The sequence below is a fragment of the Dromaius novaehollandiae genome, chromosome 3 (assembly GCF_036370855.1).
Source record: "Dromaius novaehollandiae isolate bDroNov1 chromosome 3, bDroNov1.hap1, whole genome shotgun sequence".
In the NCBI taxonomy this organism is placed as follows: Eukaryota; Metazoa; Chordata; class Aves; order Casuariiformes; family Dromaiidae; genus Dromaius; species Dromaius novaehollandiae.
The window spans coordinates 40,133,938-40,278,116 of record NC_088100.1 but is presented as its reverse complement, the minus strand read 5'-3'; the positions used below and the strand labels follow the sequence as shown (position 1 = coordinate 40,278,116).

The following is a 144,179-nucleotide window of genomic DNA, read 5'->3' as shown; positions in this document are numbered from 1 at the left end:
AGAGCCTGTATAATTGTGCAGCTTGGGCTCAACAATGCAGAGAGCCTCCTTTGAGTCCATTCACTTTCCTGCTGGTACCTCCTGGCATAGTGAGATACAAGAACAGCTTACTTCCACTGAAATAACTCACACTCCTTGATAAACTCCATTTAGCTGTTGTCAACAGGACATCTGCGGTCCAAAGAGCCCTTGATTCAGAAGACAAACCACCGGGAATAAGTACTATGAGTGACTCCATCGCAATGTTGCTGCACTCCTTTTGCAGGGGTTAAAAGGGCCACATTCATTTTTCACACATGTACTGAAAGTAGACTATATATTCTCACTTGTAGAATATAAGCACGGTTAGATGCTTCATTCTTCTCCTCCCAACCATTTCCAGCTCACTAAAAAAATGTTGATTTTTCTTTTTTTTATGAAAAGCTAATTGTCGTTAAGTAAATCATAGAATCGTAGAATAACTCATGTTGAAAGGAGCATAGGAGGCCATCTGTTTAGCCAAGCAGCGTACCTTGCCCACATTCAGGTTTGAGATTTTAGCCTTTCCCACACCATATGGAAGTTCTGCAAAGCCAGCGATAGAGCTAGCTCACACCCGGAAATCCCGGCAAGGCATCCAGCTCCCCGCACGCTTCTGGGCTGTAGGCTGGAAGTCGGAGCGGTATGTTTGCAGCTTGACTTGCCGAGAATTTCAGTTCTGTCATTGTTCTAAGTATTTTGGTAGTCCTGAGCAGTATTTCAGATGCTACGAGAACTGAAAAGTTACAAACTGTCAGCAGTTTTCGTACTCAGAAACAAAACAAAACAAAACAAAACATGGCTGCTTATGCATTTGCCAAAGAAAACCCTGGTTTCAGGAGGAAGGGAGGTTTGTAGTCTGTGTTAGACCACAAAAATTCATTTAACTTTTTGGTAAGCTACTGAAGTCTTTAGGTTGCAGAACATTGTTTTGTAATCAAAACATCTGGATTTCTCCCCTAGAGTTAGTGTTAGCTTTTGGGTTCAAGCACAGTTTCCGGGAACAGAGGCAGAGTTTATCCAGCGTTCCTGTAACTACAATTAAACACCCTTCTTTCCACTTCCTCAAAAATCCTCAAAATACAGCTTCATAAAGTCTGTTTTGTACTAACTTGAAATATAGATAAAATATTCCCCCTAGCGGTATGTCTGAAGCATTGACTTCTAATAAAACTGACGGTGACACACAGTAAAAAGATTCCTGGGTTTGTGATAGTTAACAATTTTAAAAGTTAGTTCGGACTCATTAAAAATAGCATAGTAGCTTTTAAATTACTATAAAGGTTGACATCATAGTCTCTGTTCCGGGAAAAGCACGTCCCCTATTTGACAAGCCTACACTACCCTGGCTATCCCATTCAGAAATTCACCTCTTTCTCCAAGCACACCCAGAAGACCAGATTTACTTGCTACAGCTGTTCAAGCCTGAACACATCCCCTCATTTTACCAGTCCCGAGACACAGTTACAGCTGGGTTTTTCTTTCACCACGGAGCTGGAGGGGGAATGAGCCCCAACTAGCAAATGTAGGGGCCTGGCCTGAGCATGGGACAGTCCCACCAGTCCATCGCATGGAGAGCTCGTGCCCCAAAACACAGCAGCGCCAGGCAGGCGAGGGGCATCGCGTTGCCCAGCCTGACACGCGCCCCTGAACCTCACACCGCGCACACCAGGGAGGCTCGGTTGCGGCCGGGTTGGCTCAAGCTCCCTTGATCCAGTTGCAAGCACAGAGGGATCTTGCAATGGCTAATCCTTCAGTTACTCATCACTCACCTAAAAGAGACACTAACAAAGTCAATCTTATGGCTCAGTAGCTCCTTCTGGAGCTCTGACCAGGTGGCGACTGGAAAGCAGGCACCATCTCTCTACCCTGAAGGTCTCCTGCCACCAGCAATCATGTTTGGCAAGGCACCGGTTAAACCTCTCTGAAGGTAGACATAAATGCAAGAGACAATGCAGGATCCGAGCACAAGTTTAGGTATTGTCCCTTCCTCCACTTCTGCGTTTAGAAGGTGAGCTGTGCCATGCTGACTGTGTGCAGCACCTCAGGGTCCTGAAACAACCCTGCACCTTGGAGCAGAGGCTAGTGTGACCTCGGTGATACTTGGTTCTTCCAAAGCAGTGGTGCGAGGACAGCCTGTATGCCCACAAGAACAAACAGTCTGTCTCTTAAGAGGGAAATACACTCCATATATCTGGCTGTTACTACTTGCAAAAGCGAGTCATGCTGAAATCTCACACTCAGAAATTGGGAAGGCAGAAGTGTCACGTCGCCTTCAGTTCATCTAAGCCTCTCGGTGGCACAATGGGGCTGATTTTTTAAGCTGAGAATGTTTTTGGCGACCTCCTGTGCAAGAATTGTTATTCTTTCTTCCCCTCAAGCCTGAGCGTCGGCCGTCAGAGGCCTCTATGCACGGCGCTGCAGTTGCTCAGGGCACCACGCGGTGCTGGCAGACGGCGCCGACCTGCTCAGCCCTCAGGGCGGGTTCACAAAAGAGCGGGCAGCACTGCTGCAGTTTGCAGGGCTCTCCTGAACGGCTGCGGTAGGTGCAGATTCATCTCAGGCTCACTGAGGCAAAGCATACACTATTGCACACAGAGGAATCCCAGATGACACCTGCAGCAATTATTTAAGGTATCGTTAAGGGTTTGAGCCTCCCTGTTAAAATATTGCCAAGGAACATCAGACTACTCTTGTCGTCTTCTTTCAGCTCCATCGTTTTGCTGCACTAAGGAAATGTCTGAGTGTGCTAGCACTGTGTCTCCTCCCCAGTTCTCACTATATCAAACTTTCACTGCAAGCGTGTGGAGCGTGTGGCCAAAGCAAGGAGCCTGGGCTTGCTCTCCCACACTATGCAGGGCGCTCCAGGCAGGAAAGCTGACAGCTGCCCCATGAAGAAAGCATAGAAGTGCGTGGCAGCAAGATTTTGCTGATGAAAGAGCTCCAGTTTGACTTTGAACTTAGCAATCGGAAGAATCCTCCCAGACTTCATTAACAGCACAGCACAGCAGATTTGCCTGAATTTGACCGTTTCTGGAAAAAAAACAGTGATGTAAAGCATCCAGTTAACAAACGTGCCATTGTCAGCCTGCGTCCATTTATCACGCACAATGGACACACTGTATTTGCCAGGTTACAGACAAGGGTGGGGAAGGGAATTATTTGTCCTTCAAACCCCGAGCCCGGCATTCGCTGGGTGGAGGGAGGAGAGATTCCAGACATACCGTCGCTAAGTGCCTCTACTGGAAACTCCAGAAAAAAGATGCATTATTCAGCTGTATCGAGGTGAATCACTACCTAAGGCTCCTAAACACCATTTACATTAACATTTCAGTCAAAGGCATTAATAAAAATAACACAGATCAAGAGCTTTCTACGTTAATCATCACTCAGAAAACAAACAAACAAAAAATCTGCTGAAAATTAGGCCTGGGACTCATCAGTGAAACACTACTTGCTAGAGATCAAGTAGGTCCCATCTATACATTGAGTTATGTTTCAAAGAGCTGCAGTTCAGCCAGAAGCATGCAGTGGTATTTTCATGGGTTAACTAGCTGTCCTCATGTCTGTATAGCCAATAAAAAGTTCCTAGTAGGTATTTAAATTTCTTTGGAAAACAAAGCAATACTATTGCCAAGGGATGCTTTGTTTTTGCAGACAGTTGAGATAACCAATGCTGGGTATGACTAACTTTGTAGGGTTTTTCCATACAGACGAGGAAGTCGTTGTTTTGCTGTTCTTCTGTGGTTTTAGTTAGTGTTCTGAAGGCTTTCTCTCTAGCTGGGCTTTGCTCATCTTTTTGAACTTCATTTATTTTTCTCCAGTTGTCTGTCACCCTATTGCTAAAGTTTAAGTAATGGTGATTTTCTTGAAATGCTGCTCCCAGCTCAAATTCATGTAGTTTCTCTATTCTTGGGTACAGTTCTTTTAACCTCCCAATTATCAACTTAATCTGATTGTGCAAGTCTTGCTTTACAGTATTTGAAAGACTAAAAGTCATCTGTGTTTCCCTTTTTTATGGTACTGGCAGAGAAGAGAAGCTTGTATACACCAAGCTGAGAACGTCCAGAGATTTTACCTGCATGTTTGTTGGAAGCTATAACCTGAAGACAATTCAGGATATAAATGTGAGAGTGTAACTTCAAGTTTCACAGCTTCTTTACAAAGTTCAATTAGGGAAAGGATCAATTAAAAATGAAAGTAGCCTCTGGGCTGAGATTTAAAAGTCAATACACGTTAAGTGTCAGCACAAGTGTATAGCACAAAGACAGAACTCAGGGTTGAAATTTGAACTGTGCTATCAAGAAGTAGTTCTTTATATATTCCTAAAAATGGACACTTTGGGCAAAGCAAGGATTTTCATGTCAGTTCCAAGCCTGATGGCTGTATTTGATGAGATTCTTTATTTCAGAAGACTTTTTGTCTTTCCAGCAAGCTGTACCACTCTGCAAAAGAATATCCTGTTTTTCTTCATGCTGAGGAATACTCTCTTTCTCCTAAAGTGAGAATTTTTAAAGGAATCCCTGACTAGCATTAGAGGTACCTTATTTCTAGGTTATGTGGCTAAGCCTGAATGGTGAACCCCTGAAGCTCTCAGAAGTACCTGTGAAACTCTGCAAGCATATTTTGCTGAAAGATCACTGGTCATTACTTTGGCCTCTCGCCTACCCTGAAAGCTTCACAGCGCTCTAGATAATGGACGTCTAAATAGGTAAATAAATATAGAATATCCGAAGAACTTATATAAGTTTACAGCCTGCTAAGATCTGAATCCTCTCTATCAGAATTCTTCTGGAAGTGCCTGAAAAACACCTACAGCGTGAAACTTAACCAAAAGCTTAAGTTAATAACTACATATCAATGAGCCTATCTAACAATAAACCTGTTTATGTCCCAGCCAGGTAGAAGCTGCCAACGCCACACCTTAAAATATGAAGAACAGATCAAACATTTACACTCTACCAGACAGGAATGTTATTCTACTCACAACAGGCGTGAAATTGCCCCCTGCTTTGTTTCTGCACTGCATGTCCTACTTCTGATAGAGAAGCATATTCCTTGCACCCACATCTGTGGCTCCCTGTGGGGTGAGGCAGAGGTTTGAATTCCCTACCCTGGCAACTCAGAGCAGCCATGAATGAGAGGCAGAAGCAGCTTCTGACCGGAGCATGAAGGCAGAAGCGCTTTCCATCGTCAGCCCCCAAATCCTTCAGTCTAGCTAAGGAGCTGCAGATAGTGAAAAGATGTTCCCTTCTTATTAGTATTGGCAGTAGTGGAGTGAAAATCTCCATCATTTGGAGCCAGGAAAGGAAGATGAAAATATAAAAGGTAAGAGAAATGGCTACGCATACAATTGGGAGGAGAATAAAGCTGAGAGATGAGTGTATATGCATATCGTTATTCCTCAAAAATGCTAGATTGCCAGCTTTGACCTTCCTCCTCTGTATCAGGGCTAGTTTCCCTTGACTTTGGTAGATCAGTCAAAGCCACTGAAATACTTTTAATAAGTGTGTGGTTTCTCCCCTCCATGAGCATACCGTGTGCACACAGTCTGACGCCGCCAGACTGTCCCTCCTAGGGGAAGGGAGACAGAAACTGCTACCAAATATTGTTCAAGTAGTTCCTGCCTCAAGTGTATATTAAAGAGGGTGGCTCTTAAACTGTTGCCAATCCTTTTGATAGTCTCAGCTCTACTTCTGTGGTCCACACACATCACATTCATCCAGATAACTTGCAGGGAAAGGGAAAAGGTGAAGAGCTTTGCCAACCTCAGTATGAAGTCACACTGATATCAGCTGACGTTCAGCTTTGCCAGCACAATTTGATTATTACCATGCCTTCAAGATTTTCTACGGGAAGCACGATTTCCGGTGTTAAAAAGATAAGTCACTAGAAGGTGCTGTAAGAGCACTAGTGCTAGGAATTCTGGCAGGAGATTGCAGCAGCACTGGTGAGCTTTAGCCACAGTGACGAACCTGCAGAGCATGTTTAAGCTCAGACACAGCCACAGATGGGATTTTTCCAAAACATTTGGTGCCTGAAAGGAAAAAAATCTGACAGGAACATATTGAAATTCAGGAAAAAGCCACCACCAAGCAGCAGCTGCCATTCTGCCTGCGGGGTCATAATTGTTCTGGCTCTTCCCTTGGGGTTTAGAGAGTAATATATCTCTCAGGTTCTCCAGTCTACTTCCTGCACTGATATTTAGGTGAGAACAGACCAGTAATTTGCAGAATTTCAGATCTTTTCATCCAAAGTAAGACTGTAAGGTAATTAAAATAAGATGCATATTGATTGTATGTTCCTGATGACAGTAACCAAAAAACAATTTTTTTACTGGAGGAAAAAAAAGATATGCAGTTTTAGTTTTCTAATAGGAAAAATAGTTTTACTAAAGAAAAAAAAAAGGGAGCAGCAGAGACTTTAGAAACTGCTTGTATAGTTGAACCCATATAACTCACTTCCCAAATGAGCTCAGGTCTTTAAAGCAGTCTTTCAACACCCTGAATGTCTTCTTCTTCAAGTATCCTCCAGACTTTCAAGACTCATTAACAAGTCAATAGACAGAAGCAAGCATGAGAAGAGGCAAACCTAAGGCTTTCAGGATTTTGCAGTATTAGAAGCTTTTTGTTCAGGAGGATCTTTGCACAGTGTACATTCAAACATCTTAACCTTGAATTTAAAGCTACAAAGTTTTGGGGCTTATACTGAGAGAGTTCTGCTGGTGTGCATAGAGAATCGAAGGTCATTTCCCTTCTGAATGCAACGAAAAAGAGTTTTACCTGTTGTTTTGGCAACTCTCCAGGAATTCTCTGGCAAGATGAAGATCAAAGTGGTCCCACCTCATACTATAAAAGGAATCCAACTCTTCATTGTCCTGAGTGAAAGCACTCGGAGGAGTCGCCGGGGGGGGGTTCAGTTCAGAACTGGCAAGCATGCAAGAGCATGTGTCAGTCTGCACAGCACAGACACAGATGAAGGTCTCCGTCACGTACTTGCATCTCTAATTGGCCGGTAATAATATTTACAGCGAATTACAGTGCATGCTTCATATGCAGCATATTAGGTGCTGGCATTTCTATAATATTTTAAGGTTCTCAGCAAAGTCAGCCAGAAACTCTGTAGTAGCCTGCCAAACATCCCATTTTTGCAACGGAATTAAAGGCATAAGAATTTTTCCTTGGAAGTTATATTAGTAATTCTCAGCTTTCAGTTACAATGTTCAGTTTGCTGAACTGAACTGAATATCACAGCGTTTTTCATATGACTGTCCATAGAGTCATGCTTTGCAACACTCTTTCACATGCTTTGTGAGATTGCACCGCAAGTTTATACTCCTGACTCAGCAATCACTTTCATCTAACATGCTTTGCAACAGAAGAAGAAAGTATTGATCCAGTTTATGATGCAGATTAGATTCTTCTCATCAGCAAATGGAGTACTCCAAACCATTTAGGAGTCTTTGTCTAGAGGCGCCAGTAAGTTTTGTATAGAGTGGTATCTCTTTAATAAACAAGAGATTGATAATATTGAATGTTTTTGTATTCTTGGATATTACTCAGTTTCCATTCTCAATTATCTATAGACAAATTGCTATTTATATTTAATCAGTCCATGAATGGAATGGGTAACTAATATAAACAGGCTACAAGAATAATGATTTAAGAGTTGTTTTCTGATACTGATTGAATTCGTGGAGGAATGGGAGACAGCTATTTTTTTATTTCTTTGAACAGTCTACTTTCCCCTGCCACAATGATGGAATCTGTCATCTGCAGTTTCTGGTTCTCATTCATCAGCACAAGGATGCAATGTTTGGGGTCAGCATGCTTATAGGTCAAAGTCAGAAGCCAAACACATTTACAGTTTGCTTTATTTTCTTCTGTGGAATTTGATAGTTGCCCTTTAAAGAAACATTCCTAAGGTAGTTGACTTTAAATCTAGACTCACCACCCACGTTATTACTCACAAGTGATCAGTAGTGTGACTTCTAGTGTCTAGCTGAGAAGCAAGTTTTGTAAAAAAAATGGAGTCAATCGTAGGTAGGAAGGCGTTTTTAGGAAGAGCTCAACACAAACAGTACAGCAGTGGCCAGCTTCTCCTCTGCATTCCACATATGATTGACGATAACACATTCAGCTTGCCAACTTAGCAGTTGCTCTCTTCCCTATTGATAGAAGAGCAAAGGTCTTGTTTCCTAACAGATCTTCATATATTTGTGTTGTCTCAGCTCTCAACTCCTCCCTTTTGAAGCAGAACCAGGTCCCCAATCCAGTTCACAGCACTGCAGTGAACAGTTGGGCCAATATAAAAGGAGAGGGTGGGGAAGACAATACTTTAGTTCAGTTTTACCATAGACACTTTATGTTGTGAAAACATGGCCTTATTTCAAGATAATGCTAATCTCTGTTTAGCAAGGAAGGGGATGCGTTTATTATCTGATTCAGAAAGTGAAGGGGAACATCTGTTTTCAATATGCAGCTCCCAGCCCAGAGCAATTTTCCAGTTTTAATGAGGAAACCCTCCTTTTGTACAAATGACGCTACCTGAAATGCTCACTTCTAGCCCTGCAGTCCCATGAAGAACATCGACGCCTGAGTTTCTGTGCTTAGCTAGCATTGAGACAGCAGGTTTACCAGTGCTGGGAACATGCTGATGAAGTTTTCATGCGCAGGCTAGCGCTCTGACATACCTGAGACGTGTGCACCCTGCCTGTTTCGAGTGAGTGAGTTTGCAGCCCTCAGAGATTTTCTGATACTTTCCTCCAGCATTTGCCAGCAACTCTTCATAAAGCTACTCTTCATAAGCACCATAAAGGTTATCTTTTCCTTCTTCTAGGACTGCCCATCTTCAGATGACTTGCATGCATGTTCATTCATGACATCTCCTACTATACCTTGGCAAGAACCTGCACAAGTTTCTGCAATGGCTTTTTCACACTTCCTCCGCTGAAGTAGTAGGTGAGCTATATAGATTATTCATTTCCAAAGCATTAGTCTGCACCTACCTGTGTTACTATAAAGACTGCGAAGTATCTCAGCCGTAGAACACCTTAAATATGCTGTGAGTTGGTGCCCAAAAGATAAAGTTCTACCTTTTTCATCAAGCTAAAAAAGAATTGAGAGAATATTGGCTTTGAGAGTGCGGTTTCTCAAAACTCTGTGTGTTATGGTTTGGTTTCTACTTAATGATAAACCAGCAGAAAGACTCAAAGTAGCATTATGATTTTCCTTTGTAATACCTTTTCAGTATTATACCTTCCTGCTTCTCAAACAAAAAATTATACAGGGCTCATTTCTTGTGTATTGTATTCCATAGGCAAATTTGATTTAAAACAAAATTGATTTCACTCCCATTTGCATAACAACGTGCTCACAAGCAAGAAGATGCTTGTATCCAGGTGGTTTGCCCAGGATTCACTGCAATGACACAGAGGACAAAGGACACTGCCTATCAAGTCCACACCACATCTTCAGGGCTCTCCTTGGGTTGATAACCTTGTGCTGGTCTGGATATGTCTTTCCGAACCCTGAAGGTGCTGACAGTGGTTAGTTGCTCTAGCCTGTCCCACTCCTGTGAGTCATCAGGATTTACTCACTGTCCTTTTTTTCCCAGCCTTGGTATCCTGAGAAGCTACAAGTTGATATGTGCTAGCATCTTGATGACCTGCCACCAGCACATGCTGTTCTTATAGCCCTGCTCCTGCCTTTGTTCCTTCTGGTGCTTCCACTCCGAGATGTTACCCTTCGTTCTATGTTCACATAAATCTCAGTCATTCTATTACAGTTCTCCAACTTGGTACCTGAAATAGCTCTGGATGAGTTATATTAGGTGCTGCATGGCATAATGCCGTATGCAGCATAGCCAAAAGGAAAGAAGTGATTTTTTTTTTGATGTGTCACATAAAGAAGCATGCAAGAGTTGCTCCTTCTCCCCTTTCTTCTCTCTTCTCCAAAGGTACTTGGGAAAAAATGAATTTTCACCTCATTGTAACAGTATTTAGAAGTCAGGTTAAAGGGAGTGGGGCACAAGCAGAGCAGTAGTGCATTTACTCATATGCATTACTCACACTATCTAAGAACACTTCTGTTTGAATTCATGTTCCATGAACCCCTGCTGAACACCACTGAGTTAAACTTTGAATCTAGAAAAGATGGCTAGGGATACCTTTTAACTGGCCTACTTAAATTAGCAAGTGCTAACCTCTTGATACCTCCATCCTTACAATAAGTGACAGTGAGCTGAAGCCAGGAAGAAAGACTAATTGACAGTCAGAAGGCAGAAAGCTCTTCCTGAAAGAGCGAGCTTTGGTACCTTTCAGAGACACTTTCCAGGGCTTTTTAAAGCTAAATCTGTAAACAACAGCTTGTGCAGACCATTTATGAAGCCAGGCTGGGAACATGTGATAACATGTATCCTGCTGAACAAAATTTTGAGAGTAATTTTCTCATGACAGTCACCTCTAAAGATTTAATGCGATTGAGTGTCCAGGTTACTGTTCTAAGAATTCAACTTGTTTTCATTGAAATGGACAATAATTGCAAAGGCCTCCAGATTTCCTTCCTATATAGGAATGAAATCTTTATAATACAACAGTATACAGAAAGCCAATTTCCTCAAAATATAGGAAAGAATACATTCTATTAGAGATTATTATTGCTCTGAAGTGCCCTTCGTACCTAAGAAATGAGATGCAACACTTGAAAAGTCACCATGTGAATGGCGAGGTTGTTCAACTAGAAAGCAGGGCAGCAGCAAACAGGTTTCATGGACATCATGGAATTACCTAGTTAGGTGGCCCAGAAATAAGCATTTTTTGTAAACACACACACTTAGTACTTTAGAGGGAATGTCACAGAAAGTCTTCAGATGCTCACTAGAACAGCTAATTGTCTCAGCAACGGATTCTTACAGATATAATGAAACTATAAGATTTTTCAAGATGAAGCTTAATGTTGAATGTCCAAGTCAGTGGTTTTTAAATCCACACTGAAAATCAGAACTGAGTATAAATTAGGATTGTAAACATGCCACTAAAGAGGGGCTGTCAAAAGCTTACGAAGGTGCAAAGATGGTTAACATTTTAGGTATAGAGCCAAAGTAGCTCAGATGCTAGCCTCAGAGTTAGACCACTCTTTTCCAAAACCTACTATTTCCAGTACATGCTGAGAAGAAAAAACAAAACCCCAAACCCAACAATCAAGAACCATTGTGGGATCCCATAGCAGCACAGGGAAGGGACTGCACCTTTTGTGGCAAGCAGCAACAATACCCAGAGCCATGCAGCTAATATGGTATCAGTAGTCTGAGTTCCCAGGAAGAGATGCCAGAATGAAGTGGAGCTGAACTTTGGCAAGCAATATTCTCTTTATAATGTGGTTTGAATTTTCAAATAAGCAAACAAAAAGTGTTTGTGCCTTTTGAAAAGTTTGTAAGAGGACGGAAGTGTATGATCTTAAGAAAAAAATAATGGAAAACTATGGTGCTCAGACACCTTGATGGGTAGGATTTTTCTCTAGTCAGCCAAGAAGTTGAAGTTTTAGGACAAACATAACAGAGAGCTGCAGCTGTATTTTGGAAGAGTCGAAGTTTATGAAACAAAGGCATAATCCAATAACAAGCACAAGGCAGCCATACCTTTAAGAGAAGCCAAAACAAAGTGAGTGCTAGAGACAGTTTTAGGAAAGATCAAGAAAAACTGCCAATGTTCAGCTACAAAAGACTCAAGATATGGACAAGCCATATCACAGCTGGAATACAGCTGTTTTATTTATCTTTCTACTTGGAATTAGTTTGCTAGCTTTTGTTACTTAAGCTGTTTGTCTACCTCTTGGTTATCTCACTGGACCAAAGAAAGCTAAGGTAATGTGTTAACTGCTAGTCCTAGTGTCTTGCACTGGAGAAGACATGGGTTTCTTCACTCCTCAGTATGTTCTTATCAATGTTGCTGACCTGTTCTCTCTTCTAGGATTTATCCTTCCCTCTGGCCACTCTTGTTACCTCTGCAGGCAAAACCGTCTCCCAAGAACATGCATGGAATTTATGTGCTAGCCAGCATTAATAATATTAATATTAATACTATTAATGCTGTATTAATACTAGTTGTACCAGCATCTGCATCTCCCACCAGTCAGTTGATGCAGTTTGTTATTAGTCACTGATGTTTCCTTACTCCACCCTATTTTCACTAGCAGCAAACGTAATGCTGAACTGTTGTTCAGTCGGACATCTGACAATCTGCTTATGCTTCTTTCCAGACACTACAGATCTCTTCTGCAGACCTTTGAGGCACTAACAAGCAAGATGTCTCTAGCTTATTAATTAGCTGCTTATCAGCCACACTCTGCAGCTCCCTGTTAGTTCAGCTGCTCAGCTACAGTAATTAGGCAACCTAGTTTTCAGTCTTTTATAACATTGCCTTAGACAGAAGGTTTCACTGTTCCTGAGACACAAAAGCTATGGTACATTCTGGTAATTTTAAACATATCCTGAATGCCTAATAGAGATATCCTGCTTCCTTCATTATCTGTTACAGCATTGCAGCTCCCCATTCTGGGTTTTGTTTCATACACTCAGCTGTCAATATGTGCCATCACCGGTACCCTAGCATCCAGATGTTATCTGAAAGCTTCTTCATTTGCATCCTTCAAACAAACATTCAAAAAGCATGTATTCACACTTGCTCTGATTCAGACTGCAAGTGAAGTGGGTAGTGTACTTCATGCAGTAATCCTTCGCAAACAGAAGCAAAATCAGGCCAACAAACATATGTTGTCTCTGCTTCATGCAATGAAAGGGTTGCTTGTATGTGTGAATTCCCAATTTTTATTAGCTACCAACAGCTCATGTACTCACAGATTTCATTACAGTTAAGTATCTGACATGCAGAAACCTACAGAATACGAAAAAGTTTCTTTTTTTTTGGTCACATTAGCCATGATTAATACTGTGCAGTGAGTACAACTAGAATGGAAACAAAAAATCCTTACATCAGGCTTAGCCAGATACTTTCCTTCCTAAAATATTTCCTTAAAATAAACAGTGTTCATGGTAAATGGTTCTCCAGGTCCAAAAGCGATACTACTGCTTGCTGTCTTGTCTATCTCTTTATATTGCAGAGCTATCCACTCATGCCATGCTGTGGCTCCTTTCAGCCCTGCAGAACCAAGCACACAGGCTTGAGAGGACATGTCATTCCTGAGCAGAGCCAACACAACTTCAGCTTGACGCTTGGGAGCAGTAAACGAAAAAGATCTTTCCCAAAGGGCAATGAGAAGCAAGGCGACTGTCCTACAAATTGTTAAATGCTGTGCATACCGTGAGGAGTAAAGCCTCCCTGGAGTGTGCCTGCAGACCTGTACACAGCTGACTGCATCCTAACCCCATGCCATGTGTCTCCCAACATGTCCCCAAGCTTGTAGGCCCCACAGTGCAGGCAGCCATGGTGTCTACCAGTCAGTTTGAGTACCACTGAATCCCAGCTCAAAGGTGGGCTTACCTGTAAGACAGGGTGACTTCTCTTTTTCTGAAAGAAGTGCTAACAACAAGGCATTGCGGGTGTGTATGATGACTATATTGTACCCTTCCCACTGGAAAAGAACAAAAACTCTACTTTTCTATTGTCGTAAGAGGACACAAAATGTTTATTCATGAGGGCTTGAAGCGCTTCATGCTCAGCTTGGTTCTCTGACATGCAAGTTGCAGAATACTTGTTTTGACTGAATGTTAGGAGTTACCGAATCCTGTAGCCCAATGGAAGCAAGCCTGCAGCAGGTCCATGTCCTCATGCCCGGGCAGTAGTGAGGCTGAGCAGGTATTCCCAATAGACACAAACACACACAGAGTACCTATGTACATATACATGCAGCCATCCATACAGATCTTCACAGACCGAAAACAACACTCATGGAAACACAGCACCATCCTGTGCCTCATTCTGTTCCTCTCTCTGGTTGATCAGTGGAAAATATAAATAAATAAATATATTTTTATATATAAACAAATATGGAACCCTCCAGTTGCTGGCTATGGACACTCAGTTATGCAGCAGCTGCCCTGGGCCCCTGGTCTTGCCATGCCTCGCGCACAGACCCGCAGGCAGGTGGATATCTGGTAGCTGGTCCAGACTCACGACTCCACCAGTTGCCGACCCCCAGGCCCCCTGGTCCCCCCGGCAGCTGGCTGCACCTCCTGGACACTCCGGGAGCCACTCGCAGGCCCTCTGCTCTCTCAGTACCTGGCCCAGATCTACGGCTGCTTCGATACCTGGCTCCCAAGCCATTTATCCCCCTTGTCGGCCAGGCCGGCTTGGTGTTTGCTAGCGCTGACACACTGACATACGTGCCACACACAACACGTGCTTCCTCTGGTCTCTCCAGCCGCTGGCACCCATGGCCCCTGGCCGGGGGCTGGCACATACAGACCCCTCACTCACCCCGTCTCTCCGGTGGTGGGTGCCCCAGGCACACGGGCCTCTTTGACCCGTGCCCCCAATGCCAGTGACTGGCACTTAGACCTCCAGACACACACGCACACAGGAGAGAGCCCCACGCCCAGGAGAACAGGTAGAAATGGAGTTTAATGAGAAGAGAGGACGGACTGAGGTGATCAGGCACAGGGCATGGCCAGACAAGCGTACTGGCCAGCAGCCTGGTTACATGCAGCCAGCCCCTTTTAGCCCCTTATCCCTCTATTTTCCCCCTTTTGTTCCTCCCCAACCCACCTTGATTTCTCCCTTTCCTCACCTTTGGTTCCTCCCTGAAACATCCCATAGTAAGTCCTGTGCAATACCACAACACTCTTCCCTGCATCCTGTAACGTGCCCTGTGCTGCCTCTGTTCTCCACGTGGTTATTGGGGTGGGGATCCGCTCCTGCCAGCATGCCTCTGTGCTCCTCCGTGTGCGTGGAGACGAACCTTTTATCCCATAATCTAACAGAGAGCACTCAGCAGCTTTAGGCATTTCAGGATGCAGCTGCTAGTACTTTAGTTCCAGTATTTTGTTGGTGTAGTTTCCAAATACTTCTATGCTTCACAAACATTAGAGCTTTTTTTAAAATGGTTTTAGAGAGCTCACGAAGTGCGTCAGACTATAGGACTTCGGGACGTAAGCAGGAGCTTTATCTTGGGCTCTGTACAGTTTGTGCATTTGATTAGACAATGGTGAAAATGAAGCTCGGATTCTTTCCATTTGGTTTATAAGAGGGGAGATGAGCACAGAGCATTAGCTGTACAGAAGCAGCTTCCATAATTTAGTGAGGTTAAGTTTTTGCAGACGTTTATGTCAGAAATAGTGCCAGAGCATGCCAAACATCTGTGTGAAGTATTTTATATGAATTAAACTGTTCCACAAGAAATCTGTGACTTCTCTTTTCTTCCGTTCTTAGTTTCGTAGAGTAATGGATCTCTGTGAGATGGTTTTCATTTCTTGTTTTCTGGATTTTTTTCCAAGCATGAGGAAAACAGACTGCACAGATTACGCTTTTAAAAGTTCCTCTAAACAACATGCATACAGAGAGTTTCCTTTAACATATTAGACTTTATATCACCTACCATAAAGGGAAAGACAAGCTCCTTTACACCCCTGAGCTCATACTCAAAATGCTATACAGTGGTTTCAGATTAACAAGTAACAAATGAGGTACAAAGCTTTAGAGAATATTAAGCAAAACACTATAAAAAAAAATTACACAGTGAAGGCAAATCAGACATTTAGGCAGGCTGAATCTCAGATCCAGTATTGCCACCAGAGAATCATCTGAAGCAGCCCAGGCTTCAAGAACGTATGAATAGATAAACTTGAGTTCTCCCACAGGAAAGTTGTTTTGCAGCCTTGCTGGCACACACTTTTTTCTTAGAAGGTGTCCCTCAAGCAAGCTGTGCTTTCAGAGCATGTAACTCTTGCTTGCAGAGCTAATGGACCTGGGGAAGTAGCAGCAGTTCAGTATCTAAGAACCCAAAAGATCTTGCTTGAAGCAAACACATGGCCAAACTCCCACTGCTCTGGAAGATGCAGGCTCAGCTGTATCCTCCAGCCAGCAAGGAGGAGTAAAGTATCATGAGATGCTCTCCACTCACTGGGAGGGGAGAACCTTGGCACCGTAGAGCATGAGAAGCACTTTTGGGCCAGCCAGTCTGAAAGCAGGAAGGCACGCAACGACCTTGCAAGCTGATGGTGTCATGGAAGGAGGTAGCTGGAGTCAGCACAAGGGAAACACCTGGAGTTAGGCAGCACTAACCCTTTACTCAAGAGGGCAGTGCTTTGGCCCCCAAGCAGCCTAGGGAAGGGACTGTGAGACAGCACTGGGGTGTGAAAATCCCCTGTGCAGGTGTTATAGGATCGAAGTCCAGCCTATGCAGCTTTCCCTGTGGTCTCTAGAGGGGACAGTGCTCCCTGCAAGGTCTCTTATTCTGTGTTTCACCTTACTGCTCTTTCCCACCCCCCAAAGCCTCTGACTAATTGCTCCAGGATGTCCTGGAGGTGGTCATGTCCTGCCTGGGTGTGATGCTGTCACTGGGGGAGGAGACTAGCACTGCCCTCACTGCCTATTTCCAATTGCAGCTGGTCAAGCCCACCTCCTCTAGTGAGTACAAGCAGTGGGTCCAGCATTACATTTTCCTGAGGCTACAGGACTCAGCTGCTTGCTGGAGATTGGCTAAATCCTACATCGATCTCCCAAGACTGCTAAGGATGTGGAGAAATTTAGATTTGGTCACCTAATACTCAGCTGTTTCTGTTTCCAGACAAAACATTGAATAGGAAATCCTGTCAGAGAACAGTTGATTCCCTGTTTCCTATTCCACAAATACTACATATGGCCCCACAATTATTTCTCAAAGACAGCTCGACTTTCAAGCTGCAGATTGTACATTATTAGTGTAGAAATAGTGACTCGACAAAACTCTTCTTCCTGCCTGTAGGCAGACCTATTTTTCTGCCCAGCCCTTATTGTTGAACCTTATTTTTGATGGTAGAAGACTTCACATGCATAAACATAAACTGCTTTAGAACTGTTGATAATGTAAAATATCCACAGCACTCTGGAGATTTAGAGAACCCTGCTATAAAATCTTACATGCTCTGATTCGAAATTTTATTTAATTTAAAAACTGGAAGAAAGAAAAGCATCAGAAAAAATAAGTTAATGCAACATCGATGCTTCAAATTTGGACAAAAGAGGGTGAATGGAAATTTTATCTTTGTCTTCTTTATAATAATGTGTTTTTTAAGACTGTGACTGTCAGTCAGCATTCTGTCTTTTCCTCATTCTTAAACAGAACAGAGGCCAGTTCCAGACCTGTTCTATCTCATTTTGCTCTAAGTAACGGTTCAAAAGTTATGTAATAATCCACTTGAATGGACTACAGTTTCTAAAAGAAGCATGCACTGGGTTATCTTGTATGGTTAATCACAGAAAATTATCACATAAGAGCAAAGTTATCCATTATCCTTTCTGTTTGTTTTTGAAAATTCTCATAGTGAACTGGCACAAGCAGTTATTACACCTCCAGATGACCAGACATGAATAGGCTGAGAAAAAATTAGAGTTTTTCATTAAAATGGCATTGAATAAAATCTTACCACCCTGTAAGCCTCAGAACCCAGGTCGAAGGTGTTCAGAGTCTGTGTATCTAACTGCACAGTGGAGTGTCCAGGGGCGCAGCCAACAGTCCTCACAGTCCAAGCACTGATGCTTCACTGTGAGACAGATTTTCTGAACCCTCCTCAAGAAAGAAGGGTTCAAGAATGGGATCTTCCTCAAGTGCTATATGTTCCAACCTCTGACCTAGCATTTGTAAAACAAAGATTAATGGATAATTTCTAAGCATGGCTCACCATTTAATTATTTAATATAGCAGTGATTATTTTTCTCTGTCTCTTTCTAACCACAGGCATATAATTCGGTGAACAGAAATGAATTTATTTTTTCAGCATTACCTATTTGCAATCCTATTTAACCTTTGCAGGGAATATTGCACTTCGAGTACCAGCTCTCTTATATTCTTTGTCATTCTCCTCTGTTTCTTTTGAGGTGTCTTTCTGTTGAAATGCTTTTCTGAGTGGCAGAATAAAATCTGCTTGTCCTGGAGACAGGTTAGGAAATGTGGCATCAATATACTTTTGAAGAGCTTGTCTTGTTGCTTGTATTTCAGTTTCCAGGCTGTCCTTCCGAGCTGTCATTTTTTCCAATTTTTGGATGAGAGTCTTCACTTGGTCTTCTGCTGCTTCCAGAGTAATCATCACTTTTTCCAGCTCATGATGATGTAGGGTCTCTGCTTCTTTGAGCTGTTTTTCAGTTTCACACTGATTCTTTCTTTGTGTGATACCGAGGACAATATTCATCTCCTGACTTTTTTCTTTCTTTAATTGCTGTATATTCTTATGATATAGTTCCTCAGCTAATACACCTGCTTCTTTGAGTTGGTCTGAATGCCTTCTGTTTTAAAAAGAAAAAGAAAAAAAGATTTGTAGGGAACACCTGTTATCAAAGATTATTAAAAAAACAATTCAAGTCTATTCAGGTTATTGTAAAAACTTTTCTTATTCAACTACAAATATACCTGAAATCAGAACTTGCTGTAAGACCACAGAAATTAAATAGCATAGAAGGCTACCAATGACACAGAAAAAGGTAGCTGGGTATCTAGTTGCAAAAGATTCTATTTCTGCATGTTTCTCCATGATGATATTTTTATGATGCTTGCTTCTGAATGGAAAAATGTAATGTAAAGGATTAATTTTTCACTCTTCATTTAGGCTTCTCTTTGAGCTAGCTATTAAGTACACACTTAAGTTCAAATAGATTTTGAACAATTCTGCCCCAAGTAAAAACACTGTCTTGAATTGAAATCTAAGCACTGATTTCTAGGTTACAGACAAATCTGTAATTTTAAGATGTATTGAGAAAATCTTTCCATAGCAGGTCATTAATAAAACATATAGTTTATGTTATATAGCCCAAACATTATGGGTATTGCTCACCAGATTCGGCTCAGAGACATATAAAGAACGATGTATTAGGCATCCATTAAGGCTACTGAGACAAATAGTTCAATATAGAGAAGACGATCTCTGCCCTCTGTCACTGTTCTCTCCACTTTGCTGGCAAAGTGTTATTTTTTTGCAGAACTCTGCTAACAGGAGAAGCTAAAGGGACCAGCTAAGTTTATGTGGAATGTGATTTATCTCTGTCAGAAAGGGTATGTTTTAATAGTGAAAATGAAGGTACATAATGGATCAAAACTGAAGTGTGACTCTATTCAGAAAAAAAAAATCAAACAGGAACATTCCTGAAGAATCGATCTTTTCATTGTGATACTAGTGTTATTTTGCTAGCTGTACTGTCAAAAATAAAATGTGTTCTACACATTCTTAAGGGAAAGGGTGTGTTATTATTATGAAATCAAAGCTTTTTAATTAACAAAGCTTTATACAACTAGATTCTCCCCCATCCTCCAGTTCTCCATATAAACACATTTCTTCAGGTTTTGCATAGATGTCATGAAGGGCAAAATAAGCTCATGAGATCTTTATTTTTGAATACAGTAAATCAGCCATAAAACCCAAACTTTTGGATCCTTGGTTAGATCCGTGATACTAGCATTTAGGAACAAAATATGTTTTACTTCTACATGTGGAGTCAGTGAGAGAGGGAGCCTGGAACTCTTGCTCGTCACTTCACATTTCCAAAACCAGTTTTTCTAAAGAATCTATCCATTTTTCCTAGAAGACCTGCCCCTGAGCAATGCTGCTGTTTAAGTCTGGTGGTTTTCATTAGCACAATATGTTTGCAAGCCAAGTCATAGGAAACATTCAGAGCACCTTTGCTGCCTGGCTGTTTCATTCAGTGCCACTTCCCTCTCCTGCCTTCTGGCTTCAGCTATCGCTTGCACCTTCTCTTGGGCACACTCCAGGAAGGCACGCTGAAGCCTGTGAGCCATGCGCTGCTCTACAGCTTCAACTTCTCTCTTCTGCTCATCTGCCAGGGACTGCTGCATCTCCGCCTTTGCCTTCCTCACCGCTTCCTTGAGCAATGTTAAAAGTAGATGTAAGGAGCAGTAACAACTTATTGTTCAGTTGTCTTTAAACAGTCCCCAGCAAAGGCCAGCAGAACAATAGACTTCAATAATATATTAAGGGCAATTACAGTGTCTTATTTTAGCGTCTTAGATTAAGAGTGGCCAGAACATAGTCAGCAGATCGGTATCGTATCATAACAGAAGTGACTGATGTCATCAACTGGGAATTTTGTATGGGGGTATCCATAGTAATTAACACACTCTCCTTTGTATGTTCCAAACAAAAATTTAGAACTATTTTTAAAATGCCTGTAAAAACTTTTGAGATCGCATGGTGCCAGTTCTGATAGTGAAAACAGCAATCTTAGTACCATGCTTTCCCCAAGCTTCTTAGCTGCATCCCTCTGCTTCCACACAGCCTTCCACACAACACCAGTCCCATTAAATGACTGCCTAAGGCCTTTGTGCATAGGCCTTGCTTTGCATTACTTGAGGCTTCTCTGCATCTTTGTTGTCCAGCAGACAAGGCACTAACCTCCCTGCTCTGACCTTAAAAACAGTATTGCACATCATCTGTGTTTTCCACATATGCACAAAAAGTTCCCTGATACAGCTGCACCTTTCTCCTCACAAGTTCAAATGCTTGGTGACATGTTTTTAGAGTGAGATGGATAAGAGGACATGTCCTTAATACATTTGTCAGCAAGATATTGATAGGGTTTGTAAGCGAAGATGTGACTACACTAATCTTAAGTGGTCTGGATGGACATATACATCTGTGTGATCTCAGAAAACTCAATATATCACAGTATATCTCTGTTCCCATTGTAGGCTGTGTCAAACCCATGCAAAGCCTCATCTTCCAGCAGAGCAATCCAGCCCTCTTAGCTCACTGCCCAGTGATCGAGGCTGCTTTGTCACCATTCACGGTTCTTTCCAAGACCCATGCCAAGCACATCTTCTGTGGAAGTGGCAAGATTTTATTGGGAAAGCTCCAGCTGCTTAGATCTTTGTGGGTTTTCTCATACAGGACAAGCAGAGTTACATGAGGTCTGCTGTAAATCTTTTGTATACCCACCAACGAGCCCTGTATTCTGTAGTTCTGCAGATACTGATAGTTTGCCTACTGCTGGCAAGTGGCAAAAAATAGGACTTGCCTACCAGAAGGTGAAAACCCTTTGACCATTAGTGGTGGTGGAACAGCCACATCAGCATTGCTGCAAAAAGCCATTCCTGAGGCTATCTGCTGAAAGCAATTGTTTCTGACCTAGCCTACACATGAAAACCCTTTAATCACTCGTTCAGTGACTAAACTACAAGCAGTTAGCTCACTGTTAACAAATTTCTTAAATGAACTGCAAGAAACAAGCCACCAAACCTGAAATATCTTGTAACTACTTCAGTTATATCTGCTTTTTCTTTTGTTTCGGCTGCTGAATTTCATACCTGCTCTTTAGTCCTCAGTTACTAGAGCTAATTTTATCTGTACAAATAGTGTGTGTCTACATCCTGAGCAGTCAGGTCTGCAGAAATATATAATAGGCTTATGGCAATGAAACCAATGGTTAAACAAGAGGAACTGATGTTCTACCAACTATCCTCAGCAGATGCTATGACAGCAAAAGAGAGCTTTCTTGGAAAACAGCTCCATATAATGGAATGGACTCTGCCAGAAACTTAAGACCACTGTAAACCTCACTCCTTTTTCTCTTGAAATGCCAAGCACATTGCTTTGACTGTTTGGCAGTATAAACAGATAGCTATTTAGGAACTCGTATAAAATAAAATTCCAAAGCAAAACACTCCAGCAATTCTCTGTGTGCACTTCAAAGTGGTGGGAGGCTGCAAGACTAAAGATGACAGGTGTTAGACGTACTGCTTAATGCCTGACTGAAGAGTGCTCAGATGCTGTAGTGGTAAATAAACCCTGTGAAATAGTGCAGAAAGCAAGAAGGCTCGGTTCCAGAATGCGGTTGCCTTCCTTTCTCTTTGTATGTGTCTTTGAGTCTTTTCTGAGATATTCAAAGAGCCATGTAAAGCATGTGCTGAGTATACATAGAAATAAAAAGTTAAAGTTGATGTGCTTAATTTAGAAAGATGTGTATGTTGGCATTTTTCCTTCAGCTCCATCCCACCCAGGCTGCAGGTTCAGCCAATCAGTTAAACATCTGCGTAGCTTTGATGTACACAAAACTTCAGAACAAATTTAAAGTTAAGCTTATATATTTAACTGTCCTTAAGAAATGCACTTAATCAGGTTAAGTATCTGGCTGAATTAAGGCCTTACAGCGAATTTTGCAAAAGTTAACCAAATTTCATTCAATAAGAAAATGTGAAACATTCTGAAAGTGAATTAGAAAACTAGGCAGATCAAGGTCACATCCTATCTGGCACAAGGAAAAAACCCACTGGTGTAAATCTTTCATGCCATCTGCTTCACTTGACACTAGAGTTCAAATCCCAGATGAATGAAGATCATGGATATGTGCAAACATAAAAAAATATCTATTTTTAAGGATGACAGTCTGGATTGTTGAAAAGATAATTCTGTCATGCTGGCTATTTCCACAGTAATGAAAGCAAACTAGTTCATACCCTTAATTCCTTTCCATGTTTTTGTTTAAGGTCTTGAACAAATGCATTGTGGTTAGCTGCTGCCTCTTTAAGAGCTTTCTCCACTGCATCTTCTGTGCGCATTTCGGCCTTTAAAACAAGTAATTATTTGAATACAGTTGCTAACATTCTACTAACATACTATTAAGATGAAGCAAAGGTTTTGTATCCAATAGTTCTGCTGTTTTCCATTTAAAAGTCAGAGCAAGTTAAATTTAAATGCCGAGGGCCAAATGCATTTTGGCCCATTTGACAATATTGTTACAGTGATTCCTGTTAAAATGTGGTCACATAATAGTACTGAGCCGCCACAGTTGTAACCACTATATGTATGCATAATATAAAGGGCAGCTTCAGAATCTCACAAAGCACTATGTGGAACAGCTTTACCAGCTGTTAACTTTTGTATGCTTTAGAGGGCATTTTCTGAACAGAGGTAAAATTTGTTATTAATTCAAAGTATGCTTTGTTGAGATCAGAAACTGGGGAAATCTGTGCACATACAAATCTATGAACAAAAGATCAGCTGAAATTAATGGCAGCTCCATAGCAATAACCTCAAAGTTCCTTATCCCCTCTTTATGCTACAATGAATATACCAGAGAAGCATCATCATTCAAATGACAGTAGTGTAATTTAATTTACCTGTGACCAAAGTTCGGCCTTCATTTTTTCAATACGCTCTTGTATCTCTGCTTCCTTCTTATTATGTAATTCTTGTTGAATGCTTGCTCCAATCTCTGTTCAATCAACATAAATGTATCATGCACAGCAAACAACTAGAATGCAGAAAATTGTAAGTCTCCCAACCCTTTTGCTTAGTTCCATAGCTAAGTTAAAAAACAAAAAGCTAAACAAGTATGAATCCTTATTTCACTTATATTTACATATAGGTACACATAAATATTATTGCTTATGCAATTCGATAAATGTAATGGTACATGTTGGACTTGAAAAAGAGCCCTATCCATGGAGTTAAGGTGTGATCCATGAAAAGACTCAGGTGTCTGCCACAGGAATTAAGAGTTAAATTATTTTTTGTAAGGTGCAAATTTGAACCTTCAAAGCTGAAGAAGGTAATGAACCCAGGTCTCTCACCTTCTACGCAGGGTTGAAAAATAGGGGGGCATTACAGGAGTCACTCCTGACTCCTCATTCCCACTGCACAAACAATAGGTCACTTCTGAGCTTTCTTGGGAATGATTTGTCCAGTTCTGCCTGCGACTGCACCCCGCTGCAGCTCTGGGAATACTTTTGCTCCCCCTAAGATGCTATGGGTGAGAGAGGGCCACCTTTGGCTCCCTGGGCCCTACAGCCTTCCAAGGCTTTCAGCAAGGTGTCTTGCCCCAAGGTACCCCTAGATGCTTTCATGCCACTTTTGGGGCACACAGCAAATATTCTTGGGTGGCTAAGGTAGAATATAGTAGGTATTTGGAGGAGAGCATACACATAAAAAACAATTCCCTGGTCTCCATGCTGCTGTGCACTGTCTGGGGCCCAAGGAAGGCCCAGGCTGGCGCGACGGGAGGGCAGCTAATCCCTTCCGAAAAGAGCGGCTGAAGCAGTGTGGCAGTAAGCCATGCAGTGCCACAGGGCCTCGTCCAGGGGTCGCTCCCTGGAGCAGATGCCATTAGAGATGTGGATGCAGTCTAAACAAAATCCTGGCGGCACCATCTCTTCTCGTGGAAATGCTGTGGAAGTAAATAGATTGCCCTGCTGAGGTGTTTGGATGGCCTTCGCACCAGCGGTGGCCCAGAAGAGGAGAAGCCACTGCAGAGAGAGGTGGGCAGAGATGCCTTTCTACAGCCTAAAAACCCCATGCAAGAGTGGAATTTCAGATCCCTCCCCTCACCTTTTCTACCCAGTGGCTTCCTGCCTAGCCTGAGCACTGCTTCAGATCCTTAACTATTCCCTGCAGGGCTGAAGGGTCATGTATTCTCACTCAGCATTATTAGGAAAATGAAAAAGGAATACAGCCTCAAGACAGCTAACTTGACATAGCTACTGGAGGATTAAGTCCCCTTCTATCACTCCAGGTTTCTTCCTCCTCCACATGGGAGGACAAAGTCCGTTCATGGAGCTAACCTGGATGAAGTTCATGGGAAGGGACAGCAGGACGGGACAAAGGGGTGAACAGATTTAAATAAGCAAAATAAACGGAAGTCTACTGTGCATAAGCCTTAACCACAAACATTTTGTACCCTGACCGAGTAAGCTTGTCCCCAGTCCATTATATTAAGTAAAGAGAAAATAATTTAAAGGGAGGCTTTCTAAGGCTTTCTGAATGTGTCTTACCTTGTTTATGCCAACAAAGTCCTGAGGCTTTGTGTTATGAGATGCATACAGCATTCATCCTCTTACTGTGCTTTCAATAGCCTTGATATTGTTTAAAATAGAAACCAAACACACCCCTCTTGCAAGGAGCGTTAATTAAAATGCACAGTGTGATTTCAACAGAACTTCATACTGCTGATCAGAAACCTCTATGATAATTAGGCATAGCACATAAAGTTACTTCATACTCCTGCTAGATCCTCAAACATGTGAATGCTGCCATATGTTTTCCTTCATCATTTAAGTTACAACTGTGGTAGGCTAGAAAAACCAAACCTCAGCTTTGCAAAGTGTTTATATCAGTATGTCATATCACTCTTCAGAGCAGTTTGTCAGCTGTTTGTTTAGCCTTTTCCCACAATGAAGGTACTATGTTTAAATTATTTTTTTAAAGTTATGCTCAACACAGCTGTAACATAGAGACTTGAGATGGTAATTGTGCTAAAATTAACACAGAAAGAAAAACTTACTTTCTTGATCCCAAGGCTACTGATACCAAAGGAAAACTCTGCTGACTTAAATACAGTTTGTACCAGGCCCTGGCAGAGTTTCAAGATAAGGTCACTGGCCAGGATCAGACAGGAGAGGGTAGGATTCAGGATAAAGTATCCCAGCTGGGTCCTGCTGCAGGATGAGGGGATGCTGCTCACAAATTTTATTCCAGTCTACTTCTTTGCAATCTACATGAGCCTTAGAAAACATTTGCTAACATTCTCACAGCTAATTCTCTTTCGCACTTCAGCACATGCAAATCTGAATGCCGTCATGTGCTATAGGGTAGCTGGCCCTGTCCCCCCACTGAATGTGCAGGATTTGTTAATATTCAGAAGGCAAGTGCAGTTTGTTCTTACCGAAATGTGAATGCCTTCACGACCCTCAAAAAAAGAGGGATAGAGCAGCCTTTTGAGTATTCCTAAATCTCAAATTGCACGGAAAGGATTTCAGAAACTTACCCAGTATATCCTGATGAGTGTAATACCGTGTTTTGAAAGGCTTATACTCCCGAATCAGATCGAAAGTAGCAGGGGAAGGTGGTGGTGATATTATTTTTGAACAGAGAGCACAGCAAACAAAGGAGTCGAAATCTGGATTTCTAATCATTGTGGTATTCTAGTCTTTTTCTGTAACACAGTTACTAAAATGTCAGAACTATATTCTGGATAGATCTCTTGCTTGCAGGCAAACTGCTTATTGTTGCTACAGAAAACAGGCAAGCCAGTGCAGAGAGAAAAATCATTAATCATTATTTTTTACCATGTTATCTAAAATGCTTGCCTTTGGATTAAGATTCATACATGCTGACAACTCAGTCACATGCTGCAGGCAGATGATGAGGGAGGTTTATATAAACTGACCCCTTTCAGCCTTAGTCCAACTTCCTACATGGCAACTGTTACTAGGCAGGACTAGCTTTGCTCACAAAGAACTTTCCCCGATAATAGAGGTAAGCAGCATCGCAGCAGGCTTTGGGGGTTTACTGCCTTTTTTTTGCTGAATGTCAATAATTCCTATTCAAGGCATGTAGTCTACGGAGATTTTAAGAACAGGGCAATAGCTACTGTTTCAGGTATTTGAATCACAGCATTTTGTAGCTGTTGTTGGTAAAGACGTGTATGCCAGCACAGATAATGAGGAATTGGCAAAAAGCTGAAAAAAGTCCCTGCCCAGGAAATCATTTTGACTTACAGTTCCTGTCAAGCCAGCTATCATTCATCATAAACTTTTATTACTATACTGAAAATGAAATTGAGAGAAGCAGGATAAAATAAATTGTACTGGTGGTGTTTGCTTATCCTCTGTATGCATAAGGGGAGCTCTGCTTCCAGAGTCCAATGAACAAGTTTTGTTATTGACATAGTTTTGTCTGGGTGGGGATTTTTGCTTTAATCTCAACACACACAGTTTTTATGTGTTAAAGATCAGGTACTTAAAACAACAAATTCCAGTATTAGTACTTTAGTGTCCATTAATTTACTACATTCTTCTCTGCATTTGCATTTGTATTATATTTGAGCATAATCTTTTTATATATAATTTCTGTAGCATTAAGAGAGCTACCTGTGCAGCAGTTCCCACAAATAAATATGGAGAATCTTAAAAATAAGAACAAGTGTAAACATTCACTCTTCCTTCAGCCAGGACTGTTCTGGATTAGTCTGGTCAATGAGACATTACTCCATCCAACAGATAACAGGCCCCATCTCAGACATACTTTTTTTATGAAGTCCCATGGATACGTGCATCACCTAGGCTCTGCCCAGATTAATCCTAGACCTTTTTCCTTCCCTTCCCCTTTTTTCCCCAGTAACTTCCAGATCCATATTCACTTCACAAAACATAATTCGACATTTAAGAACCCAAACCCCACATCATTCCCAAATATGTGAAAATGACTGATTGGGCTTGCTCATTTTGAAGCATCTGCTCGTATCAGGATCAATGCATTTATAAAAAAAACAGGTTACTTGCATGTAGCACTGTTTTTGGCATCATTTAGTCAAATCCACGCAAATATAGAAGTCTCAGGCTTTTTAATGAACTGAAGAATACGGAGCTAAAATCCCGCATAACCCTTCTTAAAAGAAAAGATTAATTCTGAAGATCCTTCATATCCTATGAAACAAAATATATCCTTTGGGATATACAGAGCATCTGATGATTCTGAGTGTTTTATTAATTAAGCTGAAAATTGTTTCACCTCTCAAAACGCAGTCTCTTGCAAGCTTTTAGATTTGCCCCAAGACTCTGCTGTTGTGAGGCATCTAGGCTCACAGAGGGGAATATGCTTTAAAGGCTGTGAAAACGCTGCTATTTATTTGATACAGTTCCATCAAAGCTCGCCTCCATTCTCAAGAGGAAGGTGGCCAAACCAAGGCCCAGCTGAATTTTGGGTAAAGGTAACTATAAAACATGGACAGGAGGAAAATCACAGGTTCAAAACACAGGATTTAGAGGGACATGCAGAGAAATCCCATTGAGCAACTGCTGTCCCTTAAGGCAGTCATTCCAAAGCCACCTTCTTCATCCTCTGGATAACAAAACCCCAAACAATTCTGAGAGCTGCAGAGCAGAGCAGATGCCCTTCACACATTCTTCCTTCTTGGGCTAAAGAGGTTGTTCAACTTCTTGGGGGCATTTAATGGAGGTGTAAATATGAGGAGGTGAATGGAAAAATGCAGCCAGAATATTGCAGGGTCTTTGGTGGAAAAAAGAGCACAGCCTGGTATGCACCCTCTCACCATGTCTCAGAGTTTGGCTGTTGGGATACTGTCTAGGAAATGCTCGACACACAGAAGCAGCTGGAAATGCTCACTCACAGGATAAGGTCTCAGTGCTGGAATAGGAAATTACCCACCTGCACGGTTTGCTCAAGGCAAAGCGAAGCAGGAAGGCTTATGTGCGGACCACCTCACGCACTACGTAAATGCCACAACATCCAGTTGCCCCCTGCCATGCTCACAGCCAGGGGGTCACCTCCAACCCACATGCAGAAACTGAGCTTGTTCACGCTGATGAATTCTTTTCCCTCTGTGGCCATAAGAACCTGATGATTTTAGACTTTCCATCTTTAATTTGAGTTCAGTGACTTATAATAAATTAATGCAACAGAGAGAAATGTAGTTTTTGAAATGCAACTTACAAACAAAAAGTTACATGAGTACAGGAATTAACAACGCTTGATTTCTTACGAATTTGAATCTTCTCCTATTTGTGCCTTTTCTCTTTCAAAATCACAGATTTTTTTGCTTAGCCCTTATGGCACTATCCATTACACCCCAGAACTTTTTCATGCCCCTAGTCTGCAGCACTCTAATAACACCAGGTCCCATACTTTTTATCCTCTGGTATTACCGACCCCCTCCCCAGCACTCTATTTTTGGTTGTGCTGACCAGACACAAACACCATGCAATCTCTGGCTAACCTGGAGTTATACACGCTGATTGGCGAGCTGATACCAGGATGTTCACTGGTCTGCTGTCTCATGCCAAAGAGGACAGGTGATGGCTGAGTTCTTCCTGCCTTTCTCTTGGCAGGAGCACTTACTTAACTTTTTCTCCTCTATCTGGATACTTACTTTTTAACAAAACTTGTTGGGATGTATTCTTGTTTGAAATTTTTCCAATTCAACTGAAGTTAAATAAAAGGTTCAAATGCTTTGATGAGAGTTGAGACAACTGATAAATACATAGATAAAGTAATTGCACAAGTCTCATTTCCTCAGGAAGTCAGAGAAAAAGTAGTTCAAAAGAGTAAGAAAGGATGTCCAATAATAGTCAGGAATAATCCAAGGATCATTTTGGTCTGTATTTTACAATTTCCTTCATTAAATAAAACCCTTCAGCAACTTTTTTATCAGATCTAACATTACCTTAAAAATATTTTACTTGCAAAATTGTAATTGTCAACTTTCAACAGAACAAGAGGTCAACTTTATCTTTTCACAGACAATGTAATATACCTCCTGTTTAAAAAATAATAGACAAACCCTTGTTTTCACCTTAATCAAACAGAGGAATGAGTTGAACTATCATATACATTTCTATGGGCATTTACCAGTCTAGTCTGCACATCAGTCAATTGTGTCTCTTCTGACATGTTGTGAAGATCCCAGGCAACAATTCTTAAAATCACTTTACTGTTTGTATATATCTTAATTACCATTTATTTTTAGATGCATGAAATTTATAATGGAACATAAATTGGATTAAATGGCAAGGGAGACATTTATCCATTATTTCAATGGACAGAGAAAGAAATAGTAGTTGCCTTGAAAAACTCTGTGATTGATTTGCAGATTTCCTTCCTTCCTCCTTCAGTCCCACTTGGAAGTTTTCCTCCGCATATATCTGGACCCTTCACTGTCAATTGCTTCATAGAGGTCCTTTTTATTCCCTACTGTTGCATGCAGATAACCAAGGTAGGCCACGCAGAGGGTAATTCCTACAAGTCCGAATGCCATCACAGGTTTGTTCTGTCAAAAATAAAAGATTAATATGCATTTGTACTCAAAACTTTTTCTCCTTCATCACAAACATTGTATTTTTCAGTCTTAGATTAGAGAGTGAACAGTAGTCTATTTCGACATTTGCAAAAATCATCACTGCCTTTTTGGTAGACTGATCCAAATGACTTTGATAAGCAGCAAGAAAGGAGACCTGACTTTGTGACTGCAAAAGGAGTTCCCTCTGAAAAGGAGGGCTCTCCTTTTTTGGAGACAGAACATCATATTGCCTAGTGTGCTGTCCTTTGCTGGTCACAAATGCTGTCTGAGCATGTTTGAACTGGCCAAAACCCATTATAACAGGTAGCTGTTACAAATTTCTAGAAAAATTCATCTTCATGTACTACTGGGACAATGCACTATGCTCCTGCCAAGTAACTTTATTTCTCTGAAACAAATCATATATTGTTGTCACAAAGTCAACATTTATTATATACACAGAATTTGACACAGTCTTGCTGATACCACTGAGTTCTGTAGGTGTAAATAAAATGAGAGTATCACCAATTTAATTATAAAAGCAAATATTGTAACAAAGAATATTGGCTGATATGTTTAAATCACACTGCTATCCTATATAAAACTCCATTTAAAGTACTCTGCCATGTCACCCTCCTTCATCACAATTTAAAAAAAACTATGAATCAGGAATGGTAGGCAAATATTGCCTCAATATTTTTCTATTAACTTTTTGCTTTTTGAGCTACCACCTTATGAATGTTAAGAGACTATTGGTGCCAGAGCTAACAATACTGGTGGGTTTTCTAACAGCATGGAATCAGGTACCTCAGATCAATGAAATGTGCTGAATAACTTATACTACCTGCTATCAAGCACGATGAAACTCATTTTTTACAGCTATTAAATTAACTTATTTAATAAACAAGACAATAATTGTACATACATGCATATATAAAGAGACAGATAGACAGACAGACAGACAGAGACAGAGCATGAGTGAGCAAGCACGCTGCAGTTCTGTAAAAGATACAAGGAAGTTCACCAAAATTTTTACAGGTTCCTAAAACTTTGGGTATATTAAGGAGAGAGAGACAGAGAGAAAAAGAAAAATCTCCAAAATATTTAAAAGCTACCAAAAAATCCCATTCTTTATTATTAAAGAAGATGCATTTTAGAATTCATTCCCTTTTAAACATTTAAGAGGACTCCTATTACTCAACCCGTCAAATCACAAGGACAATATGCCTGTAAGCAGTCTTTCTGAAAGTAATCCAATTAGACAGAAAAGAATCAGACAATATAATGGTGGAATAAAAAATGGATATAAACAATATAATGTTCTGGGCACTTAACAATCAGACTGGAAAAAAACAAAAATATTTTTAGTTACACTACTAGGTGGTTTGCATAACAAGATATGGTTATATAATGCACACAGAATTGTAATTATTATTTTAAAGCAACCATGCCTCTCTAAGCATATTTAGGTACTCTTGAATGAGCTTCTTACAGGTTTAATGAAAAGCTCTGGGTTCACAGCTCGGAAGAGTGTGGTTGTTCGAACACCCCTCAATCCTGGAATTCTCTCTTTGGGTGTTTCATTTTCATTTGGAGGTTTGGTGGAAGACATTTTAATTAATTCTGAATACTTCCTAAAAACAAAATGAAAAATAGAGGTCATTTTCTTCAAACAAACAAACAAAGTACATTCAGTTAATCTGTGTTGACACTCAGCTTTTGTTCTTCCACCATGAATTTGTGTATATAACAACTATTGCCTTTGGTGTTATCTAACTTCTCCACTTTAAGCACACTGGTTTTCACATCTTCTCAATTTTGTGCATTCTAAAATGAACCTTTGCAGATGGAGATCTTTACAGAGCAAATGTAAGCCTACTGATATGGGCTTGTTTTTCTTACTTGCATTTGGCTGATGCTTAAGCTGTCTGTGGACCTAACAGCAGTCTACACTGCTGAACAAACAACGCCACAAGAAACGTACCAGAGCACATTCTTTTTTTTTTTTAATCTTAGATATGACAGGGCAGCCCACGCCCCATGGTAGTGTGGTCACTGCCCCCATAGTTGTCCCGAACTTCAATCTCATTTTCATGCAAGAGGAACACATCACACAAAAGAGATGCCCACACAAACGAGATGCCACCTGAACGACCGTGAACCAAACCAGTCTTTGGTTAACGGTGCTGACTTGGGTGCAGAGGAGAAAGAGGGCGCCGCTGTGCAGGGCCCTAGGCACAGCAGGGAGATCAGGTCAGCACCAAGGTCGGCCAAAGGCGACCAGGGAGGTCAGGTCAGCACCAAGGTCGGTCAAAGGGGACCACATGGGCACAAGGTGCTTCAGGCTTAGGGCAGCCCACCACCATACATGAAGCGTAAATGCACAGCAACTCGGCCTGGCTCCGTTGTCCTGCCCTTGAGCAGAAACAAGCCTAAGACAGAAGGCAGAAACCCTCCACCTGAGCCGGGGGCTCGGCAGCAGGGGAACTCCCTGTGGGCTGCCGCTTCCCTCCAGGCGCCGCTCGCGGCTTTACGCTTGGGAGGAGGCGGGCAGCTTTCCAGGGAACAAGCTGGGGCCGGTGTGGAGGGCCCGAACGAGCCACGACGCGCAAGGCCCGCGAGGAGCCACCAACGGCTCCGCGGGCCGGTAGCGGGGGGGGAACAGGGGAACCGTTAACGCTCCGCGCCAGCGCGCGCAGCCACCCGCCGCCGCACTCCGCTCCCCGCCGCCACTCACCCGCGCCGCGAGCCGAGCCTCAGGCTGGCGGCGCAGGGGGCGGGGCGGCTACTCGCGCGCCTCCTGCCGGGCGGAGGCCGCTGGCGCCGCAGCGGGGCGGATGGGGGGAGGGGGAGGGGGAGGGCGGGGTGCGGTGTCGGTTGGGTGCGGCCGCATTGCCCGTTTTCGTCTTCTTCCTCCCCAAATAAACCTCCAAAAACATAAGCCCCTCCGCCCGCCCTATCGAAGGGGCTGGTGCTCGTGTGGAGAGACCCCGAGGGAGGGCGGCGGCTGCGGGTCGGAGGGCCCGGCAGCGCCGGCCGTTGTGGGGGGAGGGAAAGCGGGGCGGAGCGTGGGGTAGGAGCGGGGCAAGCAGGAGCCGGCGGGGGGGAGCCGGTTTGTTCAAAGTAGAAGGAATTAAGAAAAGAGGCAGAGAGTGACATGATGCCAGCCCCGGGGCTGGGGGGTCCTTGGGCCGGGCCGTGGCGGGGCTGGAGCCGGCACCGCTGCGGCGTCATGGGGTGGCAGTTGACGGCCCTGGACTGGGCCAAGGTGGGGCCTGGGTCCCGAAGCTGTTTTTTATTTCCACAGAACCTCTAATAAATGTGCTAGACTATTCCAGCTGGTGCGAATTCACACATAAGCTTGCAGGAAGTATTAAGGAAAGGAAAAAGAGAACCAAAGACATTCTCTTGTTTGTTGATCCCAAGTACGTGGGATGGCTAACAGGTACTGCACAAGGACAGATGTTCTGGAAGCACAATCCATTGGAACAGAAGAATATGTTTTGATCTAAACATCCAATTGCTGTTACTTGGATCTGAATTCTAGGTTTCAGGCATCTGAAAACTCTTGCTTACCTAAATGCCACTTTGTTGTGGTCTTTGTTTTCTATTATTTGTCAAGAGTAAAATTAATATAACTACCTAAAATAATTTTGGGTTCTTTTAACCTAATTTCCAGAGAGAATGAAGCATGTGCAATCACACCATCTCTCGGTTGGTGCCCTGCTTTCTGTCTCTACTGACTGATGCCATTGGGCAGTTTCAACTACATTATAAAGAAGGGTAGAAATTTGAAACTCTGCAAAAATCGGTATCTGGATAGTGGAGAAAGACCCACATTAGCCCTCGTTTGGGGAACAGGTAGGCAGAATAGAGAAGTATACGTAAAATCATAGAGATTAAGCTACAGCCAGATGGTGAGTTAGTAGACAGATAGTTCTGGACTAACCCTAGCTCATGCTTTTCTTTATCTGAAGGCTATATAAGAGAACTCTGTTGGAGCTTCTGGTTATTAGAGTTGCGGAGGCATAGCAGACAAACATAAATGTATAGGTATCTAGACTCCCAGAGGCACTTGTTCCATGTTTTCTTTTGCAATAATCAAACTGCATACTTTTTTAAAAGATGGCAGAATAACAAGATCCTACAGGTTAACTTGCTCCTTCTAAGTTCTGATCAAATATCTAAAGATTTTTTGCTCTGTGTAAATATCGTGAGGAAAGAAAAAAGAAAGGAAATAAGTTTTGGTATTAAGAAAGTACTCAGTTGTATATCTGTGTTTTGTGTCAGTATGTAATTCACAGCGTACAGTCTGTTAAGCTGGTAACTATTGTTTCAGCAGCATATGCTACACAGATGATTTTGTACAGAATCCATTTAGTAGCAAAGAAAGAGTAACTTCTGAGAGAGCATGACTGCTCTCATTTATTTTGACATTTGTGTAATTTAAAGAAGCTGATGTAAGGTTTCTGCATGGGCCTTGTTTTTTGGGAGGGCATCTGGTTTTCTTGAGGGAACGGAGATTTTTACAGTACTGCAGGAGACAGTCTGCATCTCAAGGAATCGACACATTGTGTATGAAGATCTGAAAGGGTTCCATCACTACCTTACCTGCTCATGCACCTCTTCCCACCTGTTAATGTCATTAACTGATCCCATCCATATAGACAAAACTCATGACTTTGGGTCAGAGTAGTATTTCCCAGGGGTCATGGTATAATGGATTTAAGTCGGAACACATTTGCATGATAATGCAACCACTTTCCCATAAGGACATTGGCAAAAATTGTTAGACTGCTGATAATTCTCTAGTACTTTCCATAAAGGACAATTAAGTCCCATGCACAGCATCATTGACTGGGAAAGAAATTGTACACAGTACAAAGAATACCACTGGCTAGAGAAAAAATATACTCTGTATGAAGTACTTCTTCTACTCTGTATGAAGTAATGTGCGATAAGGCCTTATACAGAGAGGAGAAGCAGAGAGGAACTTAGATATGGGGTAGGATGCTGGTACTCTGCATAAGCTAAGTGAGTGCCAAATATCCAGATTAACTCTGCAGTAAAAAAAAAGTTTGGACTGTTTGCTGTTTCTTGTATTGCTTCATGACTGTGGGAAAGTGTCTTATTTTACCTTTAATGTGAACAGTATTTTGCTATCTGACCTAACAGGATGTGAAAAAGCTCAGTCCATTAATGCTTATAAAGTTGTCTGGCATCTTTTTATAGAAGATACTCTATTAATGGTAGCACTGTAAACATCTGTGGTCTTTCTGAGTTTTTACAAAGTCACCCATCATCTTAATATCTGAGTCCCTCTCCTGAGAAATAAACGCAAAAACCACTTCCCTTTCCAAACCTAACACTGTTACTGAGATTTATATTCAGTATTGTGTTATATGCTGCGGCTATTTGGAACTTAATAGCAGCTTCTGCTCTTCTTAAGATTGACTCCCCTTATCATTTGAGCTGCAGGAGAGTCGCTGTACAGAACAGAGCAAATCTGATATTCTATCCCGCAGACATCGTTAGCATGCAATAGCCAGAGTAATGCAGTACTAGGAATAGGACTGTGCCTCTGCATCTTTGTTCATTCACCTCACAGCTCCTGCTTATTTCAAATACCACACAAGAAGAGAGCTTCACAGTGTCTTCAAAATAAAGATAGGACACATCAAGCTACCAATAAGCTTATCCCTATTACAGAGACACACAGTTACAGGTCTGTGGGGACACAAAAATCTTTTTCATTTGTGTAAACGTTGAGACTTAAGCACTGGTATGAGTTGTAGTGAGAGAGGCATCTTCCATCACATATTTGTTATAATTTTCATACATGTGTGTTGTGTATTTACATTCCTGTTTTGCTTGCTTTTTGCAATCTTTTATACGCTGTAAATGTAACAATATTTGAATTAGCTTTGACAATTGGGACATATTCTCTTTGCAGAAAGACCTTAACAGCTCTGGGCGAAAGGACAGTGGGTGAGAAAGGATAGCAAAAATTATGAATTTTGAGTTTTTCCTCCACCTTATTCACAGTTAATGGAGAAAGGGATAATTAATTCACTGAGGCATGTAAAACAGTATTGCCATATTAAGGAAATAAATGCAGAAGGAGAAACTGACAAACCTCCAGCTAGACAGAGGTACCGTAGAGAGCTTTTTATATCTTTGTTGCTCAGTTCACATCAGTCTCAAAAGCCCTTTTGCTGCTTTTCAGCTGCTATTGCTCATCTGTGTAGTTCTCGTTGAAAGAAAGCAGTTTTAAGACAGCAGTCTGTGCTTATTGGGACCCCCTGCTGATGATCCAAAATCGTTTTAAGCCAATAAACATTTTGAAAGTGTAAACCTGTTGAAAGCAAGTCTTTTTTGTTTCATAACAATATATATATTTCTCCTATAACACTTCTTGTTAACCAGCTTTGTCTCTGAGAAACAGACTGATCACCCAGCCAAGCTATCCAACTAAGATGAGAGCAATTGTTTTTCTTCGAGTACTGAACAAGATCATAAATCTTTTTAACTCAATTTTATAATGGAAGAGAAGGAGTACTTTGTTTGGGTCTTCTTTCATTAATGAATGTCACATGTTTTATTTGCCCAATTCAACAATATAATTGGGAACAGAATAATACCAAAACTGAAAGCATCCCCTAGAGTAAAAAATCCAGTTTCTCCTGAAAAGGAAGAGGAGACAAACATCTACAGTACTGAATTTCCTTTATTGCTCACTACAACAAACCAAAACTATTTTCTCAGCCAGGTGCCTAAGTGGGGTTTTATGGCAAACTTGAACTAATCTAAGACTGCACTTCTTCCAGAAAGAGCATGGGGATACCTGTTCTCCCTTGTGGTTGCTGTGGCCTTCCTTGCATAAGTCCTCACAATTGCTCAGCCCTAGAGTACGCTGATTTTGCTCCCTGGTCTGGATGAAAACTAACAGTTCGAGAAAAGAAAAGAAGAAAGGTTATTTTTTTAGTTGGATCAGTGAGAAAATCTGACTGTGCAGAGCTGTGCAGTGGTGATTGCTAAGGCCAGGAAGGCAGTGCAAGCGAGGGCATAGGCCAGGAGTACCTTGTCTGCAGTGCTGGGTTTCCAGATCAGCTTTAACTATGCCTTTTGTTAATATCCTTCAACTCGTGCTATCTCTGATCAAGGCACCTTCCAAGTCAAAGGGAGGAAACACAACTTCTAGGAAGACTGGAGACTAGAAATTTCACAGCTTTTACAGAATAAACTCTGTGGCAAGGGTCTCTTTGACCCAGTGCAATTTATAAGCTCTTCAGACTTTCTGCACTTTGCAGTTGTCTGTTAATATACAAATACTACCACTTAATAAAATACACTGGGGAGTGGCATGTCTAACGTATATATTGACGAGATGGAGATACAGCTGTGGATGTCCTGAAGACACTTAAAAGACTTTGACCTTTAAGCTACCTAATAGTAACCAGGCAGTTGTGATTAATAAAAAAATGGGCTGTTTGGGCTTTTTTTCGTTTTCCCTCTCTACAGGACTCTTGCAATTGCTCACAAGCCTTTTAATGCTATAGTAAAATTTAGATATATTTTAAGTTAAATCTTACCTTTCTCAATTAGCCTTCAGATAATCACAATATTCCTAAAATGATTTTGGCCTTTAAATTACTGGTGTGAATCCATCCTTATTCAGCAGAATCTGGCTTTTACCTGGGCATTCAGTAGCAGTGCTCAGAGGAAGGCACTTGCCCCACAGGTAGCTCCCTGCGGCTGGAGAATCTGAGTGAACCATCTTTGTGCTCCAAGCTCTTGCACCTCTAGTCACCCTCTGCAGGCATCAGCTGCTCTCTGGAGGGTACCAGGCTCCTAATTCAGGCACATGTATGAGGCTGTATGATACCTTCCTCTGCATAAAACTACTGAACATTCACATAAAATTCCCAGATTAAAAACACAGTAAGTTTAAGATAAACGAATTATACCATGAAGAATTCGTTTAACAAGCAACAAGTTCAGTCTTTCTGCTTTTTTGTAATGTTATTTAGCAGTATAACCACATCCCAGATGAAAATGGCCTACAGAATAGGACAAGGAACTGTTGCTTGATAAGATGCATTAGAACAGGTCATATTATTTGGTTGCTTATTTATTAAAAAATAAAGTTATGGACTTTCTGTTGGAGAGTGGCTCAGCTGCTTAGTCCAAAGAGGGAATTCATTATCTTGCACAGTAGCCAAAGTATATTTTAATAATGAAAACTGGTTTCTTGGGAAATAGTTTTCCAGCAGTCCGAAACCAGTTACCTGGGAAAAACACTGTAATTTAAAATTTTGATAGGAAAATGTGTCTGAATGTTTGTGTAATCTATTATCATGAGTGCTGTGTCCCTAACAGAATATTTGGCTTTGATAACAAGGCAGAATTTCATTGTGCAGGAGAATCCAAAATACAAATCTGACACAAAAAGTTGAGGAGCAAAGACTGGGACTTAAGGAACTTAAGGCACATTTAAATGCTTTCAGAAAGTTTACCTTAATTCCATACAGTGGTGTGAAGTTTTTCACATGGACAAAAGTCTTCTAAAAAAAATTAAAAAAACATAAAACTTTACTAAGAAAGGGTGTTAAGAACTGTGAAGTATTTCCTGATGGCCTTTCTTGCTATTTTGATCTTTCAGTAAAGTCAGCATTGAAGAGGCAGCATGAGTTAGATGAGACAAAAGTTAGTAATTAAACAGCATCTGGAGTGGGAAACCAGCTGGATCTTTTAGTTATTTCTTTTAGGAGTTGCATGTGAAATGCAGACTTGGTGTGTTTGTGTGTACATGCAAGATTGATGTGGTCAAATTACTTGTTTGTTTGCAAGTAGACAGGGTACATGTGTCTCACAGACTATTGCTGATCGTTGCCCACTGCTTTGGATCCTCCAGTGTACGTGTCTTCAGGTTGCGTCTGTGCTAATGTAAAACCACAAAGTATATAACATTAGAGCTGATGTCGATGAGCACTCAAGAGATGCAAAAAAAGTCTGTGACTCTAAACAAATGCCTCCATTTTCTCATGTCTTTCCAATGATAGCAGACATTATGGTTCACATTTGAATAGTATGCCAGAAGAGATGATCAGGTTTCACTTGCTTAGTTGATATTGCCTAGGAGACAAGTAGGTTCCATTTTCAAGGCTTAAAGCAGTAACTCCCTTTCTCAGAAATGAATCATTGATTGTTAATGCCACTAGAAAACTGGGGTTCAGTTGTAATCACTGCTACACAGGTAAGTTAGAGTTTCTTGTTATAAAATACGGTTTTACTGAGTAGGAAATTGTTTTTCTAACATCAGTCAGGCTTGGTAGGAGCCTCATGAAAGTGTCCCATCAGCCTGCGTAAAACGTGGATATAAACCTGTTTTCGTTGCACTGTTGCAGCACTTTATAACTGCTGAAGGGTTACAAACTGTAATGTAGCCTTCGCTGATACTCTGCTTTCATTTTTATTACTCGTTCTAAATTGGAAATCTTTTGTCTTTGTCAATTCACTTTAAAAGAGTTGACAAAAGCATTACAATAGTAGCCTAAATGAAGCAGCAATACTTATTAATGTTGAAGACAGTTGCTACAGAGGGAGTTTTTGTTTACATCAGGAGAGCAGAAGAGCATGGAAGAGATGAGTTTGAGTTTGGCATGAAGTTCATGAGAAATGCAGTGGTAGTTGTGTGGAAATACAGACATTATGGCTAAAAAGATTTTTTAAAGTAATTCTAGGTACTTCCAAGTTTAATTTTTATTTAATTACATAATTTACTAAAGCAACAGAGAACTCTCTGTCCTCACTCAAAAACTAGTCATCTGCTACAGAGGAGAGACTACAGCAATTAGCAGCTGGCAAAACACACCCAACAGCTACTGGATTATTAAGTAGTGTCCGTTGTTTTCCTAAATACAAAATGAGATGGGATATTGCAATGACTAGCTATAAAAAATGCCAAGAATGATTAAGGTTACAGTGCCTATTAAAGATGTAGCTTATAAATGATATTTTCAGAGAAGTGACTGTTTGGCAGCTAAGGTACTGAAGCCCAGAGAGGAAAGAGGTTTGTCACAAGCCATTCAGAAAGCCTATACCAAAGTCAGCTATAAAACCCAGACAAACCCCAGTCTAGTGCTAAACGACCCAACAAACCCTTTGCCATTTAGTCTGTCTTGCTGCTTCTGAAAGATGGCTGGCAAATAAACATCTAGGCTGGTTTTACACACTGCACTTACATTTTAAGTGCTCTTTAATTGTTTATGGAATTCTACTTATAATATCATCTATCATAGTACCCAGAGGTTTACCTCTCAATGTACGAAAGGACATATTTCTTGCTGTGAGGAGCTTAAAAGCTAGTAATAGGCATGAAATAACGAGAGGTTAAAATCAGTAAGCTGAGGAAGATGAAGGCAGCGGACTGGGGTTTGAGAGACCAGGGCTCTTTCTAGCTCTGCCTGTGATGTGGTGAGGGATGCTGAATAAACCACTTCACCTCTATTATGGACATCTCCTCCTCCACAGCATGTGTTTTCTCTGCCTAGATTGTTGATATTTTGAGGAGAGTGTTCCATTTCTTGTTAAATGTTAGTGAAGGGTTTACACCAATGCTGTTCAAACTAAGGAGCCTGTGGATTACCTTTAGCAGATCTGTGAGGAAAAGCTATTGCCAAAAGTTTACATTTACCTTTTGGGAATCTCCACTTCCATTGGAAGGGTTTGCAAAATGAAATGGGTGGGAAACCTTTGGCTTGCATTAGTCTGAGAACCATCCACTGCTGCACTGCAACTAGCAGCAGCAATTGTAGAAGTGAACAACTTGGCCAGAATGCAGATCAGGAGAGCTGTTTGTCTGCTCATGGGTGGTCAAAATTAAATGCCTTAACTGTCTTTTTTCTTAAGAGCCTTAAAAAGCAAAGAGTATGAATACAATGTTATTGTTACAGCTTTATTCGTTTTATGATAGAAGACAGGTTGTCCGAACAGTATTAGATTAATATTCTGACTTCTTTGTATTCTCTTGTTGGCTCTTTCATAAGGACCTGGAAATCAGCTTACATTGGCACTCTTACTGTTGAACAAGAATCAAAAACATTGCAAGGTTGTTGACTTGTGGCAATAGTTCTTCAGCTCCTATTGCAGATCCTCAACAGTTTGAATAGGTGGTGCATGCACAGCTTAGGAGGGTGGCTTTGATTGGGATTACACTGGATCTTGGTATCTTTGTGTTCCAGGAGGTTTCCTGCTGCCTCTTCTTCTGCAGCGGAGCCCTAGAATAGACCGCAGGAGCTAGTGGAGCTTCCATCCACTGGAGAACAGGCTGAACAAATACCTGGCAGGAGCAGCATAGGCACGACTGAGCCTTCCTGGGCCAGAGAGTGAAGTAAATCTGTGTTTCTCAGCCTATGGACCTCAGACCACTGGTAGTCAGTAAAGAAGCAGAGAGTAGTCCATGAAACAAGTGCAAAAACTCAGCAACAATAAAATAGAGAGAGACTTCCTTATATCAGCCAATGAAGAAAGTAAGGGGAAAATGCAGTTACCAAACAAGCATCTGAAATTAAGCTTCATAAATAAATTATTATTTGTTTATGGAAACCACTATGCCAACATATTTTTTTTCTCCAAATACTGGGCTGATCCTTGGTGTTTCAAAAAAGAAAAGAAAAAACAGTTGGGATGATCTTTTGTTTAAATTACAAAAAAAAAAAAAAAAAAAAAAAAAAAAAAAAAAAAAGATAACCTCTCAAGATTGTTTCCAGCTCTGTTTTTTAATGATCCTATATCCTCCTCTGTGATTCTCTATGTCTGCTCTCTGCTTTAACATCTTTGCCACTCTTTTTGGTTCTTCTTTTCCTATCCTAGGAAAAAATTGAAGTCTTAGGTGCAACAAAAATCTCCCATTAGCAGTGTTTCTATCAGAAAAAGAAAGCAATTTTCCATCTCTCAGCCTATGAGACCAATTCAGTTTGCTTGTACAGAATTCAGAGCCACAGTTCCCAGGCTCATGTTCTCTTTCTCACCAGCCCATCTTCGTTTTCACGAATACACATTTTTCCTATAATCTGCCTTCTCATTCTTACCTGTCTTCCTCATGACAGCTGCCCTAGACCCCTTTGTGCCCCTAACAGTATGGTCACAATCCCCACTCCCTCTCTTCTTAGTAGGTTGTCTTTGTATTTTCTGACTTTTTTCCCCATTTTCATTTGCACAAAGATACCTTTTCTGCTTTTAAGGTAATTAAATTAGCAGAGCTGATTGAAATCTAGATGAACTAATTCTCTAAACGCTATGCTTTTCAGTGGATGCATTATTCAATGCACATTATCCAACCTTCTATAGACCTCATTGAACAATAGAAATGATTAACTGATGAATATATTCAACAACAATAGCATTATTCAAACACTTCACTCAACAAATTACATTCAACACACTCAGAAATTAATGGTGCATACAGGTAGCTCAGTTTGCTCAGCAGACCATGCATGCAGGCTTAAGGGAAGAATCAAAGTCATTTATGTGTATAAGGGAAATAAAGTGTGTGTGGAGGGTCTTCTGGTCACTTGTGTCTTTAATGAATATTTTTGGGGTTTGGGGCAGTTCCAAGTTACATCTAGGGAACAAATAAGGTATGTGAAGAGGAGGAGGGATTACCTGCTCCTGGCTGGTAGGAGAAGAAACCCAGGCATTTGTTTTGATGCTCATGTTAGCAAGAAATGAGTATAGCAAATCAAGGTATCTCCAGTTTTTAACCTTTTGTCTGAGCTGGTGTGCATGTGTGTGAAGCAGGGGGGTTGATGTAAATCTAACCTCTAATTCCTGCTCTGATTTTTTGTTGCTGTCAGCATTTTCTTGAGAACTTGGAGCAAATGATCGTTCTTCTACCACTTAAGATCTTCTAGTGCCTCCTTTGTAATTTCCAGTAGAGGCTAAATCTTTTTGGAGTCTATGGATCCACCTTTGACATTTTTGATGCTGTCTTTCTTAAACCTTAGAGTTATTTCATTGTTAGCCTCAATATTGGACTTTACCTTGATACAGAATGATGCCACAACATTTTCCATAATCTGTTCTCTTTCTTTAGCCAGCTTCCCTTCCTGACCATCTTTGGTTCATTCTGCACAAAACAAACCTCCTCCAAATGCTCTCAGTGTTGAAATCTCCCTTTGGCTACAAGGATTTGGCACACATTTTTTGCTCTTTTGCCCTTACTTTAGTCAGAATATAATTTTGCTAAGGTGGCACACGCTGATACTGCTCTTCACATCTGCTTCAGTGTGTATTGCTTCTTCTGGGACAGCATTCCAAAACCCTGCACTACTATGTTTTTCCTACTGCAATTTTGTGCTCAGTTTAAGATTTCATTTCTCTTTTTTTGTTGTCTTTCTGAATCCTTACATTGTGCCGAATTTCATACAGCCTGTATAATGTCTTCATCTTCTCTAGCCTCAGTTAACGTAACCTCTCCTCCCATCAGTGTTTGCCTGTGCTGTTCCATGAAGTAAATTCTCTCTTCTTCGCCTGTTAAATAACTTCTTATCTTTGAAGTCCACTTTGTTTTTTAAACAAGTGATCCTTTCCATATGTTCTTAGCAATGCTTCAGTGAATTAATTGTGTTTTCAACAAAACCAGAAGCGTCAATTACACTCCATGATCTTCTATAGCAACAATAGTGCATAAAGCAAACATATCCTTTTAAAGATACATTTGCAGCTCATTCGAACAAAGTAGCTGTGCTGGTTACAATCCAAGGAATGCCACAAAACCAGCCCTGTGGCCCTGTAGGCTTGCAGATGAAGATTGTTCTACGCACGACCATTTCTCAGCATTAAGTGGAGGCTGCAGGTGGGAAAATGTCAGTGAAGTTCTACAGAGTTCTGGCCACAGGAGCTCCTCTGGCCACAGGACCTGCAGTCCTTCAATAGCTTTCCATTTCTCACCCAAAAGACCACTTAAAACAGGAGCCATTTTTAGTTTTGTGAAATCCCCACTGCCTCAGTGCTAGATTTCCATTTTGTTGTATTTCGCAATAGCTTCCCAGGAATTTCATCCTTCTAATCTTTTTTTATCTTCTGGCTGGCTAGAATTTGTCCATTGCTCAAGACCTACTTGAGATTTTTGTCAAAGCTTTGATTAAAGCTTTTTTGTCAGGCCTTTCTTTTCCCCTTCACATCCTTCTCCTCAGCATGGGATTGGCAAGAGCAGGTATAAAGGATGAAATTATTCTTTTCTAATCCATCTTTCTGCTGAGGTAGCTCCTGGCAAGGAAGTATCAACTCGGCTTTGGGAAAGGAGACCTAAAGGTGAATTTCTCAATCTATATTTATGTACCTCCATTGCCTGATTTCCACTAGTTTTGGTTCTCACTGATACTAGTGCCTTGCTGGAGACCCAGCCTATCTTTAACTTCTGACCCAGCTTGTTCAGCTGGATGCTCAGAACTGGAGATATTCCAGTCACTTTTTAGGTGCCTGTAAACATGGTTTGATAACTAACATGGGGCTTTTTACATTAGAAAGGGATGATCACAGTTGTTATGGACATTAGCAAAAGCCCACTCACAGCTGTACTGATTTTCCATGGAATAATGAAATCCAGCCTTCCCTTCTAGTGCCTGTACACATAAAACCCTAAAAAAGGCCTTTGAGGTTTTTCTTCAATAAGAGAACTCTTCCAGAGAACAGCTCATTCACAATCTGCATTCATCCCTCTTAATATTCATGCTTGTTCATATCTGAATTTTCAAAACTAGAATAAGAATTACATAATGCTAAAGAAAGGACAATACTTGGCAAGCGTTCTTGCCTGTGCTTTATTACACGGACATATCTGCATGCTTCGCTGTTCAGCTCCTTTGAAGCTGATGACGTGTTGACTGTATATGACTTATCATCTAGAAATCTTTAAAGCCACAGTGCTTATGCCTGCAAGAGCTCATTCTAAACACCTGCTTGAGCTCTAATTGCAGATATGGAGGGCAGAAATAGTCCTTTAATGACAGTGTCACCAGCCTGCCAAATACATTCAAAAGCACATGACTGATAGGACATAAGCAAACTGTTATCCCCTTCTTACTCCTTTTTATGTGGCATAAAGGAGTAGTTTGGCAATGATTACTCTCAAGAATACCTTTTTCAACATCACTACCAGTAGAAGTCAGCAATATATTCATTTCTGTGGCTGTACCTTAGGTCCTCATGTAGGTCAACAGCTCACCAGCTCTAATTATAGCGGAGTAGATACCCAAATAAGCAATCTCATTTTCCAGTAGAAGTCTACCTATAGACACAGAGGTCATTATGGGCTGCAGAATCAAGAGAGCGCAAAACCACGATTCAGCTTTTAGCCTGTGTTGAGCTTTGTGATGCTGTGGCCTGATCACTAGTACTCAGACTTACCAGTTGATGAGCTTCTCGTACATCAGTATTAACTGCAGCTACAGGCATGGCTATAGGATTTGCATGTTCCTCTGCAGCCACAGAGAGGTTCATTTTCTCTTTAGCATACGATCAGACTTAGCTAAGCAGAGTTTTTGGGAGAACCTGCCGATGAAGCAGGAGTCAGATGAGAGTCCATCCATGTTTCTTCATTGTTGTATTGACACAACAGAGCTAGCAGGAGTACAAGGTGGGATGACATTAAAAGCTACAACATACAGATCTGGAAACTTCTCAGATTTCCCTCATTATATTTCCTAGCCATCTCCTGGGAATCTATCTGTTTTTTCTCTTACAGAACAAGGGAGTTTGGTATCTTCCGAGATCCACACAGAATTCAGAGGTGGACCCAAGTGGGAAGGTGACTCTAATTTGCTCTTGGTTATCTTAAATCCTCTCTTGACTTTAATGAGAACCTTGCTGCCAAGGGCTCCTTAAGCAGCCCTTCTCAAAAGAAGGGTTCCAGACCTAGGACAGGGGAAGACTTGTGTGGAAGAGAAACTATAAAATAAAACCATTCCTGGAATAAACTTTATTTCTTATCTCAAATGATAAGAAATAGAACAAATACAATTATCCAGAGAAGCAGTATAGAATTTAAAATGTAGCATAAATTTACTGAGAAGTTAGACAGCAGACAAAAGAAAATAATTTGAATTTTGGTAGTCAATTTATGATGGGACACTTGGCTCCTACACATAAATTTGAATGTGAAATTTGATTTGACTATAATTAGTATTTGCATAACTGACAGTGCTAAGTTGAGTGTACCTTGGTGCTAGAATACAGAGTCTGAACAAGCCAGAGAAAGTTTTATGTGCTGCTTAGGAATCCTTGGGAAAAACAGAAATAATATGCTTGCATGTTTACTTATAACATGAATGTGAAGTGAGAGGCTATTTTTTCTTCCTTCTGAGCAAAGGAAGGCAACACCCCTCACTCCCCCTCCCTTTCCCTCCACCCCCCAAAATGGTTGGTATACGTTCATTTACTGTTGTAACTTAAAAAGTTACCCTGGCCACATATATACATACATAAGTGCTCTTGCACAGCTTACGCTACATTCACAAATTATCTGAAGCCTGTCAGGAAAACTGAAATATTCTACTGGATGCAACTTATTTCAAAATTGCTCAGGGGGCTTCAAAGTCTTTTGAGTGAAAGGTTACGGATTTGCTCTTGCCTAATATAGGCAAGTGCATCAGGTCGCACTCAAAATGGGGAAAGTGAACCTGATTTTACACCTTTCCTTATTTTAATCATTCTTACTAGCCCTAACCTTTAAGAAGGTTTTCTGACTTTTATTTTTGAATGAATGCCCACCCTATCTGAAACGATGAGAGAAGCATCTAAATATACGGCTGGATCGATTAGTTTTTGGATTTGCACTCATTCCTTAGGCAGATAGTCTACAAAATCCTTCTTTCCTCTCCGAAATCAATGAGCAAACATGTAACTGACTATGGTGGGGCCAGACTTTTACTCATGCTAATACTTAAATCCCTGTCAGCTGTCAAATAATCTCCAACTCTCGCTACTGTTTTCTGTCAGTTTGCAACAAACTTTTTCAACCTCTATAACCTCAAGGGAGATGGACTGGAGGCAGAAGGGCCATGCAGTTGTCCTTACTTCTGTTTGTGAGGCACCCACTAAAAAATGAAAATGGAAATCACAGAGGCAAAAGCGAGATGAGATGGGATATAAGATAAGATTTTCCAGCCACGTGCACAAGAGAGAGACTTGCTGAGAACATCTTTCTACTTTCATTGGTTTGGTCTACATAAATTTCCCTTCTAAACTATGAAACAAAAGCTTTTATCAGCTGGGATGAGATCTAGTCATTTTTTTATATATCCATCACTCATTATCAGAGTGTCTACAGGTAATACCGTCACACTGTCTCCACTATTTATAACAATGACTTCTAGCAGCACATTATTTTTTAATGCCAAGCAATTGCTGTGGCTATTAATTGAAGTACAGCAGCTCTGAAGATACGTAGAGATGGGCAAACTATCAATGTTCATTTCTGTCATGTTAATCAATGCCACCTTAGTATTCATAACAATGGAGTCAAATCCTAAACATTGTGCTTTAAAAGGGTTATTACGATCTCTAACGTGCTAACTTGAAATTTGGGTGACCCTCGGATCCAAAGGTAATCTGGAACTGCAAGCTTGTAATGCTTTTTACCTGATGCTGGTAAAAGTAGTTTTTATTTTTTTTTCAATAATAGCTTAGAGAAAGTTTGAACATTATCTACAGATATGTCACTAGGGAACCAATCCTCTATTTTTCAGAGAACGGTTTAACAGAATAATGAGGCTTCAGCCATTGACAATACCTATCAAAACCTATTTTAACAGCAAATAAATTTCATATAATAGCCTCAGAAAGTAATTATTATCAGAACTAAGGACAGACTTAAAAAAAAAAAAAAAAAAGTCCTTAACCATTTTGAATTGCTTCAGCTACTGGTTATATTTCACCTTGGATGTACTTCTCATTTCTCTTCACCCAAGAGGAAGCATCTCTCTGATCTTGTGTTTCTTTGATACAGCATTTCCATCTTTCCTTGAGGAGAAAAAATGAGCTGGGGATTCCTACGAGATCTGCTGAGTGAAGTGAATAAATATTCAACAGAAATTGGAAGAATTTGGATAGCAATTGTATTCATATTCCGCCTACTTGTTTATATTGTGGCAGCAGAAAACGTCTGGAAATATGAACATAACGAATTTGAATGCAATACCAAGCAGCCTGGCTGTGAAAATGTCTGCTTTGACCATTTTTTCCCTGTCTCCCAGACCAGGCTTTGGGCTTTGCAGTTAATCATAGTCTCCACTCCTTCACTCCTGGTTGTTTTTTATGTTGCCTTTCGAGAGACTAGGGAGAAGCGACACAATCAGAAACTTTACAAAAGTCCAAGAGAGATAGATGGAGAATTGCTGTGCACTTATCTCGTCAGCCTCATTTTAAAAACAGGATTTGAAATAGTTTTTCTTGTTCTGTTCTACAAATTGTACAATGGCTTCAAAGTACCACATCTTGTGAAATGTGACAGGAGTCCATGTCCTAATGCTGTAGACTGTTATATTTCCAAACCTACAGAGAAGATGATTTTCCTCTATTTTCTGGTGGCAACTTCAGGTCTGTGCTTTGTATTAAGTTTAAGTGAATTGAGTTATCTTATTTTCAGATACTCCATAAAATGTTATGTGAAGAAGTACATCGAGAAACAACAAAGCTCAAAAAGTGATTGCCACAAATTAACAGTAGAACAGCAAGTGCAAGACGGGTTCACAACTCCCCACCCTTGCTTCTTAATGTACAAGATAAACTTGGAAAAAAAAGCTGCCCACTGACTTGAGAGAAGGCTAGAGAATACCTTTGTGCTATGCTAGCTACGTTTGACCAATTCCTATGTTCTGATCAATGCTTCACTGAATTGAAAGGGCGGTGAAAATATTTAGATTGTTATCTAGCAAATATCCTTTCTCTATTAGCTTTTTTCTCCTTTACATGCGCGGATAAATTCACTTGCATTATATACGTCATACATAGAATTATCTAGATCTGTTCATGTTGAAACAAGGTGCAGAAGTCTGACATTTTCACGAATTTGTAATATAAATGTAGATGATTATGATAAATTGTGCTGAAACAATTGCTCCAGCAGTTGTATTTTGAATATTCTGCACAATTGCTTTGGTGCAAGCAAAAAGAGGTTTTTAATGTCCAGAGTTGGAAGAACCTGGGATTGATTACCCTGACAGGGATGCTGTATGGAAAGGGGATTTACAGCATTTCTCAGTTGGGTGGATCTGGTAAGAGTTAAAATAGTGATCACAAAATGTTAGCGGACAACAGCTACTAGTATCTCAAAATGAGCTTGGTGATCACAAGCCCATTCCACTGGCATACTATGAAACATCTCAAAAAAGAAAAAAAAATAACTAGATGTGTTTTACTGTAACTAAGCCCATGGTGATAAAGACAGATCCAGTTATTTGGCTATATGCCTCCTTCTGTAGATATTTGAGCCCTTCACAATTTTTAGGGTATTTATCATCACAACACATCCTATAATGGGGTATTATATCAAGGAAAAGTGCTTGTCCAGCCTTGCACAGGAAGTGCTAATCCCTTTAGTAAGGCTGAAAATACTGCTAACAAGAGTAGGTCCTTCTCTAGAATTCCCTGCTATTGAAGAACCTGGCAAATCTAAAGATACCAAACTTCCACTAGAAACAAAGTAAAAAGGAATGGCCTTTTCCCCCCTAAAATTTCAGGTTTTATTTCTTCTTAATCTGTAGAAACCCTGATCTCTTGAACACTCTATGCATCTTTGCTCTTTATTATATATGTAACTTGGGCTAAAAGGAAAGTAATAGAAATTAGCAAAGAAGTATCTTCTGCTTAACCTCAGAAAGTTCTGAGATAACAGAAATTAGTGCCTAAAAAGATCTATTTCAGGATAGTATTCTCTCTTTGCTGTTGTAAAGAAAGGCCTCCTGACATCAGTGCTCAGTTTGATGAAAATATACTCTTTTAGAGAAAAACACTGCCTGGAATGAGTGGTTCTGCCTGAATGCTGAGCTGATTTTATTATTTGTGCCAGGATAAAGAGGAGGAAACAGAAGCAAAAACCCGTTAACTACCTTTTCATTTCAAAAACCAGCTTTAGGTATAAAGCCTTACTTTTAGGAGCACTGTGGTAGCAATCACAGAATTAATTCTAAGAACTGATGAAAAAAACTATGTACTTTATTGCGATTTTCAAGCTCATACAAGTTGGAATTTTTGCTAAAATATGCCTGCTTTTAGAAAAGGTGAAAATACTTTTGTTGCCGCTGAACTTAATAGCAGCAGCTGTCTCTCTCAGATACTAGCTTGCCAGCTTGTGGCCAGTTAAAGTTTTACATCTTTAATGACACTGAATCAGTGTGTGTATGAAGAAAACGTGCTTCCAAAATTCTGAACATTTTCTGTTAAATCTCTATGTACACAAAATGTGGCACATGAAAAACATTTAGTTAGAAACTTTCACAGCTACTGTGCAAAACCAAGCACTGCATGAAGCAAAACCGTTGCCCATCAGATCAACATAACCGTTACTTCGCAGTTTGAGTAACTGAGAAAGAAAACCAAACTTATCTTGTGACTTTTATATCCTAACACACCATTATTAAGACAGTGGCAACATTACCAAAATAAAAATTTACTTCAAAAATGGCGATTTTGTAATTATCAAGGACAGATTTTAAGACAGCACATTGATGAAAAAGTATTTATTAACTTTTTTTAAAGCAGGGTTTATTTGAGAGAAAGAAGAAAAGCAAACATAGTTTAACACCAACACAGGCTTCTGATTAGATCTGTGCACTAGCTGCTCTCTGATGGAAAAAATATGTTAATCCAGGGCTTGGAGGTTTTTAGACCACCACTGAAAGCTATGTAGCTGCTCGGAGCATCCTGATTAGACCAAAAAATTTCCTGTGAAATGAGACCTCTATTTTTTCAGAATATATGTTCCTCACTACCTCATGTCTTCAACAGTCATGAAATGATAAATATATTTCCAAAGTGTTCTAAGTTGTGGAGCAAATTTCAGTATTGACAAAGTCTTACATGAGAAATAGTTGAAAAATTATTATGGACTGACTCTAACCTAGTGTGTAACTCCTCACTCGTACGCAAGTGGCTTCTACCTCATTTGCTGCAAAATTAAGAGGAGCATTTAGCAGAGTAACTAATAAAAAGGAAACAAGCATCGCACAAGCTGGCTCTGTCAGAGGTTACCTGACCTGAAAGGACAGATACGAACTTTTCCACTGTCTCAGCCCCTGCTCTTGGCCAGCTTCTGCTTTTTTTATCATTTCCTTCCCCCTACCTTTATATTCTTTCGTTCTCCTGTTTAAACTTCATTCACTCATCTATCTCTGAAGTTGTTCATTCTTACATTTTTGGTTCAAATGAGTTTGTGGACTTGGTCTGTAAACTACAGGCTGAAGGATTTTTTTAAATATATTCTCTACTTCAGAGTCACTCAAACAGAAAAAAACCCAAAATTTTTAAACTCAAATTCTAGTTTGTTTTTTCTTGAGGATGAAAGTACTGTCTTCTTAAACACACAGCAACTGGTACAAAGCTGGTTTAAGCCCTTACTGTAAAGAAAAAATATCACAATCACTCCATGTACATTCATACAGAAGTCTTTACCTTGTTCATATTTTAAAACATCTCTGCAAACGTTAAAAAATGCAAACCTTACACAAACCCTGGTTTTCTTTAAAACCCAAGTGACCCCTCTTCTTGTCTCAGGACAGCTTAGATTTGAAAAAATGTAATGGAAAAAAGATTTCTCTATTTGCTCATAGACCTTTTTCTCTCTACCTCCATCCCCAGTGCCCCCCATCCCCTCTTCCCATCCCTTTAACAGGATCAGCTACTCAGTACTGAGGGTAGCTGCTGCTTCTTGAGTCGGGCCAGGCCAGGCTGGGCCATGGTGCGAGGCAAGCCAGGCCAGGCCACGGCATGAGCCGAACCAGACTGGGGCATGGTGGGAGCTGGCTGGAGCAGGACCTGCTTCCACAACTCTTACTCGCAAGAGCTTCCTCCTTCCTTCTTCCCCTCACCATAACATGGCCCTGCTTATGCACCCGTGAGCCCAAACCAAACTCCTTCTTTGGCACAGAAACTTATTGCAAGCATATAGCCAACTATTTTTTCTTACCTGAGCTGATGACTAGTTTTAGCACTACTTTATAAAGCATCTTCCCCTCACACTATAATGGCTCTAGACAACATATCCCATCAGAACTCTGTAAAACCAATGCCCCCCCCCCCCCGCCCCCCAGAACAATGACCCCAAAATAAGTGAGGACAAACCCACTGCTCCTATTTGCACTATGTTCGGACTCAGCTATCAGACAACTCTTTATGAACATCACTAACCACAAGCGATGCTAATCAACAGTTTAAAGCGAGATCTATCAGTTACAAAAACTGGTCTGTACTATAAATCTGGACTCCTCCATTTGGAAGCCGCATTTCCAGATCAACAGCTTCTGTTTTTGTCAGTGCATTCCTGTTGGTGACTAGGGGTTATAAAGAAAGTGTCTTTGCTCAGAAATACCACAGTTTAAAGGGAGAAGGGGTAACAGAGGAAGAAAGGGGGAGAGGGAGGGAAAAAGGTGGAAAGGCAGAAAGGAGAAGGAGAAAGGGAGGAGAGGGAGAAGGCAAGCGGGCAGCTGGGCACGAGGGGGCCGGGTGCCGGGGTCTCAGGTGCGGGCAGCCCCAGAGGCAGGGCCACCAAGCACTGTGACGTGCCACCCTCGTGGGCACAACTAAGTAAGGGCAAAACCAAACTGCCTGCAGGCTCCAAGTCAGCTGCCAACTCAGGCATGCCTCCAGAATTACGTCGCACAAGGTATACAGCACTCAAGGTAAAAATATCTAAATGAAAATACCAAAGAAGTTTATTACATCAGGAACTTTTTGTAGGTTGCGTCACCAAACTAAAATACCCTCTGCAGTGCATGACATCTTAAATCAAACCCACTTAACATCCCTTCTACCCCCCTTTTAAAGTTTAAAATAGTTTTTTTTTCTTTAGAGGAAAAACAAAAACGCCTAGTGGATTACCCGTTGAACAGGCTTGCAGTATCCATCTAACAGGGAATGTGCAATGAAGGACGGTGACTATACTGATACAGCACTCGCTATGATATTCACAAATTAAAATCTGATTAATTGGGATAAGAATAATGATGGAATGTTAAAAATTGCTTTCTCAGAAATTCAGATCCCGAACAGAAATTATTTCCTGGATGTTTATGACAATGGATTCCCCCCCCCCCCTTTTTTTTTTTTAATAGCATCCTAGTATAGTACTGTGTACCTAAATAGTTGTATGCTATTCTCATTTACTCTAAAAAGTGCAAATGTTGCAATAGATATAATTGGGAATGTTAATGTTGAGACTATTTAATTTACATAACAAAAAAGGTATTAACAGATCTTAAAAAAACCCCAAACAATTGTGAGGTCTGTTGACAATGACTGTAATAGTTAGGTGCATCTGAAAACAACAGATTTTAGGTGGGGTTTCTGGATCCTTTCCAGATGAGGTTGTCTGTCCTCTGCCCTCCCTACAATCACGGCCATTGACATATAAAAGGATTCATGCAAGGAAAACCATGTGGTCTCTGTTATGTAGAACGTAGCATCACGTAATTATAACGATCCCTCCTAGCTTTAACATTTTGGCATTTGTTTTGCATTTATCATTTTCAGATCACACCTTTGCTTCACAGAATTAACAGTTTAGTCACTCAGAAGAGAATGAAAGTTGCAGCAGCTAATGGCCTCAGTTCAAATAGAAGCAAGTCATTTTGTAAGGAATTATGCAATTTAAGACCCGATAGCAAAAAAAGACTGTTCTCAAAGTTGAAATGCTGTTTTCCTTCTGCCTTTTCATACATAATCTTCACTCTCAAAAAGGTCACTTTGTTTTGTTGTATGAATGTGCTCTCTAAAGTCACAGTCAAGTAAACTGTCAAAGATTACAGGTGGATAGTTTAAAAGCAATCAAATGTAGCATTTAATGCAAAGGTTTACATGGCAAGACAAGTTAATAGAAAAAAATCAAGCCAATCTCTCCCAAGATAAAGACTATTTTATATTACTGAAGGTAGGTCACATCCAGTAATGAGAAGAATCCAAGTAAAATTTTTGGTACCACACAATCCAGCTGGCTTGTCCCATTTGAGTTAAGCATAATCATATATTAAATTTAAAAACAACATTGCAGATTCTTGGATACTGACAGCTCCCACTAATGTATTTATTCTTTTGGTTACTAAACAAACTGGATATCTGTCATTTCAGTTAGCAGCATACAGAGAAATCACTCAAATCCCAGTTACTACAAGTGGCACTGCTTCTGAGGCTCATTCCAGTGTGGAAAATACAGAGGCGGCAAAAGTGTTGCCGAACACAGTCAGCAAGAGGAAAAAGAGTGCAGAGAGAACCTATGCCATCAATAGAATACAACCAATTAGCTTATCTTTAAGATCACAATCTCACTTCCCTTTCAGAAAGTGCCCTGTTTATTCAGTTTTAAACGGTATGGCATAAGGACTCATGTATTTTCTAGATAGATACCAAATTGGTATTATCAAAATAAACCATCTGTTTTATAAACCCACTATTTACAAAAACGGTTTCTGAGCTTTTTTTTTTTTTTTTTTAACAAAAATTAAACTATACACCAATCTAAGTTACAGAAACAAAAATAACCTTTATAAGATCACATGTATAAAACAAGAAATGAAATGTGATTTTATTTAAGGCAATACTGGGCTACTTCACAAATCACCACCTCAAATATATACACTGCTCCACACTACTAATTTTCTATCACATTCACAACGGATCTTTAATACCAAATATTGTTTTAAATCTCCAATGTAGCAAACTATTTTTATTCACATTTCCATTTTTATTATGGAATCATAAATGCTTCGTATCCAATTAAAAGCAATGAAAAATGTAGCTATAAGAAAACTATTATATTTATGAGTTAACTACATATGAATATCATCCAAAGATACTGGATGTTAAAATTTACAAAAATGAGAGTGTCTCAGTACATGTTTAATCTATGAAATGTGATCTTATCCAGCTCCTCTCCTGTAAATAAATGCTTTATGCAAAATAAACTGGATATGGCAGACTTGTCTAGTTTTAGTCCAAAAGTTCTTAATTTAAAATGAGTAAAGGACAGTTTTAAAAACTCGATCACTTAGTTACAAATTAAAATTCCGAATATAAATGTGTCATTTAATAGTTTAGACTTACAGACTGCTGGTGGCAGCAAATGATTTACAATAATAAATATATACAAAAAGATGTATCTACAAATAAAGAGTACTGTTATACATGAGCAGTGACCTGGTGAAAGATACCAATCACAGACAATTCACAAAGATTTAGTTCATGGAAAGGACAGTTTGATAGAAAGTTGAGGTTTTGATCAAGTATTTACAAAACTGAAGCAATTATTCTGTTCTTCAAGTCCCATAGGGATAAAAACAAATAAGAAATTTACATGACTAATGTCATGTTTTTTGCTAGATTAAATCACTTCAAAATAAAAGAGCTCCACAGTTACTAGCATGCTTGATGGCTTCCTATTCAAAATAAAAATGTATTACAGGTCATGGTTAAACACATTAGGTTTTCAGTATTTTGATTCCCCTTCCTCGTTACCCATAACAGTTTCTTTTGCAGCTGTAGCCTCTGGATTATCCCCCCAACGTCCTTCAAGTTTTTTCAAACTGACGGTAGGTTTCATTTCCTGAAGTTGCTTCAACACAAGCTCAGTGCAGTCTTTAAGAGTCTTGTCTAAAACTATTTTTACATTATCACTACACTGAAGTTGTGATGGATTGGCGAACTGTACAAGGGTTTCAGTTTCAGAACACGACCAAGTGACGTTATTACTTGCTAAGGAGGTTTTCTCATTGGTTTTTCGTGAGTTTGAATGAGATCCTTTTTTGGTTCCACTGCTATGGTAGTCTCTTTCAGTGTTTTTCTTTTGCTTCACAGCAGACTCTTCGAGGAACTTGAGGAATGAGACCTCAAAACCCATGGGCTTAAATGAACTCCAGTCAAACGCTGCAGGCTGCTCTTCAGCCGTTTGAATAGCAACAGCAGTCTCTTCTTCCCTATGCATGCTACTTAATTCAACGGGATGTATCTCCTCAGTTTTCTCAGTTCTCCTCCTCTTATTCTGAGACACATTTTTTTCTTTGTTAGCTCTTTTTAAGTTGTTTGATTTTTGCTTTTCTGAGTGGCAGGAGCTGTTTTCCTGCAAGTCATTATTTACACTGGAAGAGATTTTTGCTTGATTTTCAGCACTTGAGCAATCCTCATTAATCAGTTTAGTAATGAATAGTTCTGTCAGTTCATCCACTTCGTCCTTCTCACCTTTTTCAGTTTCGTTCTGTGGTAACGTAGATGTACTCGAATCATTACTGCTCGCTAACAAGGTTGGTTCAGCCTCTTTCACATCGCTTTTTTTATTAGTCTCCTCTTGCTCACAGGATGCTTCCTTCTCTTGTGACACAGAGTGCTTTTTAGATACAATAAGGAGATTTCTGTGTTGTGAAGTAAATGCCTTGGACAACTTGTGACATTTATAATGTCTTATGATGTTACTTTCACTTGTAACTACTGATGAACATCCCTTTATCATACATGGATACTGTGTTACAAATCTGCTTGTACATTCAGATAAGGCATCATTTCTAGCCTTTATTGAATACACATGCTTTCCACGTTTCAGTGAATAAGCCTTATTTTCTTGGATTTGCATTCCTTTTGAATTTTTGCTTTCCAAGTTAACATTTTTCTTTCGTTTTGTTTGCACTGACAGCCTGTTACCTTCTTTTCCTGAACGGTGTTTCAATCCTCTCTGTTTAGACTTAAATGGTTTCTCCTGATTTGCCTTACTTGAAATATTTTCCTGACCCGGTGTCAGTCTCCTGGGTCTTATTAGATGATCTTTATGCCTGTCATTATGTTTATTAAAAATATGCCTTAGAAGGTTAGATCTAGTAGCATAAATACGGTCACAGCCTTCACAGTCGCACTTGAATATGCCATCATCTTCTCCTTTGTTTGGCCTTATCTTAATATTATGATCTGTCTCAAGATGTATAATGTAGTTAAAATATGCTGTAAATGAAGACTTACAGTGAGACTGATCACAAGAAAACCTTCCCCCATCCAGAGCTGATTTCATGTTTCCAATTTCCTCAGGGGTCATGTCATGAAGCTTCATATAATGCTGTATCAAGCCAGTAACCTCCTGAAATATTCGCGAACAGTCGCTCACCTCACACCTGAACTCTCTGACAGTGGGTTTGGTTTCAGCCTCATCGCGTTCCTCCTTATTTGCCTCATTCTCTTCTTCCACCTCCGCAGAGAAAGCGGAAAGGTCTGATTTGTGCACAGCTTGATAATGAAGAATCAGATTTTGTTGTATTGTAAAAGCTGCAAAACAGCCCTGATGGACACATCGATATGGTCTATAAGGGCTGTATCTACTAGGAAACTCCAGAGATTTTGTTACAGGCTTCCTACGTTTTCTCTCTTCTTTTTCCTTTCTGTGCCTCCTAACTTTGCGTACTTTTGGTTGTGTCTGTATATTACCAAGCAACACTGCATTATGTTGGTCTGGTGGAAGGGAAACCACTTGGGGAGGTTTTTCCAGTTTTTCAGGAATGTTTTTTTCCGGTAGTAGCTTTTCTAAGACTTTTACAGGCTCTACAGCTTCCTTTATCTGAGCTTCTTTGACCAATGGGGCTGCAATTTTATCTTCCATTATCAGTGTCTGCAAATTCTTTATTTCAACAGGTCTTGGGGCTGAGTTTACAGTTTCATTTTGAGATCTTCTGCCATAAGGTCTTTTAATTTTTAATTTTACCATCTCCTCTGTTGTAAAGTGATGCACAAGCTGACAGTGTGCACGGAGATTAGAGTTTCTTGTGAATGTTTTTGGACAGGTAGTTACAACACATTTAAATGGGGCATACTTCAGTTGATGTTTCTTAATTTCTAGTATCATTTCTGCAGTGTACTGATGAACCTTGCCATAGTGTTTAAATAATGCATCTTTTGTCATAGCACTGTAATTGCAGCCTTGATCTTGACATACAAAAGGCTTATGAACTTTGTCACTAAACTGAATGTTACTTGTCTCTGAAGATGTCTGGACAAGGGGTTTATTTTCAGTTGATACAACAGGAAGTGCTGGTGCTAGTATATCTGCTGGAGGACACTGGGAAACATTCTCAGAGATCTGAACGGATGAATCATTTTCTAGTTTCAATTTCTGCAAGCCCTCCAAAATTTCCAATATTTGAGTATCATCCTTTTGAGATGTTTCAGACTGAGTAGAGTTACTCTTTGCAGCGGTGACATTCCCAGCACGCACTGCAAACTGAGAGTGAGTGGGTAATTTTACATTAAGCGAAGAACTTCCTGAAGAGGTCTGTCCATTATTTACTTGTGAGTTCTGTGCTGAAGCTGTGACAGTATCCTGAATTTCAGTTTTTACTTCAAGTATTTGTGAATTCATGGCAGTTTTAATTATTTCAAGAGTTTTTTCAAAGTTCTGAATAACGTTGTCTTCTGAAATCTGTTCGTCAGAATTTGCTTGTACACACGAGTTTAAAGCCATCATTTGGGAATCCCCATTTTCAGTTTTTACTGTTAAAGGGGTTAACGTTGTATGAGTTTCAAGATCTGTTTTGAAATTGTCTTTGATACTGGCCATGAATAATTGATTGTCAACATTACTTAATTTCTGCGTGAGATTTTCCACCGCCGCTTGTGAATCACAATTTGCCAGCAAGTTTGACTGAAAATTATCTCCCTGTATTTGCACATTTGCTTCAGTGCTTTTGGCTAGAAGTCCCATTGTTGTTATATTATTTACTACTACTTTCTGCGATGCGTTAGGTGCAAGCAAGGGTGTAGTTGCTTTTCTCTTCCTCTTTGAAGCGCTGGTTCCCTTCTTATTCAAGTTACTTGATCCTGTATTCTTGGGACTACTTATAACTGAAACTCGTGAACTATTCCCTGCAAAGTTTTGTGCTGCTGCAACAGTAGAAAATGAGCTAGAACATAAGCTATTTTCAATAGGTTTTAGCATTAGATCATCTGTTGCAAAAGCAGGCAAAGTCTTGCATTCATTTATTGAAGGAATTTTGTCATTTAAGGTCCTGTTTTGGTCTGTTAGCAGGGTATTCGGGCTACAGACTGTCTGCAACAGAGGTGACACAGTTGAACTGGGGAGAACAGCTGCATTTATTTGAGTCGTACCAGTGACGCAACTTGTTGCAACTACATGTGGGAGTACTTCTGTGTTATCAAACGTACTTGGGATGCCTGCAGTTTCCAAGGCTTGTTTTATAATTTGATTTCCTTCCTCATTCCCACTGGTATTAAAGTTAGTCACATTGGCCCGTGGAAACATAGTCTGCAGTAAGGCTGTGGAACGATTTTCAGTTGCAAGCAACTGCAGGAATGATGGATCTTTAAAACACGATTCTGGATTGAAGGTAGACTCCTGAGGTTGCTGCAAATTTAATGAATTTGAGGAAAGAATCATACTGGCAAGCAAAGACTGTCCATTAGCTTGCAGAGCTTCTGAGGAAATTTCTGAGCCTTCAAGAGGCTTACAATATGACCTCTTTGATAAGTGACCACCAAGTGATCTAGGATTAGTAAAAACTCTGAAACACCTGCTACAGATAAATTTCCCATCCCGAATTATTGCTGGCCATTTTGCCCGCTTGTTGTGCTTTGGCTTCCTTTCTTTCCCATTTGGACCCCGGCCACGATCTTTTTTCACCTTTTCTGAAGCTGGATGTTGTGAACTAGTTACGTTGAAGTTATTTTCACTACTCACTCGTGAGGGAAATATTTGATCAACAGTTTCCTCTTTTGGGAAAGCAGAACTAGTGTTTCCTTCTAGTTGTGATGAAAAGTTATTTGTATTATTTTCCAGTTGTGAGAAGACTGAATTTGGAGCATTTTCCCCTGGCGAAGGAAAGAGAGACATCGGACCATTTTCCACAGGCAGAGGAAGAAAAGGATCTGAACTGCCATCAATATTCAAAGGCATAACTGTTTTTGCCAGATCTTCCAACTGGGTAGGTAAAGTTGCACCAGACAAATTTTCCATTTGGGAACATAAAACACTCTCAGGCTCACTTTTAATACGAGTAGACAAACTTGGATTTATGACACTTGCCACTGTAGGCAACACAGGATTAGTCAAATTTTCCAGGTGGGCTGGGAAAAGCGTACTCGAGACATGTTGCACTTGACTGGAACAGGTGGGATTCAAACTAGTTTTGTTTTGTGCAGTAAAAGCAGCACTACTCGGATTGCCTACTTGTGATGGCATAAAATATACAATCTTCCCATCATTCGGTGTATTTTGCAAATTGCTGGATTTTCGAGGTTTCTTATTTTTACGCTGCATTTTAAATGCAGCATATTGATCAGGATGTGCTGCCTTCATATGTTTGCCAATGCTCTGTGATGAGTTGTATGTTCGAGTACACCCTTCAACTTGACAATTAAATTTCTGAATTGGGGCTGCTGCTGACACAGCTGGAACTAAAGAATTATTTATGCTAGGCTGTGATGGAATAAATGTAATACTCTCCAAAGTTTTTAAAGGCAGGTTATATAGATTAGCTGCAGCCTTAATACTGTCTTCAATTTCAAGTTTGGAAAGGGGTATGCTGTTTCGATATCCTGTCTGATTCTGCATGCTGAATGGATTTACAACACTCACTTGTCTTTCTAAGCTTTTTGATTCAAGAGCTTCTGGTGTTAGTGCTTCTGAACTCACAGAAATATTTTGAATATTCTGGGACTGACTGAGACAATCTTCTTCCTTTCTTTCTTGGAAAACTGGAAGACAAGAATCAACTGATGAGCACAACTGCTGGGTTCCAGATTTACTGGTATCGACTTTACCGGTAGTAGCTGTCAATTTACCTCGTTTTACAGAGTTATCTCGGACCTTCTGGTTAACGGCAGGCAGCTTAACACTGCTTGGTGGAATTGCTGCTTCTGTCTTCACTGAACTTGTAGTAGACTGCTCTGAACCAACATTAGGCAAGGAATCGCTTTGCCTCAGTATGCTTGCTGATACATTTGCACTTTCAGTCCCTACTGGTTCTGCTTTGACTTGATCCCAGACGTGATTTTCTCCTTCAGTAAAACTACTTCGACTGTCAGCTGGAGGAGACGTCAATTCTTCTTTAACAGCAATGCCATCAGTATTTTCATTAACTTTAGAAGGTTGACTAAGATCAGTTTGATTAGTCTGGCCTTCAGGCTGTTGTACTTTTTCAGGCTGCTTGCTGTGATCTTCAACATGCTTTTCCAGTTCGTTCTGAGAACGGTACACTTTTCCACAGCCAGTGAATTTGCAGGTATAAGTATTATAGTGTTGTGCTTCATGATCATAGAGTAAATACGCTTCAGAAAACACTCTGCCACATTTAGGAAACATACACTTTGCTCTAAAGACTTGATGCTCTTTCCTATGAGTCAGCAGCTCAGCATAACTGTTAAAACCAGCCTTACATTTCATTTGTATGCAGATATAAGGTTTGCTGCCACAGTGCATTTGTAAGTGATCATTCAGGTGAGTAACACTTACGAAATGTCGTCTACAGTACTGGCAAATCACTTTTTTGCTTTGCATTTCAAGAAAACGTTTAGCTTCTTCATTGTCTTTATGCCCCTTTGCATGTGCTATCAGATTTTTAAAATATTTAAAGCCTTTTTTACAAAATGTTACAGGGCAGGTGAATTCATTAACAGGTAGTGTCTTTTGAACTGGCACTATCTCTGGTACATAAGGTTTATCTTTATCATCATTTTCATCATCTGAGCCATCATTATCATTAAATACAATGAAGTCTGTTGAATAGAGGCTGTTCTTCTTAATGGGCCGCTGTTCCTGTTTGGATATGGAATCAGTTTTCTGATTCTCATTGGCAGTTGCTACTTTAGGAGGTCTTCCCAATCTTCTCAGTGGTTTCATAGCAGCCAATCTCTCTTTGCTGGATTTTTTAACATGCAAAGTTACATGGGGAACAAAGGTTTCTTTAGAATTAAAATTTTGGGCACAAATAGGGCAACTGTAAATTCCATCTTTATAATGTTTCTGCGCATGCCTAACTATTCTATGACCTAGAAATTCTTTGTCGCATAACACGCAATACTGCATATAAGCTTGCCAGTTCCTAAATCTAGCTGATATGAACCCTCTCTCTCTGAGTTTTTTAATTTCTCTCTTTTTCTGCTTTTCATCTCTGATACCTTTAAGAAGGCTTGTAGCTTCATCAAAACTGCCAGCAAGCCCATTCACGGAAGTTTCTTTATTGTCTTCTTGGCAATCCTCAACCTTCTCATAAACTTCGCTGTCATTTAGTTCATCTATTGAAGACACAATGGATGCCTCCTCTCCCATCAATGCGAGACACTGACGCTTTAGAGTTTTCCAGTCCCAGAATTCTGGATCAAAAGGCCACTGAGTTTTCAGTACAAGTAAGAGCTCACAGCGCAATGAATTTGGTATTGGAAGATTCTCTTCGTCATACTTCTGGTCAGGCTGATTATATAGCATTTCAACAGCATAATATGCATCCACAGTAGGTTCGAGAAGAAATTCACTCAGCTGACAAGCACGTTTAACCTCCAGATCATCTGGAAGCAAGCAGGAGATAGTCTTGCAAATAGATATCTTGACATCTGTATTTTCACTGGATTCCAAGCGCAATGCTTTCACACACAGTTCAATGCAGGTTGCAAGTCCAGCACCATCAATCTGTAAAGCAGGACTAAATTTAGTAAGTCAGCTTATCATAACCCTTTTTATATTTGTAAATACAAGGTATCATTATCCAATCCTAAGTGTCAGAAAAATACACTTGAAGTTTTATAATATGTATTTTAAGAAGCACAGTGATTGGTCTTTAAATGCTGTTAAGTTGCATAATTTGTCTTCATGCTACTAAAAGTTTACATACAACTAAAATACAAATTAACTGCATGTTCTGTTTGGTTTGATGACTTTGGGATTGCATGCTAGAGTTGTTCAGAGTTTATGTTTATGCAACATTGAGCCTTCTGCACCAAATAAAGCCTCCCAAGTATGTCAAAATTCTCTGACATGAGTTTCTATGGGGCATTAAGTTAACAGTAGGTAAAATTCAAATGATAGGAAGTTCTACTGCTAAAGTAAGAGAAGCACATGATTTTCAAAAAGCTCCATAATCTGGGCATCACTTACTTGAAGTGTAAAGGTTTATTTTTATTTTTAAAGATTATGCCACGTCAAAGTCAAATGACTTTAATTAAACACAAGGCTTGATTCCAACTGAAAATATTGTATAGTTAAATATTCCACCACTTAAAGGTTTCAAAGGTCACGTGGATAGCCTTTTCTCATTTATACCCCTGGCAAACTAAATATTTTTTTCACTTTACAGTCCCTTCATGCTGCCAAGAAAGCGCAGAGAGGCTTTGGTATACATGAAAATAAAGTCCAGGGTATTTATGAATGCACAACACTACTACCCATATGGTATCAAATTTCTGCCATCAATGAAATGATCCACTGCTCACTGAGGAAAAATCAGTATGACATGGAGCAGACAAAACGCTTAATATCACAAGCCTCTGTGAAATTGTTTTCCTCCCCCCCGCCAGTTTAGTTCAGATCTTTGGGAAAAAATCATCTTTAAGATTGGAAGCCAGTGATTAGCCATACTATAACATCACATAGGGACATTTTTTATTCTTAGAATAAATATATAGAACTACAGAATTCCTCAAATCGAAAGGTTAAGAAAGAACTAGATTTAAAACTATAAATGTTAAATAGCACAAATACTAATGAGAGGAGAATAGGAAAATGAGATGACAAGGTTAGCTGAGATATATGAACTGAGTTTCAAATACAACATAAAATCTAAGTCCACAAAAGGAAAGCTTTCATTTATCAAAACAAATTGTATTCTTAGTGGCAGATCAAAAAGGATTTTTTTTTTGTTTTTTGTAGGTTTTTTTAATATGTTAATATACAGACTTCATTTCCTCTCCTCACAAACTTTTCCTCGCCATTTTCTGTAATATTTGAAATACTAAAAATAATGAAGAGGAATGTTAGGATCTCCTAATAGAAATTATCTCATTTAGAGGACATGGACAACATTAGGAGGCTATAAACCTCACCTTTAGATTTTTCCTTCATCTCAGTTGTGGCATCCAGCTCTTCTGTTTACCCCCCCCCCCCCTTTTATTTCCCCCCAAAGGAGCATAAAGCTGTAATGACTTAGAATGAATCAGCTTGTAGTTTGCCTACACAAGGAAGTTGCAAAGGTCTTAAAACCAATTATGATTGCCCCAAAGCTGATTCTACACTAAGAAACCAAATGTCTAAGCAGCTTTAGTAAGTCTTCCTGTTCAGAGTTTCATAAAAAGTTTCATAAAAAATATTCTTTCAGAAGTTTCCTTACCTCTGAATTAATTACTTTAATCAGGAAGAAAATGTGATAAACAGTCTTAGTTAATACAGAAAGTTGACGACATCTCTCTAGATACACTGGAACAGAAGGCTCTACCCTTTGCTGCAGTTTACTCCAGAAAAGAGTCAGTTCCCTAGAAAAAGAGAAAAATATTTCAAGAACAGCAATGCAACCACAAAATCTAATCACAAGAAGTGCATGCTTGGGAAGAGTTTCTATTTTGCCCCTCAAAGAAGAAAAACCTGATCCTGAAGAAATACCTGAAGAAAAACCTTTTTATAGATAAAAGCTCTTAAAAATATACCCTCATTATCAGTATCTAATTTTCAAAATTATCTCAATGACTCAATTCTAGAAGAATAGATCAGAATAAAACCAGTACTGCGTCAATTTATACTACATAATTTACAGACTCACGATTCTGTATTGAAAAAATATTGCCAAGTAGTTTACTCTCTACTCCACAGACTTGAATTTTACATTTTTGAATTCTTGGTAATTATCAACAGCTACAGTAGAACAGCTTTTCTCTGTAGTAGGTACATTTTTCTTCAGCTGCTCTGTTTTCAGAGCTGAATCTAACTGTGATTTAGTGCAAAATTAGTCCCAAAAGACAAATACGACTACTTTATCTACATTAACTTACACCACTTAATTCTAAATATTAGTAGTTTCCCAAATGCTAGGCCCTCCTTAGGTGTAAATAGCCAAGAATGTTTAATGTATTGTGGGATGGTGTAAACCCCCAAACTTTAGCAGAATATGTTAACGCAAAATCCTGCATTAGACGTCCTACGGCGGCTGCACATGCAGAAGAGGTAACTGCAAGTCTGTCAGGAACTGTACAGGTTTGGAAGCCCAGCTAAACTTTTAGCAGTCAGAAGTTCAGAGTCTAACAGCTCAAATATCTCCCCACAAAGACTTGTTATTTGTTTCCAGAGCAAGGAAATCAACTCCTAAACAACAAGTAATTTTAGCAAGCTTATTACTTTTGCTGTAACTTCCTTTCCAGAAGTTTCTCAGAGGAAAGAATTCTGTGTTATAAAATAAGGACAGAAGGGAAAAAAGTATCTTAGGCAAAAATCTATTTTTCCAATCGCTAGTATTCTGTTTTCAGTGCAGAAATTCATCATAATGCTAACTAGCTGCCTGCAGATATTAAATTCCTCATTTCTACAGCATATTATTATTGTCAAGAAAAATTATTAAAAAGCTACTGTTATTTGTTAATGCCTCATTATACAGTGCTGCCTTCAAACTCCCATAATAGAAGCTAATCATGTCAAATACTTCCTTTTTTTTTTTTTTTTTTTTTTTAAGCTTTCCAAAAGCCTAATCTCCTTCATGTTTAGCTCATAGATTTTAAAGAATAGAGAATGTTAACTTACGGCTCATGTATCAGCTATATGTTGCCAAAACTAATTTTATTTCCATTAGCAAAAAACAAACTCACCAGGCACAGTACATCTCTCCCTGCTGCAGCTGGCGAGATAAAAATGCTGCACATAAAATTAGAGCACTTTTTTCATCTCCATCAGATTCTAGGTTACAAATCATTTCCAGAGCATCTTTGCAATCTACTTCTGCAATCTGGAAGGGAGGAAAGAAAACAAGATTGAGACTAAGCAAGTGGTTTCACTTTCAGACAAATGTTAATCTGATCCTTTATAAAAAGACAGTAATTTAGAATTTAGTGAACATTTTCAAGCTTCTCTCTTCCGAGTTAAACAAATCAAGGAAGGCTTTTCTAGATAAAGTGAGTGTCAAAAGCGATTATACCACCAGAAAAAAACTTTTTGTAATGTGAATATAAAAGCCTGTGTCTTGAAGACATTAGACTTATTTGTGTCTACTGCTCCACTCACCTAAAATTTTTAAAGTACAGCATTAAGCATTCTTATATATTTGGTACACATAATAAATGCAAAGAACAGATTTAGAACTTCAAATTTCAGCCTAACGCAGAAAGACTTTTACCTCAACCTCCCCATCTAACCCAGTCTAGTAGTCACTGATGTTACTACCGCTCTAATACAATAGCTGGATGATTAATTACAATTAACATGAATGTTCCAGTATTTTCCAAAAATCAAAGATAAAAAGACAAAAGAAGCTGTATAGCAAGAAGCAGATCAACTGAATGTTTTTCTAGAAGAATATTACTATCTGTGTAGCATAATTTATTTGTTCAAGCCGCAATTTAAACACTTAGCTTTGTAGCAAAACAATGGAAAACCCAGTCACCTAGTAGTACTGGACAGTAGCATTAGCATTGAATCAGCACAGTTATTATATTAACTACTGTCTATTCTGCCTCTCAGCAGACTGTTTTGATTACATCAGTTAGCACATGTGGCAGCACAAGCTTCTACTTATTCTTTGACACTGGCAGTTGAAGAACAACAACTATTCCAATAACACTGTTAAAAGTCTCTTGAGAAAGCATAAGAAAACCCAAAGAAAGAAACAGAAATCCCAATCCAAATAACCAGACACTTTAGTACTTGGATAAGGCAGCAGTACAGTTTGGTTTAGCACCATGGTATCCAGCTACTGATCCAGCAATCAAACTACAGTTTTGAAGAGTACAGCAATTCAGTCCCCGAATTTACACTTTGTTACTATACCAATAACCCATCACTAAACATCATTTGAGGTTTAATAATCTCAAAGCCACCTTCTAAAGAAAACTGCAATTCTTAAGTCCTCAAAGAGGATGGATAAACATAACTGCCATACTAATTTAGACCAAATGTCCGCATTGCTCAGCACCCTGTCTCAGACAGGGACCATTAGTTAAAAGCTTAGGGAATAACAGGAGAACTCAGCCTTACAATAAAGGGATACTTTTTTTCTGAAATGTTCTTTCAGCCTCTTAAGAGTTTCTAAGGGACCCTGTTTGCAGCAAAGGTCTGTACAGGTCCAGCCATCAAGTCTGTCAGTCTAGGCATTTCACATATTGCAGATTTGAATTCTTCACATTTTTGAAGTGAATTATTTGCCTAATCCAAGCTGAAAGTGAGCTCAAATACTACTTTTCTGCCTATTCTCAATGGATATCAAAATTTCCATACCACTAAAGAGTGAGGTGTACTTCTTGTATGTACTTTTATTTCCCATTTTTCACACTATGAAGTGGCTATCCTTTTCAGTTCAGAAGTCCACTTTGAGATGTTAACTGTATATCTGCCTTCGGCTTGTGATTTATAAACTTTGCAGGATAATTAGTAATACTGCAAACAATTCTGCAGTTGAGGCTGCAAAGCTAAGCAATCCAAGACTGGGAAATATCTGAACTAGGTTATCTGTGATAACCCAATTCCATCTTTACTGTGTGTTATGACATACTAAGAAACACAGCTACTCATTGCTTTTCCCTACGGGATCCAAGATTCATTCACTGACCAAGCCCATTCTATTTTGGGAACATGATAGGGATGAGTAATGCAGGAAGCATGTTTGCAGGGTCAGAAATTCCCACTTCCAATGGGAATATTTAGTGAAGGAGCACAAGATTGCACAGGTCGAGTCACAGCTTCTGCTATGGAGTTCCTGCTGGAATTCCTCAGCCTGTTGTGGCAGGGCCTGGAGCAGCCCGAGCTGATCTGACTCAGCTTTACAAGAGCACGTCCATTGAGAAGGGTAATCTTAGCATTTAATCTACAGCTAGAATGCCTCCAGTGGGAAAAAATGCAACTCATGCATACTCAAAACAACTGTGAATTTGGCCAAATTTAAATAGATAGTAGGAAGCTTTTCTAACAATCAATGTGTGATTTCCATCCTTCTAATTCTTAAAGAGCAATTTCAGCATGCTTAATTGCTTATTTATTATGAACATGAAATGATGACAGAAACAAAGAAACAGTAGAGAGATGCATACAGTCAAGAAAACTGACAATTGCAGAAGCATAGCATGCTTTGCAGAAGCATCATAAGAAGGAAAAAGGCTCAGGTAAAAGTCTGGGGTGGTGTGAGCTATGAAGATGCCACCTGAAAGAATGCAGAAAAGCAAAGTTGTCATTTCTTCTTTGACTTTTGTATTTAAGAAAGAAGAATTTCATATTTCTAACTAGACAAAATACCTGATTATATCTTCAATTTTACCTCCTAATAGAAGTGAACTGTGATTTCCTGATGTAGGCACTTGGGTCAAAAAAGGCTACATTTATTCCCTGTATTGAAAGTAGCACCTAAAACACCACATTCCATGTACTAATTAGTATACAAAATTTACGGTTCAAATAGTAACAGTGGGAAAATCATTATCTCCATTTTACAGACAGGAACAGAGGCTGAGAGAGAAAATACTTTGAGCAAAATCAAATATAATGCTGTGGCAGAGCCAGAAAATGCCTGTTAGCAACCTAATATTACACTTCCACAAATGTTTTAATCAAGAGTCATTACTAATCAGTTTAAGAGAGTCTTAAATGAAAAGAAAAAAAATACTGAAAGTATTTTAGATAGTATTCTAAACAAAAATAGCTTAATCATGACTAGTGTCTTTATTCTTATTTAAAAAGAAGTCTAAAAAAGTTATTTTTTACTTACTTCTTCCATTAGCTTTTCATTTGGTGATCCTGAACACAGACAGACCAGGTAGGTTTGCTTGAAATTGCCTTTTGCACTTATTTCTGGATGGTCAGAGCACAATTTTGCCAGGGCAGTAGCTTGTGTTAATTGCTTTGTTTTCATTAGGTGCTTAATACGCATATCCAGCAGGACAGGGCCTTCAAACACTAAAAATTCATTCACTTCAAAGAAAAACAAGCCAAAATATTAAATAGTCATTTCGCAGAGGGTTACAGAATTAACAGATGACATTTACTGATTCAAGATTAACTCAAAATTTATACAAATCAAAAAAGGTAGAAAAGGTAAAAAGCACAGAGGGTAAAAAGAGTCTTTGAGAAGTGTACTTGTGTTTTATCAGGGCTCCTTGCTACAGGAGACCTTCCATCTACTTTCTGGTTTTCATTCCAATTTCTTTGCAAAATAGCGTGCACAAAACTGAGATTTACAGAGCATATAAGTATTAAAGTGTTTAGAAACCACTTAATTACATATAGAAAGACATATAACACAATGTCTCTATTCCTACATCCTTCTTTATGCTTTTTTGCTATGCCTTTGGTAAGAGCTGCCTTTTAAAGACCTTGCTATGGAAGGATGAATGTGACAAGTGTAGATATAGCTAAACTTCTTTGTTTTGGTACTAAATATTTAATATTATGCATTCATATAACGCAGTCAAACTCCTTTAAAAGTTCTTCAACCGAAATAAATGTTCTCACAAAAAGAGGCTTGTCTTTTATACCTTTGACTGCGTATAGCTCAAGACTCAAAGACACAGGAATGTTTATATTTTTCAACTGTATTCTGTAGATATACTGCTACCAGTGTTAAAACTACTGTGTAGTCAAACATCCCAACATTAGGTACTTTGGTGGAAAACTTGAGAGTCCTATAGAAAAGGCAAGCGCAGCTTAATGTTTCCACCCCTATGTACACACCTCAGGTCTCACCCAGACCTTCAGGATTAAAATTAGGTCAGTTATGAAGCATGAGGTTCAATACTACCTCCAAAATATGTACAGTTAATTATTAAAACTAGATAGACACTGAATGAATCATTTTTGTTTAATCCTTTTGACATCAACCACTCCCTGTGACAACCATTTCCACAAGTGAGTTTTACATTGTGTGAAAAATCTTTGCTGGTTTTCCCAGATCTTAATTTCATGAAACATTTCCTTATTTTTTAAACACAAGAGAAATTTCTACTGTTTTCCTTCTCTGCCATTCTTTCATGTAAACAACAGACTCATGATATCCTTTCAACCTTACAGTAAAATCTTGCTCTTTTTTTAAAGAAGATTTTTTCCAGCTTTTGACTATTCTAATCACCCTTCCTGAAACCTTCTGGGGATTTGCAGTTCTTGCTTTTTGATACATCTTGGTAGAAACACTCATTATATTCTTCTGCATTTACTCACACTGAATTTCATTTAAATCATGCTGCCCATTCACCTAATTTGTATTTCCTTGACTTTCAAAGTCCTGTTTGGTCTTGATGAAATAATTAAGTAATTTCATCATCTGTAAAATTAATTACCTCAGTCTAGTATCTGAAACATTAGTATACTGAACATGCGGTTTATTGAAAGGGAAAACAAAAAAAGATCATTTCACTTTATTCTTTGCTTCCCTTCACCTCAGTTAGTTTTTGATTCATGATTGGCTTTCATTTTATCTCATGATTTCTCCTTCTGTAACTAATTATGCAGGATATTACTAAAAGACTATTCCACAATCTAAATTAGGTCAGCTGTTTTCTTTTTTTATCATTTTAGCACACAGAATTTTAGGACAGAAAATACTGCCTTTTGCAGAAACCAGGCCTGTTAGAACCCATCGTTATCTTTCATGCATTTTAAGATTTATGGTTCAATTATCATTTCAACCAGCTTGCTAGTTATTTGTTCAATATAGTGCACTCTTGTGCACTATTACAATGATCATCCATGGCTCACTGATGTATACAAACATCCACTCAAATAAGAGGTCTTTCTTCCTCTCTCTATGTCGATGAGGCCATAACCAGTTTTTTATTCGCGTAGGAAGAAAGGGAAAACCACAGCACACTAACAGACACTTGGTAGATGGTAACCGTTTTTTGTATTTATGATAGGACATCTTCCTTTTAAGTAGCAGAAATGTTCGTTCGGTATCCTTTCCAGTATCTTATCAGAAACACTTGTACTCTTGTCAACCCACAAATGACCCAGCCATTAACTACATTTAACAGTTTTAGCCTTGCTCTTCCACCTACCAGCTACCAGTAATCCTTTCACCCACAGTGTTTACTCTCTTAGCTAGTGTGCGTGGAACAACATTGGAACATTATACTATATTTCTGTAATATGATACAAGAAGACCTTAGACTTTAAGCTATATTGGTAACCCATGAGGTTTTACTCTGATTTAATATTACAACTACCACATTTAATATTTTAGAGACACTGTTCCATCTAGGAGCTCTCAGTAATCCTTTCCTTTAGTGTTTACTGTTTTAGTAGTCTACCTTAGATAGTCATCAGAACATTTTCTCTTATCTCCTCATTAAGATATAGGAAGACCTCAGAGTTAAAGCTACATATTAACTCGTAAGTCTTTATTCTAATCCAAGTGATTATACTCACTACGGTTAATATTTGAAAGCTCACTCAAAATACAAGTTTTAATTACATTTCATAATTGAACTATATAGTATTTTTTCAGACAAAAAATGGCACCAAGATTGAGCAGACAAGTCCATTACATGTGAGGAATCTTTAGGATACGTTTTTTTCTGTATGTTTTTACTTTTCATAAATGTATTTTATAATTCGATGTCTATTCAAAAAGTTATTGTAGACAAATTCTTACTTAGTTTACCATGACAAATATAACTTGATAAAAGCACCTTGAGAACGTACAGCTTTTCAGCACAAGCCAGTTTACCTCTAGGAACACAAAAACTGATGCGTTTAGTGAGAATGATACAGGTAGTCAATAGCCTGATTCTTTGAAGAACTATTAAATGCAGCTTTTGTGCAAAGTGCCACCATTCATTAAAATTCACAAACTACTCCATGTGCAAAATTCATATAAAATTTTTGAATTAACACAAGAGAAAAAAAGGCTAGCAGATGCCTTATGACAGATTGTACTAAGATCTGGTAACTGGGGAATAACCTGGAAAATACTGGAATATAGTTCTCTGTAGTTCTAATCTTCTACATTCAGATTTGCCATTATTCCCTTAAATCCCAGTTTGAGTCTTAGGTCATATTACCAAGTGACTCCATATCAAGTCAGCAAGAACAACTATGAACTTTTACTACAGGTAATGCTTATAGCATACATGGATTAAAAACAGAAAAGGTAATCCTTAGATTAGTAGCACACAGGAGCATGAATAAGCCGTGAACAAGTCTGGTAGTAAGATCTTTAAGGTGGACAGTCCACTTGTATGTTACACTTTGGCTGACTGGAGGCCTCGTAGAGCACAAAGCAAAGAATTTTTGCCTTACTCAAAGCACTCATAATCCTACTACTCTACCCTTTGCCAATTCTTGGGTAGGTATAGTTTAAGGTACCAGAGGCCTTTATTTCCTCTCAACCTTACTCTGACCAAGGAGGATGGAAGTAGGAGGTGAATGTACATGTGGACTATCCATCTCAAAGAACTTCAGTTACTAGTAAGTATCCTCTTTATTCATCTTCAAGTGTTAGTCCACATGTGCGTTCACACTGTGGGTGACTCTGAACTGTACTCAATACTTTCATATTTACCTGGAGCTGGGTCTCAGAATCCTTCATGCAAACAACATCTCAGCACAATTCTGCTGAATACAGCACCAAATCCTGGATGCTTCTACGATGGCATACTGTCTGGTGAAAGGGCAAAAGAAGTTCCAGGTGGCTGCTTTGCATATACCCAGGATGAAAACACTTAAGTGAGGCTGCTGGTATCATTTGACCTCTGGTGGATGGTGCCCTAATTAAAATACTTCCAAACTGGCTATTTAAGTTCAAACCTGTCTGTTATCCACCTTGATGATCTCTGAATAGTGATAGCTGTATCTCTGAACATCTCTTCAAAGAGACATACTCAGCAGACTGCCTACTACATTCAAACCTATGAAAAATTCAAGAACTTTGCTCCTGACATCCGGGTTTAAATCTCTAAGGGCAATCAGAATCAGATTTAAAAGAAAGTAAGTATTCTGGATTTTTGTAGGATTATCTCACATCCTCTTTCTCCATACAGTTCTTCCAGTCCCTCTAAGTACCATCTGAGCAGGTATCAGATACAGCATAGGCTTAGGTTTTGAAGGATTTCATCATCACTGCACGAAAATGACAACCTCCAGGATGGAAAAAACAGATTCATGCTGAAGAGCACAAGCCACACTGACAGAAACTGAAGGTGGAAGTGTGAAAATATACCATGTTACCATGGTACAGGCTATCGCATATCCCAAAACACTTAGGCTTTAATTTTCAATCTTAAGAGCACTAAGCAATGAGGTTGACCAGGTCTGCCACACAGCTTCAAGAATGGTAAATTCTGGGTGTCAGTGAATTCAGATTAGCTACATCAGTGCCGACCTCAAACTAAGACACCTAGTAGTTCAAGCAGGAGGCCAAATAAGACAAAAGGCCCACTGTACTGTGAAGAATTAAGGCATGGTCTCGCTTAGGTTTCCTCCCCTAACCAGTTAATGATACAGGGAAACAGGGAAAATTCTTCTTTCTTTACAAGCTATAGCTGTTCATCAGTGTTCTGACTGCAATCTCAGGAAAAAAAAAGGCATGCAGCTGGAGCCCGAAGTAGTAGCAAGACCAATCAACACAAAAATGCAATGAAGTATCTGGCAGCAATATGAAAACAGGGGCTGAGCGCTAGGGAATGTGAATTGTTTACTTTCAGATCAATCGATGATCATGGCCAATACTGCCATCTCGAATGTAATGATGTGGATGAGATACTCTGTTTTCAAATGTCTAGGACATCTTTTCAATTTCTTTCTGCTTTGGTACTGGGACTGGTTATTCCCACTATCTGAGATCCATGCAAACTGGTTCGCTGGTATCCCAGAGCAAAGAATTTGCTATCAACTTATTCATAAGGGATCTCTGAAAAGTTACATGAGAGGGTTGATACTTTGCTATCAACCTTTGCTTCATGACCTGACTGGATCATGTAACTTTGGGTGATCTCTCAAGTCCAAAGCGTCCATGATGGTATATAACCAAAACTCAAAATCTGTTAGGCACTTTTTAAGGACACAGGAGATGCACATTTAGTTGGAAAAAGGAGAAGAAAATTCACAAGAACAAAGTAGTTAACAGCTCCTGAGCACACCTTTAACAGATAATCCTGTCTAGGAACCAGGATCTGAATCAAGAAGTTGCAGGCCCAGTCACATAACTGTTGTGGGTCCCGTTGGGTAAAGACATGGGCAAGGAGCAACAAAACTAATAAATAAGATCTGTGTGGAACTGGGGTAAAAACTTCTCTTTTTCCTAATGAACTGCTCTGAGGGAGCGGAAGATCACATAGGCATTCTTCAAATGAATGTAGATTCATGACACAGTACAAAGCAGATTCAGAAACTCAAAAAGTGAAGTACTGCACAACTGTTAGCATCTGTCAGGAAATCTCTCAGATGGCAGCCAAGAGTAGTGCTATCAGCTTTCAATGTCTACCTAGGAGGCTTATAAATGACATCTGAAGATCCTGCTGGCAATTTGGTTTCTGCAAATAAACTCTCTTTACATTCACCAGTCACGAATTACTGAAAAAAATATATCCCTCCGCTCATTAGGCATCAAAGCTCATAATTACGTGGCAATTAAGTTTAGCTATACAGAAAAATAAAACGTGCTTATCCAAAGAGCCAAATCTCTTTTCCTCATTTTTTGCTTTTGTGGTGATGGAGGTGAAAGAAGAACTAAGAAAGAAAGGCATGAGATAAAGAGTACTAATTCATGGAAGACCTTCAGTAATCTGTTACCAGAATAGGTAAACAAGACATCTGAAATTAACCTGGTATACTGGAAAGTGCAAGAGTGGGAAGGATGCAAGGGGGAGGAGAAAAGAGTTCATTTGGATAGAAAATTGACCGCTTGTTATCTGGAGGAAAAAAAGGGGGGCAGGGGGCACAGTGAAGCTGATGATAGAAGTTACGCACCTGAACCCCCATTTCCACGCTAGTCCTCCATAACCAGAAAGACTAGTATTGGCTGAGGTTGTGGGAATAAACAGAATCCAAGAAGACAGTGCTGATGTTTCACTTGTACGGAGAGAAAGAGTGATTTTCTTCAGAAACAAGTTTGTGGCATATTAGTATTAAAACGTTTCCCAAAGAGGAGATTCTCTTTTATTCTGTGACATCTGCTGCATAGAATCTGGTAACTTAAGCCAGATTTCCTAACCTCCACTGTCAGAGAGAAACTAATAGCAAGGGCATTGCCAGCGTTTGGCTAGATACTAGGACTCAAATAGCTGACAAATCAAGTCGCTTGAGAATATTTCCAGTGTGAAAGGATTTTATATGTGTACATACATAAACACATACATACATGTGTATAGATTTGTGTGTGTGTACATATATACGCAAAGGTTTCATAGCACTATATGAACATCCTGTAGTAATGCAATAGCATCCATCATCATCAAAGAAATCAGTGACAGGCATGCTGTCCTTGAAGTGCTCCAAACATCTACAATATTTCCTCTACCTTTTTTCGAGCCCCTTAGTTCATGATTCCTGACCTACTGACGTTCATCAGAAAATTGAGCTGTGCCCAATGGAGCCAGGAGTAAGGAAAACTGAACTTAATGACCGGGCACTCAGAACAGTCTCCCTAATATCTTAGGAAATGGGTACTTCCTGCTCATATTTTAGGTGGAACCCATGCAACAATCCACTCTCAACGCTGAGACAGGGAAAGAATAGTCCAGTAAAGACAAGCCAGTATTTGCTTAAGGACAATAATCGGAAACCAAACCAACTATGTTGTGTGGTCAGTGAAATTGAACCGGTCTCTCTCAATATGTTCAAAGTTTGAATAATTTGAAGATAGACCAATTTAAAAGGATCCGTCTCTGAAATGAAACGGACACCTAGTTGTGCTTCCTGCAGGAGATGCGAAAAGACAAACTGACCTTCAAGAGTCAACAACAGAGGCCTTCGAGAAGAGAGAATCACTGACCCAACGTTCAGCAGATATCCAGTTGTATCGAAGATTCTGTATAGGTTATTATCTATTTGGTTCTGTCCTAACTAAAACTGCCAAGACAGGAATAAAATAAAATAAAATAAAGATGAAGAAATAATTGAAAAAATAGTCAACAAAAAACTGACAGTATGCTGCAAGGTAAAAATATCTCCAGCCTCAACTGATTCATTTCCAACAGATGAACACTACACTAATCATTACTAAAAGACTGAATTGATCAAATTTGACAAATGACAACATCCCAGCGCAACAAGCTGACTACTTATCTAGTTGGGCACTTCTGTAACAGAAAATGGTAAAGGCAACACTAAAAACAAAACCAAAATCCTATAAGCAATGTTTACAAATATTCTGAAGTGTGTTAAATGAGGGTTAATGTTGAAACCTGCTGAAAGACAGACATTCACTGAAAGAGGGCTACAGTAGGAGCCAGTGAGAGTGCTGGATTACAGACAAGAAAGCTCTCTGGGCTTTGTAATTTTGGTATTACTAAAAAATCCTACAAATTAGCACAAAGATGACAGAAAACAAAACAATATTACAGAGGATAGCATTGGCTAGACAACAGCTTATCAACTAAGTAGAAAAAAAAATGTAATATGAAAATCTTGTTATTGATACAAAGGAAAAAAAAAAACCCTATCCAGAGGAAATGAAAAAAAACCCAACCAAATGATTCGTGTTGGTTGAATGGATGAGAATATGGTATAAAATTGAAAGGGACGGAAGGCTATGACTAACAATCTCCAAACTGGAAACATCTCCTAACCCACCAACCTGGACTCTAAAGTTGAATAGAATAAAGTTACCATGAGAAAATCCTGAATATACTGACAACTCTCTCTTTTGTTAAAGAGAATGCTCATCCTTCCTCTAAAAGATGAACACTTCTTTGTGTGGTTCTCTCTTGGAAGAGTTGGGCAGCAAGCTTTAGCAGTTTTAATAAGAGAAAAACAAAATGCTTCTATGTAACAGCATCAATTCTTCCATTAAAGTGCCCCAGTAACCAGCTGGGGTCAGCACTGATCACAGTGACATAAACGAAGAACACCTTGGGAGCTAACTCCTTGAAAATCAGTTAAACCAAGTACTAGAAGTAAAATTAGATCCAGGCTTGCTGCATCTCAAAAACATGAAAATTACTGGTACAGATGTCAAAAGTGGTTTGCCCATTGGCCATTGTTACCTGGATGAGGGGACATATGTGGCTTCCAATAAGGTTGGAAAAACCCACCAGCACCAAGCACACCAATATTGATGGCTTCGTTATCGATATCCCACCGAACAGCACTCTCAGTCAAGACACTGATCAGTGCCTTTAGCAGTCTCTTCCTCCTGAATATCACATAAACTGGTACTTGGCAAAAGTGGTAGCTCTACCTTTGAAAACATTTTATCAGGACATGCAATCTTGTGCAACTTAGAAAAGTAGCATTTTCTACCCTTAAAGCAAGTAATAACTGTAACTGGAGTCACTCGTAAGAGCTGTCACTACAAGGCAGAAGCATCTTTCAGTAAACAACATTCAGGACTAAAAGGAATCCTGAACTGTCAATAAAAGATGCTACCAGAAAACACAGACAAAAATGCATAGTCATGATGACCAGATTCCCAAGGAAATTTTAAATAAACTAAATTATAAGGCAACTAAAATATTAATTCAACCTCTCTTAGAAGTACCTTAATGTTAAGGGGACTAAAAGGCAGCAGATATGAAGCTAAATTAGAAATGGTATTCAAGGGGATTCTGAGAACTGTATAACAATAAATCCGATGTCTGTATTACATGCACAAAAAATTATTAAAAGAAGTGACAAAATACAAATCTTGTGGAAGAGTAAGCATGACTTCTGTAAAAAAATCGTATTACACATTTATTGGACTCCTCTGAGGGAGTTACGAGAATGTGGATATGGGAGATGCAATTAATTTTCTAAAGGCCTTAAATGAAGTCTCTCAAAAGCTCTTAAAGATACCAAGCTATTTTGGTATTAGAAAGATGACCAATATATGGATAAATAATCAGTTAAAAAAGAAGGCAAAAGAAAATAAAGTCTCAGTAGGTTCCCTGAGGATCTGTACTAGGACTCTGCCATGCAGCTTTTTTGTAAATATTTAGAAAAGGGGTAGAGAACAAGGTGAAAAAACATGCTGATAAAGCAGGGTAGTTAAACCCCCCCCCCCCCAATTGTAAAGGACTGAAGAGGACTTTGCACCATAAAGTGACATAACAGATGAAATTCAACAGTTGATAAAAATGCCAAAATGATGCTCATGGGAAAAAAAACACAATCCTAACTTTATATACACAAAAACAGTCTGTAAAATACTATTCAGAAGCAAACTGGGACTATAACAGACAATTTTAAGAAAACACTGGTTCAATACTCAGTCAAAAAGAAAGTCTAATGTTAGGAAATATTATGAAAGGAGTATAGGATAAAGTGGAAAATCAGTACATCTACAGGTTGACTGCTGAATAAGCCTTTGGTTCCCCACATCAGCAATGGAACAGTAAAACTAGGAGGAGGTATGGAAGATCTTTGTGTGAGGAACAGTTAAACAGACTAAAGGCACTACAGAAGAGACAAATCTAGGGATATGATAGCAGTCTAACGAATCAAGCCTTACTGAGAAGATGCATTCATTAGAAGATGCATTCATTAGAAGACGGGAGTAGTAATTCTCTTTTTAATAAGCAGAGGACATCAAACAAAATAAGTAGGCATGAGGCTAAAAAGAAGCGGATAGTAAAAGGAACTACTTTACTTGATGTAAAAGCTGTGGAACTCACTGCCACAGACACTTAGATATGACAGTTCATATAGATTCAAAAGCCAATTAGACATCCTCGAATAATAAAAAAATCTGTCAAGGCTTGTTAACACAAGGACACCAGTTCTGAACTGCAGATCATCAGTAGATGAAATAATACATCAGGAAAATATCACTGTACACCTGTGCTGCTCACATACTCTTCCCCACGCAACTGCCATTAGCCATTCTCAGAATTTTGATCTAAATGAATCTTCAGTAATGATCCTCTTTGCATTCCACAGTTGAGTAAATGCCATACTAATATATTTTTTAAATATATATATTTTTTGTTTTATGGTAAGTATTTTTTGTAAGTCAACACTGAATCTCATCCCATCATAAAAAAGCCTGTATGTCATCTCCCTTTACAGGGCTTATAAAGAAAATGACAAATATCTCCAGTTATGATTATGCTTTATGCGAATTACTAACATTAAATTATTTGTATATTCTTAGGAACATAACTATTTCAATAATTAAGAAAACTCTACAGGTATACTTTATTTATATACTCTGTAAATTTATTACATATTTAACATAATATGCTTATCTACCCTAATAATATTTCAATATATTATCATAATGAGGCATATTTTTCCCACACATTGTTTCAAATATTACCTTTATCTGGATCCAACTGTTCCTGGGAAAGAATACCACACAACACAGGGTTCTTCCACACTCCCTTCTCTTGAGTAAGTGTAGTCAAAATATGCAGTTCCCGGCTGCCATTTTCCATCAAGTTTTTATGAGCCACCTGAAGGATATGTTTTATAAAAAAAGGATGGTAAAAAAACAACAGAAAAATTTAAGAACACACAATCTTTATACCTTATGTCAAGACAGAATAACCCAAAGAGTAAAATGTACATCAAAAACATCTTAATGTTCAGTCTGTATAGGTGTTACCTCTGCATCTGCCTCCAGAGATGTAGGCAAAGAAACCACAAAGATTGATTGTCCCAAACCTTAAGAGTTATTAATTGAGCCATTTCTTAGATTTCTGAAACTGAATTTTGAAATAGGCCTCCCTTTTAAAATGAAGGATGAGAAAAGACTGTGGTCCACATAATAGGCTGGCACCAGCAGACTGAACTTTTACTAAAGGCAAAAGATTTAAGCTGTAACAGCTCACCTGATCCTTATATGCAACTATGATGACAGCAGACAGAAGCCCCCAAATCAGTTAAAATAATTTCCCCTGTACTTAGATAACAAGACAGTTTCTGGAAGTAGAGGGATGTTTGGAAGCAAACTGGTTACCTTGAAAATTCTGTGACTTAAATAGTAATCCACAACTAACACTGGTCCTGAAAAAAGGAAGGGATCATCTAAGTCTCTTCACTTTTTTTTGTACTCTTGCATTTGCTCTGAAGGATGTGGAACCTCCCAACACAAAGAACATCTTTTCAAAGTTAATTATAACAGGCAGTTGCTAGTAAAAGTTTACCCTAAAAATCACCCCTGGATTTTCCTACACTTAACGTAGGCTGAGAATACTTAGGTAATTGTATCTGATCTTTTTCACTGTTATTCCTCCCCACCGCACACATACACTTTTTTTTTTCTTAAACTCTAGACAGGACCTCACACTACATTATTTCTGATAAATACTGAAGAACAGAACTTGTTCCGCATCCTTCTCTAAAGCAGAACACTAATCCTTAACCTATTAGTGCCTTGAGGGAGATCCAGCAGTACCAACAGATGTTTTCATTCATATCTAACCTCAAATGTACAAACAGTAAATATCGAAGAATGACTCATATGATACTACTTCATTTCTAACAGTATTAATAGACAACTATTTTTAAGAGCATTAGCTTATTTTCAAGTATCTTAACATATTCGTTTTCCACAGCTGCTACATCACTGCATAAACAAGTGATTTGACTGACAACTTAATTATTTCAGAGTACACAGGATTTCCAGCTGAAGGGCTTGATCTTTATCACTCAATAGGAAACAAGTCTTTGGACAGACTACATACTTAATATCCACAAGTTTCCAAACCTTTTGTAAAAGCTGCTAAGTCTTTGTTTCATGAAGTAAACTCACCTGTACGAAAGCCTGAAATTCTTCCCATTTACTTTCAGGTAAATCAAGAGGCAGACACAGCAGAAGTTCAATACAGCTTCTAGAGGGCAAATATGAACAGTATTTCAGGCAACTTCTGTTTTTTAAGATGTATAATCTACAGCTCTTTTTTCTAGTATCAAAATAGTAGTTTGAAATCACAAAAAGTCACAAAACAATTTGTTTCTTTTAAATATATAAAGAAAAGAAATACTAGACACTCTTGCAGAAACTATAAAAGCAAGCTCTCTACAAAACACTAATTCTAACAAAAAAATGGATTTTCCTTTGAAGTCCAACCCTGTAGCAGCCTATGTAAATAAATGCATTTTCAAATCGCATGAAGATGAATAGTAGCTGACCATTTCAAATGAGGGATGTTGGCTTGATTCAGAACAGAGGAACCCTTGGAAAGACTGCTCCATTTCCAACAGGCAAAGAAATTCTTTCTCAGACACAGCAGTTCACCATGAGTAAAGAAAGTGTTTTCCAGCTCATTTCGAATTTTTATAGATTGTGAACTCAACTGAGAAAGCACTTAGGCAATGGAAAGTTAATGCCATACAAGATTCTTTTTAGTAATTGAAAAACATACTCACAGTGCTAAACGTTCAAGCACAAAGGCTACATTTTCACACTCAGAGGTAAGATAAGGTCGTGCTTTAACATAACTTCGGATAGCCACTGTGTACACCTCTAACAATGGCAGAGGATCTTCTGATGTTTTCCACTTTTCTGCATATTCCAGCAAAGTCTGTATGGAAAGAGGAACAAACAAACCCAAAATTCAAGAATAAATTTAAGTTCTTAATTCTACACTCCTCACTAATAGACTATCCTTCTTTACAATTCCATCCATCTCCTTAAAATTAATGTGTTCCCCAAATGTGCCTTTTTTCCTTAAAATTTATTAGTTTTTTCATATAAATCTGAAATTTAACCGACTAAAAATTATTCTTTGATCATATAAGAATGTTACGACTGCCACTTCTCCCCAGTCATATCACTATATGATTGAGTTTGTGTTCACATTTTCCAAATTTAGAAGCCTGAAGAGCATCTCTGGGAACATAAATACTTAGCTTTTTTTTTCCAAAAATGCATAATTAAGGGACTGAAAATTCATTTCTTTAGACACTCATCTCTACAATTCAGCTTCTAAAGCAAGTGAATTTGAAATTATCAGTCTCATTTTCATTTCTCTTCTTTCTTACAGGAACTAATTTACATTTCCGCTCTTTTGCCTTCTTGCCACTATAGGTATCTTCAGGGTATAAACGGTCTGTTTAAATGATCTGTCCTGAAAGGAATATGAACTAAACATTTTAAAGAGAGCACATAAACACCCAGAACACACCAGTCAAAAAGGTGCTTTCCTATTTGATACAAAAATACCTAAAAACGATGATTTAGAAATAAAACTAATTACAGTGATGCAAACCCAACTCTGCAGAGATGAAATCACCACCACCACCACCCACCAAAGGTACAAAAGGCTTCCATTCATTTCAGCCAGGTCTGGGGGATTCACATACAGATACATGCATTAAGCTGCAGTAGCTAGTAAGGTTCTCATGCCAACATACAGAACATGTCCCTCTGAGAGCTCTGCTCTGAAGCCTGGGGCAGCTTAACAGCTTGTAAACCAACTCCTACACTGCCAGTTTACAGCCTGTCATATTAAGGCTGTCAATTTTGCCATTTGCTTCTTATGAGAATAACAAGTAGAAAACTCAGAGTAACAGCAGTAATTTAGGTTGGAAAGGATCTCTGAAATAGCTTGTCCAACGTCCTGCTCCAAGCTGGGCCATCAGAAGCTGTTTGGAGTGATGCCCAGTGGAGTTATATCTTGAAGGATGGAGATTCCACAACCTCTGTGGTAACCTGCTCCTGTGTTCAACTACCACTAATTGTGATTTTTCCCCCTAATATCTAATCCAAATTTCCTGTCTTCAAACGCATGTCCATTGCCTCTTGTCCTGTCGTGTGCACCTCCAAGAGTCTAGCTCTGCCTTCTCTATACCCATACACCCATAAGGTGCATGAAGATAGCAATACAATTCCCACCCAGAGCCTTCTCTTTGTAATGCTGAACTCCATTCTCTCAGCCTCTCCTTGTACCTGTGCTCCAAACCCCTACTCATCTTGGTGGCACCCCCCTGGATTCGCTCCAGCATGTCAACGCCTGTCTTGCAGTGGGGAGCCCAAAACTGGACATAGTACTCCAAAAGCAGTCCCATAAGTGCCCAATAAAGGGGAATAAACCTTTCCCTCGACCTGCAGGCTACACTCTTGCTGATACAGCTCAGGGTGTCACTGGCCCTCTTTGCCGCAAGGGCACACTGCTGACTCATGTTCATCTTTCTGTCCACCAGGACAACTGTTTTTTTTCCCTGCAGAGCTGCTCCCCAGCAGGTCGGCTCCCAGCCTCTATTACTGCATCAGGTTATCACCTCCCACATGCAGGACTTTGCATTTGCCTTAGATGAACTTCATGTCAGCCCATTCCTCCAGGCTGTTGAGGTCTCTCTGAAAAGCCCTTGAGCCCTGCCCTTGAGCGTACTGACTGCTCCCACCAACCTGGTATCATCTACAAACTCGCTGAGGGTGCACTCTGCCCCTGAATCCAGCTCACTAATAAAGAAGTTAGAGAGCGTCCCAGTATCAGTCCCTAAAGGATGCCGCAAGCAGCCAGTCACCATCTGGACTTCATACTACTGATCACAAGTGCTTGAGCCCCATGGTCTAGCCACCTTACACAGCCTGGATAACTTGACTACTTCATGAATTTGTCTACAAGGATACTACCCGAGACCATCTCCAGGGCCTTGCTAAAGGTAAACTGCTGCTCTCCCCTTATCCACAGAACCAGCTATTTCATCACAGAAGGCAATCAAGTTGGTCAATGTGAAAGCATTTTACATAGCTCATACTGTCAAGACCACTTAGCAAATCTTACATTTCTCCTTTTTATTAACTTTAGCTGTAATCAAAACAATTTTGACAATATTGGTTCAATTCTGACAGAGTTCGTTCCAGTCAGGAAAACGAGCATTCTCTCAGAGCCCTCTGGAGAAGAAAGCTCTACTACTACAGAATCTCCTTGTACACAAACAAAAAACAAAACAAAGTGGTTATAAACTCATTTTAATATGTATTTTTTTTCTATTTTTAATATGCAAACATAACATTCTTAATGAACATGTTATGCCTGGGATATAATGCAAACTATAAAGTCAGACCTTAAGCAAGTTGTCTCTGGGTTTATGCATCAGAAAATAAAAGTGAAAGAATATAAATTCTTCAGGAAAGACAAGACACTCACACTAAAAGACAAGCCAAAACTATGTTTATTTCAGTCTTCAACTCTACTAAGTTTAGCATATGTTAAACTGTATACTGCCTCACCTATGTTAACATCTGTACTGAGTTAACTAACAGCACTAAGAGCATGCTTAAAATTCTCACATTTGGCCGTGACCAAACACACCCTCAATCAAAATTTCAACCATATTATACTGAATCAGAAAACTGTTTAATGTAGTTACTCTCAGTCACAATACTGCAGCCAGGTTACAGCACAGACAAAACACAGACTAAAGGTATTCCTGTCAAGGACATTGCTGGAAGCAATAGGAAGTTTTTGGCAACTAGTTACATTAAAACAGATTTTAGTTTAAAAGAAGATCTTAATACACACTCACTTTTTAAAAAAAGTTGCATACCCCACCTTTCTGCTGCTGTAGAAGATAGCTTCTGCAGCATCTAATGCTTCCTACTGGAACTTTGAATATGATTGAGATATTGTCTGTTTTACTGTAACAACGTGATCCTCTTCTAACGGCAGTAAGAAAGCACCACAGATCATGGTAGAGCAACCAAAGAAGAGCAAAATTTAGCAGAAGCATAAAAGAAGAGTTGGCAAAGGAGGAGTAGACAAACAAACATATTAACAAACATCTATTTTTGTGTCCTTGGTAATTTTGATGGATATGCTAGAATAATCAGATCAGAACAAAGCAGTCTGCTTCACAGAATCGCAAAAGAAGCTTCAGCAAACAGTCTCCTGCTTCCCAAATACTCACGTAACTAGATGTATTATGATTTCTATTACTGTTTTTGCCACAAATGACGTGTTTAAGGATGCCAGAGGTAAAGCAGCAAAGCTGAAGAACAAAATAGTGTATAAAAGTATACCTTACATCCTTCACACTTTGGGTCAAGCAGCAATTCTTTGGGCAGAACTGCTAGTGCTCTCTTTCCCCAGTCTAGCTGATAAAAGTATTCACATTAGAAGAATGCAAAGGAAAAGCTTTAGCTTTACATGAATGCCATAGTCTTGCACAATGAACCACTTCTCATTATCTTGATGCTGTTCCCCTCTTATTAGGGATGTAGCACAAAAATCATTGTGGCACCTTTCACAGAATAATAGCATATAAAATATTAAATAAAAAACATAATTGCTTAAATCCTTTTTCTGTAAAGGAAAAGCTTTTTTTTCCTCTTAAGTGCTCAGATTTGACTTTTATTTTTGCACTGGAAAGAACAACACACAAATCACTTTTTGTTACAAATCAACATCCCAGCTTTATTAATTTTATACTTGCTTGAAAGAAACAATTCTTCCTCCAATGTGAAAATACGAAAGCAAGCTGCTGATGATATTATCAGCAGAAGAGGGATAAACATGGTAATAAAACATTCAGTGTAGTTTACTGTTCATATGGATTGTTAAATAAGATAGGAAAATTCTTTGCATTAGTATGGAATGCTACCTAGCTCAAACAGTGAGTGAGCTTCATCTAATTGGAAATGGATATTTAAACATAACAGTCATCACAAATGACTTTCCCTTTTTGATTAATTTGAAACAATGTACTTCTCATTTTAGACTAAATATTTTTTTTAAATGACAAATAGTTAACATACCAGACCAAGGCAGTAACAAATTTCATAAATTGCCATTTAGTTTTGTCTAGCTGATTGTCTAAAACCACCAGAGCTGACTTGGCCACCTTAAATCTGCCAAAAAGCTTCTGTCAGTAAGATAAGTACATATTTAGGAAGTCGATACATTAAGTCATGAATCCTGTTTAATATCAGAAATACACCAGGTTTATCTGTTAATGACTTAATGTAAATCTTATTTTGAATGTATGGCTCATCTGCCTTTATTCGTGGCCTTTTCAGAAGTCCACATAAAGCAGCAAGATTAATGCAAGCTTTGACATAGCAAAGAACATTTCAAAGTCAGCTACCAAACCAGGACAACATAACACTTCACAACTTGAAGGGTAAGTTGAGCTGGGGAGGGAAGAAGAAAGGGGGTGAGGAAGGAGAAGGAAATGGGGCAATGGGTCATCTGAGAAGCATGACTGAAGAATTAGAGGATTCTTGCTAGCTGTTGCAAGGACAGAAAGCAACACCTAGAACATGAAGAAGAAACTAACTGCCCCAGTAGAGACAGCAATTCAGAAAATAAGCCATAAAAAGTGTTGGTAGAGACCTATAAAAACTGGATCAGAAGATCTGTTTTGTGGGGGAGCAAATAGAGAGCTTACAAGGAGTCGGCATGCTGGAAAAGCCCCGAATAGCCAGTACCACAGCCTCATCAGATCGAGGGAGGGGGCTGAAGACCACAAACCCAGTATGGCAGAACCCTAGGGGAATTCTCCCAGGCAATTAAGGAATTTACAGAAATATCACAGAGTCATATGGTGAGTACCAGAAAATTGGATTGAGGAGGAATTATGAGAAGCACTTGCAGAACCTATGAAAACCCAACCAGCACTATTCCAATCCAAGTCCAGACTAATAAAGATAAATTGAAGCAAATGAAGTTCAATTTTGAAAATATGAGGCTTAGGAATAGTTAACAAAAACCAAAATAGATACAATCAATAAACTGGCAAATTCTCAGAATCCACCTAAAAAATTATTTGGTACGTTGGTGAACTGTTACTACTGATAACTTCCTTTAAAAGGAGCATCTATGGATGCAAATACATTATATAGAGCATACAGAGAGGTTTGCCCTGTAACACGGTGGCACTAACTGCAGCACTAAATAGCACTATTTTTGTATCGTATATACAGATCAGCAACCTCCAAGTCATTACATGAACTATATTAAGTGCTCACTCCCACCACACCCTTTGAAAGTATTCCTCAGTACAACAGGCTTGCTTGTCTGGATGTCCCCAAACTGTACATATAGCATTGCCACCATACAAAGAAAATCAAATTCATTCTTCTTTGCTTAATGAATCCTTGTTGTGCTCCATTTACGACCATAAAGAGAAAGAATTTTACCCCCAGCCCTGGGCCTCATTAAGTTATTTATCTCCCTAGTCAGGACATGCTTGTTAATCAAGCCAAGTACTGTATTCAGAGCAGGGAAACAAAATTTTGTTTATCTGTAAGAATAAAACTGCATTTTATTTCAGCTGCAGTTTACAAAGTGAAGAATGCTCAACTATGGAATCATGTCAATTTGTACAATAAAAATCAATACATATTATATATGCAATTTAAACTGCGGAAAATATTTAGCCATGGGTAATGTTCAGACAACACATCTTATCTCCTTCAATCTTTTAGTCAGAATGCTTATATGAATGTTTGCAGTAACAGTGCACCCAATGCATGATGCTTTTCTACTTTCAAAAATCAAACAGAACAATATTCTTTGCTAAAACTAGTGCTACAATACCAAGGCTGTGTTGAAACTGTTGAATATTAAATGCAGGGATTTTTTACTATTAAGTGGAATTTCACATGTACAGTCTACACCTAAATGTTTCTCACCTCTTAAAATCAGATTCTTGCCCTTGTAGATAACCGGATAAAAGCATGCTTACTTGAATACATGAACGTGTTAGAATATGCCTGAAACTGGTATTTCCATTCCCGTTCAAGCACAAGAGACTATGAGACAGGGAAATGACAGTGGACAGACAGGTAAACCATGTCTCTTGAGTCATTCCAGTAACTCGCTATTTGAGTGACTACCCTCATGCACATCCACACCAGAGAAGAGTCCACACAACAAGCCTGTTATAATCCGGTTATTTGGGGGTGTCCCTACAGGAGTCACTCCCTGCAGGAATGCTCTCTATCAAGTCAGCTTCTGCACAGTATAATCCACAGTGTGAATACATACATGGGCTACCATATTAAAACAAATCTCTTTTCATTCACATTTTTCTTCCTCTGGGACTAAGATTCTTTTGCTGTCCTCAATAAAAAAGTATATTTTTGTAACCTGAAAAAAAAAATTAGCCAGATAAACTACATAACCAAAGCAAATATAGGTAAATTTAAGCAATTAACATAATTTCAAAGATGGAACTCCTTAGGTGTGTAGTCTGTAAAGTATTTCTGTAACAACTCAAAAGATTTGAGTCTTTCGGTTCTCCCATAAGGAAACTATTCCTCTATTTCTAAATCCAACATTATCGATTATTCAGAAAAGCCAAAACAACCACATCTGAACTTTTCTGGCTCATATATCAGCTGAATAAAGTTCAAAACTAAGCTTCATGTCATCTGAGAATTTTATACAGCAAAATTTTATGCTCTGTGGTGTATAAGTTTAAGTTCAGCAATACTGAATAAAGCAAATCAGAGTCACATCATCTGAAAAAGTATGTACATGTTCAGGGAAGAGGAGGAGGACTCGAGATGTCTGTTGGTGGTGGGGACAATAAGAATAAAACATTTACAATAGCATGAGATAATTTGCAAGTTGTAGTTTCTTTCATGGACTTAAATTTGGCATGTTCTGAAAACATGCTACATAGGATGCAAGGGAATTCTTGCCAAACTGTTATACGAATACAAAGAAAGATCATGTTTCATACTTGAGTAGCTATGCCAGTGTTCCTGCTTTCTCAGATTAAGACTGTTGTGTTTCCCCTCAATGACATGGAAAATAAGGGAACTGAAACCCTGACAAAAAAAAGAAGCAGGATTCCCCACATTTACTGTTTGTGTGTGTGTGGGGGGGGGTAGAAAACACATAGACATCACCACAGAATATGAACATAATACCTTCACTCTTAAACAAGACAAACCCTACCTAAACTACCCATTATCTAAACAGGTTAGCTAAATAAGATTACATAATTGCTGAAATAATTATCAAGATCAGGAGGGTTGTGACATCTTTTGGTGTTCAGTGACATGTTTTGTTAAGTTTTGATACTATCTTCATTTCTGTCCAAATACAGTTAAGTACCTAGCATATCAGCAAACCAGGCAAGCCAAGTTCAAAACCTTTCACTTCAAACTGTCTGGAATCAAAACTCATCCAGATTTTGTAATTTTAAGCTAGACATTTTTCCACCTGGCAATGTGACCACCAAGTATCTCAGTACAGGAATAGAGTCTCCAGGTATAATAAGTACTTCTACTAAGGTTATAGGAGTTTTGATAGCTTACATCACACAATTTGCCCCTGAGTGAATGTGAGATACACATTATTTTAAAATGTGAATATTCAGTATTTAATTCTTGATATCATAGTACTTCATACTTACAATTTTTTTTCGTTGGCTGTCTAAATCAAAAGCCACCCAGACTTGGCATTCTGATGAACTTCCAACCTCATGCAACATCCATTACCACAACACTTATTTTAAATCTTCATTAAAACATGCTTTAGTTTCAGAATTAGCAGCTTGTAAAAATACTTATTTTGTCTTTGCCTGTATTATCTTGAAGTTCTAAACTTGGAATGGAGGCTTATGATCACCTAAAAAACAGGGTACCTCAGAAAGAGGGACTGATGCCTTTTTTTTTTTTAACATGCGATTCCTCAGCACTCTGCTGATAGGTATACAGTCAATTTAATTTATAATATAATCTGTAAGGTTCCAAGCAATCTTTGTAAGGTTCAGCGCCTGCAATATAGTAAGGATTTCCCAGGACATAGCCATCCGTTAGTTACATATAATGCCATATTACAAGTAGAAAAGAGCTAATTTTGCATTGAGGAGGATGTTAACATCCCATGGTATATACATGTACACAGAAACATAGCCAAAGCTAGGTTCCAGTATGCTGATCCAGGCCACAAAATTAACTCTGGAGCAGAGCCTACAGCCCACAGATCAAAAGTCTCAGCTTTTATTCAAAAGAAAACTATTTCCAGCTCTTGAGTACTTCTTCCCCCAATGTCAGCTATTAATGATAGCTATCCAACTCTTCAAACGGCATACAACTCAGCCCCTCTCCCCAAAACACCAGCTCTGATCCAGACGCTTGAGGCAACACTATGAATTCAATGACTCCATCAGCCTGCTGCTGTTGAGAGATACCAACACTGTTTCCAAATGGAAAACCTTAGAAGCAGCAGGAAGAAGGAACACAGTATAGAGAACCGTAAAAATTTAAATCAATAGTTCTAGTTTCTTGCATAGACAAATACCACAACCCTTACTGCTTACAGCTTCCAACCCTCTGTAGGGGGAAAAAAAAAAAAATCAAGGTTGTTGCCAGCTCCCACAACAGACCAAGATAAACAGAGCAGAGATGGCCCCAAGTTACCACCCTGTCTTTCTGTCTCCAACTTAAGGGTATAGTAGCATCTTTGGGTTTTTGTTGTTCCACGTGCAATTGCATGGTGGAAAGTGCAGTTTTGCTCAGGTTTAAACAAAATAAGAAGGAACAGCTTCTTCAATTTCATTCTGTTGTGTAAGTTCTTTAATATCCTTTAAAGGACAAGGATTGAAAATAAGTTAGGAGGATTTTATCCAGTGCCTCCGATGATGAAAATGGCTTATACCATTCCAGTGAGTTGCAGTAGTCCAAAATCCTGAACTGCATCTTCACCTATAAAGTCTGCATCAAACTCCCCAAGAGTGTAATATTGTCTTTCCCTTTTCAAGCATTACTGACACTACTGATAGTTTAGAAATCTGTAATTCTGTGTTTTCTACTACCTTCACTTGTACTCTATACAGCCATTTACTGTTTTAGTTTTTGTCATCATCTTTTAACTAACATTCGCAAAGTAATGGCTATTTTGACCCTGAGAAAATCTATGACCAGTGTTAATCCTCAATGAACAAAGAAACAAAACAAGTTTTAATTCCTATCAGCTCCCCCAGAAAGTTCAGCGTGTAGACGTAAATGCTTGTGCCAGCACAAGGCAAAGAAAGCATGATTATTTCTTTTGGGGAAAATGTTGTCTTAAGACTCTTCTCAAACTACTGCATGAAGTCAGTGAGACAACATGAGCAGATTTATCTGATTTCTGCTCTGAACAACACTAATATCAACTAACAAGCAATGACTTTCAGGATAACTGCCTTGCAGGACACACGCACCGCTTCCTATGTTCCCTAATTTTATCCTTTATACACTAATAATTGTAAAACGTGCAGCTCAGATCCATTTTGTTTAACGCATTTTTTGAAATAAGAAACCAGAATTTTCTCTAAACAGCAGGAAAATTAAGAACTAGCCATAAATGTTTCATATAGCTAATTTATGAATTGAATATGACTAGCAATTAAAATACAAAATTTTCACTAACTATACAGTGGAAATTCTCCCCTTTGCTTTTTTTCTTAAGAGTCCTTGGATTGATTTTCTAAACTCACTTCTGTGTTCCTTCACAGCCTTGCTCTGTTACTACACAGCTCAGCTAAAGACAAGAGACAGTTGCTGGTTCTCTTGCAGAAATTTCATGCTATCCCAAGCGACTCTTCCAGGCACCACTTGCAAAGCGACGAGACTAGATACAAACTCTGAAGAATTACTCTCATCATACTAGATAGCTCCCTCCTCTATTTTTGTATGGTCCTTTTGTTGCAACTGCTTTATTTCTGTTTTCAAATCAATCCTGTACTAAAAGTGTTACAATCAAACAGCTTTGATGAAAGTTTCATTATTCTCGATTTAGTGAACAATACATAACATTCAACTGTAGGATTTTTTTTCTCCCCTAGTAGATTATAACCTAGGGAGCAGAGATTAAAAAGGGCAGGAAGGCAGATGGGGAAAAAAGACATATCCATTATTTCTTTCTACATTTTAATCTCCAAAGTTTGCCTATTTAAGACTTTTCCAGTTTACAGGACTGCTACGGAGAAAACCTCAAATCATTATTCTCCCCAAAGAGGGTAAGTTCAAAAACATCAATTGCCAAAATCTTTATTTTTCCTTTTCTAAAAAAGTACTCGAAGAGATGTTTCTTGTCAAAATCCTCAGTAACTTTCGAGACACTGAGAAAAACGGACAACCCTCTTAAGTCGTCTTGGAATACCAGAGCTATGTGCATCATATAAAAACATGCAAATGATCAGTCTGTATCCTGAAAGACACTTTTATTTGAAAGAATACATCATCTGACTGTGGTGATGCTATTACCTTACTATAAACCAAGAACAGCTAGACATGCAATGTGATATGTTTTAATTAGATATTCTTTGGAAACTGCTGTCATCTATATTACATCTTGTTATAAACTCAAATCTATTGGCATAGAGACAGTATCTGGAAAACATGTACAACAAAGGTGAAAAGGAGTAGAATTTGTAGTACCATGAGCTGTTTGCTCAACATAAGTGCTGCTGAAGTGGTACTCATCACCTGTGTAATTTTCTTTTTCCATACAAAGCTGGGAAAATCTAAGACTATATTTTTATTTCCTTTGGTCACAAAATATACCGCCTCTGGTCAGCTACTGAATAGCACAGAAAAGGTCAGAGTTTTAAAGTTATTACTCTCTAAAAGTTTCATGTTGCTATCTGCTTGCAATAATTTCAGCTCTCATTTCCTAAAATGTCTCTTGCAGCTGTCTAGATGAGCAAGAACTGCTTTTGGAACATACAGAGTGGTATTTTAAGAATGTAATACACAACAATAAGCTAAGATACCTCCTGCTTGTCACTGCTCAAATTACTTAAGCTTGCAATGACGTGCCAGGTTAACTAGACAAAGTCAGACAGGCAAGCTGTAAGGATATGAAAAATGCTTGCCATACCTATTTAGCGTCTTCCTATACTGACTGATTACTGCTGAATGTGAAGAGCAGTGACAATGCAGCTATATTCACCTGTGAAGGAAACAGAACAACAGAACTGATGATGCCTCATAATTTTGTATTACTAGCACAATCCTTTTTGTATTACAAAATTAAAAATTAGTCCTGAAAGCAAGCTATAAGACTTTTACCAAAACTTCAGTGAAAATGAAAAGGGAAACATCAGCCCCTGTATCCCGAATATCTAGTATCCTACCCACGTTCTCACTCCTGCACTGTCATCTTTCTGCTTTTAAGTTGACACTTCAAAACTAATTTTACTGAAGCTCAGACAAATGAGGTTTCCTGTATTTCCCTCATCAAAACATTTCTTCTTCCTTTCATGAATCTATATTTCATTTTATTGTCTTTTTCATTTATCTTCATATCTTGAAGATGATCATTAATAGAATGTAAGGATTTAAAGTCAGACTAAGAGGCCTAGATCCCTTCTCCCTGTTGTCTTCCTGCTCCAATAAAGGGATTCTGCCTACGATCCTCTAACAAAACCAGCCACCAGTGCTACCCTGAAGGGTCTGCAAACTTTTAAGTCAGTTTTCACTCCCAACAAACAAAACCTATCTTCTTCTTTCTAAGGATATGCTTCAAATTGTTCACTACCTTTAGTTTGTTGTTAAATCAGTAAAGTTCTTACAGTATCCATGCTTCCGCAAAACGGATTGTTCATCAGTACTTGAACATGCCCACAACACAGCTCTTATGCATTCAGACTTAAGAGTCTGACAGCTACATCTACATGGTACACATGCTCATGGAAACCTCTTGCATTCTGGACCAACACCCTTAAGGAGATACTGATATATCTCAGCTACATCTCTGATGTGCAGCACTTCAAGACAGAAGCATGGAAGGTAACTGTGCACAGACAAAAACCAGAAAATGTCACTTTACAGTTTACGTTCTTCTAGATACATTCACACCAAGCACGTGCACACATTCTGATAGTAGGGACACCAAAATATTTTGAGATCTCAGGAAACTGTCAATTGAAGTATAATTTTGGAAGACAGGCCATCTGATTTAGAAGCTTCAAAAACTATAAGTCTCCTGAATTTATGGATACAGGTTTTTATGGTTGCCTTAAAAGTACTCGAGATGTACGCATTTCTTAACAAAATAAATAGGCTCATGCCTGCTAATACTAATAGATTCACTAGTGGAAGATCTACAGGATATGCATGTAAACCCAGAATATTCATCATCATTCAAATGGAGTTCACTTTTGAGGGCTGTGTTTTTCAGAGTAAAACTGTGTAAGCCTGAAGCATACTCTCACTGGCTGCTGCAACCATTAAAGAACCAAGCATATCATGAGGACAGCATTGCTCAAATTCCTGGAAAGCAGGTTAACGGTCTGCTTTTAAGGCACAATTCTATGACAGCTTATAAACCAAACTGAATTTCTGACTTTGACCCTGCTCTGCAGCTCCAGCTACATGTACCATCCCTTCCCAGTGCAACTGTTGTTACAGAATCAAATGAAGAATTAGTTGCGGAGCTGCACAGGTACAATAAAACCATAAACTTGTAGGCAAACGAACAAGTCTCCCCTTTTGAAAGAGAAACGCTAATCCTGGTTTCTGATGCTGAATTTTTTCCCTCCTTTAAGTACTCTCTGTAAATTAGAGCATGACTAGGACGCTAGTAGGTATGAAAGACCAGTGGCTAAAAGGAGATACTCCGGGCTGTGAGGTCCTCAAAGCTCCATAGTGTCTAAAAGGGTGTTGGCCCAAGAACCATTTCCAGGCCAAAAGAACCTGAGTAAGTCAGCTCAGCAACACAGCCTGTGATGCCTTTCCTCTGTACGTTCAGGAAAAGGGACTTACTAGTGGGGAACAGACTTAAAACATTTTTTTTTTTTTTTAATCAAGTAGTCAGTGTTAGGATACCTGAAGATATATTAGATACTCCAGCCTAGATATCACAGGATGCAAGATGCTTTAGTATTGAAACATCAGTACCCGACGATCTCTTTGTGAGGTCCCACAGCACACTTGAATTGTAAAGGGGCACAAGAAGAATCTTTATAGGCCTTGAGATAACCATTTTCCTCAGCCTCAAAGATCTACAGTTCTTAGAACTGAAGACCTTTTATTTTGTGAACTGTTTTCTTTCCTCCTTGTTGTTCAGTGTTTTACCAGATGGAGAACAAGTCTTTTCATCACATAGAAAGCAGGAGTCTCTTGATGAATGCTGAAACATGTCTGTAACCTGCAACTTTGGACACACAAATAAGTAGACTCTTTCAAAAACAAAAATTCGAGAGTCCCATGTACGGCACTTTAATTTGGGTTCACAGTTATTAGAGGCAAGCACCTAAGGAGTAGTTAGGCTGCAGCCAGCACTTATGCCCATAGTTAATGTTTGTATGAGGACAGACTACTAACCCAGGAGATGTCGCTCAAATGGAATATTCAAGTTTTTTGAATTCTGCGTATTTAAAAAAATCCTAGGACAATGTCAATTTTAAACCAAGTCTACCTCAGATCTCCCATGAAACGTCAGTATTTAAGACATTCTAAACAAGTACTACAACTTAGTTATCTAAGTGTTTTAAAGAGTAAGCTGAACATCTGCATAGTGTATGAGCATTCCCCCCAATCACGTTGCCTATTTTAGAAAGTAGAAGAAAAAAAAATGGGTGAGTTTCTATTCTTCTCTCTACGGTATGTCAACCTTCTGATCAAGACATTTTTCCCTACCACCATAACTGTAATCCATCTTTATTTCCCTTTCAGCTTTGTCTCCAACACAGAAGCTCAAGCATAAACAGCCTATTTCCGTTTTGCTTTTCGAGGTGGGATGCTCTATATGCAATATGATGTTTAGACTAGAACAAAAATGAGGTTGAAAAGCATGGATATTTGAAGTCTCTCCACTACAACTGTCATCAGACAGAGCAGCAGCATCTGATAAGGGGCTGCCACTACTCTCATGGACATGCTAAAATAAAGAATCAAGTCACATCTAAGTTAACAAAACCATTTTTTATTTCATTTAGATTTGTGCATGGAGAGGTCAGTTTACAACACGTCAACACAAAATTGGACTTTTAATTCATTTCCAAAAGAGTTTAATCAAGCAAATTAAAACTGATACTACTCAACTGATTCAGTATTTACATTACCAATGCTTAACATTGGTACCTTTACTTTATAGCTAGACAAGTGCTCTGAGAGTGTTAGCTCTTACATGCTTGATTTTATCATACAATATGACCAGAAGAGAAGAGCAAACTTTAGCAGATACATAACATGAGATTGCATTTATAAAATAAAGGATGACATAATCAAATATGATAATCTTTTCTAGCACGGGATTGCTATTTAAATTCTGGTTAGGACCAGGTCATGGACAAAGAACAAATTCTAATTTTTATTCAGTTCTGCTTTTCAAAACCTTTCAAGATTTTAAGTCACTGATGTGTTATTTTTCAGAATTGTTTCATAATAAAGTTTTTAAAGCAAAGTACAGCACTAGAAAGCCAAGATGTCTTTGGCGTAAGAGTCAACTGATGTTTCTTTAATTCGAATGGAGATACTGACTTGTGCCCAGAAGAAAGGACTGAAGCCAGACTTTTAATTCTATCACTACAAGATTGTATTTAAGCAATTGTTTTCATTCTCAATTTCTGCAAGCATACTGTAGAACTATCCAATTCTTTTTTTTCCTATTACTACTGTTCTTCTCCACTGATAGGTAGTAGTTCCAATCTTCCTCACTATTTTTTTCCTTTTCCTTCAGACAGAAAACTCCAGCTGCTTTTGTACTTTACACCCCCTTCCTAACATCACTGGCTGCTCTACGCTGCAGTTAAAACCAAAGAAAAGTCGAGATTAGCCAATACCAATTACTTGTCCAAGAACTACTCACAAAATCAAGACAGACTCATAGAGATGAAATTCAAACTCAAAATTTCAGAACTACACACTGCTTGAGCTTGCAAATAAATGCCAGTCCACAAAAATCTCTCAATGACGGTAGCACTTGAGTGCAATGCATTGCATAAGGAGTGGATTTGTACAACAGAGGAGTTGGTGCTGAATACCCACATCCATCCTGTATTCATCACATCTCTCTTACTTTGGACTAGTTTTCACCTGGTTCCATGCACTGTTTTGGCAGATTTACAGACATGTTATTTGAAAACTGTTCTTCCAAACAGTTACTTTCTTGTTTACCCACTGAACACAGAGAGTGCAGTATATTAACATACATGCTTGTATAGTCTAATAAAACTATTAGAAAAATCTATTACAGTTTTCCCTTCAACTGTTAAAAAAAAAAAGTTCCATTTTGTACTCTGGCTGAAGTACAAACGATATGACGGCACTGAACTTTATTATACCTGCTGTACCCAGACACATAGGTAGCCACACTCCAGTACAGAAAACCATCACTAGAAACTAATATGTTTAGCTATTACCTAAACAGAAAACCACTAACTCAAGTACTTTGAAGTACTAGTTTTCTGAACAGCTTTAAAGGTAATCTGTACAGCAGTATTACAAAATTCTATCCATCAACAAGCTTCAGGCAATTTTTAAATAAACATTTTCCTCTCACCATCCTCTTCATTTCCTCTTCAGTCTGAGTTCTCAGAACGATCATGTAAAGCTGGGATGTTGTCTATCAAACCAAAACACAAAGACTAAACTGCATTACAACTGCACAATTTTCTAGTGACAGAAGTGCAAAGGTAGAGAAAGAGATGTTTTATGCTTGAGCCTTACTATAAAGTAAAAAGGAGATGAACAGAAACAGCAAGAAATAAAAAGTCCCTTATATTTATCTTGCAGTAAGTCATTAGCATATCCATACTGTTAGCTGAAGTAAGGCTACCCTTTTGGAGATTTTCAGAGGCAGCAATAAACAAATGTGGAGATATCATTATATTTATTTCCCCAAAAAGGTAATTGCTAAAGAATTGATATTAACTGTTCATTAACTTTGATGCAATAAAAGAATTAGACTCTGCAAGTTCAAGTAAATACCCTCCAGATCTGTCAATTGGGGGGGGAGGGAAGAGAAGTTAAGTATCTTTTGTAAACTCTTAAGTAAGAAAACATCTGAAATCCAGTCAAAGTGACCAGCTACTCTGCAACTAACACGATTCATTTCCTCATTCTGTTCAACCCCAACAAATTCATCCATCAATACTTATGATGGTTTATTATGCAAAGTGATTATCATTCCATAAAAATCACAAAACATATAACTTAAGGGAAAAGACTGGAAGTTAATAAGAATCGTTAGTTACTTTTTGGCTCTTGCCTAAAAAGATTCCCCAAAATACCCCGTCTGTAAGTCTACTTCATGAAAATCTTTTATATAGTCTCTCAACAGCTCGTTACCATGAATATGTAATGAATAAATGGATTTCAATATTTCTAAAGATGCAGACTATATTTATTATTTAAATTTCCCCCTCCTCACTCTACATTTATTTACATCATGTAAGGCTTTAGGGATCTTGATAGTACTTTACAACTATTTCACCATAACTCGCAATCTCAAGGTTCCACATCTTTGGAAAAGACATTTTGGACTAATTTCAGGAACAATCCATGTAATGAATGATCTACAACCTACAGAAGCACCTTAAGGTTAATGATAAATAAAAGTCTTCAAAAAGTTATAATTCAATTTCCAAGGACACTAGTGCCCTGACTCTTCAGCACACAAGCATGTAAAGTTGACCACGCCTCTAATCCAACTGCTTCTACTTGACTAAGCAGATAAAACAACAGAAAGTGAAATAAAATCCTAGCAAGTCTTCTGATGCGTGTATCTAGACAGCAGGGAAGTACCACTGCTCCCTATTTACTGATACGAAACCAAGACAGAAGCTAAATGTGTTGTCCAAAGGCATATTTATGTTCCTAAGTCAGAGTCTGCATTTGAGCAGAGTTTGAAAGTAGCACCTCAAATTGTATGGCAGCAGAAACAGAAAAAAGGCTAGTGGCCTCAAGGCTACTACAGCTCTCAAAGGAATAATTAGGTGTTCCACAGTCACCAAGAAAACACAGCAAGAAACACAGAAGACTGACTCTGGAAAGTTAATCAGCAAAACATGGAACTTTTTGCTAACTGATAAACAGATGTCTCCTCCCCCCACATTTATGTCAAAAAGTGCAAGCAATCTGTACGTTTTTCATAAGGGCACGGTGAACATGCTGGATGAGTTCAGATTGCTAACTATTAAATTGAGAGTGAGCAAAATAAAAGAGAAATTACCTTGGAGCTGCTCCTCCCATTATTCTTCAGTCACTATTTTGCTTAAGATTAAAATATAGCTAGTTTTAGAACCAGAATTAGAATTACCTACAAAAACAGACAGTTTCTGCTTACACCCATAAACTGTTTCAAAGAGTAATTATGTAAAATACTAGGAAATGGCTTCATTAAGCCTCACGCTTTGTCACACATAGTAGTAAAAATTATCCTTCTTCAGACTTGCCTTTGATCTTTTAACACTATGCATTCAATATGCCCTTTCTGATCTTGTCAGCAGTATGAAATTTTTTTCTTGTATACTTATATAACAAGTGAATTTGTTATAGTTCCAAGCTATATTTCTCTCCATTCAAGTCTTCATTCTAGTCTCAATTTAATGTTGTCATTCAAATCTTCATGTTTTAGTCTGTTTAAAAACAATATTCAGCAGTTGGCTATTAAACAGGCATTTCAGGAATGTGGTGGGATGCTCATTATAGTAAACTTTTATCCATTGCCAGGGAATCTAATTTACCTATTCTTTTAATCATCAGACTGGCATATGGGCAGATTAAAAATAGGATGATAGCCAAAAATAACTGCATGTGCATTTCCTGGAATATAGGTGACTTGAACCTGCTCTCTTGGTCAAGTAAAATGAGAAATTACAAATATTTCTGCAGTTCATCTGCACTACACGTTCTTATTAGCTGCTTTTATGCTTTTACCGGCTGAACTCAAACTTCTCCCAGCGCTACTTCAAACCCTGTTAATTCTGATAGGAACCTAATTGAAAACCTTCTTCCTCAGTTAAAAAAAAAATAAAGTTATATAATTGTCATTTTAAGCTTGTGCATTCAACACAATCACACTGGCATCCCAAAGGATGTTTCTACCTGAACTACATTGCTTGTAGAAGAAAGATGCAATGGCTATCTGGCTCTCACAGTCTAATAAGAAAATGTGTCCTTATGCCAGTGCCAAGCTACTGCCACTGCATCCATGTGAAAGGAAGGAGAGGAGCCAAAATTATGCCTTCTCCTGAATATGAGAACAACCCAGGGCCAGAACTGGGAGCTGCTGCCATCATGCTGATACGGTTCATGAAGTCTGGCTGGGTGTCCAAGAGTATGGTATCCAATATCCAATACTCATGCCAATTTCAACTTGATCATTAGGTAAGCTTTAGGTCTGTAGGATTTGAACATTTAAGTTTTATCATCTTCACTATTACGGTTTCATAACAGGAAGATACTTTTTAATCCTAACTGTTCTCTCTCTAAGAGCTACCTACCGTTCAATGGCTTAAGAAAGAAACTCAGATTAGGTCTTCAGTGATCCTAAACATTTAATCTCTTCTTGTCCTCTTCCTTGTGTTCATTCTGTTATAAAATAATGTATTGTCACCAGCTCCTGAGAAAAGTATGAATCACAAGACTGTGGAGCTCTATACTCCTAATTTGATTTAATGCCCAATCACTTAATGTTCTTTTCTGATTCATCAAAACATTATTCAGTGCATTATATCCCCAAGTATCAAACAAAGTTAATCTATTTATCAGAATCAATTCTCTCAATTTTGAATAACAGAAGATAAAGAGTCCTACCAAATTCTGTTCCTTATGATATATAAGAGACTGAGAAAGCAATGCTATATATGCTATCAGCTCAAAAGGAAATTTATAACAATGTAAACTCTATATTCAACCAAAAAGACAACACAGAGCTACAAAATGAAGAGTGATATCCAAAGACTGGGCTTTAATCCATTGGCAATGCATCACACTAAATCCTGAAGAATTTTACTCCAGGTAGTTAAGTTTTTGCAAAGAAGCAAATGCATCTCTCCAAAAGTTAGGAGCAAGAGCGCATTAGGAGGCAGTGTCTGAAACTGGGGGGCAGCTTTGATAGAAGTTTTCCATGTTAAATGAGTCTCTGTGGGGGCAAAGAATTATCACCAGTTCACAATAATACCAAAATAATCAAGCAGGAACTATATTGGTATAGGATCTTCCCAAATCTCTGATGAAAGAATAATTTGTTTTAGTCTCATATACGGAATCAGAGAGCCAGAAATATTACATATTATAAGACTGTGCAACTGTGACAGATGAGGAGATGGAGAAGAAATTAAGATAGAACAGGTCTTATCAAAAACTACAGCCACAGGTTTTTTTTTTTTTCCCAAGTTTAGTCCAGTTTCCTATATGATCAGACCTATCTTAATAGAATAATGTTATAAAGCTCCATTGCCTTTTTTGTTGTTATATATACACCTGCTTTTTCAACGTCTTTGTTTTGCTAAGTATTATTAGTTTAATTCTTCTCAAATGAAAGCAGTGCAGTTTATCCTGTTAGATGAAAGATCCCAGAAATAATACCATAGAGATGTCTTTAAGGCATATTTGGAAAAACAAATAGGGGGAAAAAAAAGTTTGAAACCTCAGAAAAACACCTACACACTTCTTAAAATGGAAAACACTAAGTTCTTAACATATGCCAAAGGCCCAGACCTAATAAAATGAGGACTACTATTTCAAAACATAGTTTCAAGTCATATTATTTACCTATTATTTAATTTTAAATTTGCAGATGGTTATACACCTCTCTTTTAGAAAAGCTGATGGCACAGAAACGTCATGCTGCTTTCCTCATGAAAACTAAAGAATTATACAAGCTGTACTGTAACTACTCAAGGATTTAAATAGAGGCCTTAAATAGAAGCCTTTAAAAACAAAGCTGCAGTAAAGGAAGTTTTTGATAGATATAAATTAATGCCTAGAGCACCATATCCTGAAGATATGCTCCAAATGTATATGAATTTGAAATGTCTTCTGCGGCTGTGCAGCAGTTTAGCAAACATATCACATTGAAGAAACAGGATGTGTTGATGTCCCCTGCTAATGATTCCAGTTTGATCCCTAAAGTAGGCAAGTCTTACATAGTGTCACCTAGTAATACAGTGTGTAGGCATGATGCCTACAGCAAAAAACCTACAAAATTAAAGTGGCAGAGTAAATGGATAAGGGCCACATGAAATTCCCTCACTCTGAGTGACAATGCAAATAAAGATTCTCCAGAATATCCCATTTTTTGCTGTCTTCCCTTAAGATCTGTGGTCATGAGTTATTTACTCTCTAACAAGATAATCCAGAAAACCTTTAAAGAGAGAGAGAGACAGCAAATGGCCTGAACATTCAGAGATATGCACCTTCCTTATCAACAAACCAAGAGACAAAATGTGGATGTTTTGATACAATGAGATGCCTTACTGAATACGGGCATTAAAAAAAATAAACTGTTCTGCAGAATAAGAAGGATGTTTTCCATGGTCAGTATCTCATGTTCTTTAAACACTGAATCTTAAATAACTGTCCTTTTAGAAAGCAACCTAGACATAAGTGTTACTTCCAAACCAAAAAAAAAGTTTGGATTTGTGGGAAAAGGTGAAGGGAAGAACATACTTCTCAGTTCGGCAAGTACCTAGTAAGTTAAGTTCTGCCAGCATATATATCAAGGTATTGTTACAGCCAAATACTATAGGTAAACTAAAGTCTACACAAAGGTCTTCAGATTTTTCTTTAAACAGTTGAAAGGCTGGATAAAGCAAAACATTTCAACTTTTAAATGAGCAATAAGAATCAAAGATGTTATGAAGCAAAACTAATTCTAGTCACACTTTATACCCTGTAACTATTAACTTCTGGTGAAAAGTATATCTTTTTAGAGAAATGGTAGTTTGCTGATAGGAAGGGTTTTCTTAGTAACTTTAGTAAAAATATCAAACAACTTTTGCCCATGAAACAATGGGTATCAGGATAACAGAGAAAGTAAATCTTGACCTGCTAAGCTTAAAGATTTTTTTCTTTCCCACAGTAACTAAGAGAAACATTGAATTTTAGTATCATATACAGCGCCTTAAATAAAAAGCTGAGGTTTGGTAAAAGTTCTTAAGGCTTTTTTTAAATTTTAATCCCTCAAACTAAATTCTGTCATCTTCTTAACTATCTTACCTGTCAAGTGTATAGCCATGGTAGACAAACATACTAAGAACATGCTTGGGAGAGAAAAGTGAGACTAGAACCAAAGCAGTTGACAAACTGAACACAGAAAAACGTTATACTTTTGAAAAAAGAAGTATCCTGCACAAACAAGAGTCTGAGCAGGCAAGACTATCCCCTCCATTGCCCTCAATGCCAGTGAGGCCTCAGCTGCAGTACTGCTAGGGACACTACAATCCAGCAAAATTCCTGGCTTGATATTACAAGACTATAGATCAATTTAATGAAGTCTGAGAAAGGTAACAAACAAACAAACGTAGGGGAAAAAAAATCAAAGACTGGGTTTGTTCAGAAAAGTGGAAACTGGAGGAAAACTGAGAAACAGCCTTGGAAGTTTAAACGGTGCTTCAAATAAAGCCAGAATATGCTACTTTCCATGTCTATTGGGATAGGATAAATCATAATAAATCTTAACCTGCAGCAATAGATTAGGGATTAAGTTAGACAATAGGGTGTGGTGGAGGCATCTTTAAAAGCACGGATAACTTTTAACTAAAATATATGATCTAGGAAGTTCTTGGAATCTCTCTTACCAGAAATTGCTGAGAACAGGTTAAACAAGCATTTTTAACTACAGCTTACCAATAATTGGTCCTGCTTCAGAACCATGGCCTAGATGATCGAGATCTCTTCAAAATGCATTTTCCATATAGGGAAAAAAACTGGCAAACACAGCTAGTTCAAAAGGAAGTTTTGAAAACTAAAACACTTAAAAATAAATGTTATTACAACTGCTCTTTTCTAAACCTCTACCACTATTTAAGGAGTTTTCTGTACAGAAGAAAAATTATTCAAAATGAAGACTAAAACTACTTTTACATTGACTGCAATGTATAAATGAAAATATTCCTAGTTTCCATTACAGTAAATCTTAATCCCAAAACTGTCACAAAAATGAGTTTAGAGATTGCCCTCCTCTGCCCAGAATTAATATTAGAAGGCTGCTTTTAAAGATTTGGCATTTTTCATAAATAAATTATAGAGGAAACACAACTAAAACTAACATTTTAACTGTACGGATTCCGTTATCCAAGTAAGCTACTAAGTTACTGGGTAAAATAATTCAACCTACAGAAAATGGCATTTTGTAAGGTGATTGGAGTTAGTAAGACATGAGCTAAACACATGCTGCCTGAACACATTAGCTATTTCTCAAAAAAACCAAAAAAACAAAAAAACACACATACGTATCACATCTTGGTATTTTCTGTGCTCAGACATAGATATTTGACCAGAATTATCAAGACTAACAAGAAAAGGACCGACATCACGGAAGAAAGCTTAGACATCGGCATGATTAGAAAAGCAAATCAATGAGATTCTGATTTTCAGAGATATGCAGATAGAAAAAATTATTTCAAGTAACATCCACCTACTCTGACACAAGAAAAACGGTATTACTAAAAATTTATAGTACAGAACCCCATAGTTCTACAGCAAACACATTCCAATCTAATATTATGCTAAGCAGTTTTGTCATTACTGAGGACAAGAACAATTCTATTCACTGGTTAGACTTACCCTGAACAGTGAGGGTGTTTTTCCTAAATACATATACATTATACACAGGTATGCATACATACCATATTTATCTGAAAGAAGAAGATCCCCCCCTGCCCAAGTAATTTCACTTAAAAATCAGGGATTGTCTTTGTTTCAGGTTAATAACATGTGTGATATGGCAGACCTGTAGTGATGAAGGAACACAAATATGCCTGAAACAGCTCAAAGTTTGAATGAGAGGACAAAGTGGTTAAGGCTGTTTTTCTTAACACACTTGAGAAGCTGTGTGCCGTACTATAGCTTAGAAGATTCCATCATGAATTCTAGCAGATTTACGAGTCTCCCTGAATGGCAGATCATCTGGAGATCACAGGTATGAGTACAAAATGGAAAGCCACAAGAAGTTATGATGCGAATCTTAAACTCATGGTGGTACTCTATGCAGAAAAAAATAACTGTGAGACCAGGTTGAAACAGATTGTGACAGAGGCAAATCATGAAGATGGAAATATCAAAACAGAAGCTTTTAAGGGTCAGCTCAATGCAGAAGTCACTCATTGGACTCAAAAGAGTTGAAGAATTTACGTATACTTGAAAGAAGAGACAGAGACCCAGTAACATAGGAAATCATTAAACTAAAAGCTCAAGAAATAGCATGAGCACAAAATATTCCACAGAAAGATTCTAGGCCATTGCTGGTTAATGCCTAAAAAAAAAAAGCATCTTAATGGATTTTGCCTACAGCAAAAAGCTTCACCTTGCCAACATCCACCTTCTGACTTCACCAAAAAGTCACTGTATCTCAGTAGTACGTGACTGTATTACGTGAAGACTAAGAACAGCTATTGAGCCAAACAGGAAATACAGATGAGATGGTTTATTTGACATTATCTAATTATACCATTGAAGGAACAGGCACAAAATCCTTGACCACAAAAACTTCAAGAAAAGTAAACTGCATGTTCCAGTAATATTGGTAGCATCAGCAGACGTTTTAAAACTGCAACCATATGTGATCTTGAAGCCAATGTGATCTTAAACCATGCTGAAGGACCAGCAGCCTAGACTAATTATTAGGTGTCAAAATCAAGGATGGATGTCTACACACTTAATGAAAAATTTGGTGACTGTTGTCTGGAAACCAGGTGTACTATTAAGAAAGAGACGAATGCTCGTTCTAGTTGCATTAAAAGTGCACCCTGCATTTTGCTGATGGTACTTTTCACTGCCAATGAATACAGACCTTATGGTCCTATCAGATGGAAAGACATCACAACTGCAAGTGCCTCATGAAATAGTGAACAAGCTCTTCAAAGACTATTTGAGGTCCTTATACTCAGAATCCCTCTTGGCAAGGCATCATACTCTTAACTCCTACAGGAAAAATAAAGCCTACTGAAACACTCGTTTGTCACTGCATTAAGACAGACTGGGTTTGGATAAATCTAGAGGTTGTAGCTGAAGTGTTTAAGAAATACAGTATTTCAAATTCTGTGAAGAACTGAAGATGATTTCTGTCATCTTGAGTCTGAAGAGGAAGTTGAGAAAACAGAAGACTCGAAAAGCAAAGAGGAAGTTGAAGACAGTGAGCAGAGTGACAGCATTAGAAAGCTGCAAACAGACTGAGGTGTGAAGACTGAAAGGTAACAGTAACAAGGTACCAGAGAAGAAGATAAAACTAACCTTTAATAGAGGCAAACGATTAGTGAAAAGTTCATATGCTTTTTGTATATTGATTACAGTTATCTAATAAAAAAACCTTTTTGTATATATAATTTTGATTGCTTTTAGGAGGGTCATCTTAAATTCAAAGTCACCTGCCTTTCAAGTTAGGATGTCATATATACTCCAACATTTTGAGATCTACTCTAGCATGTCTCCACTTTGGGGGATGAGAAGGGTGCAGGGGCAGAAGATTACGGTAGGACATCAATGTGTTGAGGCAGGACCAATACGCGCACGGCCTCGAATTAATACATCACTAGTACCTCAATACCCAATTCAAAAAATCAATTAAAAAAAGAGGAAAGCAGGAACGAACTCCATACACTCATAGGGAGCAATTACATCAGTGAAAAACATGCTTAAAAAAAAGTTTTGATATGTAGCTAAAAACCTCACATACTTTACATGTTTTTCCATCAGCGTTATACTTATGATACTGGTGCTAGGAAAATCCGAGGTTAATTGCTAACACTGAACAAACTGTCTACACTTAAAGGATATAAATGTTTCATACTAATGGCTAAACACACTTAACACGTTTCAACACACAATTTTCCCGGAAGAGGCAGACAGTGACAAGACAACCAACAGATCAGACAAGAAGTATTAGCAAAGTGATTGAGGAAGGACAACGTGACAGTCCAAGTATTTTCAGATGTTTGTGATATAACTATTTTTCTGTTGACAACTAGTAAGGCAGTATAACAAAAGAAGCAGCCTTACAGTTTTGGGGAGTTTGCATCACACATCAAGTACAGCAGAACACAAGACTAAGGTACAGATTTACAACAGATGAAAAGTCAAAAATAACAATGGAGGGAAGACTAATAAGATCAAAGATAAAATGTATAAACCACTGAAGAACATTCAAGGGTAAATATATGTACCATAAAGATTACACAAGTAACTAGCTCCAAAAGAAATTATGTTACCAGCTTTCAATCTGGTATTTAAGAAAATAAAGGTTAGGATGGGAACCTGTATTCAACCAGATCTCAGAAAAATCTAAGTTTAGTCTTTTAAAATTGAATATAACGTACAGATTATCTGTAGGACCAAACTTTGGGGGAAAAAAAAAAAAAAGAACCAGCCACCACGCAGCAACAAGAACCATTCTAAATTCTTGCAAAATTCATTTTCAGTTTATCTTCATTACAGTTGAAGATGTTCATTTTGTTCGCCCATGTCTGCAAACATATTGCTCATGACAAAATAACTGTCATGAATTTGCTAATTACTAAATAGCTATAGAAAAGTATAAATTACAATTAAAAAGTCATTTTACATACATCCATACTGATGTAAATTTTACTGGACAACAACTAAGAAAATGCTTTCTGTTGCACACCGGGAGTAGAGGACACAACTACATTTATGTAGATACTGTACAAGATTAAGGTTCAGTCTACAATCCACTTAAAATTTAAGAATAATTGTAACATTTCAGAGTGCAACAACAATGAAGACAGAATATAAAAATATTTATAGCTAATGAAATGCTGCACATAAAGTAAACTTCATTATTCCTACAAGAGAAGAAAACAGTTCCATAACTATTATTTTCTGTCAAGGTACAAGGGTTCCTGTTTTTCTGTGTTTGCAACAACTGTTCTACACTGTTGGATTATAATCTGTAATAGTTAAAATTAATATTTTTCAAAACCAGCTAAAAGATTTGTCTGTACAACTCCCACTTCATTTAATGAGTGGTATACTTAAATCCCTTACTCACCTTTGAGCCTAAGAATCGTTCAATGCTCTAATGCACATTCTATAGCTTCTTTCAGTATGAAAGTACACTTATTTCCTAAAAAGTCATACTACTCACTTCATTTAAAATAATCAATTTACAGCTACAAACTATGCAGTTGCTGGGCTCTGGAATTACTACCTGGCAAAATAAAATAAAAAAACCAAGAGTTTCCAAGTTTTGTATAGTTACTGCATGCTTAGAAACTATGCGTAAAAATTGCAGGTGTAATTATACTGAGATAAACACCAAAACATTTCTTCAGCACTGCACTCCCAGACTTAGGATGTAAATAAGACTGTCAGTTTTGAATATGTGACCAGTCAAAGTGTTCTTTAATGCATACATATTCAAAGACTTTATTCTAGAAATTATGGCAGATGCCTTTAAAATGTTATTTAAAATACAGATTTCTGAAGTCACTTTTACTGCTATATGAGTTTTCTGTAGCTTTCACTGCATTACAGAGGCTAAGTAGCTAATCCTACTCCTTAAGGTTATTTTTTTAGCCCCAGTAAAGGATTAAAACTGTAGATGAAGTTGTACAACTATTTTGGTACCACCAGTACAGGTGAACAGATTAGATCATCTCTGTTGAACCGGTGCAAACAAAAAAAAAACCAAAAAAAAAAAACCAAAAAACCCCCAAAAACCCAACCCCCCCCCATCCAATGACACTACTATTTATTACATTAAGTATCTGTTTAGACCTCAGCTTAAAATTTGAAAAGCAAGGTCTTTTAATACTAAGTGGCATGTCTCAGATCCTGCTGTTATGCATCTAACAGTCTCCAGACTGTAAAAACAGATACAGCCTTTCTATAAATCTTGGTACAGAAATGACAGAAGTCCATTTTCAAAAAGCATGAATTTATATCTAAGTCCATCTGTAAAAAACCTCCCCTCCCCCCACCAGCCTTGTTTTTAAAAGCTGTATGTTTAACAAAGAATTAATAAGTTTAGGCCTTAACATGGATTTTGAAAATAAATGTTAAAATGATAATCAGAATATTAGTTTTGCTAAACTCTAAATCAATTAAGGTAACTGCTAAAGTCACTCACTATGTACACAGAACCGTAATTTGATAAACCTGCTATTGACAGCAGTGATTTACTCTATACATGTCGAGGATGTTGTTTTCATTCCCACCTACCTAACTGTTTCAGCTCAATGAACTGTTCATTCAAAAGTCAGAAGTCAGGTCGGAGCCAAAAAGGCCAGACTGCCATCTCCCAGTGTATGAATTCAAGAAAGGAGGCACAAAGACTAAGCTGACTAACAACACAGTGATCTGAACCTACATAAACCAGTCTTGTTTCTGTTAATGTATGGGGTCATTCCATCCAAATACAGTATCATAAATTTTGACCAGAGAAAAAGAACACAAAATACAAATTCTTATTTGGATGAAATAAAATATGAAAAAGAAATATGCTTAAAGTATTTAGTAGTGAATCTTCCCAGTTAGTAAGATGTACAACCCAGTTTAATCCAAAAATGACAGACATACGCAAATTAGCATGCTATAATGGCTACGGCTAAGAATCAACTCTTTAAGAAAACAGTTACAAAAATCACAAATAAAACACAGCTAAAAACGATCCAACTCATTCATTTCTAACTATGCCACCTTTTAAAAATTGGACTGTTCCACAAATAATTGACAGCAATGTATAAATAAACACTACTTTTACCAGATTTACTGATTATTAAACTCATATTAAAGGTATGGAAGTGATTTCTGCAGATTTCTGTGGCCTGAGAGCAAAATATTTGGGAACTGTTGATACATTGTGTCATACCCAGTGTTAGCAGAGAAAGGACACATAAGGGAAATCAGAGCAATATATAGGCCTGCATTGTAATGTGAGTGACTAACATGTAGTATTTAGTTTAACTGTAGAGCTAGTACATAGAAGTGTATTTAGAAAGAGATACTCAGTAGGGTCACCAGTTCAGGAAGAAAAAAAGATAGAACGAAAAAAAAGAACACCTGCGAACATCCCTGCCTCAAGACTAACCCAAACACACGGGAAGCAGGCGTTTTCCCGATGGCAGTCACGGCGAGAATAACCGCACACAATGGTGATTCAAACACTTGCAGCTCCGGGATCCTCTCGCAGAGGTGCGATTCTGCCCTCTTGACAGGGAAAGAAAACTGCGAGCAGCACCACAGACCCAGAAGTCTCTCCCTCCACCACCACCGGAATCTGAACTACACTCTCCGCTCCGCCACCTTCTCTTTCCCAGGATGGTAAAAACTCCGGTATCGCTCCAGGGCACGAGATAGGGAAGGGAAAGGCGGAGGGAGGAGGGGGCGCCTCTCGGCTCCCCAGGCCGGGCTCCGCACGGCAAACTCGAGCGTAACCAGGAGCCAGCGCGCAGAGGAGACCCGAGATGGACTTTCAGCTCCTCCCCCCGCCCCACGGCGGGGGAGCGGAGCCCCCATCTCCCTCCGCTCGCGCCGCGCTTCGCCGCCGGGGGAGGAGGGGTGCTGGGGAGAGCAGAGGACGGCGGGGGGGATTTCAGTCCGTCACCGCCAGGAACAAAGGGCCCTTCGATAAGCCGAGCCGCAGAGCACAACAAAGGGGCCTAGAGACCGCGAGAACCGGGGCGGCCGCCGGGGAGGCGGGGGAAGGGGATTACAGGCCCGGCCGGAGCAGCGCCCGGCGCAGGGGGGCGGGCCGCCTAATCTCAGCCCACAATGAGCGGCGGCGTCAGTCCGCCCGCGGCACCGAGCGCCGGGCCTGGCCCGCAGCACTAACTCCGAGCGGCCCCCGACCAACGGCCGCACCGGGCCGTTGGCTGCCGTTCCACCGCCAACCGTCGCTCCCCCGCTACACACACCGGCGGGGGCGGCGCTGCTCCCGCCCGCCCCCCGCGCTGCCTCACACACACAGACACACGCACACACACATATACACTCACACACACAGACAGACAGACACACGCACACACCCCGCGGGGGAGGGGAGAGAGCGGGCGGGGGGGGGGGGGAGGGGAGAGGCGGCCTGACCTGGCAGAGCTGCTTGCAATACTCGGTAGCCGCTTGCACAGCGGGCTCGGCGCTCTCCCGCAGCCCCGTCTCCAGCTCCAGCAGCCGCTCCCGCAGGCGCCGCAGCTCCAGGAGGTCGCCACCTAGGCTACCGCTCTCCTGCTCGGCCTCCTCGTCCGCCATCTTCGCACCCCGCTCCGTCGCGTACGCAGCCCCCCCTCCTCCCTCTGCCTCCCGGCCCCCCCTCCCGCTCCGTTCCAGGTCACGTGATTACACAATGCCACGTTCCGGGGAGGGGTCACGTGCGGGAAAAAACAGGGAGCGCGCGCGCGCGCCGGGCCCGGCCCCGGCGCCGGAGGACTCGGCTGGGGAGGGGCGGGGGGGGGGGGGGGGGGGGGGGGCGCCTCTCTGTCACGTGACGTGACGCCACGCGCCCGGCGGCCGCGCTGCCACGTGACCGCCCTGGCCGCCTTCTTGCCGACGGGTTTTGGCGGCAAATGGTGGGGGCGGTTGTGAGGGGTCTGTGGGGTGCTGTGGTCTGCTTTCCTCGGGCTCGGGCTCGGGCTCGGGCTCGGGCTCGGGCTCGGGCTCGGGCTCGGGCTCGGGCTCGGGCTCGGGCTCGGGCTCGGGCTCGGGCTCGGGCTTGGCTTGGCTTGGCTCGGCTCTGCGCAGGCTGCTTCCCCCTCGCTGGCTGGCCTTGTGGGGAGCTGAGCTGCTGCTTTCCCTGGGTGCCTGGGTGGGTTAGTTTGTGCCTGGTTTTGTCCTGAGGCCACCTTGTATCCTGGGAGTGCTGAGCATGTGCTGGGCCAGCGGGGGCTGGTGCTGCTGCTGCTGCTGCCGGGCTTTTAGCCTCTGTGACTGTAGTTGGAAGTGAGAAGTGTGACTTTGCTCTTTGGGTGAAGCCGTTGAGATTTGGGTGCTCTAGAGGCCTTTGCTGCTCCTTGGCCCTGGGGCTGGTCAGGGCCCCCTCTCATGTGCTGGTAGGTGTCCTCAGTGTGGTGGAAAGCTCCAAGGCCCAGAGTTGACCTCCCCTGTGTCACCTGAGAGGATCAGGGGCATTTTCTATCTTTCACAAGTATCAGAAAGATTGAAGATTGTCTTGAGGTATTGAATCTGATGGGGAGGAAAAGATGAGTTTGGTGGGCATTGAATTGGCCTAGGTGCATAAGATATGTCTTGCAGTCTTCTGTGATTTTTCCCACAGGTTAATGATTTCATGTGCTTTTTGTTGCATTGCACCCCTTCAGCAAGGAAGTAGCAAAGAAACATTTTACTGTAGTGAGATCACAGTCTGTCAGAACTGGATGGTTTCTCTTAGCCAGCCAGCATTGAGAGGAGGTGCACTGAATTAATCTGGGCATTTCCTATCATCTGGAAAACTAAGAATGTTCAGAAATTGTGCACTAATTTAAATCAGGTCTATTACATATCTTTGTCTGGAAAAGAGTGTGGCTGCAGGCTCCTCAAAATGTTTCATTCAGTCTTGCTCAGGCCCAGGTTTAATATGATACTCTACACCCACCAACTAGTATGACTGTTGAACTGATTTGATGATTATGCTGTCTTTTCTTGTGGTAAAGGAAAAGTGGCACTACCTGTTTCTTGTGTACTGTTGGAAGCTGAGGTGTGTGATGGAATGGATGCTGTTTGGAATGGGAAAGAGAAGAGGTTCCTCTGAGATGGCAGAGCTGTTTCTGCAAGTGTAGACAACCATAGTGACAGCACTGAATATGCAAAAACATGAAGACACAGCTGGGCCTGGTCATAACACTAAGCCTAAAGAGGTATGTCTTTAGCTTTCCATGTAAATAATCAAGTAAGTACCTTATTTTTTACTGTAAGCCTAAAACCTTTTAAATTTCTAATTTTTAATACATGTGAAACCCATTCTGTCATAAGTAGAAGCAGAGAACTTTTTTTCAGCTTTCTCCTCCTTAGGCTTAATAGAGTGCCAGAAGTATCTAACAAGTTGCACATATTCCTCACTGCCAAATGTACCTCCTTACTGCCTATTACACCAGTACTAATGAACGATGCAAATACTAGAAACAACTGAAAACAAAGACTTATTTAGTCTTTCTAAATTACTTAATTTATCTGTGTGAGCTAAAATAGCATATCCTCTGGATAACTCTTTTAGTCCTATATTTTGTTATTTGTAATTATTTTCACTTAAGAGTAAACCACAATCACCAAATTTAAATTGATGGTCTGTCATTGTTTTAGCTTGTTGTCTTGTTTCCTCCTTGCCCAGAGGGTTTTCTGAATTGAGCCCAGGCCAGGAAGGAAGGAGAAACAGGGAGCGTGAGTTTCTTGCTTATACAAAAGATTAGGGCTCAGAGATGTTAGAGTAAGGGTTGTTTGTTTTGTTCTCATCAGGATCAAACGGAAAGGAGCCTGTCCTTCAGCTGTCCTATCCTGAAGAGGCCTTGCACTAAGGCCTGTAGGGCATTATGCAAGGGAGGATTCCTGCCTTTAATCACAGTTAACAGGCAGTTAATTGCTAAGCTTAAACATAAGAGAGACACATTGCTAAGCTTAAACATAAGAGAGACACAAAAAACAGAGTTAGTAACTGGAAAGAAAGACAACAAAAAGCAGTATTTTAAGGGTTTTTTCCCCCCTCCTTTTTTTCCTTGGCAACAATGCAAATATGATGACAGCTACTGAGGCAAGTATAGCAGTGACCTGAAGAACAGAAAAAAAGTGCTGCGTGTGACCAGATACAAAAGCCGTGGGATTCATCTCATCTTTGAATCCTGACAGAAACTGCAAAGTGGTAGATAGAGCTCATAGAAGAGAAGAGCTGATGCTTAGAGGTGACAGGAGCAAAAGAAATTGCGTAAGGAAGACAAGCTTTTCAGATATTTGTTACTTCCAAGGACTTGTGGGACAGACTTCTAGGCACTGAAAGAATGTGAATATAAGATAGGGAAGACTGGCTATTGCAGGGAAAATGTAGTCAAGGAAGGCATTTGCTATGCTAGAAAATACAGAGGAGAAACAAACGGAAATAGAAGATTCAGGAAGAAGTGGGGGCAGGGGGAAAGACACAGAATCGCACAAGGGGGAAAAAAAAGGTGAGAGTTCAAGAGGAGGAAAAAAAAAAAAGATAGACACTGAAAGGGGAAAAACCTGAAGTTCACACCAGTAAAAAGATGGAATTTCTTTTTAAGAGGAATTGACTGGCTTATTACTGGGGTGTGTCAGGAATAAAAGTTTAAGATAAGGACTTGTGGCTGTAAAAATTCCTCGTCATCAAAAATTCCTTTGGGGTTCAGATATACTCCTTCCCTCTTTCTCTTGCCACTTCCTTGACTGATCCAGTGTTTCTGTACCATGGTGTTTTCTTGGCTCCGCACTTCAATTCTCATGTCTCAGATCAACCTGTGCCGTTAAGTGCCAGAATATTCTGTGGCTTTTCAGATACTTTGGTTGTACATTTTGGGATGCTAGGCCTAACTAGAGATAGGTAGGAGGAAAAAGGACTCTTCCTGATCTAAGCTCCCATGCAAGTACATGGGATATTTACCTATCAATGTCTGGAAATACCTTTAAAATAAGAAACAAGTTTGGGAAATGCTTATCCTGCTGTTGGTTTTAAGATACTAGAAGAGAAAGATCAGGTAAATAGGAACAGGAACACCGGAGGTCAGGGCAGGGAAAGCAAGGAGAAAAAGTTGGAATATTGATGAGAGTGTTATTCTCATAGACTATATGTAGCTGATAATTAAAAGGAGAACTATAACTCTTCCAGGCCGAATGTTGTGTTAATAAGAAACAACTGTGGTGATTGTATATCATTTTGTTTTGGTTTGTATATCATTGGAGCCCAGGCAACAAAATCAAAGTGACTGAAACTAGTTCTTAAACTAGAGCCTTTAGAGATAATAGAAAACGTGATGGAACAGAAAGTAGGACAGGAATGCAAATATTAAAGCAGTTGTAATGTTTGGGAGGAAAAAAGGATTGATGGGGGATTAGGATTTGCAGTGTGATAAATAGCAAAGAGAGAAATAGTGATAGGAAAGGTAAAGAAAAACTTGTTTAGTCAATGTTAGGGAAGATGGCAAAGAACTTCTGTTAGAGACCATGAGGACCTGCTGGAGACTTTTGGGTTCAAGTCTGGAGAGAAGCAGGTTTTTGTAAGATTATTAGAAAAATACTGCTTGGAGCAAATTAAGTTGATAACAAGTTCTTAATTTCAAAGGTCAAACTGAGAAATCAAGGGAACTCCAGTTAGTGATGATAGCTGCATTTAGGTGGTCGAGGACTTGTATGTGCAAAAGGCTTGGCATCTATTTAAAGCTATCTACAGAAATATATCTGGAATTTATATCTCAAACAAGAGGGACAGTCAGTCCCAGCTGGATAAAGAGCACTTCAAAAGGGGTGTTGGGAACAAACAAAAGCTTGAAAGGAACTGAAGAAAATGATTGCTTAAATATTAAGAAATGTAGGGATAAAGTGAGAATAGTCAGAAGTCCAGCTGAGTCTCCTTATAAAGGAAATTAAAGCAGTGTTTAATGAGAAGGAAGATATGAACATGAAAGTTACCACATTTGAGATGGAAGCAAAAAACTTATTGTATACCCATCAGAAACATCAGAAGATCTTTATTCAGCCAGGAATTTCCATTAATGATGTAGGTACAAAAACCTGAGTTGTAATAATGAGATTTGCTGATGACACGAAATAGTGAGACATTTTCAATAAGAGGAGGATCAAGACTGGATGACCTTGAGAACCTAAATAATACAATGGGGTTAATTTTAATAACATAAAATGCAAGGAAACTGATAGTTCTTTCTGCTAGAAGGGGAAGCTCATCAGTTGAAAGTGACAATGGGGTAAAAAGTCCTTATTATATTAGTTGAAGATGACTAAGTCATAAATATGATCCAGCTGCAACAGAAAAAAAGTTATTAAAATCATAGGACATAGGTCAGATATTTCCAGTAGATATTGTGGATAAAACGTTGGTCTGATCTCATCTGAAACAATGTGTGCAATTCTGGTCACTATTGTTCAGAAAAGATTAAATCACCATGCAGGCGATGCAGAGAAGGGCTCTAGGGACGATCAGTAGACTGGAGAATCTGGTATATGAGAGGGGAATAAAAATGGTTCATTTAGTGTAGTGAAACAAAAGGTGGCGAGGGGTACGCTTTCAGTTTGTAAACACTAAGAGGAGTAAACATGGGAGAAAAAGTTATTCAAGTTATAAAAACTGAAGAAACTGGCTGAAGAAAAATTGGTGTTAACTGATTGTTGAACACATTTATGTTGAAACAGATGTAACTGTATGATGATAAATAGTGTTATTTCTAGGGCACTTATGAGCATCTACAATGTTGCAAAAGAAGCTTCTTAAAAATGGCAAAATGGTAGACTTGTGCAAGGCAGCAGTAGAGGATTTGATGATGAAAATTGATTGCAAATGAAAAATGAGCTGCAAAAGAGGGAAGAAAACTAGTCCCATGTATTCCCAACTTTCTTATTGATGCCACTGGCTCCAGTCAAGGCTGAGGATATTCTCACCCGTAGTCAAAATCATTTCTGTAGGTCTGTATATCCCTCAGTAATTGAAGTCTATCACCAGAAAAGAAACGTGTGGAGAGTGTGGTCTGCAGGTTGTCTTCTAGGTGAGCAATCTCTCTCCATGGGAAGGAGGAAAGACAGTTTTCTCAACATGCTCCTTCAGATTATGTAGAGAACCTTTCTATTCCAGAGGGAGCAAATTGATGGAGGACAGCACCTCTAAAAATACAGCCCAGATCATGGATTGAACATTCAAAACAATTGTTTTCTCGAAAGGGAATCTCGCAAAAGAGTTTCAGATCTCTTTTAGAAGAAGGGTGGTGGTTACATTCTCATTTTACGTAATTAAATACAAACCACAGTGCTATTACTTGTAATTAATGATGCCTTCCTACCTTTTCATCATCTTTTCTGTTTATCATTTTCCTATGTTTGTTTCCTAATGTGCACTATCTGCAGGCTAAATACTTAAATTCTTGCTGTTCTAGTGAGAGAATCTAACAGAGTTTTAGTTGTGCTTTAAAAAAGTTATTGAAAGTAAGAAAGAAAGGGTTTCTTGCAGACGGGTATGTTTTTCCATTGCTGCACTCTTTTCTTCATTCCTTCCCCATTTGGCAAGATATAAGTTTAAATTAGGAGGCCTCTGCAGAAATGCTTTTAATTTTATGTGTAAGAAGGAAAGAAAGCTTGTATGGGCATCAGGATAGGGCAGTTCTTGCCAATTTTTTTTGTGGGGATGGAGTTTAAAATGTCTGTCAAAATTCTGTTAAATGTGAAGGAAGCACTTGCTGGTATGTGTGAGGTCCTTTTTTGGTTTTTCTTGTGTTTTGGGTGTGTGTTTTGGGTGTTTTGTGGGTTTTTTTGTTTTCTTCTTCCACTCTCCTCCTTATGATCTGCCTTCTGCATTTCTGGTCCTCTGCAGTTTAGCTCTTTTATAATTATTTTATTACCTGGTAGTGACACACAGCTCTTTGCTGCGTTAAAGCATAGCAACATATTTATTTTAAAAAGGAACATGTCTTTGAATTTTTCAGCAAATTAATACTGAAAAGTAAAAGCCTTTGGTGTAATAAAGATCCAAGTGTCAATAGAAAGGAAAAAAAAGTACAGCCTACAAAGGGCAGGAGGAGGAAGGTAGAGGGATGGATTTTAAACATAGGAAGTGTAAATGCTCTGTAATCCTTTACCATTCTCTGACTGATGATGAACTACATGTACTGCCTGTTACAGCAACATCGATTGCAATCAGATGATAAAATCATTGCGTAGAGAAAGAAACCACTGCAGCGAAAATGAAAAGATGGAAATGTAATAAAATTTTTAATTCAAAAGTGATTTATTGGAATAAAATGAAAAAGTGATTCCTATAACATAGCTGAAGGTTAGTCATGGGAATAACAAAATGCTCTGAGAATATAATCATTTTTTAATAAAATCCATTATGAATTATATATTTATCTTCAACAGCCATCCTGCACTTTGCATCAACATTCCTAATGCTGCAAATTTTCCTCACTCACAGCTTTAGCTTTACTTACAATTAATCCACTGGTATTATAGTGATGGAGGTTCTTGCTGGAATGCATTAACTTCCTCCTTTAAATCCCCCCTGAGGCAAACCACTTGAAAAATATTTCCTTTGTCTAGGACACACAATTTAGTAGCTCTCTTCTTACCCTGAGATAGCAATTCTTTTGCAGTGATTTATGCATACTATTCAAATACAAAAACTGCATTAAATTATGTTACATTAAAAGATCTGAGACATGCTTTCTATTACTTAAGCACAATTGTGTAAGGAAAAATGTAGGTCTGATCCTGTTGCCATGCAAGCCCATGCTTACAGAAACATAGAACTGTTAAAATGTGAAGTTATTACAAGTTGAGTAACTTGTCACTTATAGAGGCCAAATAGACCTTTCAAATTCACGGATGGCTGTATGTTTACGTACACCTTTAGTATTGTTTATTAACAAAGTTGCTTGGCTGATCTGTGCCCTATTTCAAAAGAAGTAGGATAAAGGCTTCTGGAGGGGATATTTCTCTTTCCAAAGCATACCACTTCGTAATTGTCTCTTTTGTATTTTGTCTGGTTAATTTTTGTCCACCTCTTGAATTCTTGAGGCTTATTTTTAATGCTATTTTCATCCTCAAAAGCACTTTGTAACTTTCCCCAACCTGATGTCCTCATCAAACTGTAGAAGCACACTCTGCGTTTCACCATCCAAGTTATCGATGAAGTGGTCAATAAAACTGGCTGTGGGACAAACTCCTGGGTGTCTCCTCTAGAGAAACCTTCTCAGATTGACAGCAAACCACTGGTTATTGCACTATGAGAACAATTTTTCAAATGTTGAGCACCTACCAGTTTGCTAATTACATCTGGAACATACTGTCTTAGCTTACTTATAAAAATGCTGTGTGGGACAGTGTCAGAAGCTCATCATTGTCAAGATACATCGTATCTGCTGTTTTCCACTTATTTGCTAGAGCAATTATCCTGTCAGAGAGGGAGATTAGCTTCGATTGATGTAATTTTTTCTTGACAAACCCATTTTGAGTTTTAAAAATTATCATCATCATCTTCCAGGTATTTACAAATTCTTTATTTAATAATTTGTTCCATTTCAAGGGATAAAGGTTAGGCTGACAGGTATAAAATATTCCCTATCCTCTATTTTAAAAGCAAGTATTGCATTAATACTTTTCTAGGATTTGAGGACCTTCCCTATTCGCTGTTATTTCTTGAAAATGGTTGTTAATGATTCGAAGGTTGCTTCAGCTAATTCTCTGAACATTTATGGTGAATTTTGTCAAAGCCCACTAACTTAAACACCTCTAACTTACTTTGGCATTAGTATTGTGGGATTAGGGCAGGGCTCTAAGCTTATGCTTGACGATCCTGACATCACTAGCCTGATTCTGCTGTGTGTGCTCAGTGCCAAAAAAACGTGGTAATCAGCAAAGCACAGGTGCTTATGTACACCCCTGCTCAACCAACATGTAAGTACATGCTTAAGTGCTTCTGAAATCACTGGGACTTAGTATGTTACTGAAGTTGATGAGACTTAACACTAGTGACTCCTCTGCAAACAACCACAGACTGCTAAATTGGGGACCTAGTGCAATCCTGTGCCCTAAATTATATTTGAACGTCATCTTGTTTTAGGAAATTACCTCTCTCTCTGCTTGCCAGGATGTAAGGCAAGAGCACGCTGATGGGGAAGGAGGGCAGAAGTGAGTGTGGTCACTGCTCGGTGTGAGCAGCTTGCGTATAGAAATGTTAAATCAGTGTACGTCAGCCCACCCTCAAGCACTTGGTCTGTGTGTTAGGCCTTGGACCGATTTGTCAGATGAGCTCCACGCTGAGTAGCAAAGCATGTGCAGAGACACCTGAGCTAACAGAGACTCTGTCGGTTCCGCATGTGAAAGCAGTACAGTCACACTAGGGCACCTCTATGTCTCTGCTAGTAAGCCGTGCTTCTCAGCTGCATTTCGTAATTCAGATGTGGCAGCATGCTGTTCTGTCTGTACTACTTTTGGGACTAAGCTGATATGTTTGTATGGGGCCGTGCTACGCCAGGTAGATACAGGAGCTCAGTGCTGTGCTAGCAAAGTGTCTCTAGATCCTGCTTCATTGCTCCGAGTTCATGTGCTCTTTGTCTTTTTGTAACCTGCTTTCAGAGTCTTGGTATGTGTAGTACTGCCCCAAGAAAAGCTGCAAGTGGCTGAAAGAGAGAAGGAAAAGATGGAATGAATTTAGGTAAGATGCTAAAAAGCAGGTTCTTGAGGTTTTGGAGCTTTCTGTGAGCTTCATCAGGCCAAATGTAGGCACCTACACTGCTGTTGCAGATATCTACATCTGAGCATCTGCCTAGTCAAAACTAGGTCTAAAAATGCTTTTCTTCTATGTTGATTCTGAGGGAATCTAGACAGCCAGCTCCAGTGTCTGTGTTGCATTGCAGTTGTCTCCATTTGGTCAGAGAAATCTCAGATTTACTCAGATAAGTTTTGCTGAATGTGTAGCCCTACCTTCAAAGATATACACCATGTAAGGGTAAATAATGAAAGTATCAGTGCATATCCATGATTGCTTTTTTCTCATTTCTCTTCCCCAGTCTTTCATCTTCCTTCAATTTTATTTTGTTAGACTTTAATTTGCTAGACTGATGAATCACTTTCTCTGTGGTTAGTGCTTGCTCATTCTTCATTTGCAGAAGCTACTGATTGCAACTTTGTATTTAGGGCATGCTTGAGTGGGAGGCGAAGCATGTGCATAGCATTTAAACTCTTTTTTGCAATCATTTCATAGACCACCTTCCAGATACCTTGTGACCCACCAGAGGTTTGTAGACAACAGGATAAGTAATGTAAATTGAAGGCAGGCTCAGAGAATGTTTTGGAGGGCCATTGGTACATCCCAGGAAACTGAACCAATCACTCACTGCCTTCCTTGTCCAGCTAGTTTGCACAGCACAGTTCTGTGAGCTGTGCTTTCAGGAATACTGATCGTATGACTGAGTCCTGATTAGTAGTTTGCTTAATCCAGCCACCAGTGCTCTTTAGAGTATACTACTACAGGTATCAGGGCTGAAAAAGCTCCCAAGCATGTTGCTTCCTCTGTTTCACTGCACGTTAAGGTAACATTGGTGGAAGAGCTAAAGTTCTTAAAGCTCAAAGACATTGGCGTTGACCTTTACTCAACCCCTCTTCTCCCTGTGTGAGAGAGCTGATTTCACACATGTGACCCTTTAAACCAATAAATCAATGGCAAACTAGCAGCCTTATTTGCTTCAGTGAGTCAGTTGTATTGCCATGTTCTGCAGCACATCAGTGGCAAATTTTGTTCAACTGGCCAGCGTGCTCTACTGCTTCCGTGTTGCAGTGAAGCTCTGAAGCAAAGAATTCTTAGGTATGTTTAAGCTTGATGAGGCAAACCAAAAAAATTAACGTTTGTTATGTACTGACACTGTATTTGGTAGTATTTAGTACTAGCCAATAGGTAGTATACCAAACTAATGCTATCTCTGAATTTCCCACCTAACATTTAGATGTGGCATTTTAAATGTTAAGAAATACCAAAAAACCCTAAAGGGTATTCCCATGAAAAAATGCATTCAGTTAACAAATGGCGGTGCTGAAATGTTTCTATTAGCTTGCTAGTCAAACTCTCTGGCTACTTTATGGGAATAACGTGTAATGTGCTCCTGGAAAAGAAATCAACATCCTGGAGCTGTGACTGAGATTTTACCTGAAGAAACTTGTGTGGCACTTGTCAGAATCGTTTTTCACAGGTCTGTGAGTATCTGCCTGTGCCAAAGACTCTAAAAGCTGAAGAAGCTCAATCCATATTTCTGTGAAATCCAGACAAATACTGTTAAATGCATGTCTGTGAGCTCCTCCGTGCCCGTTAGGCTCTAGGTCTCTGTGAAGTCATCCCTACCTGGGAATAGCTCCAGGAAGGCTATTACACTTTTGAAAGTATGCTTACCATCGTAACAGAAACTGCATTTGCAGCAGCATCCTTTAAAAGGACGTGGTGTGTTCTTAACGTCAAGAAAGCTGAATATTGGTATTTAATAGTTATATTGCCTAGGAGTCCTAGCTGTGGATAAAAACAGTTTGAGTAAGCAGTTAGTCTTGTTTTAGATAAATACTAAAGAAGACAAGAGATGACAGATGAACACAGATAAAGGGAAAGTATAGAGGAGGCAATTAATACTAATAAGTTCAACTTCTGCTCTCCCTAGTCTTCTGGGAAGGGCTGTAGTCCAAAGAACTTGGGAAAGAGCAAGGACCTCAGCTTGTCTAAGTGTAAAAGTGTGATTGTAGCCATTCCTTGCACATTGGTCATAAGATGAAAGATGCTGTGGGCTGGATTCACCTGGTCAAGTGTGGACATCTAAAAAGTAAATGTAACTAAGTCAGTTTTCCTGACTCTCTCTGTAGTCAGTGCAGAGAAATAAGCAATTGTAGGGCACCATTCAGTCCATTCTGAAGATGGTGCTAAAGTAAATTAGATGAATTGTGCCCCGAACATGTCTGTTTCTTTCTGCTGAATGCAGAGGTAGCCTGGACAACCAGCTTAGATATGCCCCATATACACTGCAGATGTCTAAAGGTGGGGGATTTGAATCCCACTGAGGTATCTTTTCTCCTTCTGTGCACTTGTGCAAGGGTCAAATATAACCTGAACCTATATTTCGGAACAAATAATATACACTGTGCATGCATGCAATGAAACATAAGGTAACATAAGTCCTCTTTGGCTGAAAGATAAATTTAACAAAACTGAAAAGCCTAAATGGCTATGGATTGGTATAAACTCATCATCGCTCTGATTTAGCCCAGTAAAACACCTGTTTCAAGCCAGAGACTGTTTTAGGCTTTCCTGACAACAAAATTTCTTACTGAAGCACCCACAGAAGTTCTCATGAATAAAATAATTCCTGAGTGTTGAAGCCGGGTGCAGTGCAATGAAGCATTTCCGCATGTCTGTTTTGTATCTGGAAACAGGACATGCGCTCCATCTTGGCTATTTGAACTAGGAGCTTTTATTTAATCCTTTCTCAGCTCTTTCATTTTATAATCTGAGCCTGGTGTAAGAAATAGCCTGGACCACAAAATAATGTAAAATAGCGTCTTTTAAATTTTTACTGGTTTTCCAGACTTGCTGTGCTCTCCCTCCCCCCAGATTTACAGCTTAGACCTTTAGTCTACTTACATAGACATTTAGTTTAAATTTGGGATGCTATTATGATTCATTGCTAGCCCTGTAACAACAGCCATGTAATGTTGCTGGAGGAGATTGGCTACTGACTCTTGCTGGTGACTAAACTTCAGTGACATGGGAAATCAGCTTTCTTTATTCAGCTTTCAAAGCACCTTAAGATCTGTGTTGATATGTTATTATGTAAGCCATATTTATTCCAAAAAAGTAATTTTAGGGAGATAGGCAACATTGGTAGGCTTTACTTTCCAATCTGGAATTAGTTATAATGCACTAGCCCATTTTCCGTGTTCTGAATCGCTAACACTGATAATCAAATACCACGTTGTAAACTTCCATAATTCCATTTATTTGTTACTCTGAATGTTTTTCACAAATACAAAGCATATGCTATGCACAATTCCTCAAGAGGGGTAGGTGGGTATATCAAGAGATCACTGAGATTTCTTGATCGAAAGAGACCATTGTGAGTACAGAATCTGACTTTCTGTGTAACGTGGGCCTAGAACCTCATCCAGAAATATTGATGAAGCCCAGAACATGAGTTTGAGATCTGATGTTCTCAGAAAAATAGCCAGGTATCACTTGCACCTGGGTGGAAGAGGAGAAGCTGGAAGGAATGAGCCAACTTCTCCAAACCCTGTATCAGACTGTGAATTCGTGGGGGTAGGGGACGATCTTTTCATTGCTTTCGGGCATAGGAGCATGATCAGATATTCAGGATCATTGAAAACAATCTGCTGCTATCTTGGGCAATGCCTGGTGGGACTGTGACTGTTAGGTCTTGGTGTGGGTTTCTTAAGTGTTACTGGAATACAGATAAGTGTGATGAATGAGTTGTACTCAACTGAATGACCTGACAGTCAGATTTCTCTATGCAGTGACAGTAGAGAGGGTAACATCAAGCTAGTAACAAGCCTTTTGCTAATATGACAGAAATAAACTGTTTTCTTCAGAATCCATTTTCCAGTTACATCCAGTGCCTGTTTCTTAGTATTTTCAGTTATTTTCCAGTGCATGTTTTTCACTATCAGCACTGTAGGCTACTTCTAATGAAATTGCCACAAGCAAGAACTCGATGAACTTAAGTGTTTTTTCTGTTTTCATCTGTAAAAATCAAGAAATACAGTTCTACGAAATGTGAAAGCAATTCACAGTAGAAATCTACTAAAAAAAGAGGTGAGCTAGCATTTGCAAGTATTGAGATTTGGGGCTGGAGAAAGTTAATAGCTAATTGTATGGACAATTATTTCCATTTTGGATAATGAGAGCTGCTGAAATTGCTGGTTGTATAAATGAGACATCCTGCATTATTGATCAGGCTTTTTTGTTTTAACTGAACTGGAAGTATACATTTCCCTTTGACATGGCTATTTATGAGATCTAAACCTGACATGCACTGATCCATTCATATGGTAAATACATTTTTGCATTAAAAAGGCTAAGTACTATAGTATGGTTAAAGTGAACCCATATTATCTGTCTTTCATGGACTAAGCTTATGGTGCAGGAATATAGCCACTGACATAATCGGTTAGATCAATAGTCTTATTTAGTTGATTATTTTACCTCTGTCTGTTAATAAGCACTTAATATTTCAGAAGTCTAACATACTTAGTTACTTTAACTGAACAATGTTATACATAGAAGGAATAGCTTCCTGACCTTGTAAGCTGAATTAGTCATTATAGGAAGTGCAGTTACTTTTATTAATTAAAAGTAGAGAAAAAGAATATTGAAATACAATATTTAAAGCCCTTGAGGTCAAACCTACATGTTAATGACATTTTGTTTGCTGATCCACGATACTCTGGCAGTTGTAAAATTATCTATTCTAATTCTGGTTAAAGGAATTGGATTTCAAATAAACCTGTTCCAAAAAGAAGCATGAAAACAGCTAAATAGAAGTGATCATCCTGTTAGTAACCGTAAGTTGTCTAATAATGTGCTGTGATTAAACATTTTGACCTTGACAAGTTACAGTAAAAAAGGAAAAAAATGTAGCTATTCCTCATAATCTTCTTTCTCTTCAGAAGCAGAATTTTTAGGTTTTTAGTTCTCAGTTCACTTTAGTAAAGTAATGATTATTGCACATATTTCTGAAGTGCCATAGCCTGTAATATTAATTCCTTTAAAAAACAAAGAGAGGCATATTAGGGAGCCCTCTTTACACTATGGTTTTAGAATAGAAGAGGCTTTGCAGTCAATTATGTGCATTAAGTACTGAAAACCTTCTTATCTCAGAATAATCAATAATCAATGTTTGGCTAAAGCTTGAGAACACTAATAGCTAATCTGAAAAGTCCTGATCCAGTTTCATTTGAAATAATGGCAGAACTCCTATTGATTTTAAGTGAAGTAGGATGAGGCCAAAAAGTGTTGCTTTGAGAGATAATTTTAGACAATCTTTTGAAAGCATCTGTAAAATAACAGAAAACTTACCTTTCATTATCTGTATAATACCGTATGAAATATTTCAGCAGGCAGTAGCTGTTTATTTTAGAACGCTGTATGTCTGCGTTTTCCATTTCCTTGGAGAGTCTTGTTGAAGTGTATATCTGCTGAGCTGATGTTACCATCTCTGAGAACAGAAACAGCAACTGGAATAGTTATGAGCAAACATGAAAGGAGTTGGGAGACTCGGTGAAAGATTCAAATACTGACATATTTTCAGACCCTTTTACAACCAGATTTTTTGTTTAACACTCGGTGGGGTTTTTTTGTTCTTGAATCCCCAGCAAATCTCTCTCTTTTCTCTCCAGTATAGTACGATGCTCTCAATCACGCTGGGACCTTTCACTGTTATTTGTCATCAGCAAATCTGATCATTTTTCTGTGTCAGTCCAGAGCTGTTTGCAAGATTTGGGAGCTTCTGTCCTCTAGGGACTCTTGGAAGATCATCCCAGAAATGAAGGACATGATACCCTGAATGCCAGAGATGCTACCAGTGCTCCTGGATTCTGCCCTGATGGTCAATCTAGTGCAGGCTCAGGCCTGTGGCTACTGTGTCAGTTTGTAGGAGGGGGTACGAATCTGGACAAAGAAGCCAAGGACATATTAGAATATTACAAAGGAGAAGGAAAGAAGGGTTTCTGGTGTACTGTGAGTATTCCTCATAGCTTCCATTCTCAGAAGGAAATCTTGTTTTGTGAATTTACACAAATTATGAAGGGTGGTTTTTGATTGCATTTAGAGAAAGTTCTGAAATATGATTTGTTATTAAAAAAGTTCTCCAGAACTCAACCTGTTTATCCATCCAGAACAAAAATCCTATCAAAACTGCATTTTAACAGGTGTTTGTTCTCATTTGCTTGTCTCCAAAGCAAAAAAAAACAAAAAAAAAACAAAAAAAAAAAAAAGGAAAACCGAGAAAGAAGGTAGGAATGTTTTTGGTGAATGTGACAATGAGAAATAAGAAAAGTAGATGCGCTCAGTACTGTCCTTTCTGCCGGGTAGTAAGGCATAGCAACCTTGTATTGCTCTCATTAGAAGTGGGTAGAGTCTGCTTGATATTGCTTATCTTTGACCACACTTTCATTTTGGGATTGGGTTCTCTTTATTGGTGCTGTGGAGTTGTTGTTTCTGAATAGAAGAGTTTATTTTCTGAAGCAAGGGAGCCCTTTTCCATTCTTTTACTGCCAGTGCTGGGGGGTGCCCTGCAACTCTGCTGAGCAGCAAAGAAGAAAAGCTTTCATCCAGTGGAGAAGAGGCAGCATCAGGAAACAGCCTCTAGATAAGCAGATATTGCTAAGTAGGGAAGTAGGACAGATACTCTGAGACAGCATCTGGCAGAAGAAGGGAAGCGAAATGAACTCTCCTTTCCAGAGAAAGCCAGAGAAGGAGCTGAAGGGATCCAGCCCCTAGAAGAGGCAGAAGTTCTGCAACTCCGTAATATTTAGGTGCTGAGCTCACGCTAATTTTTCTAACCTTAGAATGTCAGTTTAATTAAAGCTTCTTAATACAGTCCCAGTCTAATTCAACAACATAGTGGCATCAAAGAAATATGACAATTTTGGCAGTTTTTTGCCCTTTCCCACCTCAGAATTACTTTTTCTGCTATTAGACCTAGCATGTTTGGTGGTCCAAATCGACATGTATGCTTACCTGTTTTTTCATCTATATACTTATATAGGTCATAACACCAGAATACCAGAGAGTAAAAGAAGAAAAAGCTGTGATGACATTGCTAAGTGATTTAAGCAAACACTATTTAATAAATTAAAGGTTTTTTCCCCTAAAATAGTGAGCTACATTCTTTCATTTCTTATTCAGTCACACATTAAGACAGATTTGACCAAGTATTTTTAGTTAGAGATTTGGAGAGGCAAAAGTAAGAAATCCTCTTAATAAAAAGAGGAGCTTTTATAAAACTATCTTTTATACCAGTGTAATTCCATTGACTTCCCAATATTTCTTCCTAATACGTTCTGATACGAAAGGAGTATCAGGTTGTGGGCATTTTTATTTTTCTTCATGCTGTGAGGGTAATACTATCAGTATACTTAAATTCTTCTAATAAAGGAACTCTTTTGTGTAACATTTCCTTTGTACTAGTTGATGATACACTACAATATATAAGTAAATAAGTACCAAATAAGAATACATAATACAGTCACTACTTATTTTCCTGATGATGAGGGTAGTTTTCTGATTTTTGTAAAGCATCACAAGTCAGGTTAGGTTTCTCATAATACTACAAGCTGAGTTAGAGTATGAAAGGAACAGGACAGGGTCAAGTCAGATGTACTCTATAAATTTCATCAGTTTTTATCTTTTTTACTTTTAATGACAAGAAATATTAAGCTTCTGTCTTTCAGTGGAATATTTCTCAGTATTTTTTTTTTAAAACCAGTAGCTGTCATATTTCAACCACCTTTCATATTTTAACATGTTTTTGTTGTTAAATGATGCAAGGTTGTAGGGGGCATCTTTTTTTAGACAAACTGGAGACATTGGATGAAAAACAGACAAGCTTGCAGGTACAGAAACCCATCTTTGGTTTTGAAACAGAAGCCAATTTCAGGCCAAATATAGGCTGGGGACAATTGTTTTCTCTTTGTTATAGAGGTAAGTTGGACACACAGAGGGGGGAAAAGATATCTGACACCTTGAAGCAGATGAGGTGGTTAGTGAAGGCAGATGTGATAAGGTTTTTAGTCCTGGTGGAATATAGAGAGGAAGATGTGTTGATGGGAACAGCAAAGGGTTTTACTGTAAGCAGAGTTTGAGGAAAAAATCTGAGCGAGTAGTAGTTGAATTTAAACCAGCAGCCACATGACTCCGGGCTGCCACCAGAGGTGGTGGTTCAGCTTTCTCTGTCATCAGAGTACTGGAACAGGTTGCCCAGACAGGCTGTGGAGTCTCCATCCTTGGAGGTATTCAAAAGCCACCTGGACAGGGTCCTGGGCAATGTGCTCTAGGTGACCCTGCTCCAACAGAGGAGTTGGAATATATGATCTCCAGAGGTCCCTTCCAACCTCAATCGTTCTGCAATTCTCTCAGCGCGTGCTTGTTCTCACTGCCTGACTTGGGCCGGTGTAAACACCAGTGTGATCATCTGGTGAGTCAGATCAGGGAATGGATTTGGCTAAAAATGAGCCTTTTTTTCTGCACTGGGATCTAGCCAGGTGCCTTTGCTGGTCTGGCCCAGTGTGCAGCTCTGTGAGGCACAGCTGAAAGGAGGGTGAGAAGACAGCACTTGGGAGAAAGGCAGAACTGAGCACGCTGGCAGCACTCCAGGCTTCTGCCAGGCTGAAGTGGTCGTGTGATTGTGGCCTGACATTTGATGAGAGAGTCAAGGCAAGGGACAAGAAAATTGAATGGCAGAAATCCAGATATGTGCAATTCAACAAATCCAACTGTACACTAAAATTTTGAAAGAGACTAATTGAATCAAGAACCAAAGTCTCATTTCCATAAGAACAAAATAAGCTATACTGGTCTGTTTCAATATCCTGTCTCCAGCAGTGACCAAAAGTAGATTGTAAAAAGTAATTTTAAGTCTTTAAAATATTTAGGAGTTTCTTAAAGTTATAAAATATTTGTAAGTTTCTAAGGGTAGGAATTAATTCTCCTAATAAAGGCATCTGAAAGTTAGTAGTCTAAGCTAGTTACTCTAGACTTTCGATGGTGAAAAATAGGCCTTCTGAAAAAGTGACTTAATCTCATACTGAAATAGGTGTTTATGCCCTCTGTTTAGGGCAGTGTCTCACCATCAACTATAAAGGCAGCCTGGAGTGACTAACTCAGATTTAGGCAGTTAACTTTTAGACATCTGAAGTGATGTGAAATGAATCTCTCTTAAGTCTCCACGACTAGAAAATAAAACCAGCTTGCAGGAATGACCTTGAGCACTGACCCAGGGCTGCCAGGGTGTGCTCCCAGCTGGTGTTTGGGTGTAGACATCTTGCTTGGGAAGGGAAAGGAAAAAGTGGAGTGGCTGAAAGCTCTGCCATGCTGCTTTGCTTCCATGCCAGAAGGCAGTGTGTGACCTGTCTTATTTAGCCAGCATCGACACAGCCCTTGTCACTTGGAAATTAGGGCTTCAAGTCCCTAAGCCTTAAAAATCTGAACCCTGGTGCAATTTCAAAAGTACCTACATTGTATGGACTTTATTCTGGAAAGAATGAGATTCCGCAGAAACTCTTATCTTTTAAAAGGGGTAATCCTTCTATATTTATCCAGGCATTCATTCTCTGGGCATTAAATTCAAATGGAGATTATTCTTTTAAATATTTGTATAGATCTCTGCTGTTCTTTATTTCTTATTCTCTGCTAAAGTAATAGCATTGCTGTGGAAATGTGTTCTTAAAAAAAAGTTATCAAGTTTAAGAAGCATTAGGAAACCTTTGTAACTCTTCCTTTTTTAAAATGAGATTCTGTTCGCTGAAAACTGCAGCAAATTACTAGATGCTAGATATTTGAGTTCCCCAGGAAACTCTTACGACATTGAATTTGTGCTCACAAGCTGACCTTTCTTTCATTATATAAGAAAAAAGTGATCTTTTTGAAAGTCACGTAGAAGATAAGATCAACATGGTGGAGTGGTAATTACATAAAGTAATGTTCAATCATTAGACAAAATGTACAGTTGATCCTATGGCTTAGATGTGGGCGAGGAATATGATCCAGCTTGACTGGTATAAAAGAAAGATGCAACTTTTTCATACTTCAGTTTCAGGAACATACATCTAAGCTCCAAGGACAGCTCTCGTTCTAAAGCCATCCTTCAGATTCCCAACTGTCTGATTTATTCTCATTGAACAAGGAAGGTAATATCTTTTAAAATTCTCTTTGCTGTTGAAAAGTATCAATTCCATATTTTTCTACATTCTTTTCTGCTTCTCTACAAAGTTTTCTTCTCCTTCCTTTCTCTCAGTTTTTACTGTGCAAGTTAAACTAAAAGGTATTGGGACTAAAACATCTGTGCTTGGGGTTGAACTGGTTTTGTAAGTAAAAGAAACACTAGGTTCTGGAATTCTGTAAAGTGTTTACAGTTAAATAATAATATTTTTGTGGTTTCTGACTGAGTCCAGTAATGCTTCATTAGTAACCTTGTGTTTTTCCTCCAGGCCAGCAGTATTTCTGCCTAATATCAAATGTTAAACAATCTGTGGTACTAATGCATGTTTTAGAGTCTTTAAATTACCAGTCATGATTAAATATGTTAAGGGGGAAAAAAAAGGATTTCTCAGTCTTCTCAAGCCAACAGGTTACTGTGTACATGACATAGGGCCATAAGCAAAGCACTGGCACTTTTATTTCATTGTTACTGTGGCAGAGCTATACGTCACTGCTAAATATTCTGTTCATTCCTTTCTAGAATATACAAAATATTTAACTGAAGAATTTGATGAAGGATTCTGATACAGTGGAGTTTGACATAAATGTAAAAAGACCCACAAAGTCTCAAGTGTACATGAAAAGACAACCTGTTTGCAAATACATGTGATAGCTGTCTTTATTATGATAACTGATAATATGATAACTTAAAAAAATAAAGGAAAAATAGTTTAGATAGTGAGATGAGACTTTAAGGGCTAGGGAAGATTTAAAAGTACCATCTTTTCAAAGATCTGCTAAAATTCGTGCATTATATAAATGTTCCAATAGCTTAAGAAAGAAGGTAATTAATAGAGCAAAGTAAAAACTTTGATTTAATGGTGAAGTTAGTGAATTAGTGTAGATACTAACTGGGTTAAGCATCATGGGCACTGTCAGTAAACCAAATGCATTGAAGAGCATATTCGTAAGACCATCAGCCAAAATTGCTATCACATTAGAAGAGCAGTGAAGATCAAATCTTGGTTTCATTGGCAGGTATCTTTGGTGTTTTTAGTATGAAACTGACAGTCTGACCCAATGGGCGAAGTGCAAAACTGCAGTTTCAATTCCCTTTTTGGCTAATGTAGTTTAAACAACTTCCCTCTGGGATTGCCCCAAACTCTTATATTATACCAAAGTATAACATTGTGGATTTTTTTTTTAAAGGGATAGAGGGTACCACCATGCCTTCAACAAAGGGCATGAGATCACAGAATAATCAGTCAAAGGCTGCAGTGTTATTACTGTGGGTGACATCTTTTATTAGAGAGCTGTTGGATCATCCAGATTATCAAAAGGCTCAGGCTGGTGCAAAATCAGGGTGTTTGGAAAAGGCTGTCAGTCTTCTCCTGCTGGTAAATGAACCCTTCCAGCTGCCTCCTGTACTCTGGGGCATGCGTTAGTCAGCTGTGGGCCCTTGGGTGGAACAGGACTTGAGGCTCAACTCTGCGATTTTGTCCCGATATAGGCAATTCTGCCAGCATCACATCACCTGTATGGTGCCGAAAAGAGTATTTACAAGTAAACAATCTTTAAAAAAAAAAAAAAAAAAAAAAAAAAAAAAGTCCGACTCATTGGAGAGAGGGACCTGGTTAATTTATTCAGTGCAACTTGATAGGTGTGACCTAACTCAGTTCAGCTCCTGAAACATTTGGAAGGATCACACGAGGCTGCTGATCTAAACCCCGTGAAGGCCCACCTTTCTGATGGGGAGACGGGTTACTTTCGTCAAGACAACCAAGCAGAGAGAGCTGGCAGCCTGCTTCCCAGAAACCTGAGAGGCTTGTCGAAGGAACACACGAGACTATTGTGTTATCAGTTCTTTATTGTCCTGCATGTTTTCACCGCAGTCTCCTCAAATTTACTGGAGTCAGATTAAGCTGATCTGGGTCTGCCCTAAAGATTTGAGAGGAGGAAAGGGAGCAGAAAGTTTGCCTCATCGCAAGGCCTAGGCAGAAACTGGCTATCTGAATGCAGGGTGTTTTGAAGTAAAAGCCCATTTTTAAGGCTGCAACAAAGAAAGTGCCTCACACTGCCCTGGTAGGGCAGTGCCTGCCCTGGCTGCCCTTTGGGATGCAGTGCTGCATAGTACAGACTCACTTGTTTTTCTACACATCTCCAGTTTCATGTACCACCTGTTAGCTAGCATCAGAAAACTGTTTCTTGTACTCAGCTGGGTTTTTGGTAAAGGCCCTAGCGGGAATGAGTAACTACAGCATAGATGCACAAGTGTACTGAACTGGCTTTTTGATACATTTTACAAATGTTTCCAGTGCGTCCACAATTGCTAACAGTGCTTTTTCTTCAAATTCTATACAAGCTGCTTTTAACTTACTTGTCCTAGCTGTTTTGTGCCAGCATAGACTGACGTGCTGTGCAGGTGGGAGGGGGAAAAAGTTACTTATATTCAGCCCTTTTGCATGGTCTTTGCCCATTTTTGCAACGTCATTGGCCCTTTTGTCCTTCACTTTAGCTGGGCTTCAGACCAGACTCCTACCTCTAGTTTTTCTGTCCTAAATAGAAAGAGGCTTGTTTCTGCTTTTGTGCCTTCATTCTGTTGGAGACCATCATGTCTCTCCCTCTTACTTATAGGCCTCATTTCTTTCCACTTGGCTAACCCAGGTCAGCCACGGGGCTGAGTCCCTTTCTGTGTTCTTCTCATCCTAACTTTGGTCTCAGCCTTGTATCTGTTTGGGCATGATCTTTTTCTGATTGCTGCAGATGTGGAGCTCTCTTTGACTTTGTTTCCATCGTTGTCCTGAATTCAAAGCTACCTTGCGTGGCCTGTGTGCCACTATAGTCTGAACTGCTACCTTTTATGACTGCTTTGCACATCTGTTTGCTCAGTGAACCAATACCTGCTGACCTGTGTGTAGCAGTCATGCGTTCCCGTGTATCTCTGGGAATTTTGTGAAGTGGTGGAGTGTCCCTCTGCTTATCGATGTACTCCTTGCACATATCCCAGTGCTCCAGGTTCACTCGCCATTAGATAATCATACCAGGCAAGTAGCTTCACTCTTTGGACCACCTCAGGTTTGTCTCTTCCTCCAGATGGGAGTAGGCATTATTTGGACATTTGCATCATTGTGGTAGTTGTTGCAGGGATTCTGGTGGGTAGGTGCAAGATCTGAAAAGAAGTAGGTGGTCACTATGTGAAAGCTATCTTTGTTTAATCATACTCTCCCCTCTGGTCTGTCTGTCTTGGTTAGAGACATGAATGTTTTCTCAGATTGCTATCACGTTCTTAAATGACCTCTATGCCAAATCTGAAGATTAATTTCTTTGTTGTTGGCATTATTGTCCTCCTTGTATTTAGGAATATTTGGTGCCACAGGATAATCTTTCTCTGGAGAATCTGTCGTGCAGTAGCAGCATTGACTGGTGTAGCTGGAAGAAGAGAAGGTCTTAAGTAGCAGAAGACTGAATACTTTTTTTTACTTGCTAAACAGTAGCTTTCAGTATCTAAAATATATAAATCAATCTTGACAGCTTGAGGCCTTATCCTGCGCATCAGTCTTTTGCACATCATGCTCTTGTGTTACAGTTTCTGTCTTTAAAGTCAGCAGATCAGGTGGTCTATGAAGACACAGAAGAAACTATTCAAAGGATCCAGTTGCAAGATTTTGGCTTTAAGATGCTGTCTGTGCTGCCTGCAGTTCAGACATACCGCAAGCAAGTTTTAAGTTAGCTTAAGGCACAGCTTAGGGGTGTAACTGCAGAAGTAGGGAGATCTGCATGATCAGACAGCTTTTCTGAGAAGATAGGTAAATAGTTTGGTGATTAACTGCTCTGAGCTCCGCATTGCTGTGGGTTGATTGTGACTGCTACCTGAGGTGGTTGGTTTAAGCCAGCTAGGACGACTGCAACCAGTGAACCACATGGTGTTTGTTACACAGCAGCAAAACACCCTCTGCTCAGGGTGAATGTGAACCGTGGTGAACTGTAAGTCCCTCACAGGACAATCTGCAAGGGCAAGAAAGGTCCCCCTGTTGGAATGCGTGTGGTGTCTCAACAATGGAAAGACCTTGAAACAAAATCCTCAAATTGAGTCCCAGGCAAGCTTTGTTGGACAAAAGAGCGCTAGCTGTCTCTATTATCTACACAGATTGCCCCGGATGTGGAATTTAATACTTTGGCATCGTTTATATAGCACTTTTCTCCATGGACCCAATTACTTCACCATGGGATATAAATTATTCCTATTCATTTCTAAAGGAAGGGCTGAGGTCTATGCACTGCAAGAAAAGTCCCTTTTTAAGGGGGAAGTTCTGTTTTCTGAGCGAGAGACTGGACCAAAACTGGCTTTGACTGAGCACATAAAAATTGCCAGTGAAATAAGGAAGATCAGTGTTGGAAAAGAAAGGTTACAAGCTTTATGCCTAAGATACATGTTTTTAAAACAAGATCTGAAGTGAGGTTCAGTATTTTGTTTTGTCTATTCATAGTTCAGCTTAATTCAGGATTTTTAAAAGTAGCATTAGTTAATGAGATGTTTATAACACCTTTTTTATATGAAAATCTCAAGAAGTGTGTGGTATCTTTACAGTTGTTTTAGCCTAACTCAGATCTCACCTGGCTTTCCAAAAAGGGAGGTCCTCCTAGTCATGCCACAGAAGTGTAGGAGTTCTCTGGCTGAAAAGAAACAGTTCTTTAAGATCACTCTCCTGTCTCTTACCAAGCAGGCACAAAATGCTTCAAAATAATTTAAAAGGTCCTGTGGTATTACCAAAAAGCATCTTGCCTCTCTGCATCTAGCCTTTAATTACGTAGTACATCTGAAGTTCGGACAGGAAGATAACTGAGATTTCATTTCCTCCTCCATGAACTCTTATTGTGAATGATATTGATGAAAAGTAAATTTATTAAAAAAAAAATGAGCAGAGAATTTGGAATGATATTCTCACCACCCCAGCTTCTGTATTCTGTACCTGTTGTGTTATGGTTCCCACAGTTATTCACATCAGAGCTGTGCATTACCCTGTGGTACAGATTTGATCTGGATCAAATATAGCCATGTAACGGCATTTTTGTTAAAGTACTCTGGGAGCATGTGATAAGGTGTTTATGGCCACTTCATCTTGTGCAGTAGTTGCAGATAGACAGATGATATAGTGCAGCATATAGCCCTCTGGCATAAAATTAAGCTGTTGAAAAGATTTTTAAAAATTTGAGCCAGCCAGAGTGCGTTTATACCAGACCAGCTTTTTGTATTCTCAGTCTGTTACTTGGAACCCAAAAGCCAGTTTACTGTGTCAGTAAAACAAAACCTAGAAGAAACCTCAGCCCAGAAGGTTGCAGTGACTCCGGACAAGGCCTCGGCATGATGCTGGGGTCCTGGGGCTGTTCAAAGCACTCTCAAGCTGCCCCTCGGCCCCACTGCTCCTTGGGTGCTCTGCAGCATGGCACAGTCTGCCTCTCCCCTTGCCCCAGAGCTCGCTGCCTTCCTGAGAGGCACAAGTTCCACCACATGGGATCAAAGTTACTTGCAAGTACAAAGGTACTTGCATCTATAATTGCGTAGATCAGAGGAGATTCTTCTACCTAGGGACAGGACTGTGAAAATCTCTTTATGGGGACTTAGGTGCTAAAGAGGTCAGTGTATAGACAAATATCTGACTCTTGGCTCAGGATGTTACATCCCATGTGAAATTTTTTTCCCTGAAAATGTTGTATTTTCCCTGAAATTAGTCTTTGCATGGCTCAGATCCTACAGATTGTTTTGCCTTCTCCATAATCATTTGCTGGCTTTATCCAGTCTACCATAAACTTTAGGCAGTTATGGCATTTGAAGTTTGTGTGCTATGGTTTATGTTAATATTCAGAAAAGCAGCATTTTGTTATGATGATGATAAAGACAATTTTCTGTAAAATACACATCAGTGTACTACTATGTGTACTACATTTTTGGTTTCTGGTCCTGGTTCCAGATTGTCTCTGTTACTTGCATTGAATGCTGCTTCAGTATGCAGCTTTGATACTGGTGCTGTATCCAATGCAAAACAGTCCTTTAAAAATGTGTTTGTTTGTATTTCCAGAAGAATCATGGATTACTATGGGAAGTATGCAGCTGTCACTTTGGCCATTTTGTCTGTATTTCTGCATCTTCTTCATTCTTTCCCAGATGGAGAGTTCCTCATGCAGGGTAAGCTGCTTTCAGTATTCAGAAATAGGACAACTGTTTGTAAAGATCATTAATCTTTCACAATAAATCTTAACATTCAGTTGCATTTATTGGCATCAAGATATGAAGGTACAATGAACCAAGACAGTTTTGCTATAAGTATACTTCCTATTCCTTCTCTGACTTGGTTTCTCCAGGTCAGAAATCTTTTCCAGGTGACAATGCCCTCATGTTAATGTGGATAATCTTAATTCTTGATATATTTTCAAATGCAAATGTTTCAATTTTTTTGTACTTCTGAGATCCAAATGGCAACTTTGTAACATCAAGAATAGCAGAACCATAGCTTCTCTTCATAATGTGCAGAATATACTTCCTCTGTAGACCCCAGGATATGGGATGTTAGCATTGTAACATTCTACAGAAGAGGCATATTACAAAGATTTTAGAGGGATTTTGAGTTTGTTGGGGTTTTTTTTTTGTTTTTTTTGTTTTTGTTTTGTGAAATTGATCTCATGCCTATAAATACCACAGGAAGTATGGCCTTTATTCCTGCTGTAGCACCTCCCACTGGATTAAAGGATAGGAACACTGTAGTGCAACCCTAGAAACTTCATTCTATGTCAAAGAAGGAATTTCTGATACAGGCATTGCTGCAAGGAGAGATTTCGCTCTGAAGGACCCCTTGTGCTGGAGTCAGGGCTAGGATGGATATGCTGAGGCAAAGTCACAGTATGCAACAGTAGGCACTAGAGATTCCTGACAGTATATCAGTCTATAATTCACACTGGAGAGATTTCCATAATTCAGGCTGATCACTGCTTTCTCTCTTGCACCTTGATACGCCATCCCTGTAACTTCTATATTGCAGCTCTTAAAGATGCAGCAAAAATCTCTACTCCTGGATCTTATCTATGAAAGCTGTAAAAGTCTGCAGTTTTTCTCAAATATTTTTTCCATAAAATCTGCACATAAAGAAAGGCTGGTAGAATTTCATGTATATTTTATGAACATTGATTCACTGCCTCCTTAGTGGCCTGATTCAGATCAGTTTTAAGCTTATCCCATTCTCTTCTTGACTTTGTTCTGGAGTGACCACATTACTCATGAATGAGAAGGTGTTTTTGTTAATGAGGCCACATTTCAGTGATGCAGTTAGATACCCGCTTAGCTCTGGTTACATTAATCCCTATTCAGTAAAGTGTTTAAGCATATACTTGATGTTAGAGGTAGCCAGACTTCGTGACACAGATGATATCTTTTGTTCCAGCCCAATACATGTGAGGCTGCTTCAGTTCCTTGTTCCCAGATCCAGCCAGTAGCGAGGCTGAGCATGTATTCCCAGAAGGGGCACATGCATGCACTCCTTACTAACAAGGCCAGCCACACAGCAACACAGAGAGAAAACAGTGCCTTTATCAACACCCACTCAAAAAACATCAGTACTCGCATAAATATGACAACATGACTTGATCCTGTTTCTCCCCTCTGGCTCATCAGGATTGAGGTTTGCTAGTATTCATACTTGCAGACACAGTATTGGTCTATCCAGTAGCTGGTCTTAGACACTCAGTGTAAGGTCAGCTCTATCTAGTAGCTGGCCTCAAGACCCTGGTCTCTCCCAGTTGCACCTGGACCTACAAGACCTTTGAGCTCATGGCCTGTTGCTCCAGTGGCTGGCATTCAGACCTCTCCTCATACATGCCCAGTAGTCCAGCTTGATGTTTGCTAGCATGAACAGACACATGTACACATACACACACAAAGGCTTAAAATAGAACCACAAAAAAAAGATGGTTAGAAATAGGAGTTAATAAGAATGTAGGATAGACTGTGGTGATAAAGCACAGGGCTCAGACAAGTGTACTGACCAGCAGTCCATTTACATGCAGCCATTCCCTTTTATCCTCTTTTCCTTCTGTTTTCCCATGCTTGTTCCTCCCCTGTCTTCCTTGATCCCTTTCTTTCCCCATCTTTGGTCACTTCTCTGAAAATCCCATTAAGAAGTTTTGCACTTTCCTACAATCCCCTTAAAACATCCCATAACAAGATTTACACAATCCTCAAATTCTTTTCCCTCTGCATCCCATAATAAGCCCTGCACCACTTTAGGCAATCGCCCTTTCAGTCTGCAAAGCTTTGTGGGGAGAATGCTTGTTTGGGTGTCTCATTTTGGTGGCGTCCCACCAGGGACAACAGGCTAAACCTTCTCCTTTGATGGTTTTAGGAGTCATGTGGTCCATTTTCACTGATCAGGTTAGAAGGGTTACTCTGTCTCTCACCATTCCTCTCATCATTGCTGGGTTTCTGTGTTCACTGTAATTAGCCTTTACTCACGTAACCTAACAAGTAAAAACTTCTGCTAAAACCTTATTTTCACACTTAAAATGATTTGATTTTCAATGGTGTTGAGCATTTACCTTCTGCCAGTTGGGTTCCTTTAATAAATGTCAAGCTGAATATAGAAAAATCTGAGCTACAAAAATCTCAGAATTGCTGCTCATTTCTAAAATTCTTGATCACAGAGTCTTGCCTGAAAATAGACAATGTCTAAGAAGCGCTACAAATACTGCTGTTGCTATTTAGCTATGTAAAGATAATAGCAAGTGTTTAGGGAGAGCTAGTGTAACAGATGTACAAAAAAACCCAACTATCAACAAGGTGAAGTTAGAAAAAAAAGAAACAATAATGCTTGTGCTTTACCTGCAAGGCCACACTCCAGGTAGTTTTACAAATGGTGTGTGTTGCAGAGTTCAAGGACTCAAAAGGAGAGCTTTTGTTTCTATTCTTTTCTGTTCTGAAAATGTCAAGCAGCAGAATGCAACTGGTACTCCCTCCTACCATCTGCCCTTTCCCTTTCTTTTTGAAAATAAAAATACAGCTAGAGATGAGGTAAAAATCTCTTCCTTATATACCTATGGCAGGTTGTCCAGAGTGCAAGCTGGGAGAGAACAGATTCTTCTCAAAGCCAGGAGCACCCATTTACCAGTGCACTGGATGTTGTTTCTCACGGGCCTATCCCACTCCAATGAGGTCAAAGAAGACAATGCTGGTTCCTAAGAACATTACGTCAGAAGCAACGTGCTGTGTAGCAAAGGCTTTTACAAAGGTAAGGATGTGAATGAGACCAATTTAAGCTAGTTGTAGGATACAATATTTAACTATATCGGTGAATGGAAAACAACATTGTTTTGCTGGAGGACATTGAACAACTGTTTGAGGAAAACGTCCTTGGCATTTATGTCCTTTGCACTTGAATTCTTTTCTTTTTCTGAAGAGGAAATGTAAGTGTCAACCAGTACAGGGTCTGAAATTTGGTTGGGATATGGAAATTAGTGCAGTGCACTAATCTTACGGTGGTCTGAATTGGGCTCATCGATTGTATTGACTAGAGGCTTGGTTCAGTTACCCACTCATAGGGATTTGGTGCCATTTGAGCTACCCTAGGGTGTTCAAGGCATCTGCATGTGGCTGGCAGACATGGGACCTATGGAAGACCTTTTGGAGTGACAGCTGGAGACTAGGTGGGATTGCCTTTGACATCTCAAATGTCGGTTGACATCTCTGTGCTGACAACTGAATAGAGCCTGGATACCTGGCTCACCTGTAGACACCTGCAGTTTAGTTATCTTAATCTATAGCTCAAACCATGCTGGATCTTCATCTCAGTAGTGGATAGTTCTTTTTTTAGATCACCAACATTATATTTTCCCCCAGGCAATACTAGAATTTTGTTGAGATTAAAAATAAAAATGACTCACATTTTTAATGGTCTCTACTTTCATAGTCTCCACATGAAAAATTCTAAAGAGAATTCCTGATTTTTCATAGCTTGGGTATTTGACACTTTCCAAAAAATAGATACTTTAGGAAATTAAGGACACCAAACTGCAGGTCACTATTGAAACCCTTCTAACTATGGCTCCGAAAGCCACTGAGGATGCAGTTCCACCGAATGGCATTCAGATGCAGTTCTAATACACATATCCAAAGGGCTTGTGTGCTGCTTGGGGTTAAGAAAAAGGCTTCAGAAATCTTTTGCTTGAGAGTGCTGTTTTAACAGTGTAGCTAATTATTTGTTATGTGTGTGTTTTCTTTTTTTTTCAGATTACCCTTAAGGACAATGTGAAGATAGAGAACCATACAGATTGTCACTGCAGTACCTGCTACTATCATAAATCCTAAAGCTGTCCCTTTGTTAATGATCAAGGATAACGGTGAATGGAATATTTGTTTTTCGGCTTCTATAGCACTACTGTGTAAAATCTTACATTTTCTGGTCAAGACATTAAGTAGACCTTCCAATAAGATGGATGGCTGTTTTATTTTCTCTTTGCTTCTTCATGCATTTAAGTAAGCTTGATTATTTCCATTAGGGATAAAATACAGCACTTGCATGACAACCACAGGCTTGATCTATTTTTAAAATAAATTGTCAGTTAAATCATCAATGTTTCTTGAGGAAAAATGATGATTTAATAGCTTAAAACAAAAAGAAAAGATTTTGCTGGAGTTAATTTCTAGGGTGTCTTTTTTTTTTTTTTTTTTTTAGGAGAGGGAGGGAGGGATGGGAAAGTGGACAGAAAAAGAAGCAATAATTTCCTCTTATTCTTTTAGTGATGTTTAGATTTTTTTTGAAGATCCAACACTTTTTTTCTCCCATTTCTGTTCTGTTTTTTCTTTTCCTTGTGGGCAGAAAGTTTAACGGTGTCTGATCTATTCACAGTACTCTGTCTTTCTATGCCATCTTTTACTTTTCTTTGAACTTATTCTCCTCCCATATAGATAAATGGATGCATAATCAGATGCTATAAAGGATTTGTACAATTTGGTGTAGCAATGGTGGAAGAGAGAAGTGGTGCAGCTCTATTAGCTATTTCAGGTATGTCTGGGAAGTATGGTATAGGTCTTCATTAAGTCCTAAATGCAGTGTGGTAGGTCCAAGTATACAAATGGGTAAGGGAGGGTATATGTCAGGCCAGAAGTGGACCACAGAATATGTATTCAGAACACATGACCTTAAAACCTTAAATTGGGATTTTAGAGATAGCACTTGCTCAGTTGTAGTGGGTTGGAGTAGTGCCTGTGGAGGAACTGCTTGCCAGTCTGGAGCCCCAGGGAACCTGAGGTAAATTAATTCAGTTTCTCTTAGCCCTAATGTCTGGGATTGCTGGCTGCGAGGGATGTGCTGTGCCAAAAAGCCTCAAGATATATTTGCAAGATGATTTCCCTACAGCAGATGCTGTGAAGGCAGCAGTAAGAAACCTTTGCAGAGCTTCTCATGGGGACATGGAAGATTGCCTGGGGTGAGGCTGTGAGGGTGGCTAGTCTGTCCTAGGGCATAGCCGTGGCTGATGTCTGCTGCGATACTAAATGACTGCAGTGGTTTAGACAGATCTCCAGGGCTAAGCTATGATGACACCCTCGAGCAGCCCAGGACTGGCAGGATCTTATGATGGTTTAAATCCACTATTCATACACTCTTTCTGTCTACTGGAATGCAAATTCTGTGCTACCTTCTAAGAATGCAATTTTGGGGCTTTGTGGAAAAGACTTCTTCTCACAAGTACGAGATCTCCAGTTCTGATTCTCAGAGAAAAGTTATTCAGCAAATGTCCAGTACATCTTATTAGTTTAATTCCCATGCCTTACACCACTGGTTCAGTCTCTCCTCCTGGGAACCACCAGCCTGGTCCAGTCCCATGTCCCAGGGCAGGATCAGCTATGCCTTGCCATTCTTGGGAGATGTTTGGACTGACTTGCTCCTGAAAACTTCCAGCTGTGGATTCCAAAATCTGCCAATGATACTGATCTAGCTGCTTCACTATTCTTAGCATGCTGTAAAGTTTCACTCTTCTGGAAAGTTTTCCCTAACACTTTATCTAAATCTTGTTTGCTTCAACATTACATCTGGTCAAAGGGGAGGTAGTCCAGTAGGGTGGTCATGAGGATGAGTTTAATAGTAATAGCAGCACAGCTTTTCACAATGAGAAGTCTGATTTCTCATTCTAGATCATCACTCAAGTCATTACAGGAATACATGCGGTACCATTCTGAACCATCTCCCTGTCTCACCACAGACCTGGGACTAATTCACATAGCCCCTAAAGCTGACTCACAGCTCCAAACTGTTGTACAATTTTATTAGACATGATTGATGCAGGTACTTTTGCAGGGGAGCCAGGTCCTGCCTGGGATTTCTAGGCAATGAGAAAGGAGCAATCACAAGCTGAAAGCTGATTACCTTTGGGAATGGTATCACATTTTCTCATAATTAACAGGACTGAAATGGAGAGCCCGCAGACATGCTCTCTGAAGTTCACTTGCAGTGGAGCTGTGCCTTTTTGTCCTGTCAAACTTTTCTTTGGATGGCCTCTTACTCGAGTGAGCTGCTTTGGCAGCATCTTTTACTTGCTTGACTGTGTATTCCTGTGCTGCCCGGAATAGCAGGATGGTGACATGATAAACTTCTCTTTACATCTTCTGAAACAACTTTCATAATTTTACATTGTAAAGTAAAATTTTACATTGTACAGTAATAAATTAGAGTAAAGTCTATACTTTAAAGAAGACATGTGGGATGCTGTAGCCATGTGTCATTGAGATGTCTATTCTGTTTTTCATTTTCTTTCTCAACTACTGTTCCCTCTTGCTTGTACAAAACCAGTTATTCATGGACTTCTCAACTTACAGATCCTTCCCCCCTCTAATGCAACCCCATGCATCATGAACTTACAAAGTATATATTGTAAGGATATGCAGAATGTGAGTACATCTGGTTCGTCAAGTTTTCTGGTTAAAGCTGTTTACTATAAAGAAATAACAAATAACAAGGAAAGTGATAAATTAAGCGCACAGATACACAATCCTAACAAGCAGGTGATAACAGAGACAACAACGAAGACCACAGCTGTTTAGCCA

General features: G+C 39.2%; 5 protein-coding genes across 9 annotated transcripts; 2 read left to right on the top strand and 3 right to left on the bottom strand.

The window, feature by feature from the left end:
• Nucleotides 1-17,884: 17,884 nt before the first annotated feature.
• Nucleotides 17,885-26,084, bottom strand: C3H6orf163 (chromosome 3 C6orf163 homolog). Its single transcript, XM_026093376.2, has 5 exons — nt 25,937-26,084; nt 23,295-23,389; nt 22,632-22,739; nt 19,840-20,042; nt 17,885-18,454 (listed from the first exon to the last, which is right to left on the bottom strand). Exons 1-5 carry the CDS (start codon nt 26,082-26,084, stop codon nt 17,968-17,970), a joined length of 1,041 nt encoding a protein of 346 aa, XP_025949161.1. The 3' UTR covers nt 17,885-17,967.
• A 3,184-nt stretch (nt 26,085-29,268) lies between these two features.
• On the bottom strand, nt 29,269-32,801 carry SMIM8 (small integral membrane protein 8). The gene is made up of 3 exons (XM_026093373.2): nt 32,703-32,801; nt 31,458-31,599; nt 29,269-29,956 (listed from the first exon to the last, which is right to left on the bottom strand). The coding sequence occupies exons 2-3, from the start codon at nt 31,575-31,577 to the stop codon at nt 29,798-29,800; spliced, it is 279 nt and encodes a 92-aa protein (XP_025949158.1). The 5' UTR covers nt 31,578-31,599; nt 32,703-32,801; the 3' UTR covers nt 29,269-29,797.
• A 15,094-nt stretch (nt 32,802-47,895) lies between these two features.
• Nucleotides 47,896-48,780, top strand: GJB7 (gap junction protein beta 7). Its single transcript, XM_026093380.2, has one exon. The coding sequence runs from the start codon at nt 48,004-48,006 to the stop codon at nt 48,778-48,780; it is 777 nt and encodes a 258-aa protein (XP_025949165.2). The 5' UTR covers nt 47,896-48,003.
• A 4,094-nt stretch (nt 48,781-52,874) lies between these two features.
• On the bottom strand, nt 52,875-111,814 carry ZNF292 (zinc finger protein 292). Of its 2 annotated transcripts, XM_026093377.2 has the most exons (8): nt 111,565-111,814; nt 81,837-81,991; nt 81,220-81,298; nt 79,783-79,918; nt 69,103-69,305; nt 66,002-66,138; nt 64,540-64,681; nt 52,875-62,846 (listed from the first exon to the last, which is right to left on the bottom strand). In XM_026093377.2, exons 1-8 carry the CDS (start codon nt 111,724-111,726, stop codon nt 55,662-55,664), a joined length of 8,199 nt encoding a protein of 2,732 aa, XP_025949162.1. In that variant the 5' UTR covers nt 111,727-111,814; the 3' UTR covers nt 52,875-55,661. The 2 variants fall into 2 exon arrangements, with proteins under 2 accessions (XP_025949162.1, XP_025949163.1); XM_026093378.2 differs by lacking the exons at nt 79,783-79,918; nt 81,220-81,298; nt 81,837-81,991; nt 111,565-111,814 and adding an exon at nt 72,889-73,002.
• An 86-nt stretch (nt 111,815-111,900) lies between these two features.
• CGA (glycoprotein hormones, alpha polypeptide) lies at nt 111,901-141,709 on the top strand. Of its 4 annotated transcripts, XM_064508758.1 has the most exons (6): nt 111,901-112,043; nt 113,124-113,327; nt 130,989-131,085; nt 137,173-137,279; nt 140,183-140,367; nt 141,366-141,709. In XM_064508758.1, the coding sequence occupies exons 4-6, from the start codon at nt 137,180-137,182 to the stop codon at nt 141,441-141,443; spliced, it is 363 nt and encodes a 120-aa protein (XP_064364828.1). In that variant the 5' UTR covers nt 111,901-112,043; nt 113,124-113,327; nt 130,989-131,085; nt 137,173-137,179; the 3' UTR covers nt 141,444-141,709. The 4 variants fall into 4 exon arrangements, with proteins under 4 accessions (XP_064364828.1, XP_064364827.1, XP_025949167.1 ...); XM_064508757.1 differs by lacking the exon at nt 130,989-131,085 and having other exon boundaries at nt 111,906-112,043; XM_026093382.2 differs by lacking the exons at nt 111,901-112,043; nt 130,989-131,085 and adding an exon at nt 112,146-112,523.
• The last annotated feature ends 2,470 nt before the right edge of the window (nt 141,710-144,179 follow it).

What these genes read in the sequence shown, in the direction of transcription:
- C3H6orf163 (XM_026093376.2), bottom strand. Translation starts at nt 26,084, where the DNA reads ATGATTAGAAATCCAGATTTCGACTCCTTTGTTTGCTGTGCTCTCTGT. An exon ending in AACATGGAAAGGAATTAAGG is followed by an intron (nt 20,043 to 22,631) that starts GTATGAACTAGT and finishes ACATTGCTCAAG; the next exon opens with GAAGCGGTGAGGAAGGCAAA. An exon ending in GAAACAGCCAGGCAGCAAAG is followed by an intron (nt 18,455 to 19,839) that starts GTGCTCTGAATG and finishes TTTTTAAAACAG; the next exon opens with AAGGCATTCAGACCAACTCA.
- SMIM8 (XM_026093373.2), bottom strand. Translation starts at nt 31,577, where the DNA reads ATGTCTTCCACCAAACCTCCAAATGAAAATGAAACACCCAAAGAGAGA. An exon ending in CAGAGCTTTTCATTAAACCT is followed by an intron (nt 29,957 to 31,457) that starts GTAAGAAGCTCA and finishes TATTTTTGACAG; the next exon opens with AACAAACCTGTGATGGCATT.
- GJB7 (XM_026093380.2), top strand. Translation starts at nt 48,004, where the DNA reads ATGAGCTGGGGATTCCTACGAGATCTGCTGAGTGAAGTGAATAAATAT.
- ZNF292 (XM_026093377.2), bottom strand. Translation starts at nt 111,726, where the DNA reads ATGGCGGACGAGGAGGCCGAGCAGGAGAGCGGTAGCCTAGGTGGCGAC. An exon ending in GTGCTTGAACGTTTAGCACT is followed by an intron (nt 81,299 to 81,836) that starts GTGAGTATGTTT and finishes TTTGCCCTCTAG; the next exon opens with AAGCTGTATTGAACTTCTGC. An exon ending in TTAAAGTAATTAATTCAGAG is followed by an intron (nt 62,847 to 64,539) that starts GTAAGGAAACTT and finishes CCTGCTTTACAG; the next exon opens with ATTGATGGTGCTGGACTTGC.
- CGA (XM_064508757.1), top strand. Translation starts at nt 113,284, where the DNA reads ATGAAGACACAGCTGGGCCTGGTCATAACACTAAGCCTAAAGAG. An exon ending in ATAACACTAAGCCTAAAGAG is followed by an intron (nt 113,328 to 137,172) that starts GTATGTCTTTAG and finishes TTGTATTTCCAG; the next exon opens with AAGAATCATGGATTACTATG. An exon ending in TAGCAAAGGCTTTTACAAAG is followed by an intron (nt 140,368 to 141,365) that starts GTAAGGATGTGA and finishes TTTTTTTTTCAG; the next exon opens with ATTACCCTTAAGGACAATGT.